The 144,179-nt window shown below is 33.7% G+C and overlaps 1 protein-coding gene across 1 annotated transcript; it reads right to left on the bottom strand.

Annotated features, from left to right (window-relative positions):
* Positions 1 to 49,568: 49,568 nt before the first annotated feature.
* PCDH17 (protocadherin 17) lies at positions 49,569 to 142,788 on the bottom strand (the record flags this gene model as incomplete). The annotated part of the gene is made up of 4 exons (XM_080690267.1): positions 49,569 to 50,230; positions 107,273 to 107,445; positions 107,579 to 107,637; positions 140,224 to 142,788. The coding sequence occupies 4 exons, from the start codon at positions 142,786 to 142,788 to the stop codon at positions 49,569 to 49,571; spliced, it is 3,459 nt and encodes a 1,152-aa protein (XP_080546393.1).
* Positions 142,789 to 144,179: the final 1,391 nt, after the last annotated feature.

Here is a 144,179-nt window from a genome sequence, read left to right as displayed (position 1 = left end):
GACACTAATTTCAGGTGACTTCTACCTAGGCATCTTCTTTCCCTTCCAGAGTAGCTCATTAGGGAGCTAGGTTTATGATGCCACATGGAAAGACAATATTGATCTTCAGGTATCACTTATCTTTATTCAAGCTCAGTGCACAAATGCAAATGAAATAAATATGAAGGAGACTGGAAATGTACATAAAAACTCTCATTAGTGTTAATTTCCAGTGTTATTAACCTTTTCTAGAATGTAAAATGATGGGCAATAGAAGGTCTTAAAGGTAATTCCTGTTTCTCAATAAGCAACTTTTCAATTTCTTCAATGTTTAATTTGTGAACACGCTTCCAAAAAAAAAAAATAATGTTACTATTTAATGGTGAACTGTTTTTGAATGCTTGGCAGATGCACAATTGTTGTATAATTTGCAGCACAATCACTGTCTGAGCAATTTCACCAGCTCCATGTAGCACCACACCCAGAGTACTGTGGACCTAGAATGATTGTCTTCCTCTCTCTGAAGTCAGTTCCCCATTACAACCGAGGCTTGACTCTACAAATTGCATTTCTATGAGCTACTTCTGAATTTATCCTAGGAAATATATACTGACCTGTCATTAAACCTCATACTAAATGATTTATCAGATGATAATTTAATGTATTCCCTCTTCAGTTTAGATTGGGGCAAAAATGTAGGAAACCATTTGACTTACACAAAGGATTTGTTACCCATAATTTGAGTCATTATTGTGTTCTTTATTTGTTTAACAGCAGCATAAATGGAACTGAAATAATTCACACAGAAATTATTATGCAGATATGAGAAATCGTCAAAGAAAATTTAAACGTGTGTCATTTGCAGGAGCCCTTGTGCTGAGTTACAAAAAAACTTATTTGGGAGTGAGTGATCTCATGTGTGCAATGGTGAAATAATTATTAATATGTCCCTGATCATACCTTAGAAGCCAGGCAGGGTTGACCCAAGGGATGTTAGAAAATAAAATTTTAGTAATTTCTATTAATGTCATTGGGAGATTTGGCAAGATCTTAAAAGAAATAGACGATTTCAAAAAGAACTGAACATTTCCAAGTAGAAAAGAAAAAGAGGTAAAAAATTTATGAACTTAAAGGTTTGAAAAAAGTAACTACATCATAATGCCAAGTAGTGAACTATACAACTTTAAAATTTATAAAATTTCTGCTTAGAGGCAGAAACTAAAACAATGTTTGCCCTTTTACTCATTATTAAAACTCTGCATAGCTAAGGGGGTACATGTCAAATCTTTTCATCTGGACAAAATGGCTCTAGGGAAAGAGAGAAAGGCTAGGCCTCTCTCATCAAAGCTTAGCAGGACAAAAGTACACATTATAAGCTTGAAAGCATAAGAGTGAGAATTTGGAGAATGAGGAAAGAGAGAAAGCAGAGAAATATGGCAAATTTAAAATTTTTATCTATAAAAATCACAGAATGTAGCTATTGGCACAAGGAGCTGACTTGAATTAAATAGATAAGACATCAACTAAGTGTTTGAGAGAGGTATTCTGCCAAAAAATCCACTGATTTAAATTAAAAGATTGTTTCTTTTTGAAATAAAACAATTATTGGGGCCTGGTGTGGTGGAGCAAGCCTGTATTGGGGAGGATGACAAAGGAGGATCACAGGTTTGAAGCCAGCCACAGCAATTTAGCAAAACTCTGTTTCAAAATAAAATATAAAATTGGGCTGGGATGCAGATTTTAGAGATAGAATGCTGCTAGGTTCAATCCCCAGTTTTTTTAAAAAAATTTGGGGTCTTTGAAATTTATTTTTAATTTTATGTGGTTCATATTGAAAATCACATACATTCAGACAGTGCTTGGTGCCCCCCACTTCCCCTTTCCCACTCCCAACACTGAGTGTCCAGGTTGACCATGCTACATTCATACTTTTACACATATTCAAATGAGGTTCCTCCATTAATCAACCTTAGCCTTCGGAGAACATTATGTTAACTGAGATCAGTCAAGCACAGAAAAAGAAGGGACATGTGTTTTCTCTAATATGCCCAAACTAGGGAGTATTGGGGATACCAGAGGGACTCCAGACAACGGAGGGGAAACCTCAGCAAAGCTAGAATGGAAGGGCAGGAGAGGAAAAAGGCTGGGGGTCTTTGGAATTTTACAGGAAGAAAAATGTTTAATTCTCAAAGAGGGTATGAGTCATAGTACTCAACTGAGTTGAGGTCAAGTAAAGAAACAGGAAAAGAAGATCCTCTTATAACAATGAACTTAGGACCACCCTTCTCCAGAGAGAATAATTGCGTCTGAACAAAAAGTATCTTCTCCCAAGCAAAGGGTTGCCACCATCAGCTGCCCTGCAGGTGTCAGAATCTATGTTGCTCTCTTGTTTAGTTTTCTTTCCTTTTCTTTTCTTTTCTTTTCTTTTCTTTTCTTTTCTTTTCTTTTCTTTTCCTTTCCTTTCCTTTCCTTTCTTTTCTTTTCTCTTCTTTTCTGTATGTGAGTGCCCTTTGTGACTACCCTGACCCTATTTGTACATTGCAAATTGGGTACGTGAGGTAGACAGTGAGTCCTTGTTATTATCAAGAGGATCAGTTTGGGGGTTAGAGGCCCCTTCATTATTTCTGAGATGCGATATTAACAGAGATCCGGCATGTTGAGCTGGTAGGGAGTTCTAGACTTTGTTGGGCAAAGGTGAGAAAGATTTTTGTTTGAAAAGGAAAGTGAACTGAATATCTGGTGATCGTAAAAAGAAACTGTGGTGGTCATTAATACTTCTTAGATCCTTTCCAAGTTCCTCTTCTAAATACACAGCAAGATGAGAATTAAAGCTGGTTTGACTAATCTTTTACTCAGATGAAATCAACTCCCATAAGTAAGAACCTGGTTTCAGTATTTTTAAAATGCATATTATTTATTTATTTATTTATTTATTTATTTATTTATTTATTTCGGTTCTGGGGATGGAACCCAGGGGCATTTGACCTCGGGGCTACTCCCCCTGCCCTATTTTTTTTCTTTATTTTGAAACCGGGTCTCACTGAGTTGCAGAGGGCCTCACTAAGTAGCTGAGGCTGTCTGCAAACCGTGATCCTCTGGTCTCAGCCTCCCGAATGCTTGGATTACAAGCGTGTGCCACCAAGCCCAGCTAAAATGCTTATTTATAATAATACATCTAGAATGCTTATTTATAATAATACATTCTCTAATAAATTTTCTTTCCCAGGGTCATCTTTTTACTATCTTTAAAATAGTGATAATTGGGGGGGGTGTTCATTTCTATCCATAATCCATACTACCTGCTCCCTAGGTGACCTTTATACTTTTTTAATTTTATGGCTCTACCTATCAACTGTACTTTTGATGAATTTTAAATTCTAGTCTAGATTTCTCTACTGCATTTCAGACTTGAATATATAATACCTAATAGGACCTTCAAATCTATTATTTCTACAAATTGAATTAATTATTTAATCACTGCAAATATGGTTATCTTCCTAAATTTCCTTTCTCACTGAATGTCACTGAAGATAAAAAAGGAATTGTCATAGAATTCTGTTCTCTGCATATCTAATTGTTAGTCAATTCATGCCAATTCCAGTATGTGTGTATCATTAGATTGTGTATAGTGTTTTCCACCACTGTTACTTGCTTTGTTAACTTGTGACTTTATAATGTTCTGTAGATCTTGAGCCAAAGAAATTAGAATATTGTTGTATTAGTCAGATTTTCATCTTTGTGACTTGAATTACAAGAATAACAGAGATCCTCAATATGCAGGATCTCTGTTAATATTCCTTCTCAGGAATAATGAAGGAGTCTCTAATCCCTTATACTTATCCTCTTGGTAACAAAAAAAGGGTCCATTTTGGCTTATGGTTTCAGAGGTTCAGTCCATGGTTGGCCGGCTTCAAGGGAAAAACATCTGGAGCAGGGTGTGGTGGTGTGGTGGAGAGCCTCTCAGCTTCTGGCAGCTGGGCTGCTGGGCAGGAGAGAGAGACGTGGGAGAGAGAGAGAGAGAGAGAGAGAGAGAGAGAGAGAGAGAGAGAGAGAGAGAGAGAGAGAGAGAGGACATATAATTTAAAGCACTAGCAACCAAGATTATTAATCTATCAAGTGAGTTAATTCACTGATGAGATTACAGCCATCAAATTCAATAGGTTCCCCTATAAACACCATTGCATTGTCTAATATATATGCTTTGGGGGGGAACATTCCATATTCCAAACCATAACAATCATTAGAAACAAACAAGGTAGTATCAGTGATTATAAAAAACATAATAAATTCTGGAATGGAGATTTGAAGACGGTAACATTGAGGAAATATCTGAATCCTACCTTGCTATAGGAGATAAGAAACATATCAGGAACATTATTTTACTTTCATTCATTTTACAGATATTATTTTATGTGAATTCTCTATAACTGACCAAGCTTTTTCTTTGAACCATGCAACTCTGCTATAGACTCTATACAGTGATAGACATGATGGACAACATCCCCCCTTTTTTTTTTCCCCCCCCCGCGGGTTTGGGGATGAAACCCAGGGGCATTTGATCTCTGAGCTACACCCTCTGCCCTTATTTCTTATTCTTTATGTTTGAAACAGGGTCTACTTAAATTAGGGAGGGCTTAACTAATTTGCTAAGGCTGTCTGCGAACTGCGATCCTCCAGTCTCAGCCTCCGAAATGCTGGGATTACAAGCGTGCGTCACCACGCTGGGCCATCCCTCTTGAATTCATTGAATAAAAAGGTGGAAAATAAACCGGGCGTGGTGGCGCATGTTTGTAATCCCTGTGCTTGGGAGGAGGAGACAGGAGGATTGAACAGTTTCAAAGCCAGCCTCACTGGCTTAAGAGGCTTAAGAGACCCTGTTTCCAAAAAAAAAAAAAAAAAAAAAATATATATATATATATATATATATATATATATATATATATATATATATATATTAGTTCTGGGAGTGTAGCCGTAGCCCAGAGGTAGAAGGGTTTCCAGGAACCCCAGTAGCAGGAACCTCAGTACCACCACAATAAAAAAAAAAAAGAAGAAAAACAAAGGTGGAAAATAATGGTGTTTGGAAAAAAGTTCTCTTCAAAGTTTAATAAGACTAGATTGAAATGTACTTAATTGGAAACTATGGGACATGATTCCGCAAATATCAGCGTTAGGCAAGATTCTGAAAGCCTTGAATATCTTGCAATAATTTTGGTACCTAATTTTTAAAACAATAGAAAATCTAAACATCTAAACTGGAGAAAACGTGGTATGAAAAGACAACCAAGTTTTCCCTAGCTTTCAGCCCTTCAGGGCAAATAAATTCCATTAATTCAGAATAAGGAAGAAGTAGCTTTAACTTAAAATAATACTTTAAAAACATGTACTTACTCAAAAATAAAAATTAAGTGAGATTAGCCTAAAAAAAATAACTGAAATAAGGGTAAGGCTCACACTTTGCCCAGATCAAATGGTATCTTTATCAGGAGAGTACCGAAAGGAAATAAGTAAAAAATTATGACTAATAAAATCAAGAAATGGAGGAATTGAAACATAGCAACATTTTATCTGTTTGATTTTTTAATTTAACAATTTATACACATTACATTTTTTTAAAGTACACATGGTTTTAAATCAAAATATGTATATTAACAAATTACAGGTATGCTCAAATTGACTTTCTAGGAAAATAAGTATTGGGTGAAAAATAAGTAATTTTTATTCTACTTGATAAAAAATCATAATAGAGGAAAATATATGTGCTGTGGCATCTAATCCTCTCTACTGAATTATGACCTACTACCTGAAATAAGGCCATTAGTTGTTTATATATCCAAAAGAGTTAAGCTTTTGTCATATTTCTTTCCTTTTGGTAAATGAGAAACTAATTATACACAAACCATCAGTAGAGAAGGCTGGAAAGAGAACAAATCAAGAAATAGTAACACTGAATCCACATGTTCCTTCTTTTATTGATAAACAGTGAGATTTTACTGACATTCTAAGCAAATAACTAACATTATTTTCCATTTTCCATTTATTTTCCTTGAACAGGCACTAATAAGAAAGATTATAAAGTCCAAATATATGGGCACTTTTTAAATAAATTTGTTGCTTCCAAATATATGGGCACTTTTTAAATAAATTTGTTGCTTGCTATAATAAAGACAAACTACTTGGCTGATTGCTTAATATTTAAACTTTAACTGTATAATGTTTAAGGACTTTTTCTGAACTATTTTAATTTATTTCCATGATATTAACAAGAATATAATGCTCGATAACATCTCAAGTATTTCAACATATATTAAAGCTCTAATTTCTTTCTGTCTTAAGTCAAACATGAATAAATTTTAGGCCATTGCTTATTGAAAGTGTTTTAATATTCTAGACCTCAAAAAAGACAAAGAAAGAAACAAATCTTGAAATGTATTTTAACTAATAGCTTAGTACGTAAGTGACTGGGTCCACAATAAGCTTAAACTGTAGATCTCTCTGGAAGTATTGTGTGGGTCCTGAGCTCCTAGAAGAACAAAGCAATATTCAGCAAAGGCACAAACTTCAAATTAAGCAGTGTATTTAAGAATTATCTTATCTGACATGGGACTGAGGAAACTAGGTAGAGAATGTCTCCGAGAAACAACTCTTATACATCTCATGTGACAAGTAGAGAGAAAAGATGCTATGTATGTATCTTTGTGTTTGTACACACTGCAATGTACAGGTCTAATTCTACTTGATGGGCCCCATGACGAAAATAGATACAACACACACCCATGTAAACAACACACACACACAAGAATACAGAAAAAGAACTACAGGAAAACATATCATGAAATCTTCCATCATTTGATTGTTCTTGATTTTGATTTTTGTTTTTTTCAATTTTACAGATAACAAAATAAAGCTTTTAAATTGTTCCTTTGTAGAGTATACATTTTCTGATTCTGTTGCTTTCTTTTGCTTCTGTTTCAAGGAACAACCTGGGAGATGGAAATATGAGCCTTTCATCTTCGTCTTGCTCCTCTGTTCCAAAAAAAAAACATACGCAGAAATGTAAGGTAAATTTACCTCTTTATATGTAACAGCACCAGATAATCATCTCTCAGTAACTTCTTCAAACATATTTACTTATATTTTATGTATTGGTGTATTAAATCACATACATTTATGCTTTACATAATTTATAAAGATTTTATATTCTAAATGTTATTATGGTTGATGGTGTTTACTCAAACATGGGAGATTGATTACATATGACCAACATTCTTGTGAGTATACACACATCACACGTGCACACACACACACCATTTTCTGATTTGTTGCTTCAGCCATAAACACAGTGCTTATGATTTCTTATGCCTGTGCCTCCATGCCTACATCTAATTGATTGAAAAGGGAACAGTTAGGTTTTGCCTAATATTCCATCATCCATGGTATTTTAATGTTATCCGAGTTGTTAATGGTGAAAACTTCATTAAATTATCTTTTATTCGAATTTTTTTAACTTTTATTTTTCATTTCATTGAACAGTACTTTATACTTTGACCTGGTGATTTTTATCAAATTAAAGTGAGAGCCACTACTTATATGACTATGATTTTAACCAATAAAATTTGGAAATTGGTGGAAAAGGCCAACACATATTTTGGGGTTATTATCATTGACTTGGCAATGTGTGTGGCTATGCTGCTGTACCCTTTATTACATTGGTTCTTCCTCAGTTATCAAAAAAGTACAGTAATCTTCTTACCAAATTCTATATGTAGCCCAGTGTGGCGGCACATGCCTGTAATCCCAGTAACTTGGGAGGCTGAGACAGGAGGATTCCAGGTTCCAGTCCGGCCTCAGCAATTTAGCAAGATCATGGAAATCCTCAGAAAATTATTTATACTTTGTTTCAAAATTAAGAAAAAAAAAGATCTGGAGGTGTAGCTCAGAGATATAATGACCCTGGGTTTAATCCCCAGTATACACACACACCAAAAAATCCTATATATGATTTCTAGGATTCAACGGAAGTTTTGAATGCATTCATAAGTACAGTTTACAATTTAATTCACATCAGTTCACTGAGTGGATTCTTTCTTTCTTTACTTGGACACATCCTTCTGGATTTTGCCTCATTTTGTTACTTTAGAGAGAGGAAAGCACTTTTTTATGCTACCCTCATTTATAGGATTATTTAAGCTATAGAAAATTCTACTTCATCATTTTAAAATTCCAGTTGCAAATGCTGTTTTAGGTTTTACCCAGATCCTTGGCTTAGAGACAAATTTGAGTGCTAGATACAATAGGCTCTATTTAGAATCCTTTATATTTTTGATGAGCATATTTTTGTTACACAATTAGTTTTCTACCTCTTTCTTTTGGGAAGACTTCTAGGTAAAGAAATGCAAAGGGATTTCCAGTTGACATATTCCATAAATCCTCAATACATGAATAGGCACTTTGGATTTGCTTTGGTAGACACAGCTGGGATTATCTTCCACATATAGTAAAGGTATAAGATTTTGTAAGCAAATACAACTATCATTCACATGACTAAATATGTGACAATTTATGTTTCTTCAAATATTACTCTGTCCACTGGGAAACACAGTATCCCTCCTGAATGTCACCATAACTGACTAGTTTTGTCTTATTATTTTCTACCCAGACTAATCTTTATCTAGCTTACTCACATATTTTAAATTCATTTTCACTAATAGCCTTGCATGAAATTTTGTGAGCATTAAGAATATAATCCAGTAGATAAACAAAAGAATTATTAAACATTTTTTCTTAAACAATTTAGATAAGTCATGTAACAGCTCAATTTACAAATAGATAGTATATTGCTAATACCAAGAAGACATATAATAATAAAAATGTGATCATATTAGTGCTTGGGACTTAAATTTAAATCCATATGCAGTTCTCATAATATGATTAGGTTTTACCAATACTATGTTCAGTAAATGTTTAACAATTGGCTTCCTAGGAAAGACATCTCTGATTTGTTGCACTTGTAAATGCTCCCACAATAACTGATTTCAATCTACAGGTTGGGAAAAAAATCCATAAAACCAGCCTTTATTAACCAGTGCAAGACAGTGTGAGTCATCAGCAAAAGTCTGAGAAGACATAAGAGGTGAAATCAAGAAATTTCTAGAAACAAATGAAAATAAAGACACAACATATCAAAACCTCTGGGACACTTTGAAGGCAGTATTAAGAGAAAAATTTATAGCACTGAGTGCTCACATAAGAAAAACAGGAAATCATCAAATAAATAACCTAATTACACATCTCAAAGCCCTTGAAAAACAGGAACAATCTAATTCCAAAGGCAGTAGAAGACAGGAAATTATTAAAATTAGAGCAGAATTTAACAAAGTAGAGAATAAAAAAATACAGAAAATCAAGAAAACTAAAAGCTTGTTTCTCAAAAAAATTAACAAGATCAACAAACCACTATCCAACCTAAGTAAAAAAAAGAGATTCAACCTAAATGATAAAGATAAGAGATGAAAAAGGAGATATTACTACTGAAAGTGTAGAAATCCAGAGGTTTATCAGAAACTACTTTAAAAAACTATACTCCAACAAAATGGAAAATCTGGAGGAAATTGGCAATTTTCTAGATAAATACAACCTTCCTAAGCTGAGTCAAGAAGATATAGAACACTTAAACCAACCAATAAAAATCAAAGAGATTGAAACAGCAATAAAGAGCCCACCATCAAAGAAAAGCTCAGGACCAGATGGTTTCCCAAGTGAATTCTATAAAACCTTTATAGAAGAGCTAATACCAATACTCCTCAATCTATTTCATGAAATAGAAAAAAAATGGAATTCTCCCAAATACATTCTATGAAGCCAGCATCACATTAATACCAAAACCAAACAAAGACAGTTTAAGGAAGAACTACAGGCCTATACCTTTGATGAATTTGGATGCAAAAGTTCTAAACAAAATACTATCATCATGCATTCAAAAACACATAAAGAAAATCATACATCACAACCAGGTAGGGTTCATCCCAGGGATGCAAGGCTGGTTCAACATATGAAAATCAATCCATGTGATTCACCATATAAACAGAACCAAAGACAAAAATCACATGATCATTTAAATAAATGCTAAAAAAGCATTTGATAAAATCCAACATCCATTTATGATAAAAAGCACTGCAGAGAATTGGAATAGAAGAAACATATCTCAACATCATAAAGGCAATCTACAATAAGCCCACAGCCAACATCATACTAAATGGGGGAAAACTTCAAGAATTCCCCCTAAAAACAGGAACAAAACAAGGATATCCATTATCATCACTTCTCTTCAATATAGTACTTGAGACTCTAGCCAGAACAATAAGGCAAGAAAAGGAAATCAAAGGAGTATAAATAGGGAAAGAAGAACTCAAACTTTCACTATTTGCAGATGACATGATACTATATTTAGAAAACCCAATAAACTCAACCAAAAGGCTTATAGCACTGATAAACAAATTCAGCAATGTCCAGATACAAAATCAACCAAAAGGCTTATAGCACTGATAAGCAAATTCAGCAATGTCTGGATACAAAATCAGTCTTAAAAAATTTAGAAGCTTTTCTGTACACTAACCATAAACCCACTGAAAAAGAAATTCAGAAAACACTTCCACTCAAGATCACCCACAAAAAAATAAAATACTTAGGAATAAACTTAACCAAGGAGGTAAAAGATCTCTATAAAGAAAATTATAAAACATTGAAAAAAGAAATAAAAGATCTTAGAAGGTGGAAGATCTTCCATGCTCATGGATAGGCAGAATAAATATTATCAAAAGGGTCATACTTCCAAAAGTGATCTACAGATTCAATGCAATGCCCATTAAACTACCAAGGACATTCCTCATAGACATAAAAAATTAGTCCATAAATTTTTGGAATAACAAAGGCCCAGAATAGAAAAAGTAGTTCTCAGCAACAAAAACCATGCAGGAGGAATCACAATACCTGACTTTAAACTATACTACAAAGCCACTGTAATAAAAACAGCATGATACTGGCACAAAAACAGATACATAGACCAATGGAGCAGAATAGAAGAACTAGAACCAATTCCACACACTTTCAGCCATTTGACTTTTGACAAAGGGGCTAAAAACATACACTGGAAGAAAGATAGCCTCTTCAACAAATGGTGTTGGCAAAACTGGTTAGCCATATGCAGAAAATTGGAAATTAAACCCACTTTCTCACCCTGTACAAGAGTCATTTCAAGAAGGATCAAAGACTTGAAAATTATACCAGAGAGCTTAAGGCTCTTCAAAAAAGGCATAGGTCCAACACTACAACACATAGACACAGATAAAAACTTTCTTAACAAGACCCCAAAGGCACAACAAAACAAAAGGTGAATCAATGCATGGGATTGCATGAAATTGAAGAGCTTCTGTTCAGCAAAGGAAACTGTCAAGAACCTCAATCGAGCTCCAACAGAATGGGAGAAGATTTTTGCCACCACCCCTCTGATAGAGGACTAATATCTAGAATATATAGAGAACTCAAGAAACTCAACACTAAAAAAAAAAAAAATCATCCAATCAAAAAATGGGCAAGTGAACTAAATAGACACGTCACAAAAGAAGAAATACAAATGGCCAATAAATGCATGAAAAAAATGCTCAACATCATTGGCAATCAGAGAGATGCAAATTAAAACTACCCTGAGATTTCACCTAACTCCAACTAGAATGGCAATCACTCACAACAAAAACAATAACAAATGCTGGTGAGGATGTGGAGAAGAGGGAACTCTAAAACATTACTGGTAGGATTGCAAATTAGTGCAACCACTTTGGAAAACAGTATGGAGAATCCTCAGAAAAATAGGAACAAATCTACCATTTGATCCAGCAATACCACTTCTGGGTATCTACCCAAAAGAATGGAAACCAAACTACGAAACTAATGCATGTGTTATCTATGTTCATAGCTGCACAATTCACCATAGCCAAACTGTGGAACCAGCCAAGATGTTCATCAACAGATGAATGGATTACAAAACTGTGGGATATATACACAATGGAATTTTACTCAGCCATAAAAAGAATACAATTGCAGTATTTTTAGGGAAATGTATGGATCTTGAGGACATTATGCTAAGTCAGATTAGTCAGTCACAAAATGTAAGGAATCGGATGCTTTCCTTAATATGTGAAAGCTAGGGTAAATGGGGTCATAGGAGGAACTCCAGGTGAAAAGGAGATACTATAGAGGAGCAAATAAGACAACCTAACTGTGGGGATGGGAGGTGGGGAGAGTGAAATGCTTTAAAGCACATGATGTACTTATTCATATCAAAGTCAACCACTAAACCAAGCATGGGAGGGAGGGATGGGGAGGGAGTGAGGTGGGGACTGGGTGGCGGCTGGCTGGGTGATGTGTGCATTTATGCCTACACAAGTTTTTTACCCCATTATGATGTATAAATATAATATACAATGCACCAATAAAAATTAAATTAAAAAATAAATTTAAAAAATCTGTCCCACATTGTCATCTTAACACATTTAAGATTTGCAAAACATACATTAATACTTATGTGTGACATATTGTGTGTGTGTGTGGGTGTGTGTGTGTGGGTGTGTGTGTGTGGGTGTGTTTGTGTGTATAATTAATGAGGGGAGGGCTAGGGATTGAACCCAAGTGTATTCCAACTCTGAACTAAATACTCAGCCTTCCTTTCTTCCTTCCTTCCTTCTTTCCTTTCTTTCTTTCATTCTTTCTTTTTTTCTTTTTTTTCCGACAGAGGATCTTGTTAAATTGCTGAGGCAGTCTGGAACCTGCAATCCTGTCTCAGCTTTCCAAGTACTGAGATTAAAAGTTTGCGCCACCCATACCATGCTTGGCTTGTATTTTTAATTTTATGATTCAAATACAATCTTTCAAATATCTGTGTTAGAAGACTTTAATACATGAGATATAAAATAAATTGTTTGGAAAACTTTTATTTCACTGCTCTATCATATTGATTGCCTTTAAAGAGTCTACTGTATGATAATACATAACTGTATAGAACTTAAGATATCAAATAAAGAAACCCAGAAGTGATGTTGGTTCATGCAGTGCCATCATAGGAATTGTAAGAGGTCTTACACTTGATTGGTTGCATCTAATTATTTTGTACTAAAAAGAAACCCAAGGAAAACATCTCTGTTTGAAACATCTCTATTTACTTTCAATTTTCCTTCTCTCTTAGGAATTTTCTGAATATTAGAAATTTTTTTCATAAAATGAACTAAAATATATATTTACATATCCTTTCTTTTTTGTTTTTTCTTATGTTTATTAAATGGGTCAATAGTAAAATCTAAATTTTCAAGTGGTTACAAAAACTTAATATTTGTCTCTCATCACCATTTCAAACCCACTCTTTTTGGTATTCTTAAAACATCCTGGTCACTTTCCTCTGAATGCCTTCCAGTTTATTTGAATGATTAGTCTGTAGAACTGAAATAGTTTTTTAGATGTGATCATAGCACTGGAGATTAGAAAATTAACATTTTATTATACACCATTTCTAGGAAGTCTGCTTAAGAAAACTAGTATTCAGCAGAATATTTTAACCACACATGTCACAAATACACACACATATATTAATTGATATATGCATATATTATGACTAAGTAGGACAGAATGACACCATTCTCTCTCCTTTTGTTTTTTTGCAACTAGGATTTTCCAATAATGAAAACCTTTTTGATCTCTTTTCTTGTCCCATTGGGCTTTTTCAACAATATCATATTAAATATTAATCATGCAAATACCTTCTCACATGATGTGAAATGCATTTTAAATGATTGCAACTATACCCATAATTTTTTTTTTTGCAAGAAGGTAAACACATGGAAAACTTCACCTCCTCTACTGTAGCTCACAATTTTATTACTTACTGTGGATGCATGAGGACACTTGGATTTACTGTAATTTGGAAGAGATTATAACATAGATGTACACAAAATTCTTGTTGATATTCTGGTGGTACATAATATATCATATTTCCAAAGTTCAAAAAATATATTTTCAAACTTATTTTCTCTATTTCTTGCTTTGACAATGTTCATGACAAGTCAGATACATGATATGCATTAGGGGAGTAAGGTCCTTCTTTTCTCTCTCCTGAATTTCTCTCCTGGGATTCTATTCTCTACTCAACTATGCCTTTGCTCTACATTTAAAAATTTTTTTTCTACTTACCTATGGCTTTAGTTTCTATATTGCTTCAAAATGATCAAAATCATACAGAATTCTATATTTTACATGTGTGTGTGTGTGTGATTGTGAATGTATATAGGGAAAATGCCTGATAATGATCTCCTTAAAAGACTTTTGTGGGAAATAATTGAAGAACCTTTGAAGGTATGATTAGAAACATCTTTTTTATTTCTTACATGAGGTTTTCTGTTCAATATATAGCAATATTAAGTGTGAGCTTCCCATTAGTTAAACTAATAACATATGTGTGAAATCAAGATGAATTTTTTTTTCTAAAACTTGCTAAGAATAACCTTAAATTTTCAAAAAAAAAATTTCAGTAGTATTTATCACATTGTAAGTCCAGGATTTCCGGACTGAAAAGTGACCCTGTATCATTGACCCGTAACAAAAAGAAAAAGGTCACAGGTCCAAACTGTAATATGTCTCTGGCACATTCTTTTTCTCCTGCTAGCTCTCAGCCAAAATTTCATTAAGATATTTTGCACAGTATAGACCATGAACTAAGTCCTACAAGAAGTGCCATCATTATTATATCATGTAAGGATGCCATGTTAGATACAGATGAGAGTAAAGATGTCAGGTCAGAGTTTATTTTGCTGAGCATTTTTGCACTATTATTGGTTTTTAAACTTTTAATTTTTTATTTTAATATATCATGTTATTCTATTACTTTTTTGACCAGCCAGTTCTCTGAGCTGACTCTGGATGGATATCCTTTGAAATAATGGAAGGTTCAAGACAAGGGTTAGACATGAAAACTTCAAAATGACTTCAAAGAAATGGTGGGCTGCTAATTAGTGCTGAATTTTATGCCTTAATACTTGATTTTTGTTGTTGTTGTTGTTGTTGTTTTGGTGCTGGTAATTGAACCCAGGGTCATTCTACTTCTGACGTACAACCCCAGCTGTATTTTTTTTTCATTTTTTTTTTTATTTTTAAAAGGGCCTTGGTGAGTTGCTGAGTCTGGCTGTGAACCTGCGATCTCCCTGCCTCAATCTCCCAAGTACTGTGATTACAGACATGTACCACTATAGCCAGCGAGTTTCTTGGCTTTTGTGGCCTGTACTTTACCTTCTGTTCTTTACTTCCTGTTCTCTGCAGTCCTACCACATTGATTATAATCATGATTCCCAATCAGTTTATTTTACACATGCCCGGTGTTGACATTTCTCACTGTTTCATGTTGAATTTTGCACCAACTGTATCTTGCTGCAGGACCTATCTCCCCATACAGACATCCACCAGTCATCTGTTCTGATCTAAGATAAGCCAAAAATAAATAATTGCAAATGACTACAGAAAGGATTTGGAAAGTGCTGTGACCATTCTGCTTAAGGCGGTGATCCATAGTTATAATATTTGTCTCGATAAAGTTTTGACTTCATTCAAGCTTCAATATTTTTACCCCCCAAATTAGGCTCCATTAAAAGCAAGAGAGAAAAATTATATAAGATAGCATTCTTTTTTCAACTTTGTATTAGTTAACAGGTTAAAGAAATAGTAAAGAATAATATGAAAGCGCATTGAGTGTTTTATCATACACTGATGCTTTGAAACTTTATCCACAGTTTAATGTATATGAGTCTAAAACAACCATTGCCTAGAAAAGAAATTAAGTATGAGAAGTTGCCTGTGTAAATTGAAATCAAAATATTCTTTCTTTATGTGTAGTGAAACACTGGTTTTAAAAATATGTGTTTGAGATTTACCCTCTGCTTTAATTTTTTTATCGTGTTATTTTAGCCTCAGTTGTATAATGTAGTAATTTTTAGTAAGGTGATTCAACTGTTTTAATGTGAAATTTGGAGTTTTATTTATTTTTCTTTCAATAGCTTAAACAGTTCTATATAGGCAATAGAATTAACCTTTAACATCTCCTTACTCATTTGAAAGTTTGAAAAAAGATCTAAGTCATCATGGTAGAATGTGGTAAAGAAACCAATTCAAAATGCCAACTATGTTTTAACATGGGGCAAAAAAAATATATTATTTCTTGAACCAGTACAAGTCAAGCAGACCACAATAACCTGTTGGGGTTAGAAAAGTTTATGCCAAAAGCAGATGATTTCCCTAGAGTCAATCAAAATGATGGAAATGTTGGTGCGAAATCACAGCTGAGCAGGTTCAGTCCTCTCTTCACTAGCTACAGATGGCATGTAATTTAGGAATGCCCATTTGGTGGAATTTACCAGTTCCTCTAGAGATCACACATATGGGTTTGCATTTAAAAAGCAATTGCACCACGAATAGCTTTTTAAACAACAGATGTAAGTATTGACAGTAAAAGGATGTCCAAAAAGCAAAGTACGTCCACATAAAAAAAGAGAGAGCTTATGTTATACTTTATAGCACTTTACATGGCCTTTTAACTTTAAAAAAAACTGAAAATAATTATAAAATCGATGTATACAATGTTTGCCAAGCTCTCTGAATTAGATATGAGATTCTGTCTTCATATTATGTTGCTTCCTGGTATTATATTTTTCCACTTTCATATATTTGCCTGAAGTGTACCAAGTAGCCAGTCTATGCGCACTGTTTGCCACAACACTGTTTTTTTGTTTGTTTGGTTTTGCTTTTGTGATTTCATAGGAAGTTCACAAAAGATCTGTAAAAAACTCCTTTTTCATTTAAAAAGTGAATGCATCAGTGTGCTTAAGTGTACATGAAGGGGGGTATTTATGTTTGCAGATGTGTGCACTAGTTGCTAACGGATATTAGTTATAACTGGTGAGGTTTCCAATTGCCTGTCCTTTATTGCTTCCTTTAAAGAAGGAAATTAATTGTGTGAAATTGCCTTGCTGGTAAAGTGATACCAGATTGCAATGGCAGCATTGACCTAATCTAGCAGTAAAACAGGCAATCACATCTCCAGTGAACACTCCTAGAAATATTTGATTTCAGGAGAGTGCAGGTCCAAAGTTTCCCTGGAGAATCACGCACATAATTTCTATTCTTGTATTCAAGGGTACTTCTGTGGTGGGTTTTGCAAGTATAGTACTAGTTCTTCTTGTTTTTATTGAAGGAAAGGCCTTTGTATCTCACAGTACAATCCCATATGGAAAGAAACTATAATTAAAAGGCTAGATTTGGACATCAGCCTTTTGACACTGATTGTTTCTTGATTGAATAAAATATGATGTTACTTTTTCTCCCATTCTCTGATGCAGTGACGCACTGGAATACTAATAGCTATGCAAATGATGACATTAACAGGAAGTCCATTTTTTTCTGGCTGCTTATTACTAGCATCAGGTGAAAAATTGTGGAAGATTGGATTGCTTTTGTTTGGAGGTGCAAAGATGGGCAATTGGTGCTATCCAGGAAAGCAAAGGAAAATGAAATTGCTTGTACAAAGGGATGAACAGATTCAGATTAGTATTGAAATATTTATGACACCATTATATGGGTGTAGTGAGGATGCAGAATATGGAATGCCCATAAAGCACATATTCAAATATGAGAACTGTTGTTATAATGCATCTTCCATATTCAGCTTTATTTTCACGCCAGCTATTTACATAGAAACTACAATATTGTCCAAGTTGTATTAAATTTGTGTGTTAAATTAATTTGAGTGTTTTCTTCTTTCACAAAACAGACTATATTAGAAGTGTGAATGCTTGTATATATTACATATATAACCATAAATGCAATTGATTATTGTATTCCCACAGTGTGCTAACTGCTTCAGTACAGTTAGATAAAGAGCTCTGAATTTAGAAATTTACAATTTGAGAAAATAAAGAGACTAAACAAGTCTTTCACTTTAGATGCAAAATTATCCATTGTTTTCATTAGATACAGAATAATTTATGTGCAATTTCCTGCATAAAAAAATGTGCATCATGGTGAGTTTGGAAAGAAAAGAATATCCTCAGATGCACTGAAAATTCCAGGCACACAGAAAAACACAGAGGTGAAACAGAGAAAATAATTAGGTGAATAATCAGGAAAGAAGGGTGTGGTGGGGTAAAGAGGGTAAAGTTGTTCCATGGTGCTCTAGGTGCTGCAGGGGGATGTTGTGGAGAATTAGAATATTTTTTTTTCCTGTACTTTGGATTACTTTGGTTCTCTTCATTGCTTTGAGGCAGGCTATCAAAGCAGACCCAGACTTGTGAGCTTTGTATTTCAAGAGTGATAAAGATCTATAAATAGTCATGAACAAATATTTACAAATATTTATTACCAACCATCTTTCCCTCAACTGTTTCCTGATCTCCCCTCATATAACACATAATACATGCAGAGACTATAGAAAGACCATATGAATAATAAGGGAATTAAACTGGAAAGTGGAGCTGATTTGTGCCCCTTAGAAGAGACCATGAGTCATCTCTACCCAAGAAAAGGCCAGTCATGACACAACAGAGTGGAGTGATAGCAAGAATGGGCATTCTCATGTAATTTGTTCTTTCAAGGGAGCAAGGAAATCCCCCTACCTGTCTGAACTTGGCCTAAATTAGCAGGGCTAAATGTCTTTTCAGCTAGGATAATGAAACTTGAAGTGTTTGGACCCCCGCACCCAGGTCACATCGATATGTCAAAGTCTAGATGACTTCAGAAGAGCAGTTGGGAAAATGTGGCGCCACCATTGATCAAATTTATCCTGAAAAAACTGAAAAGACTCTGAAGCTACTGAGCTCATCCTGAATAAGTGGTGTTCAGTTTTTTTTCATTACCATTTAAGGTACTTGGGAGGCTGAGACAGAATGATCACAGATTCAAAGCCAGCCTCAGCAACTCAGTAAGGCTGGTATCAGTTTAGTGAGGCTTTGTTCCAAAAATATAAAAATAAAATAGGGCTGAGGGTGTAGCAGCTTGGAGGTAGAATGCCCTGGGTTCAGTCCCCAGAACACACACACACACACACACACACACACACACACACACACACACACATTACAATGGTGAAATTATATTTTAGTGTATGAATGGAGAAATCATACTTTCTATGTAAATATGTAAATTAATCAATGAATAAATGTTTTGCAAAACAGCTATAATTCCTGATTACAGTTTAGTTGTGGAGATGGAATTGGTATACATGAGTTAATTAGTAAGCCATCAGTGATGGTTTACTAGTAAATAATAAAAGGCATGTTACAGAGCAGTAGTACTGTGGACATTTGAGAAAAAGATTAGAGGAAACTGGAGAGATCACAAGTGGCTTGCTGGAAGTTCTGAAAAGATGTTTGCAACTTGTTTGACTTGAGCAATTGAAATGTATGAGGAGCAGAGACAAAGGATAGCCAAGAAACTAGATCATAATAATGATGAAAAGGATTGGGACTTTTTACTACACACCATTTTCTCAATGCTCAATCTGATAGATGATAACAATCTATAAGTATTGAATTATTGGTTGGCACTAAAATATGATCATTATAAATCCCAAATATAATAGGATTAGCTCAAGCTTTCTCAGTCTGCACTATTGACATTTTGGAATGGACTATTATTTGTTGTGTGCACTGGAGGATGCTTAGCAGGATCTCTTAATCTTCCTCTTGATGCCAGTCATAACTATCACTCCCTCAAGTAATGGCCATCCAAAGTAGTATTGTTATATGCCCTCTAAGAGGTAAAAATTGCCCAATGTTGAGAATCCTTAGTTAATCTGACGGGGGCTTAATAAGGAAATGAGAAAATGAAGTTAGACAGGTGGAGTGACCAAAGATATTTTTGTGTAAACAGGATCATATGCTTGATTCCACTAACTGATTCACTGCTTTACTTTGCGAATGAGGCACTACTCATTCTCCACTACTCATTCATTCAGTACTGTGAGTTCACAATTCAGTATGGGCATTGTGTTAGGCACTCTCTAGCAATTAAGCTGTGAAATAGGTATTATTGCCTTTATTTTTGTGAATAATGAGTTGCCAAAAGTCACACAGCTAGTATTTGGACCTAATTCTCACTCTAAAGCCATATTCAATATACTATACTATTTCTCTAGAGTGCTAAAAATTTATTGTATAAATGCCATCTGGCAGGAGAAGTAATCCAGAATCCAGAGATACAGATACTCCATCTACTTATGCATATCTGTAAGTGATAGATTATGGATAAACGGATAGACGATAGATACATAGACACATTTGCTTCATGTCTTATGATATAGAATCCACTGATTACCCTGAAGATAAGATTTTCTGGAATGACATATGTATCTCACTTATTACCTGAACCATATTAATCTAACTTTATTCAACATGAGTACAGTGTTGACTAATACTTCAATTAGTTCCACTTTGCTTGATTTCACAGTCCATAAAAGTTAACACTGGCTGTGTCTATGCAGAATGGAGATGAGGTGATTATTGCAAAATTATAAATAGCACATACACATTCTGTTATTAAAGAAGGTAGCCTGGTAAGCCTGAACTATGCAGATTCCTTTCTACTTTCAGTTATTCTAGATTATACATCCCTGCACTATTTTAAGGCCACAATATTAAAAGACAGAAAATGTTAATTGACCCTTGAAGAATGTGCTTATGTGTTATATTTATCTCTATGACAGAAAGAAAAAGAAAGTGATGAGTATTTCTGACACTACTTGACAGCTAATCTTAAAGTAGTGCAACTCTAATCTCATTTTCATCACTAAAATAAAGGAGATGTGAGAAATGACTACTTTTTGTAGTCTCCTCTAACCTCTGGATCCTGGATTACTTCTGCTCCTTTAGCCAAAAAGGCTACCAACTCTTCTGTTTATTTCAAAAACTGACTGCTATGTCCTTAGGACTTCAAGGTCAGCAAAATCTAGCCTTTTGCTGCAGAAGTCCTGAGGATTTTGTGACACTGAGAATTGAACCCAGGAATATTCTACCTCTGAGCTACACTCTCATCCCTTTTTTAAATTTTATTTTGAAACAGGGTCTCCCTATGTTGCCACAGCTGATCCCAAATTTAGGACCCTCCTGGCCCAACCTCCAGAGTAGCTAGGATTATAAGTGTGCACCATCACCACATCTGGCCACAGTGTACATTTTAATATACATGATCAAATGGCCATCCACATAAGAGTGTGACAAAATGGTGGTGCACATAGTAGTTCTCCAACTTGAGTTTGGAAAGCTCAGATATGCAGTTTTATTGTACCTTCACTTAATTCTCTGTCTTCATCCCTATTCTCAAGATTTGTCCCTTCAGGTGGAAAGAATGGAAATTTATGTCAAACTTCAAACTTTTCCATATTGTGAATCATTTCTCCTTTTATTTGCCTGTGAGTTTAAAAATAGTTATCATGAAGCAATTTTATAATGCCTCTCCTTCCAGAGAAATAGTTAATATAGAATTGTTAAGAGCACAGTCTCCACAGTTTTACCGGTAAATTTGAATTTGTCTTCATCCATACTGTATGTATATCCTTGAGCAAGCTATTGAGTTTCTGAACTTGAATTCCTTTTCCTGTATAACTAAACTTACCTACATAGGTATATTATGGTAAATAAATATGGGAATCACAAAAAGACATTCATAACATACTATTCTTCATCTGTTTAATTAAACTTATCTACATAGGGATATTATGAGGAATAAATATGCAAATAGCAAAATGGAACTATATTAATTTGTGGAACATAGTGAGCCTTTGCTTAGCATTTTCTATTTTACATCATAATATTAGAGAAATCTAAGTTGTAGGGCAAAAATGCATAGAGTGCTAGAGGGTTTGTGAGAACAAACATTTTATATTATAAGATTACTAGGTTCTAAGCATACAAATCATCATGTCTGTTATTTCTTTTCAAAAAAAATAATGTGAAATGTGTGCTAAAACACCACTTTATAAACCTTAAATTCTATAAAACTTTTTTAAAAAATTACCAATTACTCTCAATACCCTGAAAGCATTAACACCTAATGTTAATATTTAAATCACTGCTTTAATGCATAAATACACCTTTATATTCCTCTAAATTTATTCAAAGATTTAGTTATAGAGAAAGTGAATAATATAAGTATTTTGTTAAATAATAAACTGTTTTTATTTACCAAGTTATTTTCTTACTCAACTCACTGTTTTCTAAAATCCACTTATGAAGCCAAAATTACAGCCGTTTTCGTCTTTGTAGGAAAGTTCCCAAGGTTGATGGTTTCTATAAAGAAGGAAAAAGTTATTTTACCTATGATGCCAACACAATAGGGACTTTCATATATAGAAACTTGGGTAATAATTTAGAAGCTCCAAGTAATGGCAGAGGATCTATTTTTGTTTGTTTATGTTATTGTTTGCTTGTGTTATTTGACCACCCTAATTTCTCATTTCTGCCTTTCTTCCTGTCTACATTTCCCCTCCCATTTTATGATTTTTAAAACTTAGAGAATATTTCAAATAACATTATATTAAACACTCATATATCTATTAAATTGACTGATACCCATTAACATGTGATCTTATTTTATGTCTATCTGCCTACCTTTGCTGAACCATTTGAATTAAGCTGCAAGCACCTTCATATTTAAGTGTAAATACACATCGAATCCTAAAAACAATTGTATTGCATATGGTTATTTTATGTCTTTGGCCTCTTTTCAAAAGAATAGGCTCATCACATTTTTTTAAAAAGGAGAATATGGAATTTTAAGACAGCAGGTCAGTTATCTTTAAATATTCCAAGGGCTAGATTTATCTTATTATTTCCTTATCATTTCATGGAATCCATTCCTCTATCCCTGGTGTGTTCCATAAAGTTAATATTAGTTCTGAGATCTTGATTCAAATTTATATAAACACCCTGTATTATACAGAATTCTGGAACATCATCTTCAGAATATTAACCATTTTGGGTATGTTAAACTCAGTTGTTTTGAGGTTTAAGTTTATTCATCAGATACTTATTAAGGGCACATTATGTTCTAGGGACCAGTGGTCCAGGTATTTGAAGTAACGACAGCAAAATACATAAACAAACAAAAATAGATCCTCTGCCATTATTAGCCTTATAGCCTAGAAATAAGACAGGGTTATAAGATAAATGAGTAGTGTATTTACTATTTTTTTAAAAAGCAGTAAATTAGCTGGTGGTGGAGTGTGTTCTAGAGAACGGTATCTTTGTGTATACTTGTGTTTGTGCATGTATGTTTATATATTTATAAATAACAGAACATTTGTTTGCTAATTGGGATGCTCATGAGAGCCAACCATTGGTGACAAAACTTTCCCCGGGTGGTCTTCCTGAAAAGGCAGGACCTGGTACACCACTGGAAGTATTCTTTGAGATGGGAGCTGGGGTCTCATCCATGGTGACCATGGAGGAGGCTGAGAAGGTGGGTGTTTTTGCTGTTTTCTCTTTTAACTGCTCCAAATTTCTCACAGGGTAGAAAGAAACATAATAAAATTACAAATGTACTTGAGCAACTGTAAACAATTGCTAAGTCATCATAATATTTTAGGACAATCTCCTCATGAATTCAGGCTGTTTGTTACATGATCACACACTGTTTCTGATGGGCAGGTTCAAAACCTTTCATTCTCACTCTTAGTATGGAGAATAAACTCAGAAAAGAGCTTTCAAGGTCATCCAAGTCCAGTATATGTTGCTAATGTGATGTGCCAGTTTGCTTTTCCATATACTTCATATACTTCCAAGTAATTATGAGTACCAGCCTTCCTTCTGGATATCTCCTACTCCTACAATTCTTTTTCATTTTTTTACCCATTTAAACTCATGAAAGTTTGAGTGATATGTCCTTCAAAACACGAAGGTGTTTCCCCTAGGTAGAATTTATCAAGAAAAAAAGTAACATATTGGTCATATTGGTGAGAATCCATACTTCAAAACTGACCCTTGGCTAGAATCTCATGTGTCCCTAAGCAAGTTTTTTTTTTTTTTTTTTAACATGGCTAGGCTTAATTTTTCTTATCTATTTAAAAAGATATAATGTTACCCATTCATCTGTTGATGGACATCTTGACTGGTTCTATAGTTTGGCAATTGTGAATTGTGCAGTTATGAAGATAGATATGCATGCATTAGTTTGGTAGTTTGGTTTCCATTCTTTTGGGTAGATGCACAGAAGTGGTATTGCCAGATCATATGGTAGATTTGTTTCCATTCTTCTGAGGATCCTCCATACTGTTTTCCAAAGTGGTTGCTCTAATTTGCAATCCCACCAACAATATATTAGAGTTCCTACTTCTCCACATCCTTGACAGCATTTGATGGATATGTACACAATAGAATTTTACTCAGTCATAAAGAAGAACAAATTACATCATTTACAGGAAAATGGATGGAACTGGAGAACATTATGATAAGTGCTATTAGTCAGTTGCAAAAAGTAAGAAATCAGATGCTCTCCCTAATATGTGGAAGCTAGGGAGAAAATGGGTCATAGGAGGAACTATAAACAAAGAAGCAGAAACTATGGATGAGCAAATAAGGCGACCTAATTGAGGAGGATGGAAGGGGGGAAAGAGGGAAGTTCCCTAATGTACACGATATATATTCAGAAGCATATCAAAATCAATCAGTAAGCCAAACAGGAGAAGGAGGGAGGAAGTAAGGAATGTGGTGGGAATTGGGTAAGGGCTAAATGAGTCATCTGTGCATGTATGCCTGTACCATCTTGTACTCCATTAAGATGTTTGATTACAATGCACCAACAAAAACATTAAAAAAGAAATAGTGTTAATGCTATATAATTTGAATGTTTACTTAAATTTTAATAGGTTAAAATATGCTACTGTAACTGGCACCAAATATATTTCTCTTCGCACCTCCCTTGTACTTCCATGCTCACTTATTCCATATTTAAGAATAATCATATTTTACCTATATATAACCAGCACAGCCAAATAAATGTTTTGAAGTAACTCGAATAGTAAAGGTACTTCTCAATTATCAGCGTGGCACCTAAAAATTAATATTACCCAAGTGCCTCTTTGTGCATTATATGTAAACATGATAACTTTTATACTTAAAATAATCTAATGAAGTAGGTATAATCATACAGATGAAAACAACGGTATAATTAAAATGAAGTGACCATGTTTACCCAGTTTGTAAGAGTTTTAGGTGAATTTGCACATATGTGCTTCTGATTTAAAAGCTTGTGTTATTAGCTGGACATGGTGGCGCACTATTGTAATCCCAAGTGTTCGGGAGGCTGAGACAGAAGGATTGGGGTTCGCGGACCACCTCAGCTACTTAGTGAGGCCCTTTGCAACACAGTGAGACCCTGTTTCAAAATAAAGAATAAAAAATAGGGCTGAAGGTATAGCTCAGAGGTAGAATTCCCCTAGGCTCCATCAACAATACCACAAAAAATAAATAAATAAAATAAATAAAATAAAAAGTTTGTGTTTTTAATAAATGATCTCTAATCACATATCTTATATTTGAAATACAGAAAGTTTCAGGATAGAACAAAAGAAATAAAGAAATGTTTTAGAAATTGTTATATGATGAATCTCAAAAGTTTTAATTCTGTTAATTTCCCTCTAATTCATATCATAGGTCTGGTGAAATAAATGCACTTAGATATTAATGTTGTTCAATATATATAAATAACACTATATCAATATTTAGAAACTAATTTTATATGAGAGGAACAAGATCTGAAATGTTTAGGGCAAAAGGAGAGCAAGCCAACATCTAAAATTCTATTTCGAAAATAAGACAAAAACGGCATCAATCCAAAGAGCAAAGGTTATAATTTTTATAGCATACAAATACGTGGTAGAAATCCTCACTTAATGTAGCATAATGCATGAGTTTAGTATAAATATTTTTTTTTCCTGAAATGTTCCCTTAGGGACGACCAGATCTGTTGTTCAAACACTGCCACCCACATCCATATGTACCATCTTCCCTGCCAATGTTTTTTAGTTAGTTTTTTTTCTTTGTTTTGTTGTTTTGCTTTTGGCCACCATGTAGACCTTAAATAGCCAATATATATATTCACACACATATATCGCAAGATATATATGGTGACCTTGATATAACTTCAGAAAAATATTTGTGATTAAGGTGCAATCAGAGGATGGTTGCCATATTCCAGGATATTTGAATTCATTGCTAGTTACTTAATGATGTGAAGTAGGACCCTCTAGAATCTAGATAATTAATACAGATAACACATTTAAAAAGCATGCCACATTATCACTTCCTTTTGATGAAAATCATTTATTTCCTTGGGGAAAAGAAAGTCATCTTGGAATAACTCTGGTTTTAGCACAATGTTTTGGCAGTTTATTAAAACTTCTAGTAGGAGTCATACAGAATAGTCTAAATATCTTGTTTTGCTTTAACACTAGATTGCTGTTAAAACAGATCATTAAATTCATTCATCATTATTTGAATGTGAGGTTGCTGTAAGCCAAAAATAGTCAACACTTGTGGAATATAAAATAATTGAGAGCGACAGTGAAACACCTGCTAAAGTCTCATCGAGGTGAGTATGAGACACTTCCATGCCACTCCTGGCTTCCTTGTTAGGAACTTTGCCAAACTGGAGAAATTTAATGGTTTAAGGAATGCCTTCCTATATTGGCTTTTCTTCGTTTTGAAGATAATCACCCTCCCTAAACTCACTCTCATGTCCTAGAGCTTCCCTTAATGACACTGACTTGCTTTTAGTCACTGAATTGTGGGAATAAGTCATAAATCGCACTAGTATCCATAAAATCAAATATAGTTGCTAAAGGCATAGCATATGATGTATTCCCTTATGTTTCCATGGCACATCCTATTGCATCTCACAGATTCATTCTTATATTCTGTGGAAGGAAAAAAAACTTATGAGGAAAAGGATAATATGAACAGAAGGAATTTGGAGTAAAAAGATTCTGGATAACAAAATGGCCATAATGAAAATTTCTTCCATAATAGTTTCTTTCAACTGGGACCCATATGTTCTCTGTGGCAAACAGCTTCCTCTTTGGATATCCAAAGACTTCTACCAGGGTTTTTAAAGTGTAGGATTTTAATTTTTAAATTGATGAAAAATCTTTATTAAACTCAACCTAAGTAATGCTATATTTGTTGTTGTAAAGAGAAAAAATAGGAGCAATTAATATGCAAATGATGAATTCCTTCCAAAGACATCCGGGTATGTGTACTAATGAGTGTTTTACAATAGGTCAAAAAGAGGTAAGTGGTAGGAGATTTGCACCATTGTAAGATGCTCAGTAGTTTAGTAATACCAACCTTGAAACCACCTGTAGTCAGTCCCTAAGCAGTGCACTGTGCCACACTTCTTCCTATTTACATTTCGAGTGACAATTTAGTTTAAGCAAAACACAGTTACTCATTATATTAAATTAACTGTGATAAATTTGAGTTTTATTGGGTTTAAATTCCTGTTTGTATATAATTTGTGAATTTCTTTTTCTGGAAAGAACTATTACTGTATCTAAGTCATATTAGTTCTGTAATTATTCTCATAAAAGTTAGAAATAGTACAAATAATTTGCTAATAACAATACTTAGATATATTTTTGAGGAAGTTGGGTGCTCCAAAGAGATATTGAGAAATCATCCTCTGTAACATAATTACCAATAAATCATTCAATGGGGTGATACTTTCTAACAGCAATGAATTGTTCTAGTTAAAAAACTTTATATGAATATAAATTTTAGGCAAGTTGTGATATTTCAGACATCAGGTTTTCCATCCACTGCTTCCATTTTATAGAATTTCATTCTTTCTAACAATTTCTCTATTCCTCTTTACACTATGCAAACTACTATCTGTCCTTTACAAAAGTTAGGTAGTTGCCTCCCATGTAAACTCTTGAAGATGTTCAGAAAAATCAATTTTATGTGTCTTGGGCATAAAATTCATTTAGATTACATTTCTCAGCACAGTCCTTCACCATCCTTAAGCCAAAACTACCATTAAGCAAATTCACCCTAAGCATTGAGGTTATGGTATATCTTTTGTAATTGTGTATTAGTTGCAGTTCTCTAAAATCAATAGGAGAGAGCTATCATCTATACCTACCTATGGTCTATCTGTCAATCACCATCTCTCTATCTGAAGAAAAATGAGAGTTACTGTAAAGAGCTGACATAGTTGATACTTTTTTAATATATAGTATATAATTTAAATAAGAAATATTATTAAAAGGAACGTATTTGTAAAGAGGAACAATAATTATTCAGTCTAAAGTCAATTTTATCTTTTAAAAGTACTGAATATAAAATTATATTAAAAGTGAAAATTACAATTTTTTCTTTTATTTTTATTATATTATTTGTGTTTGTGTGTGTGTGTGTGTGTGTGTGTGTGTGTGTGTGTGTATGTTACTAGGGATTAAAACCAGGAGCATTCTGCCTTAAAATTACACCCCAAAACCTTTCTATTTTTTATTTTGAAGAAGGAAATATTTGAGTTGCTGAGAATCTCCCTAAGTTGTTGAGGCTGGGCTTAACAAAAAACCTGCGGAACAATACTTATGTCTCAGCCTCCCAAGTACTGAGATTTCAAGAATATATCATTGAGCCTGGATTTTTTGTTTGTTTATTTTTTCATTTGTTTAGGCCATAGTTTGTCTCCTTATTGGAAAATGCATTATGGTAAGTACCATCTATACTCCCAGTGGACCTCTCAGTTGTTAATTCACTAAGTTCTCAAGAACTCAATATTAAATTGTGATCTGCATGTCAAATTTAGTTATTATGTCTGGAGACTGCTGAAATGAAACAGTAAAAAGAATTGAACATTCATACTTATGCAAGGAAACCCTAAGCAAATAACTCAATTGGGATAAACAAAATTATCTAACATTTCATGGGAGATAGCATGTAGGCTTCGTAGCAAATGACATTTATCTTGTCAAAGTCTTTAGTAGAATTTATTGGTGGATATATTTACAATACATACAGGCCCATTTCTTTATTCTTTTTTAATTTATTTTTTAATTGGTGCATTGTAGTCATATATCAATCACATTGGAGTACAAGACTTGAGAGGATATACAAGCACACATCATCCAATTAGCCCTCATCCAGCCCCCATCCCATTCCCTCCCCCTCCCTCAATCCCATGCTTGTTTGGTGATTAACTTTGACACATTTGTTTATGTACGTCTTGCGTTTTAAAGAGGCTGTGTCCTCCACTATTCCAGACCCTCTGATTGGTCACATTAGTTGCTTTACAATAGGGCCCTTTCTATAGCTCAACCTCTTCCTGTTGATTAGGGGAAGCATCTGATTTATATTTTCTGCAATATCTCTCTGTGCATGCCGCGTTGCAAGTACCAATCCCACTCTTGACGGTCCCAGTAGTGGCCTGGCTACCCGGTGGACTGATCCAGACCTCGCTGGCTCAAGCAGCGGCCTTGCCTCATGGGAGGCCCCAATTCTGGTCTCGCTGGCCCAGACACCAGCCTAACCCCTCAGCTGGCTCCGATCCCAGCCTCAGAGGCCGCAGTAGTGGCCTTGCCTTCTGTCAGGCTCTGATGCCCTCCGTTGGCCCCAGCATTTGCCTAACCCCTCGGCAAGCTCCAATCCCGGCCTCGGAGGCCCCAGCACTGGCCTTGCCTCATAGTGAGCTCCAGTCCTGGCCTTGCTGGCTCCAGCACCGGCCTAACCCCTCAGCAGTCTCCGATCCTGGCCTTGGAGGCCCAGTACCGGCCTTGCCTCACAGCAGGCTCCAATGCCGGCTTCACTGGCCCCAGCACCGGCCTAACCCCTCGGCAGGCTCCGATCCTGGCTTCGGAGGCCTCCGTAGCAGCCTTGCCTCATGAAAGGCTCTGATGCCGGCTGCTGGCCCCCGGCACCAGCATAACCCCTCGGCGGGCTCTTATCCTGGGCTCGGAGGCCCCAGCACCGGCCTTGCCTCACGGCAGGCTCCAATACCAGCCTTGCTGGCCTCCACCCCAGCCTAACCCCTTGGCAGTCTCCAATCCCGGCCTCGGAGGCCCCAGCCCCGGCCTTGCCTCACGGCAGGCTCCGATGACGGCCTCGCTGGCCCCAGCCCCGGTCTAACCCCTCCCCAGGCTACGATCTGGCCTTGGATACCTCAGCACCAGCCTTGCCTCACGGCAGGCTCCAATGCCATCCATTGGCCCAGGCACCAGCCTAAACCCTCGGCAGGCTCTTATCCCGGCCTCGAAAGCCCCAGCACTGGCCTTGCCTCACGGCAGGCTCCAATGCCGGCCGCTGGCCCCGGCATTGGCCTAACCCCATGGGAGGCTCCCATCCCAGCCTCGGAGGCCCCAGCAGTGGCCTTGCCTCACAGCAGGCTCCGATGCACAGGCCTATTTTTGCCAGGTAACATATAGTACAACTCTCTTTCCCTTCCTCAATACCCAGTGATGCCTAAATGTGGTAGATAGAGATAAAGAAATAGAAATTTAAAAGAGAATATTTAGAAAAATAATGGTTTTATCCAGTGAGAGGGGTGCGTGTGTGTGTGTGTGTGTGTGTGTGTGTAAATTCCAGCATGGTCTTTCAGGAACAAAGGCATTAAAAATTTTATTCTTTTTTTTTTTTTTTTTTTTTGCTGGTACTGGGGATGGAACCCTTCTACCTCCAGGCTATACTCCCAGACCTATTTTACATATATTTACTTTTTTTTTTTTTTTTTTGGAAACAGGGTCTCTTAAGCCAGCAGGGCTGGCTTGGAATCTGTATGATCCTCCTGTCTCTGCCTCGCAAGCATGGGGATTACAAGCGTGTGCCACCACGCCCCGCTGAAAATTTTATTCATTTTTATTCATTTATTTGAGCATAATTTGTTAAACTAAAAGAATTACTTTCATTGAGTAAAAGTGCTCCGAAAATATGTATAGCTCTTTAGATTATATTTGTTCTTTTTTTAAAGTGTGTTTTAAGCCCGATATACTTTGAAATACTATTGAAAAATGAATGGTTACATATGGATATCTGTTTTTTACACCATTTGTTTGAAAGACTGTCTTTTCTCCAGCATATGTTTTTGACACCTTTGTAAAAAATCAAATGGCTACAAGTATGAAGATTTGTCTCTGTAACTTCTACGACATTCCATTGGTCTATGTGTCTGTTTTTATGCCAGTACCATGGTGTTTTTGTTAGTATAGCTCTGTAGTATAATTTAAACCAGGCATTGTGATATGTCCTGCATTGTTTTAGATGCTAAGAATTGCTTTAGCTGCTCTGGCCCTTTGGTTTTTCCATATGAATTTTAGGATCATTTTATTTTTCCCAGTTCTGTGAAGACTGGCATTGGCATTTTGATAGAGATTGCATTGATTCTGTAGATTGCTTTTGGTAGTGTGGCCTTTTTGATAATCTTTACTCTGCCTGTCTTAATATGGCAGAGTAAAATATGTCTTTCCAATTTCTAAGATCTTCAATTTCTTTCTTCAGTGTTCTATAACTTTTACTGCAGAGGTCTTTTACCTTCTTAATTATATTTATTCCTTTTTTTTATTAATGCTACTATAAATGAAAGTTTCAGTGGACTTTTTGTTATTGTATAGAAAAGCTTTTGAGTTTTATAAGTTGATTTTTCAGTTCAATTCACATTGCCAAATTATGGAACCAAGCTAGTTGTTTGTCAACAGATAAATAGATTAAAAATATGGGTGACTCTAAACACAATGCAATCGTACGGATCCATAAAGCAAAACAAAATTGTTTAATTTACAGGAAAATGGTGGAACTAGAGAATATTATGCTCAGTGAGATCAGCCTGTCTCAGAAGTCTCAGAAAGTCAAGAGTCATATGTTTTCTCTCATATATAGAAGTTAGAAAGAAAAGAGAAAAAAATACAAAAGATTTCAGAAAAAAAGAGAAATCAGTAGAATAGTGGAAGAGACTTGGAGGAAGGAGGCAAGGAGACAAAATGAAGGCTTGAGAAAATAAATAATTCAAATAATATTATGTCCATGTATGAAGGTATCACTACCAATCTCAGGAACAGGTATGGGAAGGATAAGAGGGATGCAGTGCCAATATGGAAGGAATACAACAAGTGATGTGTACATTTATGTTTTTGTATCATTTTAAATTTCACTAGAACTTATAATTAAAGTGCACCAATAAAAGTATAAAAATCAGGCAGACATGGTGGCACATGCTTGTAATCCCAGCCTTTGGGAGGCTGAAAAGGAGGATCATGGTTCGTGGACAGCCTCAGCTACTTAGTGATGCCCTTTGCAACTCAGTGAGAACCTGTTTCAAAATAAAAAATAAAAAATAGGGTTGGGAGTGTAACTAGGAGGTAGAATGCCCCTGGGTTTTATCCCCAGTATAAATAAAAAGTATGAAAATCAAGCAAACAAAAAGAAAATGCTCGTGAAGTAAAGCATATGCTAATTAGTTTGGCTTAGCCATTGCACAGTATATACATATTTCAAAACATTATACAGTATACTGTATCTGCTATTTTTGTCAATTAAAATAATAGTAATAAGTAAGTATATGGTTATTTATATTTTATATTTGAGTTAACTAAACTTTCATTTAACTATTTTAATTTAAAATAAGTCACATATAAATTGCTCTAGTGTGAACTATTACAAAGATGTCTTCTTCAGGAATTCTAAAAGTTCAGGTGTGCTAAAATTACAATGTTTCTCATGGGAATTTTGTTCTTTTTGGATAAAATCAAGGAATATTTTAATTTCCTTTGAAAAAATGCAAATGAATAGTTGCTAAATTTTTGTATTAAGGAAAAGATTAGAATTAGGTTTCTTTTTCCAGATTAGATACCAATGTTCTCTTTTTTTAATAGGGCTGACTTTGCCTTTGAAAATATAACTAAATCCTATGCCTTTATTGTATATAGGCACTTAAAACTGTTTTGTTGAGCTTCAGGAAAAAAAGGAATCTTAAAGTTTTCAATTCTTTTTCTTGAGTTGCCTTCTCCCTTTCTTTTTTATTTATTTAAAAATATTTTTATTCAAAAATTATTTTCATTTTATTAAAATTATTTTATTTTAACAATGTAACATTTTAAATAATTAAATTTACTCTATCTTATTAAAAGTTTTATAAAATTTTTATTTCCTAGAAAATTTAGTAAGTTTATCCTTAGTTACTTTTCTAAAAAAAGGACTCAAGACAAAGAACTACTTATTTTGCTTCTACCATGTGGTCTCTTCTCTAAACCTTCCTCCTCTCCCTCCTTTCCAATTCTAAACAGGTCTTTTCAAGCATCCTCTCATTTGTCACCTCATTCATGTGTGATCTCTTAGTAATTTCCAGGTGCTGGGCTTCATGGGTTGCATGTGCTACACAAAGCTAAGATCATGTAAAATCAAAAGCCTAATGTAGTACTTTCAGGGGAACACAAATAGGAATGATTTTAAAGCATAATCTGGGGAAAGGCTGATTCATTATTTTAAATCAGAAATAGTTACAGCAGTGACTTCTTTTTCTAAAATTTCATTAAAACAATATTTCTTTCTGCCTGTTGGTTTGACTTTGAAAAAAAAATCCATAGTTTTAAAACTGCATTACATAGCAAGACTCAATCACAACAGGTGATATTGTCTTAGGTACTTAATCATGTACTAAAGATACCAACAATGACAGGATTGGTTAGTTTGAAAATAGGGCAAAATACCATTTCTTCCACAAAGTTAGCTCATAAAAAACGTTGCTTACACTGTGATGGGACCTGTCCAGCAAATTTATGGTATGCAAAATTCATGAACTCTTAAGTATTTCTTTGGAGTTTGGCAGTATGAGCACCTTACAGTATGTTCTGTAATGTAAGGAATAAAGAATTCTAAAGGGTGAGCTGGCTAGTAAGCAATCCACATTACAATTGATTAATTGGAAATATTTCATATTCCATACACATCTTTTATCTAAAATCTTCCTCCATGGAGAGTTCTGTATTTCACATTCCATTTTTATGTTCACTTGCAAGTTTCTCTGGTCTCACAATTCAAAGAGATTCTGTTGAAGGGGAAATTAGAGGCTGTGATTCAGAATTCAGTGAATCTAGTCCCCACGGAAACTTGGCAGAGGATAGCATCAGTTCTAGAGGTGCCAAATTTAGTGGCCTGGGGCCAGATGCTAATTTTGAATGCATGGCACGCATCACTTTGTGTCTCGATTAAGCCATGTCTGTGAGTCTCACACAAGCTCAGGACAAATTTTATGTAACTTAAGTATCAACCTTCAGGGCATCCTTATTACTGTTTTAAAAGTGTGACAAAAATTAACTCTTTTATATTATAACTTCCATCCCTTTGAAATTTTAGAAATGAATGTTGAGATTCTATTGCTTATAATTATTCCAGATGTGTTTAATTTTTTCTTGTCTGTGACTTTTCATAATTTTTGTATAAATTTTGGTATCTTCTTAACAAGCCCTAGTCAGAAAAAAAACTAGCCTTACATAATAGAAATAAGAATAGTGTAAGATTACTTTTTTTTCTTTCTTTTTCTTTTTTTTAGTACTGAGAACTGAGCTCAGGGGAATTTTGCCTCCAAGCTAAACACCCAAGCCCTTTTGTTGTTGTTGTTGTTGTTTATTTTAAAACAGGATTTTACTAAATTGCTGAAGGTCTTCCTACCTGCTGGCCTCTAACCTGTAATTCTCCTCTCTCAGCCTCCCAATTACTGGGATTATAGGAGTGTGCCTCCAGGCCTGCTTAGGAAGATTATTTTTCCCTTCTATTTACTTGCGTCTTTAGTTTATATCAGATAGAAATGTATTCGTGAAATTGGAGTTGGTCATTAAGGTAATTCAGAAGTTTCAGAGAAGACTAATAAAAATTATATAGCAAAGAAAGTAAATGTCAGTGTAAAAAACTGGATTAAAACTTTGATTCCTTTATCCATATTTTCATACTATTCTAATGCTACTGCTATTTTGTAACCCTGGGTTCCTTACCAGAATGCTTTCTTCTCTTTTTCTGCATTGGAAAACTCAAGCTTTCAGCAGAACCTGTAGATCTGTGACCTTTTTCATTGAAGTACTCTTGGCATTGTTCTTATTTGGAAATTATTTGTAAATATATATATATATATGAATGTATTTTAAAAATAAGAAAATAAATGACTAAGATAAAAAAATTTAAATGGATGTTGGAGCCACTGAAAGATAGAGGATTGTGTGCTGTCTTAATGTACTTGCCTTCAACTGTGCCAACTTGCTCAATTTTCAGCCCAGATTAAAAAAAAAAAAAAAAAAGGATGAATCAGACAGTTGGCTCTGTGAGTTACAATAAAGCATAGGATTCTTGTAAATCTATTGTCTGGGAGCTATACACAAGAGTCCTCTCTCTACACTAATAATTTTTAAAAAAAATGTATGAGAAACCCTGACCTTTTGTTCAGATGAAAAAACTCCATTAGTTAAATGATTGATTTTGTGCACAGTTTTTTCTCTATGGTGTTTTTTTTCTCTTTCTGTTTTCCTTGCTAGTGTTTTATGTATATCTGAATATTTAGTAACTATTGGATACTTAAAAGAGAGAAGAGAGTAAAAGATAAGAACAAAATTAGAAGCTCTTTTTGAATCGTTGGCTTTTATTTCAGCTAATCTTCTCTGAGTCAAAAATAATGCTGCTTCTTTAGGAATTAAGGGAAGAAAAAGAATTGTGTGTAAATTATATCGTTATTTTACCACATACTTGCATTGGCCTAAGGGTACTAGAAATCGAAACAGAAGAAACTCTGTAAGTATAACATGAATAAGATCGTGTTATCATCTAACACTGTTTTGACTCTTGACTGGGTCTCATCTAAATTGTGGGAACTGTGGTCATATATAATGGAGATGAGATAGGGGAGGCCTGCCATCTCTTAATTTATTTATTCTACCAATGTAATGCTAGCCACCTCCTGTTTTTATTATACCAATTTAATGCCAGCCATTTCCTGTTTTCATTAGACCATTGTAATGCTTGCCTCCCACTGTTCTCATTAGTGCAGGACTGTGTAATGGCAGCCACCTCATGTTTTCATTATAACAGAGCTGTATGGTGCCAGCTGCCACTTGTTTAACTTTACTGAGAAGCATTTGACCATGGACTACATACTTCTACAAGCTAGTGGCAAACAAGGCAAGGGCCGCCGGGGTTCTGGTCAAATACTGATAAATGCTTCAGTGACTTATTGGCTATTAACGTGCAAGGAATATCATTGTTCAGAATGGCTGCAAAACTAACACAAAATGAGTGAGTTCTTGCACTTTTTGTTCATATTGTTGTTTGGTTGTGTTTCCTTTTAGAATAATTTGGGAAAGACCTTCAACAATATTTTGAAGTTATGTATGGCGGTCATGTGTGGATAGATTCATGAGAATGATGAAGGACTATTTGCAGTCCTGGATAACATTCATCAAGAGCTTTATGCCTTTCACCTATTATCTCATTTATTCCTTACAATTGATGTAGGAGTTTCCTCTTTAAGTTTCATGTTTTTCAAATGAAGAAACTTAAGTGCACAGTTGCTAAATTATGCAGGGACCAGAAAATTCCCATTGCAAAGAGCCAAATAGTATTTTCAACTTTGTGGAACACATAGTTTATTTCCTAACATCTCAACTGCTTATTTGGAAAACAGCCAAACACAATATGTAAAAAAAAAAAAAAAAAAAAAAAATAGGTCATGGCTTGCTTCCAATATATTTTCATTTACAAAAATAGGCTGGGATCTGGTTTTGGCCCAAGGGTCACATATTGCCTTCTCCTGATAGACGATGACATGGATTAGAGTGGCAGAAGACTGAAGACTCCAGTTGAAGTTGTTCAGCTGCAGAGCTCCTGATATCAGCCACCATCCTTTGCTTCTGTTCCTTGCCTTTGTGTCTGGAAATTCTTTCAGTTCCATTCATTTGGGAACATTTATTGTGCATCAGTAAAAGTTTTCAGAAAGAAAAATGACTTTGCCTCATTATATGCATTAAATTATTTTTTGTTTAATCCTTTATGTTCTCATCATTTAATTCCTAATACTATTATTTATGAAATACTTAAAATTATTTTCAGTAATAACATAAATAGGAAATTTTCTAGGGAAAATTAAAGAGTTTTATATATGGATTAAAATTAATTTCAACTATGACTTAACTTGCATTTTATTTTCTTTGTATACAACTTTTATGAAAAAAATTTTTACTTTTTTTTATGTTGTCAATCCCAGATAGCCATATTATTAACTTTATTGACTAGGGTAATTGATAGATGTATATAAGTTTGTTGAAAGGATTAAAAGCTGTTGAGAATTGTAACTTGCCAGTGTTCCCTAGGAAACAAAGTCCTATCCATCTGTTAGGGGACTCTCTAAATGACTGTAATGAGTCACCTTTAAAATGGCAGCTGTCATCCTAGAATTTGAACCTTGAAGCAGAAAAAAATGCATGCATATAAGCATGCATGTGTTTCAATAACAACAATAAAATAATATATATATCCCCAAATTCCATGCTCCTGGTAACAGAAGGAAGTCAGAAAGCAATGCTTTGTGAGATTATGCTGTGATCTACACTTTGGACCTTTGTGTATTTGAGGCCAATAAAAATCAGGTAGCAGGAATGGTGTTAAAGGTGGGTAAGTCAGTCTATGTCTGCATGTAACTTTTCACTTGCCTTTTACATTTCTCAAAATGAATACACCCTCGCAATGAACTTAGTATGGCTTAACATCACCTGTGGAAATTACCTTTATTGAACTGCGACAAGAGAGGGAGGGAGGGAGGGAAGGAGGGAATGAAATTGAAATGAAGAGCCAGTGCACTTGCTTGTGAGGGTAGAAATCATCATATTTTATCATGCTCTATCCTGGCTGTTAAATTCAGTGTTGCCAGTGAGGTGAGGATCAGTGGGTGAGATGTTTCTAATATTCATTTGCTTTTTCAACAGTTTCTATTTTCTTTCCTAGTTTTGGTGTTCTAGCTAAAATAGGGCAGGTGGCGTCATAACATTTGCTGTGAAATAAAATGCAAATTCCACTGTGCAAATAGACCATTAGGAAGTAAATTACCTTGAACAGTTGTAGTATATCACAATTGCATTGCTTTTTAATATAGGAAGATTGAATATAGGAAAAGATGTGCAAGTTTGAGTATCTGCTGGGAGTTTACTGAGTCTCCACTAGAAAGATCACCTTCAAGGCTGAGGCTGAGGTTTTCTCTTCTGCTTCCTTGTGAGATTCTCTGATTTACAATGGAGTCCTGGTCTGTATGTAACACTGGTATTCACCACAATATATGACAACTTTTATCTTTTAGTGCACTTAATGGATATTTAGCCAAATAAAATCCAATCTGAAATGTGGATTGGCTGTGGTAATTACTATTTATGTTAATTGGCCTGTCAATGCACAGACTTTCAACTTTGCCACTGGAGTTCTTGTCACCCTTTTAACACATTACCATTATTATTTTAAAACTAGAGTCATTTCAAGTTCAAATTCATAAAATGTGCATTGGAACCGCCTACCCGGCATTACAGATGGGTAAAACAGAATATGTGTCAAGAGAAATAAAACTTTTAAGAAACCATTTGCACTCACCTTCCCCTCACCTCATTTAAAAAGTCAATCTGACATTTTTTGGCATTTCATGTATTACTTTGAAAGAATTAAAATCAGTATTTATGGTTGGAAGATGACTAAGAGATCAATAGAGACATCCATTCTATGGCATCTAGGCTTACATATGGTCATCCAGCTTCTGCTCGAATATTGTTATTTGTTGATCTGCCTCCTCCCTACCATCATCACCTGTTTGGTAGCTGGTCTCCATTAATACCCGGTGTCATGGTAGAGATAGATTCCACATATACTCTAAGGAAAAGTGATTTCAGGCTGGGGGACAAGTTGGTGGTATCCATTGGCCTATAAAATTAGATCCCTGAGATAGTACCAGGGGCACATGCTTTTCCCTCCTGTTGGAAATTACTGAAGAATTTTGTTGTACATGACATTCTTTACAGCACCCACTTTAGACCCTTCAGCAGAAGTAGAAAAAAAGAGTCATTTCCAAGCTGCAGTCTTCCCTTTCTTCCCATGGAAATTCTTCCATTATGTGTGTTAGTGGTACTGCAAAGAGTCAGAAATAATATCCTCAGATGCATGAAGATACAGGCCCCACTGAGCGTCAGAGAAGAATACACCCTCAAGATGTTAGAGAGAAGGCCTTAATGCTAAGAAATTTAGAATTCCCAGACTGCTTTCTAAACTCTCAAAAAAACATGTCAATATTTAACACTAAATATCCAAATCATAGTGTAGCACACTCCTGCATATTATTACCACTTATTCTTTGTGTGTGTTTAACTGGGGGCTAAACCCAGGAAGAATTTGCCATTTAGCTACACCCCAAGCCCTATTTATTCATGCATTCATTTATGTATGTATTTTTTTGAAATACAGTCTCACTAAGTTACCATGAGCTGGCCTCAAAACTGTGATCCTACTGTCTCAGCCTCCCAAGCACTGGGATTATAGGCACATGCCATCACTCCCAGCTCATTATTGGCACTTTTGACAGAATAAATCCTTGCTGTGGTGGCTGACATGTGAATTGTGGATGTTTGGTAACACTCTTAGCTGCTACCTACTATTTGACAATAATGTGAAAACCTACCTATCCCCATGTCTTAACAACAAAAATTACCTGCAGACACTGATCCCACTGCAAACTGCCCAGTTAGTAACTAATTTGTGATCACTATTCCATATTGCAGTGCCTAAGAAATAATTACAAGCTCTTGTATGTATGAAATATTAATGGATTCTGGGGCACTGGCTACAAACAATTCTTAGGAGTGGATCACAGCAGATTCCAGAAGATGCTTAAAGAATCCATGAATATTTTTTAAAGGCGCTATTCCAGGCAAGTAAATCATCCAAACTTGATATTCACCTTTGTCTTATCTCCTTGCATACCAAAGCTTCAAACATGATTACAGATTTCAAAGGAAGAATTATTTCTGGGAAGTTGGAAACATACATATAAATACTCTGCTGATGGCTTGGAGCTGAGAATTTCGAGATTCAGCAAAGTTGGCATTGCTGCTAGGTAGTTGGACCAGACCCAAGAACAAGGTGCTATTAGGCAGCATGTTATAAAGAATGGATCACCAGGCAGCAGCAAGCTGTCCCAATGTTGTTTTCCTGAATTCACATTCAGCTTGGCAAGCCTTCTGCAGAGCTCTCCAAGCTACTGAGGCCAATGCAGGTGTCTATAAGTCTCTTCTTTAGGATAGAGTTAAGGTAACATTTCCTAATCTATATATTCTGTACAACCCCCACTTGATCTAACTCATTCCCAACACTTTTTCTAATTGTAAAGTATCCTGACTTTATTTAAATCTCTTTGTGCACATGTTCTCTCTCTTAATTCAAAATGTATTACTCGTACAGTTCTGTTGCCCAAATTCTGCCCACTATAAACACTTAAATGTTCAATTGGAATGCTACTTTCTTCCAGAAGCTGTTACTGATTCCTTTTCCTGCCTCAATTTTTTTTCAGGTGAAAACACATCTCTCTCTCTTTCTTTCTCTCTCTCTCTCCTCTCTCTCTCTCTCTCTCTCTCTCTCTCTCTCTCTCTCTCTCTCTCTCTCACACACACACACACACACACACACACATATGTTTTTTGGTCCCCCCACTGCAACTTTCATTTCTCACACAGTACAAACTACAAATTGCATTTAACAAATATCTTCATTTCCCTCCTTATATATTATATAGAGGCAGATGCTACTTTTAATTAATATCTGTATGCCTCATTGTGTCAAAATATACAATACTTAATCCACAGATTAGTCTTGGGTTGGGATGCCACAGTCTGTGACACAATGGCACTAAAGAAGCCACATTTGGCCCATTTATTTATTTTCAGTTATTTCCTTTCCTTCTCTGGATTATGAACAAAGAAAAAAAATTGTAAACTGAGCATGGTGATAAATGTCTGTAATCCAAATAATCGGGAGGATGAAGCAGGAGGATTGCAGGTTCAAGGCCAGCCACAGCAACTTAGTGAGACTCTGTTTAAAAGTAAAAATAGAGTGAGGCTGAGGGTGTAGCTCAGGGGTAGAATGCCCCTGGTTTGAATACCCACTACTGGAAAAAAAAAATAACTCTAGTTGTGCAAAATGAAAGAGAAAAAAAGTGTATAATATATGAATATTTCAGATGTTTAAAGAGAAATACAGGTTGAGAAATCATCAGCACATAATAGTAACCTCAGAGGATCTATCTTTTCTTATCTTCAATCAAAACCAAACATTTAACATGAGATCTTACACTGAGAATGCCTTAATACATAGGAATTGGTGATAATATAGTAAGATGACTCACGTTTTAATGATTTATTCACTCTTTGAATGAAGTAGTGAAGCACTCCTACATAAAGATTTTTTTCTAAAATTCATCATCCTAGAATATTTTCTCCATATATACCTCCAGTTGCAAATCATTCGATATTTTGACAATCTTAATTGTCTAAGTAGGTTACATCTAAAAACTTGTTGAGTTTTATTAACAGTATAAATAGCTTGTAAATTCTCCACCTAATGTAATTATCAAATAAGTCTTCACTAGCTCCATAATTAATCTATAGTATATTATTTTAATAAATATATAAGAAAGTTATTTTAATAAATATATAAGAAAGATTACATATCTAGTTAATATTGAAAGTTATGAGATGAAGATGAAAATAAGAAAACAATCACATGGAAGATAGTAAAAAAATTCTAAGATAACTAATAATATAATCAAAGAGTTATAGGTAGAAATCAGATATTTTTAAGGAAAAAAAAGAAAGTAAAAGTTCAAAACTCTTATCTCAAAGTAAATTATTAGATTTAATATTGTCTTCAAATTGCAATATGCCGGGCATGGTGGCCAATGCTTGTAATCCCCACACTTGGGAGTCTGAGATAGGAGGATCGCGCAGGTTCGAAGCCAGCCTCAGCTACTTAGTGAGGCTCTCAGCAACTTAGTGAGACCCTGTTTCCAAATAAAATATAAAGTAGGTCTGGGAGTATAGCCTGGAGGTAGAAAGCCTCTGGGTTCTACCCCCAGTACCAACAAAAAACAAAACAAAACAAAACAAAACAAAAAACAAATTGCAATAGTAAGGAAGCATAATATCAAAATACGATTTAAGACTGCTTAGATATTTAGATTACAAAATGAATTAATATCACATCTCATATATTTTCATTTTAATTTCCAAGATGGAAAATAATTAATTAGTGTTAAAGAACATTACAATCTATTGCTGGTTTTCTGGAAAATAAAATTGGTTTGTGTGATTTGTGGGAGAGATATTAAACAAAATTTTAGAATTTTATTTAGGCAAAATCAGACCAACTTCATCTTTGATTAACCACCCCCAAAAATTACTTTGGAAGCAATCATAATTTTTTCTTCATCTGATTACTGAAGAAGGCAATAATACAATATTTATCCAATGTGGTTGAGACATAACAGAATTGTAAAAATGTGTTATTTATTCTTCAGCCACATAACTATTAGTTAAATTCACCCTCCATTTTATTTTGTGATACTGGCTTTTAAAATTATTAGACTCTCATACATATATTTTTATGTATATTATTATTTCACATTTATAATATATTATTTATATTTAATTATTACTAGCACTTATGTAATCATTTTCAAGAAGCCAATTAATAATCCTGTTAATTTAGCATAAGCAAAACTTTATGATCAAAGCAAATTGAAAAGAAATCTACATGATTCTGGTGACACTATACCAAGCTCACTAGAAAACTGTGATGTTCTATATATGGTTTAGACATAATACCACCAAATACCACCAATTTTGTGAGATATTTCTAAAGAAGGCAATGGAAAAATGAGAGCAACCTTAAGACAGGCTGTTATTTTAATGTCTTTCCATTTTCATGGAGACTACAAGCCTTTTCTCTGCTCTTCAAATTATTTAATACTAAATGATGAGCCATTAACACAGGCAGAAGCTAAAGAGTATATGACTGTTAACTTTAAAAAGTCTGTATTAATGGCATGGTTTTAAAAATTGTTTTCTGAAGATGTTTGGAAAAGGCGGGCATGGTGGCGCACACTCTTAATCCCAGCGCTTGGGAGGCTGAGACAGGAGGATCGCACAGGTTTGCAGCCAGTCTCAGCTATTTAGTGAGGCTCTCAGCAACTTAGTGAGACCCCGTTTCCAAATAAAATATAAAATAGGTCTGGGAGTATAGCCTGAAGGTAGAAAAGGCCCTGGGTTCCATGCCCAGTGCCACAAAAAAACAAAAGATGTTTGGAAGATGCTGGAAAAGTAATGTAATAAATATGTCATGATTGCAGAATTCAGCAAATGGAGAACAAACAGCAGAATAAGACATAGAGTTAAAGTCTGAGTGGGAGGCCTCCTACCTAGCTTCCCCTGGATAGGCCTAATTACCTTTTGAGCTCTGGAGTCCTTTACATCTGTAATATGTTGCAAATTTATGAAAGAGCTCTGTGAATTATAAAATTTTCTAAAACCAAAATTCATTGGTATTAATTTAGGTTTGTAGAATTATTCTGCTAGTTGGCCAAAATGATACTATATTCCCTTAGGGAAATAAGAACAATTTTCATATAAACCTGCCCTGAATAACAATTTTAAACAAAATATCAGTATTTAAAGTGAATAAAAAAAGATGTGAAATTTGCTTTTTATTTTCTGACAACTTAAAAAATATGATGAAATAATTTGACTGAATTATATAACTTTACACAATTAGAATTTTAGCTATGTCAGGATCAAAATTTGGTCTTTTAGAATGTCATAAATAACAATGAGTATATGGAAATAAGAGTGGAACAAATAAATTGTTCCTCTCCAATAAAAAAATGTCCCATTCATAAGACAAAAAAATTTATTTTGAGCCAGTGAACAATAAATTAACCTGTTTGATGCACAATTTTGTGCAACCATTGCCAAAAGCAGATAAGAGTTTGCAGATGATCCATTAATGGGCTCCTGAATATTTAGGTGTTGCATTGATGCTACAGTGACCTGAATAGCTCATTTCTTCATATTCTACAAAAAATTGTCAAATAATTGTACCTTGTGGACACATCTTCATTACTGGGGGGACACAGACATTTCACTGACATGGAGTAAAACTGTAATATACGTTCCACACGTGCTTTGCTCCTAGTTGTGGCATGGTCTGATAAGGCTCTTCATTCCAATGCGATGATTCTGTGCTCCCTTAACCCTTGTCCGAAGGTCCAGGTCTTTCATAAATGGCCCAGCACCACTATCTTTGCACCTTAAAGCAGTTAATGGCATGGAAGGCATATGGGTTTTTCTATTGTTAAAGAATACAGTTATTTGCAGTATGAAAAGGTTATAGTGTCAAGAAAAAGTTAATTCCTATGTTAGTGTACATATATATATATATATATATATATATATATATATATATATATATCCAAAGTACAAACTGTACCTTAAAGTCCTTCTACAACTGACACCTAGAGAGCATTCTTTGAGAAAGAAATAGCCAGCAAACAAATGAATCAAAGAATGTATAATTAAATTACTTTTTCTCTACCAATTAATCCAACCAATAAAAACCTTCTTAAATATGCAAAAGCTATGCCCTCATCTTCACATACCTCTGAGGTCACAAAAGAGAATAAGTTAAAAAATATAAGCAAGTAGAATGTTATTTTAAAATTTAGAAGCTGCCATCCACTGAAATTGAGATAACAGAAATATAGGATGTATGGGTTAACTGAGTGAAAATGTGAACACTCAAGCCTAATATATAAAAAGTAATGCATATTTGAACTTACCAATTGTTCCTCCCACCACAGATCGTAACTCAGGTGCCAGGTCGTGTTAACTGTACTCCTGGGTATACTAGCCCAATGCAAACCCTCAGTAGGAATTCAACATATGCTTGTTGAATTGGTAGAAAAGCCTTAACATTTAAAAATAAGCATATGTCTACTTCAAACTCCACTTTATAAATATATGCTTTCATCACAAGATCATGAGAAGGTTTATAAAATGACTTCTCTCAAATCCTTTTGTGATCTTGTACCAAAGGATTTGAGATCCATTGTAAATATTAAAAGCCACAAGAATCACTAGGCTATAACTCCATGGTTATTATTTGACTTACAAAGATAGCTGAAAGATTGTTAATCCACTCCTACTGAGAAACTAGCACTATTCTTGTTAAGTAAATTAAAATAAAATCATTTAATTGGCAAACAGATAATAAGCAAAAACAATTGTGAGGCCATATTTGCTTTTCCAAAACAATTACAATCCAGGTTCCGGTAGTATGCAGTGTATGACATATCAATTCTGTGTTAATGAATTCAAGGGAAGAAGGCAACACCACTATTAGTAATAGCTTTTTATTCGGAGTCCTCATGTTCCAGATAGGTCACATTAAACACAGCCATTAAACAATAGCGTTGAGATAAATCCAGACAATGTATGCTGCTTTTGTTGTGTTGTTGTCCTTGTTCACCAATCACTTGGTGCAGCTAGGAATCTTATGAAGTGATGGGGCTGATAAATGGGAATAGCTAACCTGCAAAACACTAGGGCCAGGAAAGTCAGACTTTAATCAGGTCTCATTCAATTATGTTCCAAATCAACACGTCTTGATAGCCAAAACTCTCATTTGAATTAATGCTCTGATAAATGCTGTCTGCTGTCAAAAGAATATAATTAGACAATAATGAGTGGGCATATATTATGCCAACCTCAGTCTATTTGTTGACCTCAGCAACTTCTACTCCATTAGACAACAAACAGCTTTTAACCTGGTTTTAATAAAGTATACTGCTCGATTACTACATGACTTTTTTTTTAAATGGTGCCATTTTTTTCCCCCAAATTGAGCAATGTCTAGATCATTTAAAAGAAAAATATGTTTTACAAGAACTTAGCTAATTTGGGAAAACAAAAAAAGTCAATTCTCCAACATTTAATTTGTGAAATAGGGAGCCAATTTCTGCATGTTGCCTGAAATACTACTAAGTATTCAGGCTAAGAAACAATGTGATATGAAGCTTCCTTTGAAACTGTAAGATGTATCTCTTGAATGTTTACTTTGGTATAGGTATAGCTAATACTGATTCTTACTATGTTCTACTTTGATTAAAAGATTTTTTATAATTAAATTATTTTATAAAGACTTGTTACTGATTCTCTTTTTTCTTAGTTCATCAGTATGCAAGTTTTAGAACTTTGTTTCTTAACTAAAATTCCCATAAACATATTGTTTCTGTGCTTGACTTCAGTTACTCAAGAAACTAAAAGACAAAGTAGTAACAATTTTTAAAGTGTTTTGTTGTTGTTGTTTGTTTTTTTAATGAGGGACTAGTGTTTGAAAGATGCAAATTAAGACCTTGTTTCTACATTTTAAATTATGTTGAAACCCCTTCAATTCAATGATTATGTATCACCCATTAGAGCAATTGCTCCCCAAAGGTGTGGTTTTGGCATCTTGAATGCTTCCTTGGAAGCCAAGCACCAGAGCTCTATTTTAAAGGCAGTTGCCAGGGAAATGAATAAAAGCAAGATTCGAACAACTATAAAAGCTTAGAGTCCTGACTACTGAATTACCACCAACTTGTAAATAAATAATCACTACTAAATACAGATAATGTGTTAAAGAGCTAACACTAGTAAATCACTGGTGACAGAGATCCTAAAGGTAAATCCCTCACACATTGGCACAACCAATTCTTAGAATCTTATGGTGCTTTAACGTCTTTAGACACATATAATAAATTGAACAACTGGTTACTTAGCGTTAACGTTGTTTTCAACATAAAACCCTACTCTCTTTGTTGATTTCATATACATACTGCTTTAGAATTTACTAAGTAGTTATCTATCTAGTAAGAGAGAGGCAATACTTGGTAAGACTAAATGGAAATTGGTGTTCCATCAAATTTCAACTGTCAAGCTAAACCCACCTGTAGTCTCCTGGCAAAAATAACATCATGTAACAGAGACAATACATTTCAGATACATAAATTGTCCAAAATATGGAGAGTCAATTAGGTTTCACATGTACAAGATCCCTTCTTTTCTAAATTTAAACACTGATGAATAATAAAAACCAAGAGTTGAGCTTTGGAAAGGCTGTTACTAGGAACCATATACAGTTCTCAAGAGAATAAGGCTGATGGGAGTTGTCCATTCTTCCCTCCCAAAGCAATTTTGCAAACGAGGTACAGTCTAAAATCTTGATGTCATCTGATAGAAGAAATATTTTCAGTAGAATTTTTGGAGGTTTAAGATTACAAAAACTTAATTTAGTTCAGTGTTTGCTTTTGCTTTTGCATTTGTTTTTAATATAAGGATTTTATGACATTTATGCTGTTTCCACACTGGCTTGGTGGCCAGAAAAGAAGGCACGGAATTCTCCACCAGTTTGCAAATAATGCATTTTTCTGCTCCAGCACACAAACAGCCTTTATTTAACTCAGCACCACATTTTCTAAGGTATGGGCTCAAAACTGTTTGCCATGAAGCTGTAAAATGCCAAAAAAATTTTAAATGCTAAAGGAAAATGTCAATCAAGGCATTTTCCCATCTGCTACTACTTCTGCAAGTGCTAATTTTATTTTTCCCAATTCCTGAAATTAGAGGTTTCTTAGCCTCACATGGAAGTAAGTTTGAAACTTGCTAAATGTCACAAGAAAAGGTGCAACCGAATGATGGAATAGAAAGTGTATTGTTCTCAAAGGACACCAATAAAAAGAGGCAGAGGAGCACTGAGACAAAGGGAAAAAAGATTCTGTTAAGACCCAGACCTCTTGAAAAACACTACACAATGCAAGTAACCAGTGCTGGTACCATACATGCATTAAAGCATATTTCATGTTTTTGAAATATAATGGGAACACACATCTGAACCACTTAATATACTTTTGAGAACCAACCAGTGTTATGATATCTACATAGGCAGAAGCTTTTTGCTATTGAAAACAACATGAAGGAGTTTCAGGTATTGGTACAAATGTAATTCTTGTGATTTAGCATGACTTTAATAAAAGCTTCCACAAGGACTTGCACATAACCATGACTGACGGGTGTATTTTTTTGACCTTTCAGTTAGCTCCATCAGCTCACTCAAACACATTTTGAACAGATTATGTACTGTAGTACTTGGTAGACTATACATTAAACAAGAGACTTTGCTCTGAGGCACTGCTTCCCACACTCCACGGGGAAAAGGAAGCAGGAAAAAACAAAACTCATAGAGTTCGACAGCTACCGAGGCAACACTTGCCATTTACAATATAAGCCCAAATATTTTTGCAACACAACTATATATTAATTTAATAAAATACACAATATAGCTCTTATACACTCAACAATTTGGCTCATATGCACGGAATCTGCAATAAATCAATAAAAATATGTCATTTGATGTAAACACATTGAATCTTCTTACATTTGCACATTTAAATGGTCATATGATTTGTGTATGTCTAAGACTTTCACTTTCCTGAGCTATTTTAGTGTCCACAAATGAATAAAACACCTTATGCGTGTTTTCTCCGAATATTACCACTTATAATGGCAACTGTTTTTCAGAACTTTTCTAAGATGTCAAATTTAAAACAAACTCTCTGCTATTGATACCTTTGTTGGACACTAAAATGCTAAATAGGCATTTAAATCTTTAAATTTTCATCTCTTTTAATGATGTGAATTAGTCTACGTGTGTGCAGGACAAAATGGACTATATCTTTTTACATTTAACTTTTATACGACATGAGGTGTCTTACAAATGACCAAGGGTTTTTTTTTTTTCCTTGTTTTTTGTTTTTGACTAATGATATGGAATGTTCTTTGTGTTTATATGTGTGGCAGGTAACTTTATACAGAAATGTTTACCACAAATATGTGTTAATGTTTGGTGTAGCTTGGACTACTGCAAGGTCTTTTGGGGACTTTCAGTAGAAGCCTGTGATGACCGCTAGAAATCCACCACAGAGCGCAGATGATGACCCTGCTTTGTATGGGGTTTATAGGTAAACAGTTAAGTCAGCATCAATCACAGAGGACAGTCTTCGAGTGATCAGAAATACTTCAATGCACACTGCATACCTTCCTCGCAGATTGTCAAAAGGTAACTCATTTCTTTTTCCTTTTTCTTTTCTTCTCTCCGTTTTCTTCTTTCTCTGTCTCTCTCTTTTCTCTTTAAGCATCAATAATTCTGTCCCAGTTTAAGTTTGGTCAAAATGAAACCATTGTTATCTTTGAAAAAGAAACAGCAGTGAAAAGAACATACTTGTGGGCACTTCAGACGTTCACTAAAAGCCGTTAAGCAGCATCGGTCTTTCTTCATCCCTGTGAAATGGGTTGTCACCAGGAGTGATCATTCTGAAATCAACCGAAGAGACGAGGAAATGCCAATGCCTTTCTCTCTCTCCTCTCCAGCTCACTTTCTCACAGCCACAGGGTCATTGCCCCGGCAGTCCTGCAACAGCTTGTCAATTTCTCTCACAACTTCCTCTGCATCCACCGACTCTCTGCCCAGATCCCTGGTGGGGTGGTCCAGCTGCTCCAGGACGGCCCCCATCTCGCTGGAATCCCGGCTGGCTCTGGAATGCACATCGGCGAAGACCCTTGCCATCTGCTCTGAAGCCATGAAAGGAGGGTCTCTTGGTTGCTTACTGGGTGACAGGTACTGACTGCTCGCTTCAGCCAGGGCTCCCGCTTTGGCTTCACAGCCATCTAGGGAGCCTTTGGTTGAGGTGCAAGGCTCCACACAGGCCTTGGTCGGGCTGCTTGATGCTGAGGGCACCTCTTGGAGGAGAGGACTCAGGGCACGTTTGGCTTTTAAATAAGGTTTCACATTGGCAATGAGAATAGTGTGCTCTCGCTTGTCTTTTCCAAATGTACAAAAAGTCTTTTTCCCAGTGGGATTCACAGTTTCGTAAGTCTCAGTTTCAACATTAGCTTCAACTGTGGGTACAAAGAGATTTGTGCGGTAATCTGCATTTTCAGCCTGATTGGCTGCAGGGAACTGTGGCATCCAACACCTGTCAGAATGACCAAGCACTCGGCATTCATCTGTGCAATTAACACACTCTTCTGGTTCTGGAAAACAAAAGAGAAAATGGCAAACTCCGATCATTAGGGTTTCTTTTAAATTTCTACAGAGGCTGTGATCAGCTCTCAGTGGGCTTGCTTGACCTCTGGTCTCTTAATTAAAAAGGAAAAGAAAACAATAATTAAAACATTTCAGGATGGTTGCATAAACCTGCTGGTTGAGACAATGGTTTTATTTAAGCCTATTCTCTAGATATTAACGAATTCCCATAGCCTGGGAAGAAGTAAAAAGTGGCCATTGGAGAATCATTCTCAGTAGAATAAAGCATCACGGTAATCTAATGTCCTGGGGATATCTGTTAGCCTTTGTTCTGTAGAACCCATCCTGGAAACAGAGAACTTCAAAAAGGATTATCGGGATTAATTTTTCAAATCAAATAGCAGGGCAAGAACTGGATTGCCAACTTTCATAACAAGTCCTAAGCTGCTTTCTTTAAAAAGGTCTTATCCCTATTTTACTTGTAATTCTTATTTTGGTGACAGTCATGAAATAAAAGGTTTCCTTTCAAAGCCCCCTTTTCCTACTGAGAGTGGCAAATGAAATTTTCTGTCAGAATGTATTATGAATAAGCTTGCCTAAAAGTATGCATTCCTGTTTTCTTAGATATGCATATGGATCATATAATCAGTTCTCCTCACTTCAGCCTTTTGTTTTCCATGTAAGTAGGTGAGAATGGATTCACTCAACAGGTACAATCCAGAATAAATGACAAATAAATGTGTTTTCTTATTTTAAACCACAGTGCTTTCTGTGAGAATTTTTGCTTCTTTGCTAATAGACATAGGGATGATCTATATAAGTATTTTTAATTATCCCTGTTTTAAATATACCAAACAAGCAAATATGGAAGAAAACTTCTCCCTTATGGCAAGGGCTTCATATTGCCACTGGTCCCAATATTTTTACCCAAAACTTTGAAGTACATTGTCACAGTTCCTTTCCTTGGAAAATGGTTGTTTCCATTTTGTGTAATGAAGATTTTTAAACCAGGGACTTTTACTTTCAGGAGAGGATATTTACAATTTACCTCCATGTGGTGGGAATATAATTCCCTACACATTTAGTAGCCCTGGGGATTGCATTTTAATTGATGCTAGGTTATCCCTACAAATTTATAACATCCTATACAAGTAAAAAATAGTGTGCATAAAAGATGTGAAATAGAAAACAATAAATGCATTAGCACTGTTAAAATTTGTACTGTTACTTTTCAGAGTCTTATATTAGATATGAGTTTATGTTCCTTATAAATAATTCTTCATCAATAAAACAAAAACAAAGTACCAATAAACCCACAATCTATTTGATCTCAAATAATTTCCTATGAGACAAAAATTTTTATAAAGAATTAAAATGATGTCTTGACAAAAAATATGATGGTACTTTATAGCATGTGTCATTCACACTTGTGAAATGTTAAAAAAGAATTTAGGTAGCTTATGTCTATTTTAATTCTTCCATTTGAAAAGAAAATCTTAGGGTAGAATGAAATATTCACTATTTATTTCATAAAGCAAGCAAGAATGCTGCAAAGTAGTCTCAAACCAAAATAAGCATCCATAGACTCATAGACCAGCTATGATTGAAAAGGAAGTCAGAAAGACATGAACAGCTTCAGAGAAAGCCAGGCACATAACATTCTAGCAAGCCTTCTTATGTATTAAAATTAGAGCTGAGATTATATATATATATATATATATATATATATATATATATATATATAGTTTAATATTAGCTGTTTTCTTTACCTACATAGAATGGGACTCACACAGTACCTCTGTATTCTCAGTAAGTGTTAGAAGCAATAATATCATTTCATTCAACCAATTTTACCCTTCAATATGACAACAGAAAACTTTATAATCTGTTTCTCCTGTTAATACTTTTATCTTTTAGAGTTGTGATTTTTTTTCTTAAATTTATTTACAGCCAATACATTCTCTTTGAAATGTGCCAGCACAGTTTTATACTCCACTATTGACTGGCCTTCCATTTCAGTTATTGGATAGCCAGTGCTGAATGAATTCAATAAAAATTTAAGAAGAGAGAGAAAGAGATAGACTAATGCAGATATAAGAAAGTGTAAATCGACCTTGAATTTGAAACCACCAACATACAATGATTGTTTGGCACTTCACTGCTGAAAATCTGCAGCTTTTTACTTGGCTCCTTTGTGTCAACATCCAGGGGAGCATATTTGGAATATTGATTATGATACATTACAAACTGTTCACCTTGTGATTAGACTGTAAGTTTGATGCCAGCAGTTCACAGGCAGTGAAGAAAATCGAACAGATACTTTTGTATAAACATCAGAAGCTATAAGCACCAAGTGAAGTGTAAGTGCTAAGGGTCAAGGTAAAATTTATGAGAATGTGGAATCATTTCTGAAAAAAATACCACACAAATAGATGAATAAATGGGTGCCCAAAAGAGACATAGTTAAGATGCAACAAATGACTTGCTAGATACACTCAAAAAATTCCGAAAGGTAAAAAGGAAGAAAGAATGCAAAGCAAGGAGAGAGAGAAAGGAGAAAAAAAGAAAAGTAAGAGAGAAGAATAGAAGAGAGAAGGGTTGAAGGGGGAAGGAAGAAGAAAGAAAGAAGAAAGAAAGAAAGAAAGAAAGAAAGGAAGGAAGGAAGGAAGGAAGGAAGGAAGGAAGGAAGGAAGAAAGAAAGAAAGAAAGAAAGAAAGAAAGAAAGAAAGAAAGAAAGACCTGCGGGAGAGATGAAGGGAAAATTGAAGAGGGTGAGAGGGCTGGTAGAAAGGCAGGCAGTCAAGACAGAGTGAGGTATAGCAGGAGGATTTTTACATGTATTTTCTGTCATCCCTTTAATAAGCTTAATGTATGTAATAACGAACAATAGTGTGGACTACTTTCTCAAGCCCTATAGCAATAAATAAAATCAAACTGCTCCCTTTACTTTAGAGAGAATGGATCCTAAAGTACATATGTGAAATTTTAAACTAAAGAAATGAATAAAGGCAAATCATTTATAAAATCATACAGAAATAAAATATAAAACTCCAGATATGAAAAAAGGCAAATCATCTAGAAACACTTTGGTATTTGCATCAGAAAATGAGGTCAGTGACACCGGACAGAAGAAATTATAAAAAAAAAAAAATCGATCCACTGGCCATTTTTTCTTTTGGTCCAATCTGAGATTACCAAAAAAAAAAAAAATCTATCTTTATTTTCAACCTTCCTCGATACAGCATGGTCACCCTTTCACGGAATATATCTCTTGCCATAAAAGATGGTATAAAACAAATGGTATACAGATGACAAGAAACTGACAACTAACCATGTGTGTACTGCAGAAAGAAAAAATTCTGAAGTCCAGAAGATGAAGCTCTGGTAAGTCTGTCTGTAGAGAAAGTTTACAGTGTCTGATATTTATTTATTTATTTATTTATTTATTTATTTATTTATTTATTTATTTATTTGCAGTACTGGGGACAGAACCCAGTGGCATTCTACCTCTGAGTGACACCCCCAGCCCTATTTTTTTATTCTTTATTTTGAAACATGGTCTCACTGAGTTGCAAAGAGCCTAAGTAGCTGAGGTGGGCTGGCTTCAAACCTGTGCAATCCTTCTGTCTCAGCCTCCCAAATACTGGGATTACAAGCATGCACCACCATGCCTGCCTACAGTGTCTAATCTTTTAAAGGTGTAATTCCTCACAGTATCACCTAACTCAAATAACCTTAAACAATTGTTTAGTATTAAGAATCATTTCTATTCTCTCACCACCACATCTGGCTCATATACATTCTAAGAGAAGAGTATCTATGCACGAACCTTTAGTTGCATTTCATATGTTTCTGCAAAAGATACCTCATATAACTAAAGAATGACTGCAGTTATTGTTAATCAGCTGAAATACAACCCCACACACATATAAACACATATTAACAGATCTTGATTTATATGTATATGATAAAATTGAGCTTTCTTCAATATGCTGTCCAAAATTTTTTGAAAAATCTGAAATTCATACCAATGAATTCCTGAACATTGAGTATTAGTAATTGCCATAAGTTTTATATTCATTATTTAAAAGAACATAAATAAGCTGATATGTTTTAATAAAATATTACATAGTAACAAACTATCATATATAAATGTACTTACATATACTATTTTTGAATTCAAAAATCAAGAGATGACATTTTAATATTCCCTACAATCAGAGTAAAATCAAATTTTATACAATTAAAACACCAAGTTATTGGCACTAAAATTACTGGATTTTAGCAGTCTTCTGTAAAGGTTACAATAATTTGAATTTTACACTATGTTTTTAATTTTATAATGTCACCGTAGTCATTAAAAGCAATAGCTATTTCGATGGTGACTAAAACATGCAAACAATTGCCACATTTATGATTAAAATTTGAAGTTAAAATGCTACTAAATTAGCAAGAATATACAATAGCTAAGTAAGCCTCTGTCTAACATAGGTATTTTAGAAAACCCGGGATAAAACCCTTCTGTGTTATGATTCTGTAGTGTCCACTACAAAGAAAGCATGTGAAGAAACCAGGCAAAAAAATTCTCACCAGAGCAAATCAACCTCTTTATTCTTTTCTGTCTTGCTTTCAGGCAGAAATTTATCACAAATCAGAAGTTTAAACTTATTTCCCCTGTCTTCAAAGCACTATACAGCACCCCCAAGGAGAAATACTTGGCAACTAATTGGTTACCACTTAGGGAAATGTTCAAGAGCATAAAAGGATTTTCTCCCCTTTAGTTTCAAATTTACCTGCTGCCTCAGGAGCTCACATGTTTGTACATCTAAAAATATGCATATAGTTTTCAGCATAAGAGTTCCACGTACACATCTGGTATCTGCCTCTGATTTATTTTTTTTATACTGCAGAGATAAATGTCTGTGTCATAAAAGTTTGAAAACCAAAATCCATAAATTCAAGCATCGATGGGAAAGTTCTAAAGTGCTGTGGCCGTGGGAGACACATATTGAAAACAGAGTTTTCTGTGCTTTATGACTGTCAACAAAATGGTTTTATTTCTATTTTGTAAACAGTTAAATAGGAGTTGTGTTCTTCTATGATTTCAGTGGTTGATAGTTTCTAATTTCATCTTAAAATTAGAGCTGCTTCTAAGTAGACAACTCTATAAATGGCAGTCCATTTTTTATTTGTTCCCCTCTCTCTTTTTTATCTAATTTACCTTCTTTCATCAATGTAAGTTTTCATAACTCTTAATTAACTGTTTGCAAAAGCAGAATAGGCACCCATCTCTATTTATGCCTGGCACAAAGGCTCTATACTAATTGCATAGAATCTAAGCCAAGTATCCATCACAGATTCTCTTTCTGCAAACTATGACAAGTCAACACCTTTGACTGATGTGTGTGTGTGTGTGTGTGTGTGTGTGTGTGTGTGTGTGTGTTTTAGTGGAGATTGAACTCAGGAACATTCTACCTTCAAACTATACCCTAACCCAATTTTATGTTTTGCGTGGAAATATGGTTTTGTTGAGTTGTTGACAGCCTCACTAAGTTGTTGAAACTGGCTTTGAACCTGAAATCCTCCTGTCTCAACCTCCCAAATACTGGAATTGTAGCCATGCACCACCATGCCCTACATGGGCAGTGGTTTTCTACTGAACGGTTGTAACTGTGTAACAAAAGCTTGACTTTACTTTCTTTAGTGCACACACACACACACACACACACACACACACACACACACAATTACTCTTGTGAATGTACACATGCTGCTCTCTGAGCACCACAAATGACGTTATCCAAATATATGGTAACGTGTGAGAGAAAACTATCAATGCTAAAATAGAAATTTTGTCAGAATACAGTCCAACAAACCTCTAATGAAGTAAGTCTTTCTTTCACTGATTTGGCATAATTTGTAACTTTGAAATGACACTTCTCTAACATAAATAGTTCTTTCTTTCTCTCTCCTTTTCTTTCCTATGTTGATTATTATTCACTTTTCTTTGCCATCCACTAAAACCCTTAAACTTCTTATGATAACTAGGTAAGTTATTGTACATAAATGGTACCTTAACAATCTATATCCACACAAATCATTTCCACATATGAATTCTAGGTCCCATTTACCAAAATATTAATTAAAATCAACTTCCTGTTTTCATGCTATCTTACTACAAGAGGAGTAAATATTTCCCTTTAAATACCATTTGTAAAGCCAGTATAGCATACTTATCTCAAAAATATTTTTCTTATTTCAACAAAAGTGTATTCAAGTGTTTACCACTGTATTGCGTGCAGGTTCATGTTTTTTTCCTACAAGTGATCACAAGGCGGCTGGTTGGCTTTATTTTAGCACTGCTTTTAATAAGCTTGGCTTATATCTTATGCTGGGGAAAACAAAGATGGTTAAGGAAAACCTGACATAAAATAATTATATATTTAACTAAATGAACTTTCTTCTATTGCACTGTATTCCTCATGTTTCTCATTTGTGCACAGAGATCTCTGTTGTTTTACTAATCAAGTATTATAACTGATACACAAATACATGGGTATGACATGTCTTCTGCTTTTTTATTTTTAAATGCAATAGAAAACATATATCTTGTTACCAAAGCTCATTTCATGAGTATGCCTAATCACACAGCAATAATTTAATGAAAATATAACAACTAAAAGACAACTACAAATAAGATGCAATGAACTTGAAATATTTCATTGTTATCAGTCATAATGAATAAGAATTTACAAATATAGTTCATATAATAAAAATACGGTGAAATAAGCAGACATATTTTAAGTGGATGCACTGTCAATTTGTCTCCCAGATTTTACTTTAGTTATGAAATGCCATTCTATCTGCTTTTGATAGGCAGAAAGCACATTTTGAAGAAGTTATTATAACACCATCAAATAGTCAAACCGTGGCAGCTCTGAAGTCCCAATCCTCTAGCGTGCACCTGCACCACACAGTGTTTCCGAATGTATTGCCACGGCTGCATTCAGACACCAGAAACCACTGGCCTATATCATATTCAAGTGAATCCAATCGCAGCTGGGTATCTGGAGCTGCTTGGAGCATTCGCACTCACTATTCAATGCACCTGCATGCCTTCGGGGATGGTTTTCAGTGTTTGTGACCTTTTGGACATAGTGAAATGTCTACTAGAGTGACATTTTTGGCATATCTACTGATAACATACAGATAGTGCTCTGAGATGGAGAAAAACTTAATACGGATGAAACAAAATTTATGTTATGGAACTAATGCAAAACAGTCTAAGGAAATTTGATATGGAAGCATCCAATATATAAAACAATGGGAATCTAAGCCATGCATTGGAAATTTATGACACAAACATAATTGTGTCCCATGGCATACTGCTCCGAGATTAACATTTAAAATTCAGTTGCCCATGTCCCCACTCTTATCCTGTAAGCACAGCCACCACCCAGGCTGCAGATGCTTGGAAATGAAGGCACAGCTATCCGGGGCAATCTCTTTTCTAACAGGTACCCTCAGGAGAACTGGCTTTGAAGCTCAGTACTATACCAAAGGAACAAGGCTTGTATTTTCTTCGAGAGGTTTCTCATACTTCACAAAGAAAACAATATAACTCTAATGTCCCAACAGAGTAAAATTCTGTGGGTGCATTAGATATGTGTTGCTCAGCAGTTACTTTAAAGAAGTGTGCTCAATAATTCATAAGGAAAAATACATTAAACATCTACTTTGTGCCTATGCACTACAAGTTTTCAACAGGGGCATCTTGAATAGGATGCTGTCCAGCAAGTGTTGTATCAGGTAGAAGTTTATGGTAAATGAACCTATCCACTTTTAAATTCTCAAGTTTGTAAAACTATAGCTGTTCACCAAGGCACTTAAACTCCTGACTGGAAATGGGAAACTGGATTTGAAGTCAGCATAGGGAAAATAATTCATGAAAAATTACATTTTGAACTGTGTCATAAAAATGTCATGCCAGAAAAATCCGGAGAAAAATGTAGATTGCAATATTGTGAAAGGTTTTGTACAGGAGATGACGCTTGATCTGTGATTCAAAGGATTATCATATTGGAGTTTCAATAGAGAAGAGAGAGTAGGGAGTCAGTGCTCCAGGTAAAGGGATTGAATAGAGAAACAAAGCCGTAAAGAAATGTGCATTTCATAAGAAAGTAAGAGCTCAGCTTTAGAGGTCAAATAATTGATGTTACAATGCCAAAAAATGAAAAGGCAATGGAAGTCAATCTATCTAAGAATGGAAGGAAGAAAAGTTCTGAATAAAAGACCATATCCAATGTAGCAGGCAACAGAGCACTAAAACTGGTATTTGAACAATTGGTCTTATGTCTCATAAGACTCTTAAATTCTTTTGAGTGCTTAGATAAAAAGATATTGAGTTAGGATTGGTGGCACAAATCTGTAATCGCAATATGTGGGAGGCTGAGATAGGAAGATCGCAGTTTTGAGGTCAGGCTCAGCAATGTAGGGAGGCTTTCTGCAACCTAGTGAAACTCCATTTCAGAAGAAAGATAAATAAATAAAAAGGGTTGGAGTATAGCTCAGAGGTAGAATGGCCCTGGGTTTAATTCCCAATTAATTAAAAGAAAAATTTAAAAAGTGATACTGGATTGCATTTTTTAATCTACAAAAGTAGGATGAGCTAACGGGTACGTAATATCCAAATCAGCATTCTTTCTAACAATGGATTAATGTAGAGTGTTAATATCCAGCAGATACAGTAACTTGGTATGACTCACAGGCTCAAACTATTTGTTGGAATAATCATTCCAGTCTTAATGAATCTCATGCAGTCTTTCCTAAACACTATCTTGACGAGCGTTGATTCAAATGATATTTGATATTACCAGTATAAATCCTGCATCTTCCAACTTTGCACTAAAAAGTTGTTTTTATTCCTACATATGCTTTATTTCTATTTTCTAATTTTCTGTTATTATTAACATCCATAATGACTACAGAGGATTGCATATGTGAAAGATTAAAGACAGGAAGCGTGAGGGACTAGAGGAAAGGGAATTAATTGTTTAGGCATTCAGAAGATAAATAGTGAATATATCAACAAAGTAAATGTACCAGTATTGGGAATGGCTTATGAAGATTTGCAAAAGCGCTGATTATTAATAGATATATTTCAGAAATAATTGTGTCAAAATGGCAGACCTGGAGAGAGAAAGGCTTGGCTTTGGTCAGGAAGCAAACTTAAGATTAAAACTTAGATTGACTTAGCTAAAAGTAATTAGCAAGTCGATAAGAGAGGGGAGAACTAGGACTTTTTCTGTCTAAAGACAGATCTACATGATTAGATAATCTAGCTAGGATAGGAGGAGGGGTCGACCTGACCTTTGATCAAAGGACACCTGAGCTTCACCTTGGCAGGGAAATAAGGGGACTATGTCAGAATTACATGAACAAGATGGAGGTCTTGTGTATAAAAAAGCCAGGTCCACGTGTGTTTCCTTTGGTGAATTTGCTCGAATCGCCCCCTCCCCCAGTGCCATTTTTGAATGGCATGGGGCTTTAACTGTCTTCTGTATTTCTATCTTTTTAATAAACTTCTTTAAATTTTCAGCAAGAGTCTGGGCTAATATGTATTCACCCTTAGTTCAGGACAAGTACCCGCAGTTTTTCTGTTTTTTGGGTTTTGTTGTGGTTTGAGGGAAATTGTGTCTGGGACCCTAACAGGGGTCCTGGGGACAGTTTCCCCAAAACCATAACATTCCCAGACCATAACAGTAAAGACAACAAATAGGTTTTAAAATCTAGAGGTCTCTCAAATTTGAAACTTTATACCAAGAAGAAGAAATAATTAAATGAAATTGCTAAAGTTTTTCTTCAAAGTAAGCATTTTTATTTGGATAAAAATGTAATAACTTCCCCAGTGAATTATATAATTCCGGTACTGCTTCCTAGCCATTATTATTTTTTCCTTGGTTTACCTCATTTACACCCTTTTTCCGCTTAAGGATCAAAACACCATGGTTTACACTTTGGTGCACCTTTCCTTGAATACACAGAACACACATTTGATAGTTAGATACTTTTGAATATGAATACAAGACTGTAGTTGATGTAAAACAATTACATTTAAAAAATCAAATGCTACTGGTAATGTAGAGTAAGAACAACTGTTCATTCCAAATCACTTATAGCTGAAACATTTATTTGTATGCCTGGACTATCAGTTTTTAGAACAATCCCAGGACCTAGAAGAAATCAGGCATAATACTTTTCTATTGTTATAACATATACATTATTTAAAGTAACATTTGATCTATGTGTTAAATATCATGTTTATATAAAACCAACAGTTTTTTATTATTGATCATACCACTTTATTTTATTTTATTATTTTATTTACTTTTGGTGCTGAGGTATTCTACCTCTGAGCTATACCCCTAACCCTATTTTATGTTTTTAAACAGGGTCTTGCTACATTGCTGAGGCTGTCCTTGAATCTTTGATTCTCTTTGCCTCAGCCTCCCACAAACTAGGATTCAAGGCATGTGTCACCATACCCAGCTTGATTAGACCATTTTAAATTAGAAGATAAAAAAATCCTGCTTGACTTATATTCCACTCAAACTTGAAGGACAGAAAATTCTCCCTTTAGAGAATGTTTTAAACTGGTGACACTGTTATTGAAACCAACACCTATATTTAAATAATCACTTATTTATAATGTTAAATTATGGAAAACAGTGAGTACAAAAGACCTATGCCTCAGCATCTATGTTTCTTTCTTCTCTCCTAATATTTCTCCTTTTGTCCTTTTTTCTCTCTTCTATTGAACTTTTGTGTAAAATGAGCCAGCTTCTCTTTTAAGTTAGTTGCCTTTGTATGTTATGCATGATCTGAAAGCTGCCATCAACATACAATTAAATATATCTATAATTTTAGAGTTCTAAAAGCATCAAAAGAGCCTAATCTATATGCAGTGAGATGATACCTATGCTTTGACTTGCAGTAGTTAGAAAAAAGCTGCTTAGTTTATGAAGACAAATGTAAAATTCTAGCAACTTAAATAATTTTATGAATTTCAGATTCAAGACTATGTAAATATGCAACTGTTCTTTACCTTTAAAGAATGTTTCCTTATGCATTTATTGCCTCAGTAGCTAACCCATTTCTGATAATGACACTATTTTTAGTGAAATGGATGAATGCATCTAAGATTTGAATGATCCTCCCCAGCAAAGTGTAATCTTGTGTGGAAGGTCCATAAAAACATGCCTATTAAGCCAAACTCTTGTAAGAAGCAAACAAGACAGTCTTATTAGTGTTTTTCTTCAATGGCTACTATCTGATTTCTTTGGAGAGGTATATCTATTTACCATTTTAAATCCTGTTGTTCATTTTGTTGATAGCACTTTATTGTTTTCAGTGGCTAGAAACAAGTAAACAAAATTGATGTCATTTTTTTTTTAGCATTCTCAGAAAACAGAGTTAATTCAGAGAAAGCTAATCTTCTGCTTATTACTTAGCAACCAACACCTGTCAATAGGACATGGGAGTGTCAGAATATGTTTCAAAAAATTTTCAATGACACTCAAAGCTCCAAAATCTATTTCTTAAACTCAAAAAATAAACTATAGAGATAAAGTTTCTAGTGTTACCTTCCGTTAGATGGACACAGTTCCGAATGAATAGATGGGTGTCCTGCTCAGACTTGTACTTTCATAATATTTTTTAGAAAGTTATACAAAATAATATAAAGATTAAAGCATTGAGAAATAATAAAACTATATTTATCTATAAATTATTCTTGTAAAACTAATAGAAAGGTTTAAAATTTAATTTAAGCTAAATGTCTTTCATGTGCATGGATTTATGTTTGCCTGCATACACATGCACAAATGATAATAAATATGTATTTTTACAAAAATACTTCCCATGAAATAAAATCTTCCTTAGAGAACTATTAAAATTGATACTATGCTAAGATAACCTTAAAATTAAACAAGCCGGGTAAGGTGCACTCTTATAATCCCAGTACTTGGGAGGGTGAGACATGAAAATCACAGGTTTGAGGAAAGCCTCAGCAAGTAGTGAGACTCTCACCAAGGTAGTATATATACATAAAGAGAGAGAGAGAGAGAGTTGAGGGTGTAGCTTGAAAGTAGAATGTCCTTGGGTTTAATCCCCAGTACTAGAAAAAAATAAATAAATACAGAAATTTTAATCCTAACAATTTAGCCTTGATTTCAGTAACACAAGGATTCTTTCTACTAAGCTGCTGATACCACCACTGTCGTTGATAATATAATTCTAAATAGTTGAAAAAATATATGAAGAATAAGAAAAGGAAGATAATTGACATTATTAAATAAAAGCTCTTCTTGGAATTACTTTCCTAAATCATTTTGTTCTTAGTACCTGTAAGTGTGCAGTAAGTTTATTGGAAGCTGATGGTTTTATCTTGTATGATTGGTTCATCCCAAGAATGAAAATTTAAGCAAAATCAATACATTCAATATCCATGTTCTAAAGTAAATATACAGAAATGTTTCTTGTAATGGATTTTACTGGCAGTGACAAGCTATTTTTCTAGTAATGGCTTTAATATTTTGTAATCATTAAAACAACACTGAAGGAATAAGAAATTGGAAAATCATTCGGGAAACTCTCCTACAGAAAGATAGTATAATCAAATCAAGAGCCAAAATGTTACTGGAGAAGGTAGATAGGTGATAAAAATATATTCCCCATTAATAATAGCAAGGAAAACAAATACAAATACATAAGCACTTATTTTATTTTCAGATTTGTAATCTAAATATTTTTCAACAATAAATTCATAGATATAACAGGAAGAATTATTTAAGACTATCTTTATTAATTCCAGCATATTATATTTGAGGTTTTCCCTTTAAAACCATATATACTCAAACTTAAGAAGTGGTCCTTTGTTACTGCCAAAGCTATTTTCAAACTTTTATAACTCAATGACCATTACATAAAAGGCATACAATGTAAGTTACTTAGTTTGATGTTCAAAGTCTGGCCCAAATAATTCTTTAGGAATAGAAAAAAATAACAAAAAATCTAATGATAAATTTATACGTTTGCTTTTGAGCAATAAGAATTTTTAGGGAAATGGCTGCAATCTTTTAACTAAACTAAAATTCATATAGAAATATAATTATATACATCAATTGAAGAAAGTGAAAACCTACTGAAAACACAGTTAAAGTCACTAAGTCTCTGCTCAAGGAGAGAACATGAGTCTATCACCTTAACCTTAAATTTGTAGAGGACTTTTCAGTTCCAGGTAAGTTTCTTCCTCAACCTAAAATTAGTATAAAGTCAAGATCTACCTAGAAATATAACTTAACTTCTGAGTTGACAAATTTCTAGTAAAATATTTAATGTTTATTTATTGAATTGGCAAAGAATATTAATTATCACAAAGGAAAGATGCCTGGCTTTTGATATTAAATATTATTGCAAAAGAGAAAAAATACTAGGTTAACAGTACTTGGTAAATAGAAACTTCTGATCTAGGCTTCCTTTCCTATTAACGGTGGTTGCTTTATTATTAAAAACAAAATTATCTGTATATACTTTTACATGAAATTCCAAAAAGAAATGATATGATAGATTAAGCATTTATTTTATAAAGTACACATGTTGAGATGGTTGTATAATGGTCCCTTGACATCCTTGGGGGATTGAGTCTAGAAATTCCTTCAAGCGCCAAAATTTCTGAATGCTTTGTCCCTTATATAAAATGAGGTTTTGTTTGTAAAAAAAAATATATAATTTATATATATCTTTCTATATATTTTAAATCACCTCTATACTACTTATAATAACTAACACAATATAAATGATATGCAAATAGTGTTTATAATGTATTGTTTGAATAAGGACAAGAAAAACATCCATACATGTATAATATATTTTCTGAATATTTTCAGTCTGAGATTGGATAAATTCATGAATGTGGATTTAGGCAAATGTCTATGTAAATCATCATATGTGAGATAATAGTGATTTACACAAAAATATAAGATATTGTTTTTCTAGTTGTTTTATAATATCACATAAAGCAATTACATCATATATAATATATCATAATCAAATAAATATATGTAAAAATTAAAAAGGTTTACATTTAGTAAACTGCAATAATTAAGTTCTAATTCCAAGGATTAGTATATTTATTAATAGGAAGTGTTTACACCTCTACTATGTTGATTATGCTGATGCTTTAGGTGAGAAAATAAAAGTTTTGAATTGACAAGATAATTTAAAATATGTCACATAATTATCACCCAAGAAATGCAATGAAAAAATGCATACAACAGTGTATGTACCCTTTGTACACATGAAGAAAAAAAATTCCTATTCCAGATGGAAATGAATGGAATGAGTCTTGCATGATGGCAAAAATCACCTAGAAGTATGTAATGGATAGAAACATAAAGTTTAATCCACTTAAGGACAACTTCTAGTTTTCCTGGTGTTCAGAAAACTCCCTCAGTGTTTGAAGTTAGTGATCAGCCAGGGTTAAGCACAGGTGCATACATGAATGTGGGTTCATGTAATAGTGGAAATGTGCATGCGCTTGAATAGAAAATGGATGTCAGAGCAATGCAGGAATATATTTAGGAACATATGAAACAATGCATAGAAGTTTACATTTCAAGAGCAAAAATTATTTATTGGGTGTAAATATTACCTTTTAATATTTACAGAAGTGAAAACAAGACTCTCCTAACTAAAATGTAATCAAGATGAAATCACAGCTATTCAAGGATATCATAAAAAATGAAGTAGATCATATGTGTGTAGGGATGTGAGCACTGTACTAGTGTTTTCAAACTTCCACCTCAACATTCCAAATTCAGAGGCAAGTATAACTTTCCTCCCTATGAAGTTTATCTCTTTAAGAACTTGGCTTGTATTTATCTCTAATTTCCATTCATTTCCATACAGGAAACAAGAAAAACTCTTCTTTTTTATGGCACTAGTAGAGCAAGACAAATAAATACAACAGCAATTCTAAGATTATTATAATACACATGTATATTTTTCAAGCACAGCAATATCCTGATATGAACATTTTCTCCAAAGGCTTAAGTTCCGCTTATGTACAAACTACTCAGAAGAAAGAAATCAGATCTCTTGAGTGCATTCAAATGAGTCACAGATTTGGATTTTACAAATCCAGACATAGAAAAAATATAATATGGTGAGCTAAAATTTCACCTGAGATAAAGATACTCCTTCCTCCTTTCCAATTAATTCACCTAGTTATTTCAAATGTTAATGAACTTTTCCAAATTATCTAAATCACACTCAGGACATACCTAGATATTATAATATATTGACAAAATTTATGAATTTCCAAGAATTTTAATATTGAGCTTAATCAGCTATTGTAATTTATATGAATTTGGATCTGCCCTGCCTTAAGTAATCTATATTAAGGTGAGGTATAAAGGTCTTCAGATGTGTAAAGCTAATATATTTCCACAAAATAAAATTTATCTATCATGACATGTAATTTGCTGTTCATCAGAAGAAAAGAATTTGGGAACCCAGTTTCTCAGGTGAAACGCACTTCTTCCTCAGGGTTTAACAGTGAAACAGACTGCTACACACCCACAACTTACACCAAAGGAAAGCAATCAGCCTCTCTTTCCTGTACCATATCGGTACCCACTACCCATCCCATCAACTTCTTTCCTTAGCATTTCTTACTTGCCTCCAAAGTAAAATTAGTGTAAATGGTAAACTTTCTTCTTATGAAATTATTAAGAACCAGATCACTCAAACTCTTTAAGAAAAACAAATAGGAAGTTCGCCAATTTAAATCAATATTTAGATTCTCCTTTCAGCCCTTAGCACTGCACAGCTTTCCCTGGAAGACTGAGAGCACCAATATAGAAATAACAGAATAAATGACTGTCTTTCCTTTAAAGAAATAAAAGTCTACAAGTTCTGCATGGCAAGTGCTTAGTCCCATGAGTGCCATAATCTAACAAGTAAAATTCGGATCACAGAGAAGAAAGCTAGCAGATGAAGAAATTGCTCACCTGGAGGAAGCAGATCAACAGACTGAAGTCTAGTAGTGATGGTGTGTAGGGTGAGGATAGCAAAGGAAAGCAAAGTCGGGAATGCTTGAAAAATAAAATAATTTAGTTAACAAATAGAAAGACCAAGTGGGAAAAAAAGGGGGCCAACTGAATCATGAGTCCCTCTCTATTGACTTTATTATATATATATATTAAAATTCCCTAGACTGACTGATCAATCCATAAAAGACATGCTCATTGGCATTTCCCCCAGATATATAAGATGTCGTCTTATTAGAAGAAAAATACTTTCAGGGAATATTTTAGTTTAAATGAAATGGAAACAGCGCAAAGTAACTATATGAATCCCAGGTCAATGGAAAACACTCATCATGAGGATGCATTCATTCATCTAAACTAAGATACATCATTTTCTTCACTAGTGGGTAGAATATATAAGCAAGAAGGCCACCAAAACTATAATCAGAAATTGTCTTATTCTATCACATCCCCAGAGACCAAGATATGAATAAATATGTTTATTGCCTCTCAGTGTTATTTTTACAAAGTACATTGTCTGGAATGAAAAACAATAGACCCTGTGTAAGTTACAGTTTTGATCAGCCATCTAATATTTTTGAGTATATTGACTTAGTAGTAGCAATATACTTGAAGACACACATATCTACATGCATACAAGCGGACCAAGTAGATATGTATATAATTTTGTAGCAACTTCTGTGTTTTTCACCTGACACAAAGCATTCATTTACTATAAAATTAAGAAAATGTAATGTATGTTTTAGTTTTTTATGGCTTCTCATGAGCCTCTTACTAAGGTTTATTATGGCTACCTATAATTGACCTACTTCTTAGAGCAAAGAAAACAACAAGAGAACATTTTGCTTTGCATTGTGTTGAAATGTGCAGTGAATTTGAGAAATTAATTGCTTCCTCTAAAAGTCCTGCCTATCCCCTCAAAAAAAAAAAAAATGACTGTTGGCAAGAAAATGTAATTTCCCTTTTAAATAGTCTCATTTTCTTAGTTTCAACTCTTGTTCAACATCTGTTGTTTTGCCCCTCCCCTGGAATGCAATTATACAAGATACCAAGGTAAAACAGGTTGAGTAGTTAATAACAGGCACCGCAAACACTTTTCTCACTGTTGCCCTACAGATGTTTCTTTCATTTTTTTTCCCTGGCTTCATGTTTAATTTGTGTATGTTTCTCTCCTATTCCTAAAGTATACTCCCACAACAGATGTGAACACCTGAAAATAAGTCTGCCTCATGCACAATGTTTAAATTATGCCTATTGTGACTTGTAAGACAGTAAACGAGAACATGGAATATATAGAATATTTGTTTAGGGGAAGGACAATCTGTAAGTCACCTTATTACTGTGTTCCGCTTAAAGTTCTGAAAGAAGATACATTATTGCCAAAGACATACAAGGAAAATTTATAGACTCTGACCTTCAATTCTTATTTTTTACTAAACTCATTTATCTTTCTTCCTATGACACACTTGTCTTAAAATTTCAATCCTTCTAACAAATGAAATCTTTTATATTCAATGCTATGTAGAAAACAATCTCCATTCACTTGAGAATAATCCAAACTCACTAGTCAGTATCTAATGTACTTTAGATATATTCAAAGTGTAATATATTTAAAAATAATATAACTTGATTCATATAAAGTATTGAGCTATTTTAGTAAAGAAAATACACCTCATCCAAGTTGGAGGAAAAAAAAAACACTATAGGTTATATATTGGGTCAGCTATTGTGCGTTCCAAATTCATGTCTACCCACAACATCAGGACATGATCTTATTTGAATGTAGGGTTTTTGCAGCAGCTATAACTACTTAAGATAAGGTCATCCTGGGTTAGAGTTGAACCTACTCCCCAAACTAAAGTGCTTGTAAGAAGAGAAAACCAAAACATAAAGATAGTCATGCAAGAAGAAAACCTTATGGGCCATGGAGAAGAGGTTGATTGGGAGCATCTGCGATTGCTGACCACTCAGAAGGCAGCAAGGGGAAAGGAGGATCCTCCCTCAGAGTCATCATGGAGGATCCTTGATGACTTGATTTTGAATTCTAGTCTCCAGACCTGTGAGAGCACACACTGTTGTTTTAAGTCACTCAGTTATACTGCAGTATAGCAGCCCTGGGGAACTAATATAGACTGTCAGCAAAGAAAATATCCAGAGAGAAAGAGCAAAATCCTGTTGAAAATGACAATGGAACACATGAAGGAGCAGATTCTGGAAAGGTAAAACAAGATTGAAATTGCAAAATTAAAACACTGTCTTCCATATTATGCTTCATAAACAAATAATTTGGCAGATATACAGGTAAGATCGATGCCACTAACCCCAAGATTTGACCAAAGTTGCCCAGAAAACATGTACTTGCTTCAAATCATATCAAATACTTTGAAGTTCAGGTCATCCCCAATTTATGATAGCTTAAATTATAATTTTTGGCTTTATACAGGTAAGAAAACAGTATATACTCAGTTGAAATCGTACTTTGCATTTTTTAATACATAGTTGTTGGTGTTTTGTGGGGGGGAGTCTGGGGTGGGAACCCAGGGTCATTGGACCTCCTAGCTATACCCCCTAACTTATTTTGTATTTTTATTTTGGAACATGGTCTCACTAAGTAGCTGAGGCTGTCCTCGAACCCTGATCCTCTGGTCTCACCCTCCCGAAGGCCGGGATTACAGTTGTGTGCCACCACACCCAGATGGATACATAGTTTTATGTTTTGTTTTGTTTTATTTTTAATGCAGTGCTGGGGATTGAACCCAGGGTTAGTAACTCACTGAGCAATATCCCAAAATCTTTTAATTTTATTTATGTATTTATGTATGTATTTATTTATTTATTTATGATAGGATCCCACTAAATTTCCCAAGCTGGCCTTGAATTTGCATTTCTCCTGTCTCAACATCCAGAGTAGCTGGAATCACAGGTGTGCATCTCCATGCCTGGCTCTAGTGACCTATGATATGATACTCTCTCACTGCGGGCTGTCGCTCTAGTTCATCCCCTGATTAAGAGAGTAAACAATCAATAATCTACAGTGTACTGTGTTTCTGAACTGTGATGTGCAGTAAGATAGGTAAATTAAATGCGCTTATGTTATTGTCAACTTTATGATCAATTTATTGGGATGTAAGCTGAATATAAACTGCAGAGGATCTGCCAAATATTTTTAAATGCCTGCAAATAGCTCTTTTTTGCTTATTTTCTAAGATTGCTGAGTCTTTTCAATCTATACTATGTTTGCTTTTATGTGCAGTATATCACATTTTTAGTAGCATCTGAGTGGGCACCTTGCTTAGAAGTGCCATACAATATAGTGTGTTATCAAACAAAATTCATGACAAAAGGTATATGTGCATGTGTATACAAACATTCAGTTTAACAATAAAAATTATATTCACTTGTAAAAAGAAAGCATGCTATATGGTTTTTTTTTTTTTTTTTTTTTTTTTTTTTTTGGTGGTGGTACTGGGGTTCCTGGAAACCCTTCTACCTCCAGGCTACACTCCCAGACCTATTTTTTATATTTTTTTATTTGGAAACAGGGTCTCCTAAGCCAGAGAGGCTGGTTTCGAACCTGTGTGGTCCTCCTGTCTCCGCCTCCCAAGCGCAGGAATTACAAGCGTGCGCCACCATGCCAAGCCTAAATATGACTTTAAATATATGTATCTTCTTAGAAACTTAATATAGGTAGTATAGATGATTGACATATTTAAAAGTTCAGCATTACTTAAAGCATTTAGTCAAAATTTTATCTTTTTATTTAGAATATAAACATTTAAACATTTAAAATATTTTATAATTATACACATTCCTTTGAATTCATGGAAAATATAAGGCAAAAATATTTTCATTAAGAAATCTGATGCTACATTTCAATAAAATATACTACAACTTAATAATTTAAAAGCTATTAGCAAAACCATTTCCTTTTAAGTTCATTTAGTACACATTCATTGTGTTTCTGTTGGAATTTGTGTCTATGCATATTGTTTCTTTCTTCTCTAAGACATTGTACTTCGGGAAAGAAAATGAATGCTGTGGGAAGGAAGAAGACTAAATGTCACATAGCCTTAAAAAGAAATTGAGTTAAATCTCACAATAGCTCTGTTGTCAACTGAAAAAATACATTATTTTTAACAAATATAGATATAATATTTACATGCCTGTAGAAAGCATAGTGCCTAATAATAGAGCTATCCAAGGTGCAGAATATTGCTCAGTGATTGAACCTAATGGTGTTTAGAAAGTGACAACAGTATCTAACACACGCACAAAAAAATCCTATTGTTTTATGATATTGTTCACAGGAGAATGTTACTGCCATGTCATTTCAGTTTCTTTAAATGAAAAATGAATGCATACTTTATTGTAGCATAGTAAATTACCCCCTGTCACTTTGTTTCAAATAATGCTTTCCAAGTACTGTACCCACAGTGATTTGGGGGTAGGGATTTGAGTCTCAGAGCCATGCTTTACAATGGGGAATAGTTATTAAGTAAAAATTATTTCTAATATTTTTCTATCAACCATTATGATGACCCAGAAATATAATGGGAAATTAGTTTAAAAATGGTTTCTATTACCAGACTATAATGGAAGGGGGAAACTGCTCCAGAAGTTTTTGGTTTTTCTATAAAATTTCTGCTGCCTACGAGGCTGCTTTAGTGAGCAGATTTTGTTATCTGTAATGCCTACCAAAAAGTCATGAAGACATAATAAGCCATGTAATCATCATTATCTCTGACAATGGCTACACAGAAAAGAGCAATCACTTAGACCCTTTCACTTTGATGTCAAAACAAAATGGCACACTGACAGGTACAGGCAGGACTGTGATTACATCTCAAAGACTGCGAACCTATATAACTGAATTCTCATTCATTTATTCTTAAAATCAGAGGACAGGTATATAAAATTATAAAAATGTCTAACAAAGTCAGAAATAAATCCTATCTGAAAATTTCTTTGTGGCTATCTCCAACTTCACTAAAACAGCAAAGACTAGAACATGGAAAAAGACAAAATTTTTATTATGATGGAAGACACATGCCACTGCTAGGCTACGTAATCCAAACTATACAGTTTGTATACATTCCGTTGTACAAATGAGTTCCTTTCTGAAAGTTTATTCATTTTTTTTCTGTTTCCACAATTTAAAGTATATTTTTCTACCTAATTGAATGGTATTTTACTACATACAAAATTTTAGAGTTAAATCAAATTTTAGTTTAGTTTACAAAAACCTACTGAACTTGGAAGGTAGCTGTAGTCTAGTACTGAGTACAATACTAATATTAACTCAAGTGAATTAATTTGAAATCCTGGTGACAGAAAATAATAAAGCATTATTGGAAGAAGAGAAGAACTAAAATTTTCTTCCAAACTATAGATGTGATTCTCTGAATATATTAAAAATAAGAGTGTGAGTTTGTTTTAGTTCAATCTCCTTTTCTCTCCTCATTTAGCTTGCCCCACTTAACACTTTCTTGTATGCCTAGAATTAATAAACTTTCTTTACTATCCAAACTGGGAAATATCACCAGGGCTTAGGTACTACCCGTACAAGTTCTCTATGATCCCAAATTTACCTATAGGCTTTTTCTTCCTTGAGAAAACTTTCTTTAATGCCAACCCCATCATACTTATTATTGGGCCCAAAAGCAATTTGATTGGATTATAGCCAAAGTAATTTGATTTTCAAACGTCTGTAGCCCTTATAAATCTTAAGTTCTTGGTCAAGCAAAGTGTGTCATTAAAAAAAAAAAAGGGTAAAGATTCCCCAAATCAAGTTACCTCTCTCATTTCAGTATTTGTGAAATATTAAGAAAAATAGACTGGTGATATGAAAATAGAAACAAGATGGGATGCACATGTGCACAAGTACACAAGAACTCACACACACATGAACACACAGATTGCTGGAGAGAAAGGCCAGTGTCACTTTTCACTAAGGAGCTTGCTAGCATCCCCTGTTGCACCATTTATTGAAGAGCTACTGCTTTCTTCCCAGTTTTTGAATTTATCATCAGCACCCATGGTTCAGAATATGGCAAATCAAGGGCAAGAGAGTGTTCTATGGGCTCACATAAGCCATTTCTATGTCAGAAGTCCTGTCACATCACTGTATTTTATACTGCTGACTTTTTGCAGTATAGACAGAGGACAATTGAGGCAAGTGAGAAAAAAAGTCAAATCATCCCTTGAGTCTAGACATCTGCTCTGTTTAAACTGGAAAGTTCAATAGCAAAAGTTTTACAAATACAGAATGAGGTTAGCCAGTCTCACGGGTCCTATGTTTTTTCTCATGTTAGAGCTAGAGAGAAGATAGTAGGAAACAAATGCTGAATTAATTATGTTTGGTAGTTACAGTGCTGGGAAAAGGCAGGGTTGGATTTGGGAACCCCTGCCGCCACAGATGGATCTCAAGTTCCACTACATGTGTTCCAGATGAAATCTGTGAAGTTCTATATTTTTTTCACTTTTTCACCTGTAAAATGGGGATGTGCTCAAAGGATTATTGTGGGAACTTAGCAAATGCATGTGTGCAAAGCCTTTGGTTCAGGTCATAAAAGCACTCATACTACAGGGAGGCACCAAGCCCAAACCCAATATAATTCAGACACAAATTCCATTTGAATCTGGATCATATGCAAGTAAAAGTCATTTACTTTGATACTCTAGCTTTAGTAGTAAAGCACACTATACACAGTTTTTATTTTTTTAATATGGTAAATCCAGTACTTTCCATTTAATATATAAGTATATAATGAGCAATATGCATGATCCTTTGGGTGAGGTGTTAATCTACAATTGAAAGGAAAAGGTTATAAACGTAGTACTCTCGATCTCTTGTTTATTTTTGTAATAAATAAACTTAGAATTGAAGAACCATTAGCTGTTTGTCTCTATGGTTCTCAAATTGGGGACTGTTTCTAAGGTATAGCAAACCAGAACCAGAGAGTACATTTTCTCTTTTTTTTGCAGTACTGGGGATGAAACCCAGGGACCTCCTACCTCCGAGCTATACCCTCAGCACTACTTTTTATTCTTTATTTTGAAACAAGGTCTCACTGAATTGCAAAGGGCCAAAGTAGCTGAGGCTGTCCATGAACCATAATCCTTCTATCTCAGCCTCCCGAATGCTGGGATTTTATAAGTGCGTCCCACCACGCCCAGCAGTATATTTTCTTAAAGAATAAAATTTCTAAATGAAAAATAATATAAAATGTTACGTCTTTACTAGAGAAATATTTCAGTGGTCAAATGACAAAATCTTGAGGGTCTGCAATTTAAATCACGAGAATCAAATACCTCTAGCAATTGGTTGGAATTACTTTTCTCTGCATTTTGGCATGTTTTAGAGGAAAATTCGGAGAAATGCTAGAAAGATAAAGAGATTTGACCTGGACCACACATATATTAGAAGCAGTGGATATTTATAATACATTTCTGATATATATTATAGGACTTCTTTACATACCACTCCCCTTTACATTTCATATAACAGAAAATAGGGAGGAGAAAAACATAAAGTAACACTCTGACAAGGTAATCTGACAAACTATAAAAAGTGATGCTGGGTGTCCTTGATTTTTTTTTTTTAGTAAAACTCAGTTCTGTTTAAAAATTATTTTCTCTCAGATCTAAATTCTGAAAGAGAACAATGAGGGATGTTTATTCTTAGTTTGACTTTCTATTCATCAGCTACATATTGCTTATTGATACTCAACAATATAGTGATACAAAAGTACATCTTATTTACCTCTTAAATGAATATCGTGGGAAAAATGTTATTTCAAGAACTGGTGGTTCTGAACTTTTTTAGAATATCTATTTCAAGTTTCTATGCACATGATTATTTGCAAACATATAGCATGACAGGTATATTTATAGATTTTTTCTTTTTTGCAGTACTAGGGATGGAACCCAGGGTCATTCTATCTATGAGTGACACACCCAGCCCTATTTATTTTATTCTTTATTTTGAAACAGGGTCTCACTGAGTTTCAAAGGGCCTAAGCATTTGAGGTCGTCCGCGAAACATGATCCTCCCAAATGCTGGGGTTACAAGGGTGTGCCACCATGTCTGGCTGATTTAATTCATATTTTTTCAGAGACATTTAGACAATATCAGCACAATGCTACACAAAAGTAAGAAAATACTAATTCTGATAATCTAGCTTCTTTGATCTCTTAGAACAAACATATCCATCTAAATTTCTTCCCTTGACTCTATAATATAGTTTAAATCTCAAAGACTTATAATGATGTGATAGCTGATATATAGGGATGAGAAAAATTTTAGATATTGTGCAATAAAATGCCCATTTTTCAGATGAGAACACTGAAGTTCAACGCCAGCCTCAGCTACTTAGTGAGGTTCTCGGCAACTTAGTGAGACCCTGTTTCCAAATTAAAAAAAATATGTATGGGAGTATAGCCCGGAAGTAGAAAGCTTCTGGGTTCTATCCCCAGTACCAAAAAAAAAAAAAAAAAAAAAAATTAAACCAAAGCAAGAAAATAAAATGCAGCAATGCAAATATGCCTTGCAAATAATCTAAAAATATAAAGTAGATAACAAATACAAAAAAGAAGACAGGCTAGATGCAGTGGCACAAGCCTATAATCCCAGCTACTTGAAAGGCTGAAGGAAGGAAGATCACAAGTTTGAGACTAGCTTGGGCAATTTAGCAAAATCCTGACTCAAAAAATATATATTTATTTTTTTAAGTGGGCTGGGGATATAACCTATAGTAGAACAACTTTGGATCCAATCACCAGTAAAGGAAAATAAAAAAGAAGAAGAGAAAAGATAAAACATCATTAGATCCAGAACGAAGATGTTAATATGCATAGACACTGTATAAATTAATCATATAAAACAGAAAGGAAAACATAATGTGCAAACTGATGAAAGGATTTTTGTGGCACTCACTGAATAATCAAAGAATGATAGATCAATAATTTAAATAATAAACATTGCTGAGAGAGTAGTTTCTTAAAAATTCAGAAAACTAACAGAAACCTCTACCTTTTGTTTTTTCTAAGTTAGAGAAGAAAAAATATGAATTGTTTACACACATACTCAAACTTTAGAGAAACAAATCAATGAAGCATAATTAAGTATAAATTTTCTAACATCTTTTTGATACAACGTCAGTGCCTACAAGGGAATGCACACACATTATGAAAACATAAGTCAAGACCATTCAGTCATACCATAGCTAGTAATTATCTAGGACACTAAAGGATTTTGGCAATGGTTAATCTAATAAATCTGCCATTATATCTAATACTTCAGATCTGTGCCTTGAGCTAAACAGTTGTCAGAATGGAGCTCTGTTTACAAAGAACTGAATCAGAGTAGGGGAAAAAGATGTCAAGACCGTTTTAATTACACATTTTTTCCTTCCAGTTTTTTGACATGGAATGATTAACTGGTATTTTATTCTAATTTTCTACATGGTGCTGAAGTTTTTCCTCCCAAGGAAGTGTTACATAATGTGAAGGTGACTGCTCATTTGAGTTCTTAAGCTGTGCAAACCTTTGTCAGTGTGTGTGGTCTTTTTTCAGAGAGACAGTATGTTGGAATATGTTTTGACTGGGTCACAGTATTTAATAATTTTTATGAGATAAGTAAATTTATATTATTATGTAGCCCTCAAAATTAGTAAATGAAATTGTGAAAAACATAGTATGCTATATAAAGCATGAGACAGAATAACTATCCAAATTCTATAATCAATCTTTCCGGAAAAATCAAGAAAAAGCAGCATAATTATTATAAACTACTGATGACCAATATTTGAACTATGATTTTACTTCAAACTGTAAATCTATGCATTATAGACTCCTGAGCCTCAATTTTATTACAGGGGAAACAAGAAAGTATGTTTCCAAAACTATCTTCCAAGAATGAATGAAAGAACTGGAGTCATTAAAATATTTAACTAAAACAAAGAAAAAACACTATATACTGTGTCTTTCCCTATATATTTTCTCTCCATGTTTATATGTTGAAATTTGTCACTTCAATCAATCAAAACATTTTATGTCAATGACTACACAAAATATCAAACCAAGGTAAAATATTAAATGATAAAATGTCTGTGTTCAATGTTACACCAAAATGTATATTATATGCTTTATCACAGCTATAAATGTTCATTGTTGTTAAATTCAGTAGCTTTATTATGCAACATGGTTTTTCTGAAAGTAAGTGAAAAATATCTGGGATAATAAAATATGTTAAAATAAAAATAAAAATGCAAAGTAGAATTATAATATATTAAAAGTCAATGTATTTTCCATTTATTTAATATACAGTATTCCAGTCTAGGCATTCTGGTTCTGTGTTTTTTTTTCCCCCCTTCCAAAGGTCTTTATAACCATAAGTATAGTCATTTTTGTTTTGAGTTACAGAATCATAAGCATTTTGACTCTGTGTATTTTATTATTTGTGTTGTTTGACCTTTTTACTTTTAGAATAATTCTAGAATGTCTGACTTTTAACTCTTCATAAGTTATATAAAAGCAGTGTTATTTGGCAAAAGAGAGGTCACAGTTAACTTTCGGTAGAATGTGTTATTACCAGCCTAAATAGCCAATAAAATGGTAGGAAAGCTATTTGTGCTGGATATAAGAAAGTTAATATCTTAATATCATTTAGCTGATTTTGCTTATTTAGCAAGACCACTGTATTGCTTAACACTGGATGTTAAAAATATTAAGATAAATCTAAAAGGAAAACTTTTAAAAAATCGAATCATATCTTCTCAGGAATAAAGAAGGCCAACTTATATTTCTAGCATGAAACACTCAAGCAAAAATTTGCTCAGTCACTATTTGGCAACATGTAACTGCATAAAAAACATTTATTTTATGAATACTTGAGAACTGCTCAGTACAGCCATAAAGGACCACGAAAAATGGAAAACCAGGGTGAATTCAGAGGGAGGTTTACTTAATGAAAATAATCCCATGTCATTTAATGAAGAGAGGGGAACTGGCAAACTGAAGCAGGTACCCCCGTAGATAGACATTGCCTCCATAGAAAACGGACCCCTGCCTTAATAAAAGCAAATGATCCCACTTGAAGCAAGAATTTCCCAATGATTTCTTCAAGTCTACTTTAAAATCCCCCAAGTTTAACAATTGTTTAAAACAAACCAAGTGAGCAATTATCAGTTTGTCGGGAGTGTCAATCACCTGTGATGTGGGAGGAATTTAAGTAGTAGACAGAGGCACTTCGAATGTTCATATGTGACTTCTTTCTTCTAAAAGACAAAAAATTTAGAAGCTTCTCTGCCACTTAAAAGGAGGAATAAAGGCTTTTTCTCATTGTGAATTTCAATTTATAATCCCTTCCAAATTTCTATTGTTAATACTCAAAATGTGTAAAAATCTTGTGTCTTACTTGAAAAAGGAAATGACTAACATTTTATTCAGTATAAATGACAAAGTAAATTTAACCTTACTATGACTGCTTTGAAATATGTAATATATTTTACTGGATACTGTTTAAAGATGGCTGCAAATAATTAATTTAAAACATTTAAAAACAGTCTACTCGTATTCCTCAAATTTTTATTTGCAATAAATATGCATCTATAATCCTATTTGAAGAACATTGTCATTTTCTGTTAGTGTTCTAACTTGTTTCTCTACTTAATATGCTTTTTCTTTAAATGTCAGGGCTGAAATACAATTATGTATGTGAAATTATAAATCTATCTTTTTAAACATTTAAAATCAGAAGAATTTGACTTCCTAAAAATAAATGTTTAGCCAGGTGCAGTGGCACATGCTTGTAATCCCTGCACTTGGGAGGTGGAGACAGGAGGATTGCGCAGGTTCAAAGCCAGCTGCGCTTAAGAGACCCATTTAAAAAAAAAAAAAAAAAAAAAAATATATATATATATATATATATATATATATATATATATATACACACACACACACACACATACACTCACTAGGTCTGGGAGTGTAGCCCAGAGGTAGAAGGGTTTCCAGGAACCCCCATACCACCAAAAATAAATAAATAAATAAATAAATAAATAAATAAATAAATATTGAAATAATATTATATAATCTGCAGGTTTTTGCTCTTTAATTTAAAATCAATATAGCTATTTATGTAAAGATAAAAGTACTGTTTTGGAAACACTATCTGTTGAAATCCAAATGCTATTTGTTGAAAGTTAAAAGTAATTGGTTTGTTAAATCAGGTTAGTAGTTACAAATAAAATATAAAGATTCCATTTATTCTATTTTCTTGTTAAGAATAGATGTTATAATAAAAAGATCATCTACTCTGATTTTTTACATTGTATTGACTTCAAATTCATCTTTAAAGAAGCAGCAATTGTTATTCTGAATTTCAAGAGAGGATCCTGAATCCGAAGATTGAAAGGGACTTCTTCTGAATTGGCAGCTAAAAAAATTAACTAGAATCTAAGGTTTCATCTTCACTGTCTACTTCTATATGAACAAGATACCCTGGGTAGAGTATAGACTTTATATTACAAAGAATGTTTTCTGAGCCATGACCTCCTTTTTACTAATATGGAAATAACATCTAAAATTTCAGAGTTTTTTTTTTTCCTATGAGGACAGTAATGATACATGTAAAGGGCAGGATACAAAAGTAAAGTAGAGTAAATGGTAGATATGCATTATATTCCATTGGTCCATACTGCTTAAATTTGACCAAATTGTACAATCTAAAATTAATGTTTGATAAAAAAGCTTAGTTTGTTTTTTTAAGAATGAAATATATTTGCCAGACTATAAGCTAAAATTGATTAATTTTCTTTGAAGTAGTTTGAGTAGAAACATTTCCACTGAAGACAATTTACCTGTAGAAATTCATCTCTTTTTATCCCTCCATCCCTTCTTCCCTTTCCTTCTTTTATCTCTTTTTTATCTGTAATCTCAATTTTACCTTTAGTGTTCTTAAATGAAAACCCACCTTTGGCAGCATTTCAAAACCACTGCGTTAAGCTAGAATTGCAAAGTGAGAGGAATAATAAACAAACTAAACAATGTTTTTCTTCTTTTTTGACAATCAGTGTTTAAAATATAAATTATCAACATACTTGAAGCCATTACTAGAGAGAATATAATTCAATTTTCCTTTCTTTATACACTTGACTTTATTTACAAACAAAACTCTAGTCAACAGAATAGTGGAGGCTTTTAGCTTACTGTAACAAAAGTGGATCCTACTTAGCACATAGGTTGAGCAGCAATCAAATAGTTAATAAATTACAAATCCTCAAAGTGTTTATAGCACAAAAGGCCAATATCTTTCCACTCCTCATGAGGAAAGTATAGAAGGATCTTGACCCAGCTCTTTGGACACACAGGAGTTGTCATCCTGATTCAAAACCTTGATTAATATATTGTAGAATGATACATCTGGCGATGGCCTACATAGGAGCTCTCTGAGGAATGAGGAAAAATAGACTATTAAATTGGAACAATTATGCTATCACACACTCTAACTGGTTTTGCAGTTTGTATCTCCCTTCCCCCCAAACATACACACAAAAAGGTTACATTTTTTAAAAATCATCAAAGCTCAAGAGAGAGAATTTCAACTAAGTAAATGTAAAACAATAGTTTTTTAAATGAGTTTATTTAAATACTGACATTAATTTTGGGTGTATTATCCAACAATAAAGGAATCTATACTGAGATTTCTTTTTAATTTATAAATTACCTAAGGTTTCCTAATACTTACTGGACATTGTGCTTTCCATAGAAGAAGCTGTGGTATAAAAGAAGGCGCATAAAAATAGTCCTTCACCCTCATCAAAACATTTCTATACTCATTAGTCACTAATTCTAACAATTTCTGTTTATGGCACATGTATAATGTATTGACATAATTTTTCTGGTGAAAATGTATAAAATAAAAAGGAATATAAAGAAAGGTAGAATATCAAGAAAAATTCACCAAATGATGTATGTATGTATAAATGGATCACTTTGAAAGTCATTATTAGTATAATTACAATGCACCAATAAAAGCACAAAAAGGTAGCTATTGTAGTATAGTAAGTATAGTATATTATAAAATGATTACAGTGATATATCTCCTCCACTGGGAATTTTTAGCAGCAAACTCCTTTGAGTAACAGCTTAAGACTAACACACTTGGACTGATTTATTTACTTCCAGCTTTCACATCTTGAAAACCAAGTTAATGTGCAACTCTTCCTACATCAAGTTAGGACTGATTTGATTTTTCATCTAACTTGATCCAGATAAAAATAAAAATGTGAAGTTTTGCTGGCGCATGCTTATATACTCAGTTACTCAGGAGATTGAGGCAGGAGGATCGTTTGAGCCCAGGCATTCTGAGCAAGTCGGGACAACATAGATTCCATTTTTATTTTTACGTATACAGAAACAGACACATACACACACAAAACTTGGCTATAAAATATCCAAGATGTACTGCTTAGGCTTCTCTTATATGCCATTCTTTATGTAATCTGCCTAAAAAATAAAAATATGAAATGCTACAGTATTTAACCTCTGTAACGTATGTATGTACCTACTATTCATAAATTTAAAGTATCCTTACAAACTACTTTCGCTTTAATGGTTCTCTGAAGAGGTAACTTGAATTGTTATATGGGAATAATGACACATGAAAATTAATAATTTGGAAAAGTTAAGAATAAAGTCAAGGATTTATACACACTTCAAGAGATAATAACAGATTACAAAATGCAAAAAAAAATTTTAAATCCTATCTAATTAAGAAAATGATTATTTGACTGGAATAAGATAGTATGTAATAATGTAACTGCTATTATAAAAGATATTTTATATATCTTTTAACTTAAAAATAAAGCAATCACCACTGTTGAAATATTGTGTGTCCCCACAATATTTGAAATAAGATTCAAATGACTGTAAGAAAATCGATTTCATTCCTATTTTCAAATTTTATATACTAGATCTAGGACCAATTTGACCTACCTATGATTCCCCTAATAACATGTCAAAACTTTAAAAAAATATGTGAAAGAAAAATGTGGAACTATTTTTTTCTTTTTTCTTTTCTTTTGTTTTTGTTTTGTGGGTCTGGGGATGAAACCCAGGGGCATTTGACCTCCAAGCTACATCCCCTGCCCTATTTTTTATTCTTTATTTTGAAATAGGGTCTCACTAAGTTGCAGAGGGCCTCACTAAGTAGTAGCTGAGGCTGTCCATGAACCCCTAACCGCGATCCTACAGTCTCAGCCTTCTGAATGCTAGGATTGGTCGGAATCTCAAAATATTATAATCATTTTAAAGAAGATATTTTGAGTCCTAACTTCTTGATAAATGTTCACCTTTACTACTTTAATAGGCCCTAACTTCTTTAGTATCTGAAAAATGAAAATATGTGAAAATGGAAACATTTATACTAGGTATATTCCATAAGATGAACAGTAATAAAGTGTAACCTCTAATCAGGTTGAACCATTGTTTTTTAGGTGGTTTTTCTTTTTTTTCGGCTGTAGGAAAGTTGAACAATTCCAGCATCTCTTCAATTTAAAAAATTCTAACATGTCCTACAAGTTTATTTGCGTGATTACAAGATAAAGGGATATAAGATACTTTTATTATAAAATAAGCTCAAATAAACATAACTAAGGATTTTTACCATATAGATCATCTTATTACTAAATGTATATATGTATTTATGTATAATTTATTTTTAATTGAAATGGTAGTTTTTAAAATTAGATTTACTTTTATAAGCTAAGTTTGAAAACTAAAAAAAGCATTTTCCCTTCTTTATAAAAAAGGAGACTAAAAAAGAAAAGTAAGAAAGTTAATATTTCATCTAAAATAAATGAATGCAAAGTAAAATTAATTTGTGTTCATTCTTTCTGTTCTTCATTTTATCAGTTCTTTTGATATGATGTCTTTCCATATCAACACTTTTAGAAATGTATTTTATGAAAAGGATATAAAACATATATAGCAGTTTAAAATTCCCAAATAGCTCTTATATATATTAAAACATTTAGATTACTATAGAAGTAGCTGAACTAGTTTAAGTTGTGTTTTAACTTATTTTAATATAAAGGCTTTAAGTCTTACTTCAATGTAAACAGGATTACCAAGTGTCATAGTAGATAACAACAAAACATATTACAATGTGTAAAGCAAAAGTTTAACGTAAATTACCACAGATATAATTAATTTTTGCTAAACCAAGAGATTAACTAAAGTAAAATACAACAAATGTTTAGAAATAAAAACAGCAGTATGCTTTCTGGGCAATGCCTAAAAATTATAAATTTCTCATTTATTTCTCTGTAAAATTGCAGACAATTCACTAATAAGCATAGAATTGTAATTCAAAAGATTTAAAGGCTAACTATCCATATCTGGATACCAGAAAATAGAGGATGAAAAGAAATAGTAAGAAAAATGTTATCAACCTGTACCATAAAATATTATCAAGTTAAAATTATCTTCCTGAATTTTATAAGCCTTTTAACTTCCTGTTCTCACTGGCATTTATTAAACCATAAGTCACCTTAAATTGGTTTACTTGTATTAAAATTTAATAAGCTCAACTATGCTTTCAAAATAGAAAAGCTCAGTGTTATATGAACTCAAACATAGATTTGCTTTCAATTCTAAAGTAATGTACACATATCAGTTCATATAATATTGTTTATTAATTAGGTAAAATAAAAATATATAAGGACAATATACTTCCCTATTTTAGCAACTAAAATTATTCAAAATAAGCCATTTTATCTATGTATTAAAATTTAAATAATTTCTTTTCTCTTGGATTCCCTTTAATTTACATTTCTACTTGTAAATACACAAGTAAAATATATAAAGCTATTTGTAAAGCTATTGAAGTTCTATATAGAATCTGAGTTCTAAAAATAGCTCAAGTTCTGTCTAAAAATTAAAATGTAAATGTTAGAAACTATAATGTTAAAAATAATCACAAGTAAGCCAAATAGAGTAATATTTAATCATACATCTCACTTTTTTCTCTATTTTACTTGTATTTTAGTATTCTAACACAATTATTCTTTATCCCATTTTTAAAAAAAAATATTTCTGTATTAAGCTGACCATAAGACCAATTTACCTAAAAATTTTGTCCTGTTGGAAGTATTAAAAATATCCCTTTACCCTTAAAAAAAATAGCTATTTTGGATAACAAATAATATATGGTCATCCTACTGAATGCTAAGTGCTATTAAAATGGCTACAAATTAATGAATGAAGTTTGTTTCAAATGAACAAATAATTTGTTCTATTTTCCTTCTCTAATTCTTACATTTAGTAATATAATTTTGGTTGAAATAGTAAACATTTGGCCATAATTGCTTCATATTTGATTTAAGAAAACTCTTTTGACTAATGAACTGGTAAGTAGTCTCCAAAGAATTCTTAGACCTCCAATGAACAAGAGTAGATGGGGAAAATATCATATTGCAGACATTTTTTCAGGTTGTAATTTTTAATTCAAATGCATGTAACTTAAATGTCTGCAAAATGCTTTTGCCAAAATGTTGATGCTGCATTTAAAAGCCACAAGGGAATACCGTTTCCAAAGGTTATACAGTTAGATTGTCAAACGAAGGGCATATAGTACATCTAGTTAGAATAATGCAGTTTGGGAACATGCCTCAGTTAGATTACTGTGAAAATTTTTCCTGGCACAAGATAAAGGCCACATGATTTACCTTACAATACACATGGTATAATAAAGGACTTTTATTACAGATTATATATATTCCTTCATTCTTTTCTAACTATGAGAACTTTCAGTTATTTTAATGGTCATATTCTGTGGTGATAGCTGCACACTAGATATATTATTTCGCTAGCTAAAAATTCATGATTTTGCTCAGTTTCCCATTTCCCATTTAGTTTCAGTTGCATGTTTTGACAAAACAAGGTATATTTATTTGTGAATATCATGATAATAATTTTGCTTTCTAAACTGCTACATCTAGAAACAAAACTATTTTACACATCATTAAGTGATCTCTTTACATTCTAATTGGTAAAGGACCTTTGAATATAATCCCCTTAATGTTTGATTACATTAAAATATTATAGTAATTCTTAAAACTAACTTGTGAAAACACTCTTGGGCAAGTAATAGAAAAGTATAATAAAAATCCAGATAAATACAGTTAAGCTTCTGGTCTAAAATTATTTTTATACATGATTTCTGAAATCTAAGTATAAAATATAAAAAAGTAATTATATTTTCTTGCTAATATTTTTTGTTGAACACTGAGCTGCTTTTGCATGTGAAATATCTTGTATTCCTAGTTTGTTAATATTATTTTAATTTTCTAAGGAGTTATAGTTTTTATCAAGAACTTTAAATAATCATATTCTTTGAAATAGTCATTTTGTTCCTGATATGAAATCTTAAGTAAATAATTGGACACGTTATTGTAAGAGATATATTTCACAGTATATTATTTACAAGTATAATTGGAATAATTCATTATTTGAAAGAGTAATTATAAAATGTTTATATATTTTTCTCAAAATAGATATGTGCCAACAAAAAATTTCTCAACCACTGTTTTGAATACTGTGTTAAATAATGCTAATAATCTTGAAGAACGTTAGAGATCAGGAATTTACTTAAGATATAGTATTAAGAAAAAGCTGAAATGAAACATTTCAAATGACTCTAAGCATGCATATGTAAAAAGACATTGTGTTAGATCTAGGCCTGTGCCTATCGTACTGGCTACTAAGGGAGCTAAGGTAGAAGGATCTGTAGCCCAGAAGTCAGAGAACAGTCTGGGCAACACAGAGGGACAGTATCACAAAAACAAAACAAAACAAAACAATGACAAAATACATTGTGCTGTGTGTGTATTGTATGTAAACATAAGATATATATAAAAGAGATATATAAAATATTGTGCATGTATTTGTTTATATGTGTATATGTACATATAAATGCATATAAATGCATTTGAAAGGTCTATGCAAATTTGGTTATAATCTATATTTCTCACACAGGTTTTTTTATTTTACTGTAAGAGGACTTTGTCTAGATGATTCTTTAAAAAAAAAGATTGTTGCAAACATCATTATTAAGGTAATCAACCAGGAATTTAGCCCTTCCAACTTGGTACTATACAACTCATTTCCCTCATTCTCCATTTCCTATCTTTCACTTCCTCCTACCTCAAACTCATGCTCCCCACCCCTCTTCTGGACTTGTGATTTTTATTCAACCTGCCAAACAAGTGGGAGCCACACCAGTCATTCTCTCTTTTTGGAATTCTCTTTGTTTAAGAGCTTCTGGATACACTCCCTCATTACCTCCATGGCTGTCCTTCCTCACTGCCTTCCTGTGTTGACAAGAGTGACATACTGTCCATGCAGACTCCTGTCTACCCTTTTTCCAGTATATCGGGCTTATTAGTTACTCATTAAAAATTCATTAAATGAGTGAATTGTATTCAGGAATATCTTCATTATTAACATATTATCATCTTTATCATGAGCAACAAGACTGCTAAAAATTTGGAAAAGCACAAATGAATTTTCTAAGAATTTTTAGTTATTAATAGTACCCATGTGGAATTAGTCATGGTCTTTTCTACACTGAGAAAGTAATTGGTGAATTTGAGTAGAGGTTGTCAAATCTGTCTTAAATGGCAAATTTTTTCAGTTTTTATATGTGTAGCATTATGAGGTGGTCAGACAAATTAGAGATAATCTAGTTTGCTCCTCTTATTAATGAGTAACTTATAATTGAGAAGCATTTAAGACAGCCAAGTTAGAAGAGGACTCAGTTGAATCCATATTCAACTATTATTATTACTGAACAAATACAAGAACTAAGTCTAATTCTTAATCTAGCATTCATCATAATAATATAGAAAAATCACGAGTATTCTACTATACATTTAATGATATATTAAAGTACCTAAATATAATATTTAGCATTTATGCAAATGCCCATTTCATTACTATCAAGTAAGCATTTGAAAAACAAAGATAAAAACAAAAAACCCACAAACTTGAATTAAGGAAAATAATATGCTTTAATGAAGACAGTAACTAACCTTGCTTTTTTTCTGACAGAGTTTCAGAAATTGCCTTCGCAATTTGATTAACACTACAAAAGAATTTTTATTATATATATCATCCCCAAATTTAATGACCCAAACTATGTTAACTGTCCAAAGAGAGAAACCTAAGATGTTTAAAGGTTTCAGAGAAAACAGTGGGGAAGGAGTGTTAGTTTGAGCTTTTATACTATAGAAAAATTTTGCCACGGTGTTTCTACCTCTTGTACTATGAGTGATATAAATTAACCTTGTCTCTCTATACAGTTCATCTCAGCTAAATACTGTTATACTATGTCTACCATGCTGAAGACGTTTGCACAGTAGGGAAGAGAAGACCATCTGTCATGTGTGAGGACTTGTGCCACTCAGAGTTCTCCCCACAGCCTTGCCTTTGAAACAACAGTATCAGTGATCAACAGGAGGACATTTCATCATAAGACACCTGTGACACTGTGATATCTCTCTGCTTATATGGACAAACATTCCATTATTCAAGTATTGAGGCTTAATTTGGTGCCTATATACATATATACATATATACCTCCTTTAACTTTTGCTTATTTTAATAAAATATTATAAGTTATACTTCACTGAGTGTAAATGAAAGGTAAAAAGCCTGGTATAGGTCAATTGTGAATTTAAGTACTTTTTTACATTTTTTTTTTCTAGAGAAGTGCTTCATAGCTATCTTTTTTTCAGGTCTTCTTTCTTTTGTCTTTTAATTAGTGCATTGTTATCATACATCTTAGTGGAGTACAAGATGGTAGAGGCATACATGCACACATCACTCATTTAGCCCTTCCTCACTTCCCACTATAGCTATTCTTTTGATGATACAGTTTTAGAGGTTTTTTTCTTTGCTTTTTTTTTTTTTATAATGATATGGCTTCTTTCATAAGAAAGGGAGGAGAATAGTAATTGCCAGAGTTTGGAGAGTACAGTAGGGAGAATTGGGGAAAGTTTGGTTGCTGGGTACTAAGTTTTAGTTAGTTAGGAAAAACAAGTTTTGGTGTGGTATTGCCCAGCAGTTTGACTATAGTGATAGTGAAAATGTACTTTATATTTCAAAAAAGCTAGTAGAAATTATTTTGAATGTTTTCACCACAAATAAATGATGAATGCGTAAGAATATAAAGATGCTTACCCTGATTTGAACACATCTGAACAATGTACCCATGCATAGAGACCTCACAAATTACTCCATAATTATTTATACATTTATATGCTAATTAAAGAAAATATAAAAAGATCTAAAGATACATTCAAGTCTATAAGACACTATTTAAATCTAATTAAGATAGTGGTAACCTATAAAAAATTCTCTAAACCTCCAGTGACATCTACATCCCTTGGAATAAGTTTTAGGTCTCTCTCAAGTCATTACTGATATTGTATTATTCACCTTCAACACTTAGAAGTCCAACTATCTCGTCTCCTTTTAAAGTCTTAGAAGCAATTCATTTCTCACTTGTGACATGCAGAGCCTAACATTATTTTTAATAATGAAAAAAGTAGAAATGTAAATGAGAATAAAAGTTAACAACTTAAATTTTCATTTTATCAGATGAATTAGGATTGCAATAATGTTCCATTTTTAGACTATTATAAGCATTAATTAATATTCTGGATACATAAGAGAGATTATGGAGTGATAGTCTGGCAGCTAGAAAATTTATTTTACTCCTAACCCTTAGTTTACATGTTAAGAGAATATGCTCATGAGAAAATGCTAATATTTCAAATAAGAACATAATTATCATAGCAAAAAGATTAGTGAAACAGACCACAGTGACATTCTGGGCTCAAAAATTCCAAGAATTCTTTGTCATTGCTCAAAAGACTTCAAATTATTTAATCACAGAACATTTCTGAAGGAAATGATTAAACTTTCATTCAGCTTTGGGAAGAAAAATACATCTTATTTTACCCCGTTTTGTTAAACATTATCAGCAACTGTAGATTTTGAAGTTTAAAATCACATATTGTTTCTCTATTTCAAATCTATTTTCTTATGTTGTGAGCCTTTTTTCCAAATCACCCAGAGTTTATTTCTCCTAGACTTCATATCCAAATAATTGTCAAGCATTGTTTATTGTTTGAGAACAATCTTCAATCTTGGTGCATCTGTTTATACTGATCATCCCATAAATGCTGGCCTTTATCATAAATTTGACATGGGGGTTAGGGACTCACAGTGGTCTTTTTGATATCACCTTTTCCCTTCTACAATTTATTTGTGTAGTCACAGAAAAGGTTTTCTTAAATGGCCACATTAATTATGTTATGTTCCTCTCCATATGTTCTCAGTGGTTTCTTATTGATCATTAAAAATCCTAAATGCTCATCCAAGATTCTGTATACTTTCGTTTCAATATTTTTTCTGCTAATGTTAGTAACTTTTTAAAATAAGCTTTTTACTTTAGAATACATATAAATATATAGATATATAGATATATAGATATAGATATATTATTTATTGTTATTATTTAGTAGTACTAGGAATTGTATCTAGTAGCATTCTACCTCTGACTTACACCTCCAGCCCAACTGTATTTTCTATTTGAAATGGCCTCACTAAGTTATTGAGGCTGGCTACAAACCTGTGATCCTCCTGTCTCAGCCTTCTCAAGTACTGAGATTATAATTGTGTACCCATGCCCTACTTAAAATACTTTTAAATTTTCAGAAAAATCGAGAAGATTCTACAGAAATTTTAAAGTACCTCACACCTCATTGCTTCTATTATTAACATTTTTACATTAATGGGGCACATGGGTCTCAATTCATTAACCAGTGTTGATTTCTTCATCATTAACTAAAGTTCACACTTTACTAAGAGTTTCTTATATATTACTTTGTATTCTTTATATATTAGAATATCCCCTCAAGATGCTCACCCCTTGATTTTATAATCTACATGAAAGTAATATAATTAACTCCTATAACTCCCCCACATCTTTAGATAAGATATATTCATACCCTATGTAATTTTTGTAGTGAACTCTCCTACACCCATTCACATTCACAAGGTAGTTCTAACATGGTTTATAGATTTGTAGATTTGTGTTTGACATTATTCAAACATCAAAACAGATACTATTCCAAAAGTTATGAATAACACAAACATCTACTGGAGTGAAGTAAGCAGAAATAAATCAGGAATTAGGCGTTTGTTTGGGGAATAATTTTATCCTTAAATTCCTTATAAAAAGTCTAGTACAAATCATTGTTGAATCAGTTATTGAAAACTACATTTGAGAAGATAGGAAAAATGTATGTCTCTTTGAAGAATCAGTAATGCTTCATAAATCAGTATAATTACTACAAATAATTTTTACCTTGTCTAATATTTTTAATAGATAACACATTAAGAGTATAAACATAATTGTAAAGGGATACTTATGGCACTAAGAAAACAAACTACTTCATGTCTCTCTCAAATGGAAGTTATAGGTAACATATTAGTTAATATTTATCATATCTATTAATCTTTGAAAATAATAATAAGGACTTTTTGGCAATACACTATTGACTCAGTAGCATTTCAGAATTACATAAATCAAAACAAATAAAAATCTAAATTCTTTTTAAAGTTATTCATGATGTAAATATATTCACCTAAGTTAGAATTAAAGATTATGTTGTATTATTAAAATGAATTTGAGTAGTTTATTGAATTGACATCAGAGAAAAACTGGTTATATCTGAAGAAAATAATAGAAATCCACTCAAATGCTGATAATTCTAACATATATCAATTATCAAATATAATAATCATATATCAAAGAAGCAAATATACTGAAATAAGTTTACATATTTATATCTACAACTCCACAGTTTGAAAATTAATGAAGTAAAGTAATTAATCCCGCTGGGCGTGGTGGCACACGCTTGTAATCCCCGCGCTTGGGAGGCAGAGACAGGAGGATCGCACTGGTTCAAAGCAAGCCGCCCACGCTGGCTTAGGAGACCCTGTTTCCTAATAAAAATGTAAAAATAGGTCTGGGAATGTAGCCCGGAGGTAGAAGGGCTTCCAGGAACCCCAGTACCACTAAATAATAATAATAATAATAATAATAATAATAATAATAATAATAATAATAATCTCTATTTTAAAAATCTATTTCACTCTCTTTGACATTTGTCATTTTTTAAATGGTGGTTAAAATATTGTCATACAAACACAAAAATAATAAAGTTGACAAATAATGGGTTTTGAATTTTTTGCACTATTAAATTTATATAAAAATTTTTATTACATATTGGTTAAACATTTTGTAAACTGTGCATGATGGCACACACTTTAATCCCAGGATTTGGGAGGCTGAGAAAGGAGGACTGCAGTTGGAAGACAGCCTCAGCTACTTAGTGAGGCCCTTTGCGAATCAATAAGACACTGTTTCAAAATAAAGAATAAAAATAGGGCTGGAGGTGTCGCTCGGAGGTAGAATGCCCCAGGGTTGCTTTACTGGTACCTCAAAAAAAAATTTTTTTTGTAGTTTTATGAAAAAAGTTCCAGATGTTTGGTAACAGTGACTCACTAAGTTGCAGAGGGCCTGCTAAATTGTGGAAGCTGGCTACAAACCTGCAATCCTTCTGTATCAGCTTCCCAAGAACTGTAATACAAGTATGCATCCCCATGCCGGGTTGATGAGGTTAGCTTTAAACTTGTGATCTTATGTCTCAGCCTTCTAAGTACTGAGATTACATATGTGTGTCCCAGTGTCCAGCTGCAATTTTAAAAAAATTTAAAAATCTTCTGCCATTTAACTTTGAAGATAAACTCATGTTATAGTCATGCATATTATCATATATGTGTTCATTACTGAGTGTAATACAGAAAATCGGTTTAGTAACCAAAAATATAGGAATTTTGAATTACAATTCACACAAAAAAATCAGAGATTTATTTCCTAGCCTCTGAAATTTTATGTGGCTAAGTTTAAATAAGGAAGGCTTATGCAGAAAGAGTACTGTTGTCCTTAGTAAAGTACAAGGAAGAAACCTGGCAAACTCTAGCCTCTGGAGAGTTCTTCCTTTAACTTTTTAATTTTAAATATATGTTGTCCTTACACTCCAGGCGATCTCACGTCATGCACTGTAATGTACACTTAACCCTCTCCCTATAGAAATGACTCAATAACTGAGTGCTTTTCTGCTGTTCCTTTTTTCTTAGTGATGTTTTATTATCCCTTTTGGCAAATCTTTCATTTCTACCATTATTTTTACCATGTCTCTATTGCTCCAGATGGACTAACCAAAACCGAAGGTTTTCAAAACCAGTGTACATAACTGGTTAAAAAAATACATGAAAAATACTATCTGGTTATTCAAAATGAATTCTTTCATTGCAAATATGTCTCCTGTGTCCAGTAATACAAAGGGTCATTTCTGAGTCCAGTGACATCTTTATCAGCCTCTCCTAAGGTTCTATATTGCGTTCACTCACAAGATAAGCTTTTATTTTACTTACTTGTCTCCTGTGTTTCATACTGTCAGTTTGATTCACTATTTTTCTGAATGTGTCAGTTTACTGTTTGCTCTTCTTTGTACATACTTTATAATCCAATATTAGGTATCGACACTCAAAGCGTAACTCAAGTTTATTCATCCTTCCCTTGATAGTGCCCTGTGTTTTGAGCATCTGTAGCGTCACCTATTTCAAGAAGAGCAGAAACGTGTTTCAAAGCGAGCTGTCCTCCCTTTGCACACTGCCTCATTTCTTTTTACGTCCATTCCTATTGTATCGTTTGCTTTCTTTGCACATCATTTTTGTCTGCCAACACTATTTATTATCACAACAGTAAAACGTCTTGGAACATCTGAACACTGAAAAAAAAATATGAGAATCTTTTCAACTCTCCACCAAAAGGTTCACATCTTTATTGTCCAAATATGGTTATCACCCTGACCCCCTCTTATCTTTCAAGTAGATTGGTTAGAACTTAATTATTCCTCGCCTGAACCATTGCCACTGTGAAAGGATAAGACTGACAAAATTAGAAGTAGATATCCTATGCTAAAGTTTGGTTTAGCCACATAAAATCTCAATGACCTTAGACTGTAGTAATCAGGATACCAGGGGGACTTTTGATAATGGAGGAGAAACTCCAGTGGAACCAGGAAGGTAGTTTAGGGGAAGAAGGAGGGGAGGGAGTTTCAATGAAGGAATCACTTCCATCCACAGTGTGCACATGTGTGGGAATACCCATGTCAATCACAATATGCTGTATGGGAAACAGGGTGGGGTGGGGAGGAAGCCAGGGAAAAGCTTACCGAGTCCCATGTGCATGGGTATCACTAGCACTATAAACCACATTATGATGTGAAACTATAATGCACCAGTAAAAGTATAGAAAAGAAAAAATGAAAATGAAAATAGTAATACCTATCTTAAGAATTTGTTGAAAATTACGTATATCAAATGAAACAATTTAGGTTAAAGTGCATAATTCAGTCCATTGAAAAGTCCTCGCATGTTGACTTTGTAAGAACTGGCTTTTCTAAAACTTAAGGAGTCGTTCAAAATCATGTCATTTGCCATCAAGATTTTTTATCGTTTCCTCAAAGACTTTAGGCTCTCGTGACTCTTCTCCTCACCCCATCGTTTTAATCACTGATAAAGCTTTCTTAAAAAACTTGCCTACTTGAGAATACTTTGGAAAATAATGGAAGTATGAGATGAGTTAATGGAAAAAAGAAAAAGATCTCAGGGTTTTAATTAGAGAACCACTTAATTATTAATTTACTTCTCTAGATCCCTGTCTTACTATTGGCTGGTGATTAGATAACAGAACAACAAAGACAACTAAGACAACAAAGGGCAATCCAGTGGGCAGAGGATGGACATAGGAGGTGAGTGAAAGAAAAAATATTAAGTGGATTTAGGAGGAAGTAACATCCGGAGTTAACGATACCACCACACCCAGCTGACAGGTCAGGTCTATACTCTTTCTCACTGTAACACTAACACTAGCACTGAAATACAGCATAATAAAAATAATTTTATAGCTGGGCGTGGTGGCGCACGCTTGTAATCCTGCACTAGGGAGGCTGAGACAGGAGGCTCGCCCAGGTTAGAAGCCAGCCTCAGCTACTTAGTGAAGCTCTCAGCAACTTAGTGAGACCCTGTTTCCAGATAAAATATAAAATAGGTCTGGGAGTATAGCCTGAAAGTAGAAAGCCCCTGGGTTCTACCCCCGGTACCACACACACACACACACAAAAAAAAAAAAAAAAAAAATTATTTACTGCTTAAATTACTAGAAGCACCATTTTGGCAAATTTTAGAAGCACTAAATGAGAAGTTAAAAAAAAATTAGAATTGTCTCTTAATATCCTGTTTTTACCATTGATTACATACTACTAAGCTAGGCCTCATGAATAAAGGTGATTTTAGGAGTATAGTGAAACTAAATTATTTTAATATGTTAACATAGAGTTTCTTGTGCATTATTTCCATTAATATTCTGTTAATCATTTATCTAAATACCAAAACAAAACCAGAAATGACCAATCAACCAACCAGCTAAAAATTCAAGACATGAATCTTACTAGTAGGTAGTAAACAGAGTAAGTTAAGATAATAATAGTAAATAAAATTCAGATAACTATAGGAAATTTAGAAGCATCCCTCATATATCTATATACGTAGTAATAAGGAATCAGATTTAATTATTTCAAAAGTAACATACCCTATTTTCAGCTTGGAAATTCTTGTATAACTATATTGAAAACTATTTTGCACATTATTATTGAAGGTTGTTTATAATGAGGTGAGATAACAGTGAAAAGAGAACAAATATGACATCAAATAGGTAACTAGTGAACCACTAAGGACATCGAGGCGAGCAAGTTACTTCAGTTCTCTAGTGCTTAAGTTTTTCACCTACTAAAGGCAGAAGCAGCTACATCATTAGCTTGAGGACAAATTTGCTTAAACGTATATTGTTCAGTGCTTGAAACATAGATGTTTAAAAATGTTTTCTTCTTTCTAATAATTATAATAATATAGTAATAATAATAAAATGTTTTTATTACTACTAGCTAATCTGTTTTCTGACTGAATATGTTCATACAGTTTGTCATACATTTATAAACTCTTAAGGATTTCATCAAAACTACATTCAAGGTAGGGGTTTCATCTTTACTGTAAATGAAAAATGAAATGGGAAATGAAGTTTGGTCATTATCAACAGACATAAATAAATGGTACTTTCAATGGAAAGATAGCATAATCTTTCTATTGAGTTACAGTTATTGCTTAGAATAATTTCAATAAAAACTATTAAGCAAAGCAATTGTGATGTAGACACATTTAGAAATTATTAAAATTTAAATTATTAAATTATTAAAAATTAAAATTATTAAAATTTTAAAAAGCACTGTTTTTTTTAAACTTGATGAATGACCAATTTGACCATTGGGCTCTTTTCATTTTTATGCTTCCCTCTGGCCTATTATTAATTGATTACTCTAAAGCAAATTTTTGCTCAAGTAACCCCACTCATAATCAAGCTTTTTTTTTTTTTTTTTTTTTTTGGTGGTACGGGGATTCCTGGAAACCGTTCTACCTCCGGGCTATACTCCGAGACCTATTTTTTATATATTTATTTGGAAACAGGGTCTCTTAAGCCAGCAAGGCTGGCTTCAAACCTGTGCAATCCTCCCATCTCCACCTCCCAAGTTTGGGGATTACAAGTGTGCACCACCATGCCCTGCCACAATCAAGTTTTTAGTTACATACAGAATCAGATGTCAATCCCCTAGTATAGCATAAAAGGAAAGCCTTTCATATTCTGATATAACCAGTTATTTTGTCCCAATTCATATTTATTATAAATCTATCCCATATTATAATTATAATTGAAATATTTGAATTTATTTGCTATTTCTGAATTATTATAACTTGCCACATCTCTAATTCTTTAATGATGTGATTATTCCACCTTCAAATAATCAATTCACATTCATATGAAAATCTGACTTTATTCTCAAGACCCTATTAAAGACTCATCAAATTTATGGAGTTAATTCTTCATTAATTTATCTTGTAGCATTTATTTTATTTAGCTGGGTATGATGGCACACTCCTGTAATCCCAGGGTTTGGGAGGCTGAGACAGGAGGATCACATAGTTTCAAAGCCAGCCTTAGCTACTTAGTGAGGCTCTCAGCAACTTAGTGAGACCCTGTTTCCAAATAAAGTATAAAATAGGTCTTGGAGTATAGCCCAGAGGTAGAAAAGAACCTGGGTTCCACCACCAGTACCACACACACACAAAGAATGTATTTTATTTATACACATAGTTTTTACCTAATGAAATAGCTAAATGGATAGACAAAGGGTTGACATACTCAAGACTAAACATTTTGAAGATAAAGTATAACGTACATGAGTGCTGAAGAAATATTCACTGAATTAATTTATTCAAGTATTAATTAATGATAATAAGATCTATACCTGAGTCATAGTACTTTCTTATAGGAAACAAAAATTCTTACTTATATCTATTTAAGACATAATAATCTATTGTTTTCTAACATTATGCAGTAATGCTTGTGCAAGTCATAAAATTATTCCATTCACTTTAAAATTTTCTGAAAAATGTTGCCATCTTCCTTAAGTCTTAAAATACTTGTATGGGTAAAAAGTCAGGTGTCTATGTAAAGGCAATTATGTAATAAATATGATAATTAAAATCAGCTAGGAAATGATTCAGGACAAAGACAAAACAGAAAAATTTTATTATCCAATATGAATTAAAAAAACTCAAGGAAAATAAAATTCAGAAATTAATCAGTTTTCATTATATATGTATATATATATGTATGTATTTTGTTTTAAAATAAACTCAATATTAGGGATGAGGGTGTAGTTATTATTTGTCTGAAAATCCTACAAGTGATTCTCAAAATGATCCAATGCTGTGAATAATATTAAGTGTACAAAAGTAACATTTTAGCTTCCTAAAACAAGTATTTATTATTTTAAAACTGTTACTAGGATAATAAGTTATTTTATCTGTCTTAAGTCTTAAGTCCTAATTCTAATCTACATAACTATTTTATTTCAAGGCTACTGGGTTAAATAATTTCTTTTGGTCATAGGTTTTTTTTCATTATACTACTGCTTGAATCATCATTATTATACTATTGTTAAGAAGTTAAAAAATAAAAAGCAAATTAAACATGCAAATTAAAAGCAAATCTACATATTCTTTATCCATACATTTAAAATAAAATAATCACTCATTTGGTAGTAAACATTAAACTGCACTGACCTAGGCTATTTATATTATTCATCTATCCAATTTCATTTAGTGTGAATATTCAGATTTTTTCCTACAAAATTGTTAGTGAACTTGACTTTGCATACTCTCACAGATATCAGTGGGGATGGTAAATAATGCATGTTGATGCATCATATAACCTTTCTAAGATGTAAAAAATTTTTAATTCTGAAATATATCCTATTCTAAGAATTGTAAGCCTATATTATCATATCATTAGCTTTCCAAAATGCATAAAAACTATGAGATAGAAAAATAAAGGAATAATTCATTATGTTAATGTATTTGGTTTGATATATTACTGGTTGCTATTTCTTGTTTCATTTTGCCAATTATAAACATAAAATAATGGTCACATCTGTTTTGACAGATGTGAACCTCATGATAGAATCTTTGTAATTTCTTAAGCCTCTTTGATTTTTCACATATCTAAGTCTCATTTAGATAAAAGTGCATATATGCAATAAAAGACTGATGAACTTATGCTTGTACTTTATGGGAAATATTTGGAGATACTTATTAGGAGCTCCTGATAATTATTTTTCCTTACCTCTACATTGCTATTTACCTTTTCAAATTTATTTCTCCTTACCCTCCTTTACAGACTTTATTTAAAGCTTACATCCTCATTGTGCTTGAATGAGTATCATCTCTCAACTTAAGTCTTTCAATATTTCCTTTCAATTAACATTATTTGCCTCCATATATTGAGATTCAGTTGCTGTGAATTTGCTTTGATGAGTCAAAGTATTTTCAGTCCAGTCTTTTTTTCTTAGCTGCTATACTTCCCAACTCCACCATTTTCTGAACATAATCCCATGGTATATCCGTTATAATTTCTTCTTTTCACAACTGTGTCTTAACTCCTCTCCTAAAAGCCTATAGCAATCTTTCAGTCTTCAGACTACATAGCATTCCTTGAGCCTCATTTTCCTGAAATTCTCTAAAAATCCAGTCTTGTCACTTCTTGGCTATCTTTGGCTCTGTGACAGTAGAGCGTCTTATCACCTCCCCTTCCTTACTTACCATTCCTTTTCTGTTCAGACTAGAAACAGGAGGCACTCCTTCTTCCTTATGTCTTCCTCTTTCTGCATGTTTTCTTCTGGATACATCAAACTATTTCTTACCACTCAACTGTATATAAATTTTATATGTGTTCTCCATACCTATGATTGTGTTTATGCTGAGAGTTGTTTCTTCTCTCTCAAAGTAAAGACATAGTTAATCCATTAATCCTAGCTCAAATTTCATCTCTTATGAAATCTTTATTGAACAATTATTATTCTTTCCTTCCCTTTTGAAAGCCTCAAAATTCTCTATTAAAGCCTGAATATTACATATTTTCCACTTTTTATTATGTGGCTAATGCTTTATTTCCATTACTAGACTATAAATTCCTGGAAAATAGGTTTCATGATTCCTGAGAGGATCCTCATTGGAATGTAAGCTCAGTTAAGCAGAGATATTTATTTCACTTGCTACACAATTCTTAACACTTGGAATAGTGCCTGGTATACCAGGAACCCAATAAATATTTGTTGAAAAAAACACACATTCAACATAGCAACTGAGATAGTCCCATATGCATGATAGACACTATATAAAGAATTGGTTAAAAATTCAAAACATTGTTCCAAGTGAATGTTTCTTCCTTCAAAACAGTGAGCTTAATGAGTTGTACACTTTGCTTGTGATGCCAGAACACACATGTGGAGCTGTCCTCAGAACTAGTTTGTGAGACATTAAATAGAATCAGCTCAGTATCATTTTGTTTTAGACAAAACCAGACTTATCTTGTTCATATACTGATTTAACCTTGCTATCATTTTTATTTGGCTGAAAAGGAACTCTGAAAACTAGAAGATTTAGTTAAACAATTCACTTGGAGTTGTCCGGATTTTGGATTCACCCAGAGCACCCAATACTCAAGTAGTTTTCTTGACAGGGTAAACTCTTAATTGAACTTGTCCTCTTCCTTTTTATGCTGTGTTCTGGAGGATTCTTCCCTGGTCCCTGTTTCTTTTCTCCTCATATTCTTTTTCATCAGTTTATCTAAATTTAAGTACAATATTATGTCAAACACTTACAGATATATATGACCTCACCTTTCTAATTGCCAAACTGTAATTCATAGGTGCCTCTTCTGATCCTCTCACATGGGTGCCTCAGGCATATCTAATTAATATGTTTAAATCTAAACTAATTTACTGCCCAAACATTTTCCCTGCAGCAACCTCACCCTGTCTTTTCCACCATGTTTGAAAATTGTACTATTTTCTACTGCTACAGAAGTCACTTCCTTAAGGTTTAATAACACATCAAGGCTTATAGTGCTTCACTATTTCTGAAGGTTCTCTCAAAGACCTGAAGTTGATGGTTGCTTCCTAATATCTTTGAGTGGTAAAGTTTCAAGTGATCCATATTATTGAGGAATTTTCAATATAAAGTAAGTATTAATCATTTAAAGAAAATTAACATATAATGTTTAACAATTTCTAGATTTATTTTCATATATGTATTTCACCAAAACTTAAATTATTAAATAATTCTGGCTATTTTTTCCACATATTTGACCATCAAATCATTTTTCCCCTTTAGAATTTCTTAGTCTGAAATCAAGTTCATATAAAATCCTAGCCATTCCACTATAACTATAACAGTAGTGGCATATTTTAAACATGATTTAAATATTTTGCTTTGTCCATTCCTGCTACCTCTTTACTCCTCTTGGGCTCACTATTCCCTGCCTGGGACCACTTCTCCAGGTTTCTAATTATATCTCTGTCTCTGTAGCGATTATCAGAAAAAAATCATCACTTTAAAATGAAAGTTTGAACTGTTACCTCCAAACACCTCCAATGATTCTCTATCAGGTTTCGCATCCCTGGGCTTCAAGCCACTTCCCTCACGTCACATCTGCTGCTCCTAGTCTCACGTGTTGCTACTCATCTGTTCCTAACAGCAACCTGCCTTGCATTGCTTCACTTCATCTGTGCGTCAGGGAGTGTCCTGTCATCCTCCCTTCTCCAACTTTACTCTGCCAAGTGAGCAGAAGGATCTGCTCAGATGTCTCCTCTGCTAAAACTCTCCAGTTCCCTCACACTGGCCTGTGCTCTCACTTGTATGACTCTAGTATTTGTGTGGATGTACAACTCATTGCACTGACTTCATCCTTTATACGTCAAAATCTTTCACTACACTGTAAGTCTGTGCCTTAGCTTGTCTTCATATCCATTGGCAAAGGCATTTATAAAAGAAAGAATGGGTGAGCAAGTAAATGAGTGAGAATCTTTCCTGAAGCCCCCATTCCTCATGCACTAAAATACCAAGCACCAACAGACAGGAGGGCTGTATGTATTATACACAGAATGAAGAGACACATGCAATCCTAGTGAAAGATGATGAATTACACAATAGTGCCAATGACTATGATTGCATTGATATATTTTATTGACCTTTTGGAGCTTTTATTAAATATTTGTTACAGAATCAAGCTCTCAAATATGGATGCTTATATATTCAGATTCATGAGCAAATAAAAGGTACCATACGGATCTGATGTACCTGCTGGTAGACCTTGAGGACTCAATTGTGTATTATAGGAATAACATTGTGGGATAAATGAACTCCGGACAAGAATATTACAAACCCAGGACTAGAATTATCTATGTCACTGTGAAGAAGGTGGACTGTTTCCTTCCTTACCTATAAAATGGAGCAGTTATACTTCACATTTTCTTCTTTGTCTAATGTTTTGTAATATGGCTTTCAAAAGAACAGAGAGCCTCCAATATTGGAACAAGTTATCAAAGTGAATTAATAGAAAAAATTTGGAAGATGTGTCAGACCTATTAACAAGACAGGATTTTTTACAGTTCTTAATTAGCAGATGAGCTGAGAATTAGACTTGGTGTTTACAATATATAGTTACATTTTCAGTTTCATAAACCTGTGCTTAATACAAGTAAATTATTTTATTTAAAATATAAAAATATTATTATATTAAAACTACAGAAAATAGAATTTTCTGATTGTGCTGGAATATTTGAGTGTTACAATGATTCTAAGTCAGAGGAAGGTGTTCTTTGGAACTTTAAAAAATAGTATTCGATCATTTCTAATTAGAAAATTTAATAAAAGTCATTGCTGTGTTTAATAAAAGGGAAGATTCTCAAAATTACACTGAGCCTGTAGTAAATCTTTCAGTCCTGTTCAGTGGCTTCACAATAGCAACAAATGTGAGGGCGATAAAAAATTTCTATTTTCATGAAACCAGCTGCTAGATTCTAGAAGCAGATGTTTGCACATGAGAAAAAGAGATGTCATTGAACCTTTTAAAGTTAAGTGAACTATGGGACAATTGTAAAGTTTAATGAGAAAAAGTAAGCTGATGCTTCTCACAGTAGAGGAATACTTTATCCAATAAATACAAGGCCAAATGGATTCTGAAAGTCCTGAGAAGACAGCACAGAAATGTGGTAATACTGACACTGAGGTGCTATAAGCTAAATTCATTGCAATAAAAATTACATGGCTTGAAAATAATGGGAATTTTGGCAAATTAAATAATGCCTTAAATGTCACTATGTGAATTATAATGCCTACAAAAATTTGCAAATGATTTTATTCCTGACATTAAATATTTAACAATACCTTCTCATTCCCCCTTATATGACAATAATTTTCAAGTTCTTTTCTAAGGCAAATTTATTATTAATAAGTTTGTAGCAGCATTTCTTTAAAAAATTAGTACCAGAGACTGGCAGATGGCTGCTGAGAGGATAGATATTGTCATTACCTCCTTGTTCTTGTTTATACAGAAATGCTTTTGCTGTTGCCTGCTATGGGAAAAAAAAAAGAAGGCTGGATATTAGGAGTATCGGAACTGGAATGACCGTAAGGCAGAACCGAACACAAAATGGAAACTTAGAAATGTATGATGATTAAGTATTCCAGGTCAGTGCTAGAGAAAACTGCAAAGTATTTAAGTATATATTTATCACCTACTCCTCTGTATCAATACTCCCAAAACCTGAATGTGTGCTTCTTTACTCATTCAGTATGTAATAGCCTGAACTCCTATCCTCCTTTTTTTCTATTATACCTTTTTTATAGTTATTTGTATAAAGCTTTTTAAACTGATTTCTTTCTTTATATAATTAGAACTATGATGAAATTATAGAAAGAAGTGTGAAGGAATGTAGCTCAGTCTCTAACAAACTCTGTAATCTTATAACCAACACTGTAGGCATTAAACTAGCCTAGAACTATTTTGAGTATGAAGCCCACAGGAAATATTTAAATACTGACTAAAAGAAAAAATATACAACAACAACAACATAACTAGTTTTAGTTTCTGTATTTTTCTATAATATATTCTAGGAAAAGGGAAGATAATCCTTAAGAACTGGACCTAATTACAGCAAACCAGAGTCATTTGATATTCTTACTCTCAATTTTGCATGGATTTTCTAAAACTTTGTTTTTTATTAAGGATTTCATTGTGAAATATTTTTAATCCAGAATGTAATTTAAGAAGTAGAATTTCTAACCAAAGAGAGAAGATGGGGAAGCCACAAATTCAGCAGAAAAATTAGAAATGGCAAGGAGGTTAAATAAAATGGGAAATGAGAAAGAATTCGAATGGAACAACTCATTGGAAGGAGAAAAGTTTTAGAATTCAGTCACAGGGGAAGAGACTGACAGAAGCCACCCATCAGTGGCCTTAAATTTTATGACACTCCATTACCACCTCTGGCACAGACTGTCAAAGGAATTACACTGTACAATTGTATTCTACTAGCTTCATGTTCTAAGAACTCAGTTTCAGTCAGTTACAAAGTTATCAGAAGAATTGATTATCCTTGGAAAATTAGATCACCAATAAGGAGATCAGAGAAATTTCTAGTAAGTATTTGTGAAGATCTACATTTATTATTTAGGAATCAATGGAGAATATTGAATTTTAGGGAATGGTTATTAAGTCTTTGGTGATGAAAAGTTATTGCTAACAGTTAAAATAATTTACTGGGCTTCAAGTGGGTAGAAATACAAAAGCACTGTACTTCCTTATAGAAGTCAAGGTATGCTTTTTATTCTGAAGCATTAAAAGTAACTCACTTAAAAAATGGAACTTTTTTCTTCATAAAGCCAGATGTGGCTCTTCTTTATAAATATAGCACGGTATAAAATTTTATTAGTTCTTGACATAAGTAAGTTTTTACTATTACAGCATATAAAATTAGCAAAATAAGAGCAAAATTTTATTGGTTTTCTTTGCTATTTTTATACACAATTTCTTATCCACAGATATATTTTACTTTTTAAATTAAATAACATGCTATCCAGCTTCCAAAACCTTTGGGTTATCTATCTATCTATCTATCAATTTACCTATCTACTTATCATATTTGACAAAAGATGAAAGGAGAACATGGAAATATGTAATTAACTAATACCAAAAAAGACATAAAAATGTAATCATACAGAAAGAAACAAGTACATTGAGATTTTTGTCATGCTAAAATAACCTTCTTCTACAACAAGATGTATAACAAAATTCTGAAGGCTACCTACTGTGACAGTGCAGCATCACAACTTCAACTAGTTGCTAAATCCTTTAAAATATGTTTGATAAAAATAATGTTTTTACATACCAGTAGTATATATATAGAATTATTAAGTTGGTGGTAGAAAAATACACAAATATTAGAAAGAGAACAAGAAAATTTTAACTTACCAAAGAGGAGGAAAAAATAACAATTGAACATATAAAATAAAATCACAGAAGATCCAAGTCATTTCCAAACAAAACAATTAGCAAGGAAATACTGAAAATGTGAAGATTATTTTTTAATTGATTTTTATTTTCAAATTTAGAGTATATTGATTTAGAAATGAAATAGTTCTCTAAAAGATCATTTAAGAAGAAAAGGAATTCAAGTACAAAATGTAAAATTTATTATCCTACTGATTTTTAACTTAAATCTGTATAAGGCACTGCTACAAATTTTAATTAAGAGAAAGAAGTAATAAACAGGTTTCTTATCACTTAACTCTTAGCATTTTTTTTCTTATGAGAAAATTCTCATTTTAAGAAAAATTTGAAAGTATTAAAAATTAGGATGTAATGTTTGAAATCTTCATGTTATAATTATTTGGATATGGCTGTCTCATTTGTCACAAAGAAAGTTGTTCTTTTTGTGTGTGTGCTGAATTAAGTGTGGCATTGCCTATCATGATGCTTGTCAAATAAACTAACAGAATGTATTAACCAAGACAATAGCTGCATGCTTGTCAGCAATTTGCATTTATTTCTGAATAAACTGCTCATTATATCAGCAGTATAAAGAGCAGGATCTGAAGGCTCTTTCTCTCTCTCTTTTTGCTGTTGTTTTCATTTCATTTCATTTTGTTTTGTTTTGCTTTTTATTAAACGAGGTTCCATTTAATGTTTAAAATTGCAGAACATGAAAACAAAAGTTCTTAACTTTATTAAATGTGAGAGTAAAAGTATTTACATATCTATAAATGCTATGAACATTAAATGGGTAATATATTTTGAGTACTTAAAGAAGTACCAAGAATAGTCAGTCTTATAATCAAAGCATATGAGCTACTTTGATTTTCCCCCATGATTCAAATACCTTGGCTGGGGTTTTACCTTAGTCTTTAGTGTTGACTTGTTATCTTGTTGCAGCAATAAATTAAAATGGCTATTTGATCAAATTTTTCCATTTGAAGACAAAATTGTACAGAAAAGACAACAAATTTTCTTCATATTTAGTTCTAAGATTAAACCTCATCTGCTAGGTAGGCTAATAGATTTCTTATAAGCTCTACTTCCTTATAGATAAGATAAAGTGATATTTTTAGATATTGCAGGTTAAATAAGTTAATGTTGGAATAAATTTTTACTCTTTATGGTAAGTAGTAAGAATTCAGAAAGTTTTAGTCCCATCCTTTGAATCTAAGTAGGTAGACAGAAAAACAGATACATACATAGACAGATGAACAGAGAAGATAGATGATAGAAGATGGAAAGATATAACGAGGTAGATATATGAAAGGTAAGTGATAGATTCATTGGTAGTTTAATGTTAGAATGAATTTTCACTGTTTTTTTTAAGTAATAAGAATTCAGGAAGTTTTAGTCACCTCCTCAGAACCTATGTAGACAGGCAGGAAAACAGGTATATGCATAACAAGATAAATAGACACATAAGATAGATGGTGGAAAGATGTAAAAAGATAATTCATGAAAGGAAAATAGATGACAAAAATAGGTGAAAGATGACAGAAAAAAGAATTTTAAAAGGAGGCAAAGAAATCTCCCATCTCTACTAGTTACATATGTTTACCTGAAGGAAAGATTGAAGTAAAATTTATTTTTGACAATCCTAAAAACATTCTAACTTTTCTTTTCATATACAAAGCACTTAATAGATATTTATTAAATGAATTAATAAGTAAAAATAAATGGATCAACCAAGATAATACTATTAACAGCTAACTTTAAAAATCAGGTCTAAAATATGGTTTTTCCTCTCCTATATAGTTAGTGGATTACCTCAGTCTAACTTCTAGATTCATACCAATTTGTCTATATTTATGTGAAAGCTATCTGTCTTGCAATAAACATTTCTACTGGTATTTTCATCCTTACATTAACAATGATCTCATGTGTAATTTTAATTAAAGCTTATGCCAACTTTGGCCTTCTTTAAGATTGGTATCAAACTTGTTAAGACATTATTTTTTATCAGAGATGAAAAATACAAATTTTAATATAACTTACATTTTCATATATCATTACAATGAATAGTCATTCTGTAATCAGAGCATTTGAGATATTGTGATTTTGAAATCCTTGATTTACATACTAAATGAAACATTTAGATAAGAAATAAAAATGTTTTCTATAGGGGAAAACACTTCAAACATACTCCCATTTATAACATAGCTTAGTTAATGAGTGAAAGGGAATCAGAGTTAATGTGAACAGCAAAGCTGTAGATTTTTTATTAATAAAATTCCTTATAAAAAGAATACATGCAAACATTTTAATCTGTGCAGCTTTAAGAACAGTAGCCAAAGAACTATCTATAAATCACTCCATGTATCATACACATAGATGAGTCTATCTCATGTTGTGTATTCACATGTCAAATCTAACAAATCATTATTTAAAGTGTACCTAAAATATTTATCTGTACTATAATACCAGAGAGCTACACCCATTATGACCATTTCAGTTACTTCAAGAAAACAGCCATATTTACTTATTTCAAATGGATTCAGTTAAAAGTAATTTAAATTATAGTATTATATCATTACACAGAAGCTGTCATAGTAAAGATTTAAGGAAAAGCTCATCAGTCTAGTATTCATGTTTAGAAAACAAAGCTTCTTGTGACCTAAACCTTAAAGTAAACCAAGCAAGATTATATTCAGTGCAGAAGTGTTCATTCCTATTTCTGCACTGAATTTTTTTTCTATTTTAAATATATGTTAAACAGGTATAGATAAACATATTCATATGTATAGGTATGTTGTGTTTGTATTAAAATTTCAACATGATTAGAAAAATTAAGAGTATGCTATAAATAAAAAATTACTTTCTATGAGTCATCAATCAATAGATGACTTAGAAGCTATATTCAAATAGTTTAAATGTAGTTTCTCATTTATAAAACCTGAAATAATAAATATGAAATATATTAATATTTTGAAAATTAATATATTAACTAATCTATCAACTAATATATTTGTGATTCTAAAATCTGGTTTATATAACAGCTCTTTTTATTTTTTACAATAGAAAAAAAACTTTCATCTGTAAGTCTTACATATAAGAGAATCTTAAGACTAAATGAATCATTATTATCAAATATTTCATTTTATCTGAAATAGTATAAACATCAAAATTCATAAAAAGTCATACTAAATGCACAAATTAGAGATAGACTTATAGAAAGATATGTATTTATTAAGCCACATTTTTGTCATCCCTATCAGTGTAAGCAATTTCATGATTTTGAGGTCTATATAGATGTAACTCAAAAGAAAGAGGTAAAATTCTGGCTTAACTACTATTTTATTCTTGAAAGACTGTTCTGAAGCTAAAATTTGAATTTCAAAAATTTCAACACTGGTAAGAGATATAAAATTCAAATCAAGTTTTCATTTCTTCTAGATATCATTTTCACTTACTTCAATATTGTAATCAGTATATTATCTAGATAACATATACCATGTTTTCCTTGTTAGCAAAACTCAAAATAAGAAAGGTTTGAAAAGTCTATGAAATAAGAACAATCTGGTTTCTTTGGTCGAGTTCTCATTTTAAGAAAATTACCCATGGCCTTCATTTTTTAGCTATGCCTGTGGTATTAAATAGTTGCTTTTTGTCGGTAGTAATCATGGGACTTATTGCCTTTGATCTATTATCAATGGTCTATTCCTCCATGATAAACTGCAACTCTGGTACTAATAGGTTTATAATGATTGCTTAAGCTTTACACTTTGTAAGCATTGGAAGACTTCACTCACCTTGTTCAAGTGGTTGGCTTTTAGTTGAAGTAGTTTTCATCTTGAGTGCCTCCCTAACAGACATGTCACAGCAGGAGCCTTTGTTAGTGTCTTGGTCACTGTCAGCCTGATCACTGTCCCCGTGCCCACTGTCTCTCAGGCTGGCTCTTTCTGGGTCCTTAAACGTGGAGCTACTGAAATACATATAAAGAAAAAGAAGAGAAAGTGTTGTCTCTACTAGTTTCAATCTGAAGTGTAGTCTCTTGCAAAGCAATTTTGACACAAATGCAAATGGGGAGGCTGAGAAAGTTATTTAATAGGCCTTACCTTTGAACAAACTGCTGCCTGCTGCCCATGTAATTGGGCTCTGCGGGAAAATTGTCTGTCTGTGAAAGAAAAGGAAAAAAAATACGTATAGTTGTACACTGGACAAATCTCCTGCAGAGCAACAAGATTTCCTAGTGGAAAAATGATTAATAATTTAAAAATTCCCTTAATCTTCAGATTTGTACATTTTAATTAAATTGGAAATTGCTGACATGTAATTATGTACTCAGGACAATTAAATGATTCCGGTCCACAAATTACCTGTTAAAGTAAACAATGAGCCTGTCATAACTGGCATTCTCTGTTAGTACCAGGATGGATAGCACTATCTATGTTGTTTCATTACTTAGATACGAAGATTGAATATTTGTGGGAGGAGTGGAAAAATGACCTAATTTCTCCATATTAAAAGTATGAATTATTTAATCATACTCATTTTTAAACATAATTACATCATCTGCTGGGATTCTATGACCTTCTTGGTGTAACATCATTTAAAGTCATCCACTCCTCTACTAAAAGATACAGGGCCTTTCCTGCAAATTTTGCCAGGAACAAACACAAGCATGTCACATATGGTTGAACTCATCTCTAATTCATTCTCGGCTTCAACCCAACTATGGAAATTATATTCAAACAATCCAGTGAAAGATGGGTACCATTTTTTGGTTCTTAAAAACAGATTAAAATAAAAATAAGAAAAAAATGTTACTTAAAACCTAGAGAGTAAAGACACTGAGAAACCGAGCTTGTTTGGAGGTTGTTTTTACTGCTTCCAAACTGATGTGGAGGACTGCCAAGAAGTACTGAATTCTCCTTGTATCATGGAACAGAGTCTTTTGGGAGAAAGAGACTGGATCTTTCATAGATCTCCCTATACTGTACATTCATACACGTTACTTCTCCTTGCAGCTGACTCAGTGACAAAGCTTCTCCTGTTTTCCGCATCACTGCATATCATACCATTATGCTCTGAAGCAGCTATGGTTCCTACAAGCCAACCAGCATTCAAGTTTCAGTGACACAGGGACTGTGCAATTCATGAAGCAGAGGGCCCGAAGTAAGGCTTAGTGTAGCTCAATATGTGCCTTCTTTTTAAATAAGGTTAACTTAAAATATGAGTATTCTGATTTCTTATTCGGCTTAGTGAACTATTACTAAAAAAAAAAAAGACATTTTTTAAATTACTTAAAGTGTTATGTAAGTTTCATTGTCCTTTAGAGGTACTTTGAGGACAAGAAAAATCATCACAAATTTACAGATTTTAAATCTGCATCTTCTTAGTTTATATTTTTGATTCGTTTTCATCTCAGTGATTTTTACCAAGCTATATGCAAGAATAAAGGTGAATAATTTGGATTCATTCTCACTTCTAGCCATTTTTAAAGTAGCAGACATTTTTCATTACTGTATTATACCAGTTTCTGGACTCAATAAAGCATTTTTATTTTTATTTTTGTTTTCATAATGACAAACTGTCATGCTTCATTGGTAACTTGTTCTTCTAGTAAAAATTAAGGGTACTAATCTACAGAGGTGGCAAAAATGTTTGCAAATAAATTTTTCTGATGCTTGAACTAGAAACTCTGCATACTTAATATGCATTTCTCCTTGGAACTGGCCAAAAAGATATCCTCTGCCCACTATTGCTGGGCAATATAAAGTAAGCTTAAGAGTATTAAAATACTTTAGTAAGACAAAATAAGTCAAAATCCTGGGTAGTACAGAGAAAGTAAAATGTAATCTGAAATTGGAAACTTTACTTAGAAAATGTAGGCAGCATTTTAAATAGTCTTATAATGTTACTAGGTTTTATCAGGTGAAGCCTTGTAATTGAAGATTTCTATTCAGTTAGATATTGGGAAAATGTCTCTTTTTCTAACAGGGACAATATCTAAAAAATGTTTGCAAATTATTAAAGTTCTAAACAGTTCTAATCAAATAAGAGAAACAAAAATAAAATACTTCTTTCCTTTGAAGGAAAAACAGTAAAAGATTGTGTTTGTTTATTTGTTTGTTCATATATGCATGCACCAGAATATTTGATGAATATTTTGTAATGGTATTGCTACCAACCATCATTTTGATGAAGAAAGAACAACAAAAGGAAAAGAGGAAAAAAAAGAGACTTGGTGAAGAAAAGGAGGAGAAAAGCAGAGGGGAAAGCAAGAGAAAAAGGCCTTATGAGGAAGGAGAGAGCAGGGAAGGAAGTAAAAAAAAAATGTGAGGGAAGAATGAAGTTTAAGATCATAGATTTCACAAAGTATTTTTATTCTTTGTTTGGCAATGCTGAGGATTGAACCCATGGCCTTCTGCGTGATAGGCAAGTATTTTGCCACTGATCTATGCCTCCAGCCACATGATGTACAATTTTAAAAGTTTAAAATTTAGTCAGCACTAGAATATCAGAAGTTTTCAGCACTCATCCATTAAAGTAGACAGGAATGTGTTAGATTGTGTGATCCTGTGTCGAATCAGCATAATGACATTGTCATTTGTCCCTTAACAAATATACAGCTCACTCACTACAAAAACCAAACTGTCTTAATAGAGAGAGTAACATTTTCATTATCTAGGCTCCGAGGGTGTCTGAAAACTCATTTGAAATAATCTGAATATGAAATAACATCATTTGCATAGAAAAATGAAAGATAAAGGGAAAAAAAGCCATATGTATCACAGCATCCTTCAATTTAGAACAGAAGAGCTTTTGATATTTTTATAACCCTATATTCTAAAAATTGAGTTCTTGCTTGTACACTTAAGAATATTAAATTTTAAGTCTTGGAAGAAAGAAAAATATGAGGTTAGATACACATAACTTTTTAGGTCTCAGCAGAGTAATTTAATATACAATTTGTAATTCTTGAAAATTTTTATCGTCATTCACATAATCACTACAATGTTTTCTCCTCATACTCAAGTTGGATATAGTGACATTTAATTCTTATTTTAATAACATATAATTTGCCAGAAAAAAATGTGTAGCTGGAATTGGTAGGTTAATACACAAATATTTTCAAGTAAATATTTTATGCATTTTTAAAACTTTAGGGAATGATGATCTATTCAATCTATTCAAAAGTCAGGAATAAATGTCATCAAAGTTGTCATGCTTAAAAAAGTCATTGCTTGCTCCTAACAAAGGAGATATGAATTAACACAAAATTGAAGGTGCTCCACTGCTTTTGTTATTTTGTTAAAGACATAAAAATTTAGAAATTCTTTCCTTTTTGCATACTCACACACATAAGCAAACACTTAAGATGAATATAGTCTGCGGGATATGATGGTTTGATTTGCCTTTATGCATGTCTCTTAGCAAACTGAAGTATATTTATAAATGATATTCAAATCAGAATTTTTATCAGCAGTAACCAATAATAAATGGTTCATAAGATAAGCCAGTTTCTACAGCTTGCTCATCCCAGTAGCATCCTGAAACATAAATATTTATTTTATACTTTTATTAATATATTATAGTTTCACATCATAACGTAGTTCATAGTGATGGTGACATACATGCACATAGCACTTCTGAGAAAAGCTAGAAGGAAGTACATGGTACAGCTAAACCTGCTGACTGAAATTGGGAAAGCTCTTTGTGAAAGTAATTATTTATGGTGACTTCCATGTGTCTTAAGAAGTTCATATGAAAGTGGGTAGTAAAAGGAGTGAGTGAAAAGAATTTTACGATTAGTAGTAAAAAAAAAAAACAGAAAAGAAATAAATCAAGCTTTTGATAAAAATTTCTTATCTATTAATGATACTAATTTCAGCAAATGAAAAACAGAAGAAAATTGACACAACTGTATAAAGGGCATCTACCAAAAAAAAAAAAAAAAAAAAAAAAAAGTGCCCTTACAATGGTGAAGAACTGAATGGTTTTCCTCTAGGCAAGAAAGGTCATGATCATGATGCAAATCAGGGAGGAAGAAAATGACTTTTCATTGGCACTATCACTATAGTATCTGTTAATAGTATTGTTCAGGTGGTAAGTAACAATGAGTCAGAACAAAACTTTCTTAAAATAATGAACAAATTAAGCTTGTTAAATTCAAGATCATAGTAGTTATAAATCTCAAATGAATTATTGGAAGACAATTTTTTTTTGTGGTGGTACTGGGGTTCCTGGAAGCCCTTCTACCTCCAGGCTACACTCCCAGACCTATTTTATACTTTTTTTATATTTTGGAAATAGGGTCTCTTAAGCCAGCGCGTCTGGCTTCAAACCTACGTGATCCTCCTGTCTCCATCTCCCAAGTGCTGAGATTACAAATGTGCGTCACCATGCCCAGTGGAAGATAAAATTTTAAAGCAATAAATTTATAATAGTTCCCTAAGTGTTAAATGCCTAGCAAATAAACATACATAAAATCTTATAAATGCAAATGGACTGTAATAGCAAAAATATTTTAAAAAGAATAACCAAGATATACAGGAGTCACATCACTCTATTTTAACACTTACTACTGAAGCTACATTATTGCCAAAAAAATAGGCACCTAGATCAGTGAGCCAGAAGAGAATGTACTGAAGTAGACTGTTATAAATATGGACAACTGATTTTTGACAAAAGTGCAAAGGCAACTTAATAGATAATCTGGTGGAAATGAACCATGACATAATTCACACTTAACACACAAATATGAACACACTCAAACATGGATCACAGATTTAAATGTAAAACATAAAACTATAAAACTTTGGAAGAAAAACTAGGAGAAAATCTTTGTAAATTGGGTTCTAAACAAGAGACTGAGACATAATCCAGATAAGGGTTCTCAGACATGATACCAAAACATGATCCAAAGAAGATAAACATCTACCATTATTAAAGTGTTAGCTTTACAAAAGGTACTATTAAAATATTTAAATTAAGATAGTCTTTGAGATTAATAGTCCAAGTAACATTACATGCAAACATATGAAAACACTCAATACTAAGTAGTAAGAAAAAAGATGTGAGTAGACATTTCACATTCTAGAATACATCAAGGGCACATGCACATGAAAATATATTCACAAAATTAGTTAAAGAAACATAAACTATAGTACTTGTATGTCTATTAAATTATATAAAAATTTAAAAGAATTAAAATACAGGGCTGGGATGTATCTTGGAGGAAAAATGACTCTGGGTTCAATCCCCAGTACCACAGGAAAAATGTTGGACTATTAATACAACACCTTGGGTAAATCTCAAACATATTATGTTGAATGAACAAAGTCATTCCCCTCAGAAATGTATACCATGTCATTTCATTTATCAGACTTCTAAAAGAAACAAACCCGTAACAGAGAACAGATCAGTGGTTTCTAAGAGTCTAAAATGATGTACAGCACGATTAGAGAGAACAGAAGGAAACCTTTTGGTTTGATAGAACTGTTTAGGATCCTACTTGCTTCATAAAATAACACAAGTATAAAAATCCATACATCTATGCACCTCGAAAAGATTCATCTTACTGCACATTAATTTAAAAAGTAATACCCAGACTACATCTAATGTGACTATCTGCTCTGCCCCATAGAAAATAAAATTACAAATTATTCTATTAAATATTCTCAAAATTGCTTCTGACTCTGTTTTTTGAAATGATACTGCACTGACTTCAAAAACCATGTAGAGAGCTCATATTTATTTGGACAAAACACAAATGGATTTGGGACATAAAGATCTATTTGACCACACCGGCAAACCAAGTAACTCTTCTTTAAAGATAAATTATTTAACCCAACTTTCATTTCTTGTAAATATTATTTTTCCTTGTATGCAGCTCCAATTTATTCAGCCATAAAATAAATATGCTAAAGATTCTAGATTGCATTTACTGCAAAGGGGTAGCTTCCCTCTTTTATGAAGGAAACAGACATGGCTAGATCATGTCGAGCTGGGATTCATCTTCAAAAAGCCATATAAAGTATTTTATACTTTATCATATATCCTATAATTTTCATACTTTTGAAGTTTATAAGTATGAAAAATACTTTATAAGATTGATTGTACATTTGGAAATATTTCATTAGCATACCTTTGCAAAGAACTCAAAAGATGTGTGATGTAAAATGATTGTTATCTAACAGTTGCTGTGACTGACAAATCTGGTGAAAATAATTTACAATTTTGGTGATAAAAGTGTGGTAATGCTATCTAAAATTTATAATTGTATTTTATATGAGATAATGTCAGAAAATGTTTCATTTAAATGACACAATTCCCATTATAAGTTTTTAATTTTTTTAATTTTTTTTAATTTTTTTTTTTTTTTTGTGGGTCTAGGGATGGAACCCAGGGGCATTTGAGCTCCGAGCTACACCCCCTGCCCTATTTTTTTATTCTTTATTTTGAAACCGGGTCTATGTGTATCGAGATAATGAGCATGAAATAATAATAATCAGATGGAAGTATAGTAAATTTAAAACTCACTCCTGGATTTCTATGAAGTGAGATACCTGTGAGAAAACATAAAGACCTCGTTTTTTGGACTCTTATTTCTAGTCAATTCCTTTTCTGTTTTGTTATTTATGTATTTATGTGTGTGTGTGTGTGTGTGTGTGTGTGTGTGTGTGTGTGTGTGGTGCTGGGAATTGAACTCAGGGCCTCACACATGCAAACTGAAGTTTCTGCCATAGCTACACCCACAGCCCTTTATCTCTAGTGAATTCTAAGAACAATATTGCAGTGCTTGTCTTCAAATGTATCCCTGCTAAAGGAAGAGAGAAGTATGATGTAAGTATCAGAGTTGAATTCTAGAGTCAGTTTTACCATCATACATGCTATTTAAGTAAATGTTACTAAAATTTAAACTGTGATTAGTGAGATCATATTCTTAAAATTAAGCATGTTATCAATAACATTGGTATTTAACTAACCAGGATTATCTTTGTTATCCATTAAAGAGTCATGTAACAATCGGGAAACTGCATATGAAGGGGACAGTCTGACACACCAGGCCTCACTGGGATTTCCAATGAGCATTGAGATATTGGGTGCTGTGGATTGGAAACTGTCATCCTTAATGTTCTGGAATCTCTCTCTCTCTCTCTCTCTCTCTCTCTCTCTCTCTCTCTCTCTCTCTCTCTCTCTCCTCTCTCTCTCTTTCTCTCCCTTCCTCTCTCTCTCTCTCTCTCTCTCTCTCTCTCTCTCTCTCCTCTCTCTCTCTTTCTCTCCCTTCCTCTCTCTCTCTCTCTCTCTCTCTCTCTCTCTCTCTCTCTCTCTCTCTCTCTCTCTCTCACCAAAGAGGAGAAATACGGAGCCAGTTGGGATGTATATCTGGAATATCAGTACTTAGAAGGTTGAGAAAGGAGGACTGTAGTTTGTTCAAGGCCAGCCTCAGCAGCTTAGAAAAACCCTGTTTCAAATGAAATAAAATACAAAGGGCTAAAGGCATGGCTCAGAGGTAAAATGCCCCTGGGTGCAATTGCCAGTACCACATACACATAAAATAAATGAATAAAAGAGGCCAGAGGCCTATAGGACTGAGTCCACCATTCAAGGGGATAAATTTAATTCACAGACATACATTTAGTCAGAACACAAGTTATACAAAAAAAAAAAGGTAGTGTTCAACAATATAAAATTTACATTATTCAAGATCTAATCAGAAATTATATCCCATATAAAGTATCAAGAGAATATAACCCATACCTTGAAGAAAAAGCAATTAAAATAGTACAAGAAATAATCAATTTTATTTATTTATTTATTTATTTATTTATTTATTTATTTATTGGTGGTACTGGCATTCCTGGAAGCCTTTCTACCTCCGGTCTACACTCCCAGACCTATTTTATACTTTTTAAAATTTAGAAACAGGGTCTCTTAAGCCAGCGCGGCTGGCTTCTAACCTGCTCCATCCTCCTGTCTCCGCCTCCCAAGCACAGGGATTACAGGCATGCGCCACCATGCCCAGCTGAAATAATCAATTTTAATAAGGATCTTAAAAATCTATACAAATATTAAAAATATGTTCAAGAATGTAAAAGCAGGACACGAAGAGTAAATGCCTACTTAAATTTTCCATCCTAAATAATTCCCTTGTCTCTCCTTTTAGTTTTAACCCCCGAGGAGAGAAACAGAAGATAAAAACATCCAAATGAAATCTATAAAAATGAAAACTTTTAAGTAAAAATCATACTGCATTGGACTGATAGTAGATACTGAAGAATAGAAAGATATAACATGTTCTAATATGCTCTAGAAGCGTTTGCCTTAAGAATTACATATAAAATTGCATTTATGTTGTGCTTCTCTGTGTAAGTTTTGTATGTTTGTGTCTACATTGTCTTTACAAATTTGTAATATACTAGGGAGTAAATGCCTGTATGCCAAATAAAAGAAAAGAGATCTCCCACTGGTTGCAATGTAAAAACGAGGAAGGTTTGAAATTTAGATGTCTAGAAAAGGAATTATTAATGCAAAATGAAACTAGGTCATTTACTCTTTGAAGTTATCATTAAACTATCAATTTACCTCGCAAGCTAATTTGGGGTTGAAGTGTAGTAAACTAAACAAAGATTTGTCTAAAAGTAAGTTACTCCTGATATGAGGTTAAATCATATAGGTCCAGTTAAATTGAACTGTTCAGTGATCAGATCCATGGGAGAGAATTTTTGAAAAATCCCTTTGAGCTGGGAACATAAGGCTGATTGCAACTCTGATGCCACTGGGTTGAAAACAAAACAAGTTGAACTTTTTCTTTAATTCAAAGGCACTGCTTTCCACATTGATAACCAGCATTCTTTTTGCAGCAGACTAAACACAAGGGAGTGTTAAGAGGCAAATAATTCATTTTAAGCCTTTTCATACCGACATTGCTTCTGATAGTTTTGCCTTCAACAGAATATATGGTGTGGTTCTTTCTACATCGCTGAAGTAGGCAAGAGCATTTTAAGCCACCACTTATAAAGTTATCTGACAGCACCTATGGCTCTGGAATTTTTAAAGTGCATGAAGTATGGCAATAACTGTATTTATCAGTGGTTTTCAAAATAATACATTTTATACAAGTACAGTATAGTAGGCATTTTTGTTTTGTTACTAAAAGCATAATAAAGACATTGGTTGTTCTTACCATATTAAGCAAAACCTAATATTCTCTTAAATTAAAACTGGAAGGATAGGAACAGCTGCACCCAATAAACAAGAACTTTGAGCTTCCTCCTCAAGAATATGGCTTATTTTTAAGGTGATCCGTTGAAGTCTTTTGCAAATGTTAAAACTTTTGAAAATGACACTGATAACTTTACTCATGTGCCAGGATTTAATGATGAAACTCATACATCTGAAGGAAAATCATCCCTGACAATAATAAAAAATAGAGATAATCAAAAGGTAAGATGATTATTGCTATGCTAGGAAGAAAAAAATTGGAGAAAAAGGGAAGCTATGAGAAAAAGGGTAATAGGAGGAACTCTACATGAAGGAGGAGAAGCCATAGATGAACAAATAAAGAGTCCTAACTGGAGGTGTTGGTGGGTAGGAAAATTCCCTAATGCACATGATGTACATTCACAAAAATATCAAAGTCAATCACTAAGCCAAACATGAGAAGGAGGAAGGGGGAGGGAATGGGTGGGAATTGGGGAAGGGCTAAATAAGCGATGTGTGCATGGATGCCTCTACCAAATCTTTTACTCCATTAAGATGTATGATTACAATGTACCAATAAAAATTTTTAAAAAATACAAAATAAGAGCCGGGCGTGGTGGTGCACACTTGTAATCCCAGCATTTGGGAGGCTGAGATGGGAGGATTGGAATTTGAGGACAGTCTCAAGTACTAGTGAGGCCTTTTGGAATTCAGTGAGATGTTGTTTCAAAATAAAGATTGAAAAATAGGGCTGGTGGTGTAGCTGAGAGATAGGATGACCCTGGGTTCCATCCCCAGTACTGCCAAAAAATAAAAATAAAAAAAATAAAAAATACATTTATATATTTATATATTATACATTTGATACATTTATATATTATACATTTGATGGACCCCACAGGTGCTAGATGTGCTTTCTCTTGGCAATGGTGTTTGTTATGCCATTAGAAAAGAAGTCTCAGAAAAGAAATCCAAGTATACTGTTGTGAATAACCCAGTCTCTCCCTCCTCCAGAGTAGTCCGCCTCTCCATCTCAGCCTGACGTCTATAGTTCTTTCTTAAAAATATTTTTCCTGCCTTTGCTATATCTCAGTCTGACTTTTTACTCTTGGAAACTCTCCTCTGATTTCTTCTTTCCATGTTCCTTTCATCTTCAAGACTACCAGGAGACTTTTTTATTTTTTTCTGTTAGAAGGATCACCTACAACTGGATTTTCTAGAATTGGCCACTCAGAGAACTCAAAGGTCACATGTGGTCCATAAAAATTCATTAGGGTTCTGAAATAGCTTCTTTTAGTAGTCTCAATATATGAAGATCAAGAGAGAAAATGGAGGGAGATTAAATTGGTGACATTATTTTACTCATCATTATAAATGTGTATACTTTATTTTTTTCTTGCGGTACTGGGGATGGAACTCAGGGGCATTCTACCTCTGAGTGACACCACCAGCCCTATTTTTATTTTATATTTTGAAACAGGGTCTCACTGAGTTGTAAAGGGCTTCACTAAATAGCTGAGGCTGGCTTTGAACCTGTGCAATCCTCCTGTCTCAGCCTTCTGAATGCTGGGATTACAAGTGTGCGCCACCACACCCGGCTCATCAATGTGACGACTTCTGATAAATACATCTCCTTAAATTCATATTTTATTAATATTAAGGAACTTGCTCACCAACAAAAAGGAAATTTTTTACAAATTAAATTACTTAGGTTCAAACTAGTTTTTAATCCAATTCAGAACATGCTTTGAAACTACAGCACTGAATCAAAATGTATGTTTCTAATGTCACTGTAGACAATCTATACTGGGAAATTTGGAATACACTGTCTTAAGTGAGAATCTACAAAATAGTATTATTAATGTTTACTAGTCATGCTTCTCAATTGCCAAAGAAGTAACATATTGGAGTCATTGTCCACATTTTGTTTTAAACAGAAACAGCTAAGTAACCTTCACAGAGATGCCTATCACATACCCATTTATTAAAAATGACACTTGTCAGAGACTGACAGCACCAGGCAGTTGCTGTGCTGCCTCTTTTTAAGATAACGGAGAAAAAATAATGAGCCATAATAGTATTTTTTTAAAATAAGTTGGTGATAAATTAGTGTAACTTGACTTAAAATGCTTTTCAAAATGATTACATATTAAGCAAAAATAGTACTATTATCACTCCTAAAAAGCCTTAAAAGTCTGTAGTTTTATCTTTCTATACTTTCATATTAAAATTTTAATACACTAAACACTATATATAACTTTAATAATGGGTTTTTCTTTGACTAATAACATAAAAAAGGTAATAATGGCCATTCATTATCAAATATTCTAATGCATGCAGTAGACCTAACCATATGATTACTTACCATCATTATACTCATAGAAATTGTCAAAACAGGCACTTTTGAACTCTTACCTTATAAATGAAAAAGAAATTTAAGGTATTACCTTTAGTCAATCATGCAAAATTCCCAGCGCCCCCCCCAAGAAAAACCTTAAAATGGGAACCAAATGTATAACAGAGAATATGCTCTGTATATATTGCATCATGTTTTTATAATACATTGAAATTACAACTTTGTGAATACAATGATTTTTATAAACATAATTCACCAGTCGTGTGCCTCAAAATATTATATCATCAATGAAAAGGTAAATCTAACTATTACTTACATATGGGTTATATTTTGCAAACGAAAGGAAACAAATACTAAACTTAATTGTGTGAGTGCTTTTGTATCTGTCTTTCAAGTTATCACCTTTATAGGTGCATCCAAATGCCTGATGAAAAGAGAAAAAGGGAATTCAACAAATGGACTCATAAAATATCTTTCTAAATGTATTTCTTCCTCTACCTCTCCAACCTGCATGATGTGCGCCACCACACCTGGCATAACTTTTTATTTAAGAACTTTTTATTTAGGAACACACAGGCTTGTATTCCCCAAGCTTTCGAGGCGGAGACAGGAGGATCGCACAGGCCTGAAGCCAGCCTAGCTGTCTTAAGAGATCCTGTTTCCAAATTAAAGTATTAAATGGGTCTGGGAGTGTAGCCTGGAGGTAGAAGGGTTTCCAAGAACCCCAGTATCACCAAAAATAAAAAATAATAAAATATAATAAAATAAAATTTTAATTTTGGGGGGTATTCTGAGATTGAACCAAGGAGCATTCTACCTACAAGCTATATCTCTAGCCCTATTTATTTTTATTTGAAAAGAGGGTCTTTCTATAGGTCTTGATAAATGGTCTTGATAAATTGCTGAGGCTGGGTTCTATCCTGAGATCCTCCTGTCTCAGCCTCCCATGTACTGAGATTACAGTCATGCACCAATATGTGCAGTTTAAAATGTTAAATTCTAAAACAATTAACTCATTATATTTAGATTTATGGTTTTCACACAAAATAGTAATTTGAGAAAACAACTGTGGAAATTTAAATTTAAGGTAATATAGAAGTAATAGTAGACTTATTCTCAGAAAAAAATATTGGAGAGAAAAGGCATTTCCATATTTGAAGAAATATCCATACTCTTTATCAGAATGTCACTTTGCATCTAATTCACGAAACTAGTTTTTGCTTTGCTCGAAGTCTTTACTTCTAAGAATTTTTCTCTTTCTCTTCTAGTCAAAGAAGTAATCTCATTTAATGACATTCATAAACCCTAGGCTTTGATTCCTTTATATCTCGTTTTAAAATTATGAACAATCATTTTGATGTTGTCAGAAACTGTTTACGATATACATGGTGCAACTTTTTGATAGCCATAAAAAAGATTACCCCCATATATAAAAGAAAAACAACTAAGCAATACTATTAACATTCGGTCAGTCATGTCTTACAAAAGTGTTTAGCACCCTGGCCTAGTATTTGCTTTTGAAAATATGACTGGCCGGGTGTGGTGGTGCACACTTGTAATCCCAGTGCTTGGGAGGCTGAGACAGAAGGATCGCACAGGTTTGAAGCTAACCTCAGCTACTTAGTGAGGCTCTCAGCAACTTAGTGAGACCCTGTTTCCAAATAAAGTATAAAATAGGTCTGGGAGTATAGCCCAGATGTAGGAAAGCCCCTGGGTTCCACCCTCAGTACCGCAAAAAAAAAAAAAAAGAAAAGAAAAGAAAAAGAAAATATGACTGAATTTAGCCATGCTCATTCATTTATGTATTTGTGTTTTGATGATCAAATAAACTGGTTGTATCTGAGACAATTATAGTCCACAGACCCTAAAATATTTACCATCTGTTCCTTAACAAAAATAAGCTGTTGACTTTTGGCTTAAACTAAATGTAAGTTCCTAATCATGTAATTAAAATTTTTATTCTATTTCCTCCTGTAGATAAAATATTATAAGAAAGTTTTACATATGTACCATGTTTAATTGGGCCAGAGCTTCAGAAAAAATGCAAATCATTTTCTTTCTCGGTAGGACATGGACTCCCCTTTACAGGGGTACACACTTCAAAAGCACCTGACTGTGACACTATTTGTATTTTTTTAAGTGGATTTCAGTATTGGGTGAGTTGTGTGTGTTTATATTCAACTGCAAACTACTTAAAACTGCAGAAACAGTATTGTCATGGAAACACCTAGAAACAAAATGTAGTTAGACACATGAAGTTTCTTGGAGTCTATTACAACTTCCTCTAGAGTACAGTTAGGGTAAGAGTGAATATCCATTCTTTCCCAGAAACATTGCTTTTTAGCCTTGTTTACTGTGAAGAGCTCGCATACCTAGGACATGTTCTTTTGACACAATGCTTCTTTTACCTAACAGATATTATTCTTTCCTTTCAAACTCACCTATTGGGCCAAAGTAATTAAAGTTACTATTTTATAAACGAAAGGGGATAACTGAGGCATGTAAACTCGTGTAAAGCCAGTTGGAAGTTCCAATATAAGTAAATCAAATGAACAAATTTCTTTTGACTCAAAATCTGAGCACTCTCCTAGGTGCTCTAATATTCACTTAGCTTTTGTGCATATTGCACTTTTCATTCTGTTAAGAATTCTATTTGTTTATCAATATCATATGTATTTTTGAGTTTATTACTCTCATTTTAATCATACTTAATGAATGAGTCCTATGCAGTGTCTAATGCCAGGTCACACTCTCTGAAATGGATTTGTTCTTACAATTGTTAAGTTCTAAATTAAATACAAATAAGAGTAATACGTCTATTGGATAATTTTTATTGGAATAAAAAATCAAAGCTAGTTCTAAGATTAAATGTGAAAATTCTAGGCTGTTTCTGTAGTCTCTAATATTTTGACATATTTCTACTATACAGGCTCTGGCTAAAAAACCTCTTAAAGCCAGGTGTAGTGGCGCATGATTGTGATCCCAGGATTCGGGAGGCTGAGACCAGAGGATCACCATTCACGGACAGCCTTAGCTACTACTTACTTAGTGAGGCCCTCTGCAACTTAGTGAGACCCTGTTTCAAAATAAAGAATAAAAAATAGGGCAGGGGGTGTAGCCCAGAGGTCAAATGCCCCTGGGTTCCATCCCCAGACCCGCAAAATAAATATAAATAAAATAAAAAAATAAAAACCGTTTAAAACAATTGCTGGTCACAGTAATGGGGTAAATAAGTTCCAGGGAAGATTTTGATGTTCAATATATGGGAGCCTTACAGAATTCTCCTGAAAGTTGATCTACAGTCTAGAAACTAAGTTACAGTAATTCAAAATAGCAATTGTCCATTCTACACAATTGTCTTATTCTGTATATATTCCTCACTATGATAAATGTGTGCCAATCAGGAGATTTCAGGTCTTGTAAGAGCAAGAAACCAGTTCTAAGTCAAGTAACATTAGCTTCTACCTGGATGTATATTTGTGGATATTAAACCTTTTTACTTCAATTTATTTATGAGAAAAATGAATTCATATGCAATCTTATGTATTGTAACTATAGTTTTAAAATTCATCATCTTACAATTCTTTTGTAAAGACATTTCTATATGTGTTACTTGGTTGAGATTTTCTTCCTATAAGGTCTCGCCACTAAAAAAGTCCATTTCCTAAGACTTTTCATTTCTTTATTTTGAGAAAGGTCTTATAATGTTGTATAGGCTGGCCTTAAACTTGAAATCTTCTTGACTCAGCTTCCCGAGTAGCTGGGACTACAAATCTGCTCACACTGAAGCCAATTTATCTTAAGAAGTTTAAGATATCTTGGAAATAAATTTTGTAATATATTCTGCCAAAGATTACCTACAATTTAAAATTCCCTATTTAAAATTAAAATTAAAAGGATAAAATCTTAGTGTAAAATAGCAATTTGCAATAAAATAAACTGGCATTCCAGCAAATTTACTTTTTAAAAATCATCAGTGTTCTGAAATAAAATTCTGTTTTTCACTGCTCAAATTGAGATCACCTGAAATATCATTTTTATAGATACTGTATCTATATATCAGTATCCTAAAGTTTAAGTCCTCCAGAATATTTAATGTCATTTTTTCTTAAAAACAACAATAGGCGGGTGTGGTGGTGAACGCTTGTAATCCCCGTGCATGGGAGGATAAGACAGGAGGATCACACAGGTTCAAAGCCAGCCTCAGCTACTTAATGAGGCTCTCAGCAACTTAGTGAGACCCTGTTTCCAAATAAAATATTAAAAAAAATAGGTCTGGGATATAGCCCTAAGGTAGAAACCCTGTGGGCTCCACCCCCAGTACCATAAAAAAACACAAAAAACAAAAAACAAAAACAAAAAAAACCCCAATAATAGTTATATGTGTTAATATTTTTAGCAGTTGGTTTCAAACTCATTCCTTAGATGAATAATAATATTTAATCTCTAATTCTTATAAACACTTGATGAGCAAATATTGCTGTACCTTATAAGAAGATAAATAAGTAAATAAATAAATAAATGGTAAAATAAATTGCCCTGGACTGATGAGCTAATTTTTTTTTCTAACCAAGAATCTTGGGAATAGAAGCTCAATGTAAACAGTCTGTCTACAGAGAATAGCTGATTTAAGTGAATCGTATACATTGATTGACCCAGAATTTCACCATTTTAAAATAATACAAAACTACATTATTGATATAGAAGTATCTGAATGATTATGTAAGTTAAGCAAACTGCAGTTTAATATGTTATGTTTAGAACATAAAACTTTTTAAAAATTTAGTTTCATGTGCAATGCATGAAGTAGTAAAATAGATTCACAATCTTTTTCAAAAAAGAAAAGATTTGTATGTCCTATCTCGTCTATATTTTATGATGGTATTTTGAGGTATATATTATCTATTAACTATTTTTACAAGAACTGGTACATTATTTCAATATTAATGTATATTCCTATTAATATTACTACAGTGAAATTTTAAATGTTCACATTAAGCAGAATAAAGAAAAAATATAAATAGTATTAAAATCAGTTCAGACCTGAGTCCTCTGGATTTTGCAGTTGGAGATAAGAAATTGTAGATTTATAAAACAAAAATTAGCAGTAGCTATTTCTGAGTATTAAATTATAGGCAATTAAACCTTATAAACACAACTTTTTCTATTTTCAGTTCACAATTATGTAATGAATTCTTCCACACACCACATGCTATTTTAGATATGGAGCTTTAGAAGACATACTTTGGTAAGAATTTTCCTTAAATTTATGGAAAAATACAGTCAAATATTTAGAAAAAAAGAACAAAAGAAAAGAAAAAATCTCAGAAACACAACACTAGAAAACATGATTTCAAAACAAAAACAGGGATTTTTTTCAAATCAGATTTTTGTGATAGTTGTCACATATTTTTCCTCCAAGAGTGAATTCTTTTTCTGTAGGAAAAATAGAAGAAAACTTGCTAAAAAAAAATCAAACAAGATCAAGTGTAGGCAATTCATCCCTAGAGACTAACTACAAATTCCCAGTGTGATGATGGAATAGTTGAATGTAAATACACTAGACTAGCAGTGCCTGAATCTCAGCTACATACATCTAAAGGAACAGAGTGGCAATGGTGTAGCTTCATTTCTAGAATGGCTATAGTTGCACAAAAATCTTGGGTCTAAAAAAATCTCAAATATTTATATCTTGCTTTGCTTGAAGAAATTTTCTTTATAGATTTTTATGTCAGCTTCTTATTGGTACATCAGACACATCTTTTTACAGATATAAAAAACAAAATATGCAATTTCCCTAAAAGAAATGAAAAAGTAAGAGTTGTTCTTTTTTTCCTGATAGCCTGCTTTCTCTTCACTTTTTATTAAATAGGGAAATCAGTTTGTCATGTATAGCTTGAAAAATACATTTTTACTCTCTCTGAAGATACATGAGTTTATTCAAGTAAGGTGAAGTAATTTGCAAAAGCTGTACACTTAATATAAGACAAGGTTTGAAACTTTGCCTAGTCTAATTTGATTTAAGAAACCATATACCCCTTTTCTTAACAACACCAATATAAAATAGTGTACCCTGTACCATAGTGCATAAATAGCTCAAGATGAAAGCAAAACAAAAAGCTCTTTTCCATTATTGCACAGCCAATAAATAAGCATAATGAAAATCATGACACATTATTACATTACTTTGCATTGCCTCTCTCCATTAAAAAAAAAACACAGTTGAGTGCATTTAAAATAGTTCCACATGTCAAATGATAGCAAGCTTTGAAAACTGAGATAATGCTAAAAAGAATATTTGTGATTGGCTTATGTTAAGCGAGACTAGCCAATTACAGAAAGTAAAGGGTTATATATATATATTTTTTTTCTAATATGAGAAAGCTAGGGAGTAATTTGGCTACAAGAGAGACTCCAGATAATGAGGAGAAACCTTGGTGGAGCCAGGGAGGAGGTATAAGACAAAGGGAGGAGGAAGACTGAGGTTCATTAATGGAAATACTACCATAGACTCTATATGTGAATATACAAACATCAATCTCAGTGCTCTGTATTGGGATGGGGGGAAATGAGGGGGTGGGGGGCACCAAGTGCTGTGTGCATATATGTTATTGTCAACATGATTTACATTACGATGTGAGACTATAATATATCAACAAAAGCAGATTTAAAATTAATATTTAAAAGGATCAAATGCATATGGCTTATATCTCAGATGGCTTATATCATGGTATAATATTGCAAGGGATCTGAGCAATAACCACTGGCATGGAACTCATAGTAGCAGTCTCCATCATTTGCTTGTGCTATGTGTGTTCAGATATTATGGAGTCAATAAAAAAAAAAAAAAAACTTGAGAAAGAGCTTCCTTGTCAATTAGCCCTTATATGAATTCTCCTGTTTCAGTTTCCCTGTTGATTTAATGTACTAGATTATATTAACAGGACTGGTTTGTAAATCAGGAATATTTGAATCCTATTCATGAGGATATGATGCCAAAATAATCAGCTTCAGACTTAAATAAGTTTCTAATATTTGGAAAAGCTGTGAAATGGGATTATAAGGTTAAACTCTGTGCCTCTGGCTTGCCTCTGTATAAATATTTCAGAAATTTGATCTCAAGGGCTGAAGAAACACCTGTCTAATCAAGACTCTTTTCCAACTTACATGAACTTCAGTGAGCAGAGTAGAACTCAAATGCTGACAAGAAATCTTGATCAATTTGCATAATGCACTTCTTAAGCTAGGCACATAATTTCATCATACCATACCCTTCTAAGTAAATACTTCAGAAACATTCTAAAAGCGTCTGTATATGTTGGCAAAAAGGGTTGGTGCACACAATTTCAGAACTCAGAATAATCACCTGAAACACTAAAGCATTGCACTTTTTCTTATACTATGGTATGTAATTTTGCATAATTAGATTTGTGAATGATATTTTAGGGTGATATGGACCCAAAGATTGATAAGAAGTAGCAGTTTGTGCATAAAATAACAGTAAAAACTTGAGCAGTCACTCTAGTTAATAGAAACCTTAATGAAGTTGAACATTAGTTGATTTTAACTAGATTCAGGATTAAATGACTATGTTGACTCTTTGTCAGATATATACCAGCCCATTAAGCATGATTTTAGTTTCTCAAATTTTGTTCAAAAAAAGTAATTAGGTTAGAAACGCACTGAATATGGTTCTTATCAAATTAACTTAAATGTCCAACTTGAAAACAGAGATTTTGAAATGATGGTCCAAAAATGGCAGCTAAAGGTCATTGAATCAAATTTCTAATTATATTTCCTGGGAGCAGATGTGTGCAATGAAACCTAATGATTGAATTTTAAATGCTTTCATGCACCTTTTATCTGTTTCTCAACATGTTGATTCTACCTTAATGCTCTAACAAGATAATACGTTTATTACAATTAACCATGTGAAATGATAGCTTCATTTTCCAAATATATATATTTATATATAACCTGGAGGTACTGAACCAAAGCCCCTTTCCTTCTTTCACCCCTAGAGCATTTCTATCAACAATTCTATACCTGTACCTCAAAAATGCAAACTGCTTCATCAAATCATAGAAATTTCCTTAGAGATTAGATTTCTCTAGTAAAAACAAAAACTGAGTATTTGATACAAATACCAAGTTCAAATTCACTAATATTCAATGGGAAGTTTCAAATAAAAATAATTTTAAGAAATTTGTTAGTCAGGAGTTGTAGTGCATGCTTGTAATCCTAGTACTTTGGAGGCTGAGACAGGAGAATTGCAGGTTCAAGGCCAGCCTAAGCAGCTTAGCAAGATCCACGGCAATTTAGCAAAATTCCATTTCAAAAAAAATAAATAAATAGAAGAGGCCTGGGGGTGTAGCTTGGAGTTGGAATGCCCCTGAGTTTTATCCCCAGCACCACAAGAAAAAAGAAAAGAAAAAAAAAAAAAGGAAGAAAGGAAGGAAGGAAGGAAGAAATCTGAAAAAGAAAGATTTTTTTTAACTATAAACTTCCTTTCATTATATGATGAACTCATGCCTTAGCCTACTCTGACCTACATAGTTGTAAATATAGAAAGGAAGTTTACTAAGAAGGAAAAAAAATTGACATGTTATTTTTCTGGAGTGGCAGATGGAAGACTTTATCTTCACTGTATCTTATTAGTGTACACTTCTTCCTGAAGAGCAAAAGGAGGGGATCATGTCACAAAGTTTATTTTACTGCCCTTATATAGAAGAAAATCACTGGTTGCTTTTACTTTTAAAATACATCCTCAAGCCTTGATTTAAAAAATTGAAGGGATTTTATTTAAATAATATACAAAAGTTTAACTATTAAATACACATACAAAATAATGAACAATGCTATTTAAACCATACTTATATATCTCTACTATGTAAAGTCAATTATATGAATCCCAGATGTAAATTTGCATATAATTAAATATTAATTTGTTGAACAACACCTCTTTATCTCATCGACATATATATATGTATATATATATATGAAATTTTAAAACTATTAACTGTAGATATAACTATGTAAGGTATTTAAATATACATTTAAAAAATTCCAAATATGTCAAGATGAATTTATAAATAGCCTTGAACTGCAGTGTTTAGATAAATGCGATATAAATGTCTACACTAAGAATCCAATATCCATGGGCTAATTTTACATAAAATTTAACACTATTAGTTGAATCTTTTAGAAAGTGTTTTTGTTATCTCTGAATACTTAAAAATAAATCCTAAACTTTTTAAGTTACATTTCTATGTTTCTGTTTTTGCCTTCTAAATTCCCAGCTATCCTGGCAAGTTAAGTAACTAACTTACTTATTTACTTACTTGTGCCTAGGATCGAACCTGGGGCCTTGTGCGTGTGAGGAAAATGCAGTGCCAGAGAACTACATTTTTAGCCTAAATTAATTTTTAATATTGTTTGAAAACTCATTTTGCTTGAAGGCTTTGTTCTAGCAAACGTGCTTATCATTTGATATGGATTTTGCAATTAAAATTTAAAATTCAAATAAATATTAATTAACTCCCTAAATGGTTTAAAAGTTGTAAATACTTCCAATTAATTGCTTTTTAAATTATTTTGTTACTTAGTCACTGAATTAATGATTATGGATTAAACAACTCTGCAGGTTATAGAAATTAAATAACAAGACTGAAATGGACATTATGATGTTTATATAAGTGCTTAGTTTGCTTCTTCAGTAAGTGTATAAAAATTGTAGTACCATCACATAACATAGTGATGGTACTACAAGTTTGGGAAAAATATGGCAAGTTGATTTATTATTATTATGTTTTTATTATTTCCAATGTTATTTTCTTTTTCTAGTATCAAGTGACAGGTGGTAGGTAATAAAGTGATTTAATCATATTATCAACAAACAAAAATTGATATAATCTCAAAATAACTGTTTATGATTTAGCTATTATTTTGTTTTATTTAAAATGATATAGAAAGAAAATATTTATATTTTATGCAGCATTCTATAAATACATGTATTTTAAAATTAATGAGAATATAGCCAAAATGATCATATTAAATTGTTAATGATTTTACTAGATCCAGGTGAGACTTAAATTTTTAGCAAATTGGCATAAGATCTAAATTGCTTCATTTAGATAAATGAAAAAGACATGCTATAATCAGCATTATTATCTATTATCATGCTATATACAAAAGTATATGAATATGTTTATATTATATAATTCATATATATATATATACATATATATAAGATTAAGAGGTACTGTGAAAGCTTTATGCTAATAATTTTAAACCTTTATCACCTATTTTCCTCCTTGAACAAATCCATGTATTATATAGAAATTTTCATTGTATTTACTTAAAAGATGACAATTATAATAAAAAGTCATGAAAATAAATCAGACATGGTGGTAAATTCCTGTAATCCCAGTACTTGAAAGGCTCAGACAGGAGGGGGTTTCAGGTCTGAGGTCAGTGAGTGGTGACTTCCTGAGACTATTTTAAAATAACAAAATGGGGCTCAGATTCATAGCATTTCTGTATTCAGTCCTCCGTTCCACACACAAAAAAAATTATCAAATATGCCACTTTTGAATAAATCATCTACCAACAGGCCACTATATATGTATAATGATAGATATTATCTTTATGTACCTATTTATCCATAGATATAAATCTATATTAGACTTTGGCCTTAATCCAATTATTAGCATAGATGCGATTGGTGATCATGGAATCACCAATATGGTTTAATAGAAAAGTCTTGATTTTTCTCACAAAGAATCCATATTTTTAAAAGCTTCTATTATGTGTCAGAAACTTCTAGGTTCTCACAAAAACACTGACGAGATAGAAGTTGTTTCTGTCTTCAAATATTCTATTTAGATTTTGTTTGAAATAAAATAGCATAATCTTACCAATAGAGGGTTAAAAACAGAGGTTGAATGCTGTTTGTACTTAATATCTTTCACTATTTGGCAAGCAGAACAATTAGATTTTTATTAGGAATGGAGTTTACACATCACTATCACTACATTAAAGGAATGAATGAAAAGCAATGTGAAATCTGTTATCCACCCTAGTCCTGGTATCTTATTCCTCTTAAATCTTTAGGTTTTGAGTTGCTTTGGGATGGAACATAGAATAAAATTATTTACATAGTGCTCAAGATGTACATATTATTTTTTCCACACTTTTTACTTGATAGTTGAAGTTCCACTTTCTCAACATTGCCAAGTGGTCTTACTGTCATTTGCTTCAAACTTAACTCCAGACCACAGAAGACAGTAATGGAAAGTATCATCTACTCCTTTGCTGAGATGTTATATGTCAACTTTTCGCCCAGGGCAAAATTTAATGGCTGATTTGTGGATCTTTATTTCTAGGGATTTACTGTAGAAACAGTGACATAACCTTTAACCAGAGCAAACAGAGTTTCTCTAATAAGCAGGAGACACCAAACCTAAAAATGTACAAGGAACAGAAAGATCCTGGCAGGAATTAATCTACCATTTTCACACATCTGCCCAAGGGAGGTATTGTAATTGCAAAAATTTACTCTAAGACTGCTGAGACTCATAGTAATTATGTTTCTTTTTTTTTTTAATAGAAATAGCCACAGGTGGTAACAAATTGGGTTTTGAGAAGGGGAACTGGGCATGCATTCTAACCCAAATTACTATGTAATTGTCTTGATTATAAAAAATTGTGGAAAGTCTATTGCTTGAAATCAGAAGGAAAAAGTCTCCTTAAAAATATTTCTCATCTTTTTTTTTAGCTTCTCTCCAGTTAGGCAGATTGCTTCATTTGTTAGGATTGGCACATTTTATATCAGGGCCACATTGTAAGAATAGGCTTTTGGCAATAACCCTTAAAAATTCCTGTGAGTGGGATTTTTAATAGGATCATTCTCTTATTTCCATTTTTATTATCATGTAGGGATAAATAGTAGCTTTCCTAAGAAGGTCAGGACCTGGAAACTTATCTAATAATTACTGCCCATACTTCTGCTAACAGTAAAAGTACAAGGTTACAGACATTTTCTTTAATATATAAATTGATATTAAAATATTTCCTGTATATCTATGCATCTAGTAATCCAGTATTGATCCATAATCCAGTATCTTACTCTATGCTTAGGTATTTGTAGAAGCACAAAGTCTTTCTACCGTTTTCTAAAATTACATGCATTCTATGCCTACAATGCTAAGTAAAAGTCATTGTACATCTTTAAACTATTTTATTCAGTAATTTTTTATTCAATTGGCCAAGGTTCCAATATGAAATAAAACATTGGGTTAAAACAAAAAGAAAAAAGATTCACTAATATAAGGTCATACAAAGCTTCAAACAGTAATAAAAATAAACCAAACAATCAAGTGTCTTTCCTTGAAACTGTGAAGACTCCATGTAGTCCTTAATTTTACCATAATGAAAATGATAAAAAGATAAACAATTTATCTGTTTTGCATGATTTTTAACTTCTCATATTCATTCTTAATACAGCAAGTTGATTTGGAATATAATACTTTAAACAGATGCAAAACTATAAATGCAAAATAGGAAGCAAGACGGTTGTACCTTCAAAAAACACTACAATAGAATTCACCAAAATTTAAATGATACTTTGTTTTGATGCTTTTGTGATAAAATAATGGAAGTCAAAAGAAATTATTTCTACAGTTGTTAGATGCTAGTGTTTATGTAAAGATATACAGTAGGCAACTATCAGGTTTGAGCTAGAAAATATTTTCTTTTATACCTAATTTCTTTCTTTTCCAAAATACTGAAATGAAATTCTTTTCTTAGAAAATTTACTAAGATATTAAGCACATTATTTCTCAAATATTCTTATTTCTTACTTTCATTTCATCTACTAGAAATGAGGACATCAATAAGAAGCACATACTGGTACATTTTAAGTGTGGCTAGATAATTCTTTTTATGAAAATCTAAGGTGAATTGATTTTAAAAATTCTATTCTGCAAATGAAATTGCTCTGTTATTATGAAAGAATAGCAAAAATATATAAAATGTTGACTCATAAAATAATCTCAGTATACTCTGGTAAAATATGTTGTGCTACAAGTGAAATAGCTTTTAGCAAAGGTATTTATGGTGAAGATTGTGATTAGAAAGAGAACATTGTATATTAAGGGTGAAAACTATAGTGTTAGGCTTTCAAAAATGATACAGATAATAAGGGTACAAATATAAATTTAAGAATTCATCTAAGACATTCTTAGTCTAAAATTTAATTATAACAATAAGAAAGATATGTTAAAACCTGAAACAATTTTTATCTATAATAAAATACCTGTTGCATTTCTATTTTATAAGAGCAAACTATCGGAATTTAAGGCATAACCAATAAAATTTAACTTGAATTTTATTGGAGGACCTGAAAATTGTATGTATATATATAATTATTAAATATTCAGTTATAAATACATCAAATTTAATGACTTATATCCAAGTTATATTTTTAAAAGTTATATTTTAAAAGTTGAAGAAAATGTATCTAAAGCAAGCACCACAGTCATCGTAACATTACTTAATCATGTTGTAAGTTAAATATGTTATTTTAAAGCATGTATGCTATTGAATTAGAATTCAAATCTTTCAGAATATAGTTATCATCTACATCATATATGAATGTAAGTCACAAACATAACCAATGATTCTTAAAATAATAGATGTCTATAAAATAATTGTAAATGTACAGCTTTGAAATTTGAAATTGATTCTTAATTCTTTAGCACTTAAGCTTTAGCTGGTTTTAGCTAATAAAAAATAAATTGTACTCTGGTCACTTTTATGCATTTTTCTAATTAAATATCAATAAAAAATTTCAGGTTTAAAAATATTAAACATTGTTCAGACAAGATATATTTCAAAATCAAACCAAAATTTAAAAATCATATATTTTACTGGCTCATTTTTCTTACAACAAAAATATGACTCATTAGGCTATCTTATTGAATAAAAATATAAAGAAAATAAGATGATATAAGATTTAAATATTTCAAAATGACTGAGGTAGAATACATTTCTAATATCATTAAATTATTTTAATATATTCCATTCCCCTAATCAGACCAGTCTATTTATGTAGATTAGTTACATCTAAAGTTTCATTTATCCAACCTGTATTTATACTTTGATCACAAAGCTTGTTAACTTAAATAGTCTTTTATTGTTATGATTCATTTTCCCATAATTATGCTGTTTACCTTATTTTTTGAATAAATGTATGCAAATGCACCAATCACATTCAGCACAGTTTTGCTAGATGCTCAATGAACCATAAGAACCATTTCACTACAATAAACTGCCTGCCTGGAACAGATCCAGGGCAAGGCCTACAAATACCAGCAATCAGAATGTCACTAGCACTAGAACAGACACACTGAAGTGTGTCACGTGTACAGCAATAGATTCTTGAAAACACAGTCTGAAACCAATTTTCTAGTCTGTCACTAGAGAAACTTGGTGCATACAAGTGAAAGATGCCACCTACATAACCACAATTTTGCATCTGCATTTTGTTACAAGACTTGTTTTATGTTTTATCTTAAAAACATTGCACTCATACCTCTGCAGTAGCAAGAAAGCAGGAACACACTTCTGCTTAGTCATAGAAAAGATGTTGATGTCATTAAGGACTTCTTTATTATAGATGATTTATTTCAAGAGACCGAAGGATAGCAATACATCACTGTCAAAGCAAGTGGTGAAAGCTATGACTAACTGTAAAATACTCTATGCTACAGAAGGAAATTCTTGTCAAAGTCTCCTTTACTAAAGTAGGTTGACAATAGATTAATGTAGGTCTGATGAACTTTGAAAGTGTTTTAGAGGTGGGTGGAAGAAGTCACACCAACTTCAAAAATGATAGACAAACTGAACTTTTATGTTCTTCTCTAACAACTATACACGTATCAGTTGAAGGAATTTAATACCAAAAAAATCACTTCCCTAATGACTGTACTAAAATATGACTTTAGGATAATGCCCTATGGGATTTATTAAACAGAAGTATCACTGAGGGGAATAGATTCTAGAGCAATGACTAATATCGTAATTAGCAGGTGCATTTGTAAGAATTTACCCACTATTGAGTGTATGGCAATACTTTTCAGCATCAGGGAGTTAAGTTTTACTTCCTAACTGGCATGAGCCCAATTATAGTGACTTCTGCCTCTGTCATTCTTTCATCATCAGGCTCACATTATGTATTTTCACAAAGTTTCAGCAGCCCTGCCATCCTCCAAATAATCAGAAAATCACAAGACAGTTTTCTCTTAATCCACATAAATTCCACTATGTTGCCCATTGTTTCTTAACCCTTCGTCTCTAGGGCAATTAGCTCTGTTTTATGGAATTTCAAAATTTGAAAATTTTAAATATCAAAATCATCAAATGTAACATATTTTTAAATTACAGGCTTAAGTTACTCCTTAAAAAGAGAACTTCTTTAAACTTCTTTAAACTGAAATGTATAAAAATGGGTCAATATTTTTGAGTATTTACACACATGTACTGAAAATGTAAAGGTGTATGCATGCATACATACACTTAATTTTGCCAAAAAGTTTAGTTTTTAGTACTTTTATAATATGCATAGCTAACCTTTGCTATTATAAATTTATGCATATTTTTGTTAATCTTAACAAACAAAATGTTTTTTCTTAATATAATTTCTGTTCTTTTATAGACATAATTAGCACTAACAGTAAAAAATTTTGAACTCTGAAACCTAGGGGTAGTACTGAAACAAGATAAAGTACATATTACATTTTGACACATTAATAAATGTTTAAAATTATTGAAGATGTTTACATATAAATATGTAAATTTCATAGTTTAATAAACGTGAAATTTGGGATTATCTTAAGAATATTGAATGAATGTGCTTTAATACCATAAACAAAGGCTATATCTATGCATCCTAAAAAGCTAATATATATTATAGAATTGACTTTTTGGAAAAAAACTTTTCAAAAGATAATTTTGAATGTGATTTTTTGGCGTAATAGACAATGATGGTTACCTATTTTAGGGAATGTAATTTTTTGTAACTAAAAAGTATGTTCAAATAGTTGGGATAAAAATTTTAGGGTTTAGCTTTCTGTGATCACACACTGGCTTAAATATCATGATGATGCCCCCAATAAAATTCCCAATGCTTTATACATAATGGTATGTAAGGAATATATACTGAAGCTATAGAATTCATTTGTGCAACCCAACTAAAGTTAGAAATGATCTCATTCCACTTTTAAAGTATAACCTATCTTGCATTTTTGAGATTTGATTGAAAATGAAAAGCCAGTTGGCAAAGAAATGAATACCTTATGAAGAGTTATAAATTAATACTTAAAAATGAGATTCTATGATTTCTGGTACATGCAGTTAATATACTTTTTGTTTTCATTTATTGTATAATAGAAAAATGAACACAAATAAATATTCCAGCCTAGTTTTTCATAGATGAACAAGCAACTAAAAATAAAAGTAACAATAACTAATGATCATAATTTTTGGAATTTTAAATAATTTATAGTCATAAAGAAATTTCAAATATCTACTGATTGATTACATTTTAAATTAAATTTATTTCTTTACTTGTACTATTTTAGTGCATAATAAAACAAAAATATTCAATGACAATGTACTTATACTGGTGTAAAGCAAGGATTGCTTTTATCCTTTTAAAACCCTGAAGCAAAAAGACAAATGATGGACAAAACACTGCTGGAAGTATACAGTAAGAAAGGGCCATCATTTTCCTACTCAGTCCACCATAATCCCTATTAATATAACTTATATGTAGTTTATAGAAACTAATTCATGTAACTAATTAAAGGCTGCCTTCTTGGAAACCATCAGAGCATAATATCTGCAACATTACCAATGACAAAAAGTTGTTTATGCACTGTGTGTGTGCTGCTAAAATCATTAATCGACTACAGTATGATGTTTGGAAAATCGTGGTCTTGAGAACTCATCTGAGAGAGTCACTGCAGTTAAGAACCTCTTGTATTAGAGAAGTAAGAATAAACACAGACAGTAGATGATGTTGCTATTAAAGCTAGACCTTTGCTTTCACCTTTTCATTTTGAAATATTGAGTTCATTGCTTATACTATGATACTTTAGTCCTCTACACTTCAATCTCATTCTTCTACGTTTAGATTGGCTCTAGGCATTTATCAGGTGCTTAATTCCTTTTTATTGAAAGAGCCATGCACATATTTCAATAGAATTTAACTTCCTAGCATGCAGGCTCTAAAGTCAACTCTAACATGAATCTTTTTCAATTGTTCTGTGAGACACTAAGGGTATATATATATATATATATATATATATATATATATATATATACATATATATATACATATATATATATATATATATAATTTTTTTTGTGGTACTGGGGTTCCTGGAAACCCTCCAGGCTACACTCCCAGACCTATTTTTATATTTTTTAAATTTGGAAACAGGGTCTCTTAAGCCAACGAGGCTGGCTGCAATCCTCTTGTCTCGCCTCCCAAGCGCGGGGATTACAAGCATGCACCATCATGCCCGGCCTTATCTATATAATTTAAAAAATTATTTTATTAAATCATATGTTGCTGGCTTAATACCTGTTTTTCTATGAGAACATATTAAAATAACTTGCAGCAGTGCCACAAAATGTGACAATGCAGAACTTCAAACAAAACTGGAAATTCTCTCATCAAGAAGTTCCGAACTTTCTCCTCTCTTAGAAAGGAGGCCTTCATTGAAAACACCTGTTGAAAAGTCACCCTGAGACAGAACAACAGATTCCTGATAAACCGCTGTTAGGAGCCATTTTTAAGAATTGGTAATGATCTCTACCTGACTTTAGATTTCACATTATCCCATGAAATTAATCACATGGAAATTACTACTATACAAACTTTTTTAAAAAAAAATAAATTTATGTAACAACCTATCTGACCTAGCTACTCTGAAATCTGTGCTTCTATCCTTCAAAATCAGTTTAATGGCTTTAAAGTGAATAAAACAGTAAATTATTAACTATAATTCACAGAATTGTGAATGTTTAAATTACTGGTCTTTTGTTTAAAGGCTTACTAGACTGACATATTTTCAAGGAATTTGGTCAAAACCTAAATAAAAAACATTTTTCTCAGAAACCTCTGTTTCTTCACCTCTTTACAGATTATTCTGTAACAATATTCAGTAAAAATACTCTAGGCTCAAGAGAAACCTACAGACATCAACCTTAGCATTTTAGACCTGTGAAATACAAAATTTTTTGTATTCTTTGATGAGTAAATAAATCTTAACTTTTGGTGTAACATGAGCCTTCTAAGTCATGAAGTTCTCAAATTTCTATTACCAGATTATACCAGGGAATTTCAACTATGAAATTCCAACTATGAAATTTTCTCAACTCATTGGTAGAATTAGAGTGTGCAACTTCTAAACAGCATAAAAAAGTGATGGAAAATAAGGGTGAATCAGCTATTAGGCAAAGTGTATGTTCTGGATTAAAACTCTACCTTCAGAATTACACATGGAATTAATACTGCATTTCTCTCTCAAGCTGTAATATATACATAGTAAAGGCACTTGAAACAAGTTTATGGGATACCTGAATGCTTCAATTTAATCAGGACACTGGCACATCATGTTTGCAGATACCAGGGTTTTTTTCTATAGAGAGTAAATATTTAACTTATTATGCCCTCCATGATGATCTTTGAGATAAACCTGAGATATTTAAGAGGAAATTAATGTTAGGAATTTGTAATGCATCCTTTAAAGGATTATGAAAACGTAATAGAAAGAACAATAAAAAAAGCTTATTTTTATAGATTATGCTGAGGTTATTTCCAGGGAAGAAGCAGTATGGGAAACTGAGCCACTTAAACACACACACACACACACACACACACACACACACACACACACACATTTTGTGAGTTTGGGGTGTGGGTTAAGATTCTAGAAAAGAAATAAAGAATAGCAAGATACTTTGCTGTCTGGGGTGTGTGTGTGTGTGTGTGTGTGTGTGTGTGTGTGTATGTTTTGCTGTAAGTTTTACGCTAATGAGAAAAATCACCATCATTCTTAAGCAATGACCAGCTTCAAGGACAAGAAGCCATAAATACAGCACAGACATCACTGTCCCTTAAAACTTTCTGAATATTTCAGTCCAAAATTGTTCCTCATTAGGCTGACCAAGAAATCAGTCTTGCTGACAATTCTACTGCACCAATTTCTTTTTTATTTTTACTGGAAACTAAATGAGGATTCATATCTCAGTGCTAGAAATGAAGGATTAAGCATTAACCCTTTGTGATATTTCTATATTGTCAATGCTATAAATATAAGAAAGGCATGTAACACATTGTATTTATAAAATAAGTGCATCAAATCTATTAATGAATATTTTAGGGTCTGGGGGGGTGTGTTGCTCATTGGTAAAGTACTTTTCTAGCATGTGCATGGCCCTGGGTTTCATCCCCAGCACCATAATATATATATATATATATATATATATATATATATATATATAGTCATATATTATCACATATATATGTATATATATATTAAGCATGCATACATATACATATATTTTAGCATATATCCTCTATAGAAACATTGGTTATCATAAATACCAATTTTACATAGTCACATACTTTCATAAAATCCACATTTTTTTGAAGTTGGCAATTCCTTTTTCAGTTTCATGGATCCCCAAAAATCATGACTACTGATACACTGTGAACACTGTAATATAAAGTGAGATTTAATACTACAATTGACAAGTGTTAGGACCTGTTTTACCAGGACACTATGCTAGTATAGAAAAATATGTTTGGCTGAATATTAACATATGGAATACTTGCTATGATAGAAAGAAGAAGATTTTGAAATTTTACTTCTCCATTTTAATAATAAAAACATTACTGAGTCAAGTGTCATTAAAAGTTACTTGCTTTGCAAAGTATAATAATAGGAATAAATTGTTTTTCATTTACCTCAAACTAATCTTCCTCCCAAAGTGTCACTTTTAGTCAAGCTCAATTTTGAACTTCAAGCACTGCTCATCCAGAGTAATTTGTAACAACACAGATCCATAATAAGCAAAAATTAAGTTTTTGTTTTCCTGTGACAAAGCTCAGTAGTATATATTAGCAAATAAAGACTGGACAGAGTCACAGTGCATCACCTTTTTAATGATTTAGGGGTCATGCATGTCAGTTTTGGTATTATATTAATAGCTTTGAATCATATTATATGCTTTAAATATCACTTAGATATACTAAAAATGTATACTATCAAACTATACAACTTGGAATACAGTACACTGTTCTCTTCTATTTTTCAATAGTAAAGAAATGGTCCTGTGACTCTCTCGTATAAAAATGTGTACTACTCAGTGACTCCAAAGAACAAATGAGAAAAAACACAGGACAAAACTGATACAAACTTTTTCATAAATATTTGCTGGTCACTATCCTCAGACTGCATTTATTCAAACTTTTGAAATCACTTCAGACTTTAACCCACACTGCAAAAGTTGAAGTTATTGGTGTGATATGCTGCAGTTTCAGCTGGAGCAAAAAAAGATTCTTGTCCCTTAAAACACTTTTAAAATATCAATCTAACTTTTGGGGGGAGTGGAAACTTAGTTCAAATTGCTTGGAGCCTTAGAATTCTCACTGCTATTCTGTACTTTTAAAAGCTAAGTTTCATATTTGGGTATAAATTTCTTTCATTTTAACATCAAACATTGTAAGTGGAATTAAAATCTTTTTTAAGATAACTAACAAAAAAGTTTTTTTTTTCTATTCTGTCTCCCAGGGTAGATATGAAAAGAAATGTAGACCAACAAATAAAGTAAAATAAGCTATGAATGTTGGACACAGGTAACATTTTTAAATCTATAAACTAAACTTTAAAAATGCCACAGAAGTAAAACTTTTACATCTTGTAGGTTTTCAGGCTATTTGCACGGGTGGGGGCGTTTTGTATGTCAACTATGATGGACAAACCATTTTCATCTAAAAAATAAATTTTTCCCCTCTCCCTGCTCCTGGTAGTGTGGCTTGTCTGTCCTATTCCATAGATTTCAGGATAGCTCCTAACCAGCAATAAAGTGAACTCAGTCCCAGTCATGCTAAAAGTCTCCTACCTGAATTATGGACATCCGAGTGGCAGGGGTCTCGCTCGAATTAGTCCCTTGTCCGGTGAAGCTGGTGTGGCAGCCTGCGTGCCCCTGGGGCACAGTCAGGTTGTTGGAGGCTGGTTTGAGATACATCACCTCTGACCGGGGCGAGCTGAGGGGCAGGCGGGTTTGGTAGTCGAAGTACATGGGGGAGGTGGCCAGGGAGGGACTGCTCACCACGTTCATGACGTTCATGGCGTTTCTCTCCTCGACCTCGCTCTGCACCAGCATGATATCGTTTTTGTTGATCTTTTTCTTCTTGCCCTTGCCCCCGCCCAGCTGCGGGTGGCTGTACTCGGCGATGCGGCAGTTGTAAGTGCGAATCTCCTTGTTCTCGCGTTTGCACTTGACGGCGATGGTGATCATGGCCGCTAGGAGGATGATAGAGATAGTGCTCAGAGTCACGATGAGCGGCAGGGACATGTCCCAGTGGTGCTGCTCGCCGTTCACCCGGGGCACCCCTTCGGGCAGGGAGCCGCTCACGGACCGAATGATGAGCTTGGCCACTGCGGACAGGGTGGGCTTGCCGTGGTCGGTCACCTTCACCACCAACTCCACCACGGGGGTCACGTCCTCCCAGAAGGGGTGCAGCGTGCGAATCTCCCCACTGGATGGGTCGATCTCAAACAGGTGGTCGTCGTTGCCATCCACGATCTCGTAGGTGAGGCGCCCGCTCTCGCCAAAGTCGCTGTCCAAGGCGCGCACGGTGCTCACCAGGTAGCCCAGGCCGGCGTTGCGCGGGACCTGCAGCTCAGCTGTGTCGTTTTGCAAAGTGGGCAGCACGATCACCGGGGCGTTGTCGTTCACGTCTAACACGGTCACCCTCACCGTGGCGTTGCTCTCCAGGTGTGCGGGCGCCCCCGAGTCCTTAGCCAGCACCTTGAACTCAAAAGCCTTGGTCTGCTCGTAGTTAAAGGAGCGCAGGGCGTAGATGGCCCCGTTGGTGGGGTTCACGGACACGTAGGTGTAGATGGATACGTCGCCGATGTGCGAGGGCAGAATCGAGTAGGACACCGTGCCATTCTGCCCCAGGTCGGGATCCTGGGCGAGCACGGAGCCCAGGTATTCCCCCGGGATGTTGTTCTCGTGCACCTGCAGCACGTAGAGCCCTTTGGTGAACCGCGGAGGGTTATCGTTCTCGTCCAGAATCTTGACCGCGAAGGACTTGGTGGAGTTGAGCGGAGGGGAGCCCCCGTCCCGCGCCACGATGGTCACGTTGTACTCGTCCTGCGTCTCGCGGTCCAGCGGGCGGTCCGTCACCACCGTGTAGAAGTTGTCGTAGTTCTCCTCCAGCTTGAAGGGGACGGAACCCCCGGGCCCGCCCAGGCCGCCGCCGCCGCCAGTCCCTCCTCCGCCCAGCACCCGGCACTGCAGCTGCCCGTTCTTGCCCGAGTCCCGGTCGGTGACCCGCACCAGGGCGATGACCGTGCCCGGCGGGGCGGCCTCGCTCAGCGCCCCCTGGCGCACAGAGACGAAGCCGATGGACGGCGCGTTGTCGTTCCGGTCGATGAGCTTGACCGTGACCTTGCAGTGGGCGGGGATGGGGTTAGGACCCAGGTCTCTGGCCTGGACGTCGATCTCCAGCATCCCGTTCTCCTCATAGTCCAGGTTGCCCTTGACGCGGATCAGGCCGGTCTTCGGGTCTATGGAGAAGAGCTCCCGCACGCGGTCGGGCACGTAGCTGCTGAAGGAGTAGAGCACCTCGCCATTGGGACCCTCGTCCGCGTCGGTGGCGTTCAGATCGATGACCACCGTGCCCAGCGGGGCGTTCTCGGGCAGTTCCACTAAGTAAGAGGGCGCCTCGAAGACCGGGCTGTTGTCGTTGGAGTCGATCACCTTGACGTTGATCTGCACGGTGGCGGAGCGCGGGGGCTCGCCGCCATCCAGGGCGGTCAGCACCAGCGTGTGGTGGTTCTGCTGCTCGCGGTCCAGCGCCTTTTGGATGACCAGCTCGGGGAACTTGGTGCCGTCGCCGCGGGACTTGACGTCCAGTGCGAAGAGACCGTGGTCATCGCGCGTGAGCAGATAGGTGCGCAGCCCGTTCTCGCCTGCGTCCGGGTCGTGCGCGCTGGTAAGGGGGAAGCGGGTGCCCGGGGCTGCGTTTTCCGAGATGTCCATTTCGATCTGGTCCGAGGGGAAAGAGGGAGCGTTGTCGTTGATGTCCTGGATCTCTACCTTGATCATGCAGATCTCCTTGTCGTTGGCGAACACCTCGAGGGACAGCTGGCACTTGGCGTTGTGGCGGCACAAGGACTCGCGGTCGATGCGCTGCTTGGTGTAGAGGAGCCCGCTGTCGGCGTCCACGTCCAGCAGGTGCGGAGCCGAGTTCTCCAGCACCCGGTAGCTGCCCGACTTGCCTCGCCCGCCGCCGCCGCGCTCGGCCGGCGGGAGTCCTGGCTGCAGCCTGGCATCCTTGCCGATGTTGCCGATGACCGTGCCGGCCCCCTGCTCCTCCGGCACGGAGTAGTTGAGGTTTTTGAGAGTCAGGGCAGGGGCCCACAGAAGGAAGCAGCAACAGATGGAAAGGTACATCCCAGACCGGTGGGGTGGGGGCAGGAGCAGCGGGACCGAAGGGGCCAGCCGGTGGGTGCGCGCCAGCCTGGGGACGGGGCGGAGCGCGCGCGCGCGGCGCGAGCCCCAAGTCTGCGGGTTCTGCCTTCCCTCCGCGCCGGGGCTGCGGCACCCGGCAGTCTCTCCTTATTCCGCTCAAGTTCCCCGAACCTGTTGATCTACAGCATCCGCACTGGGCGAGAGGCAGAGGCGCAGCGGAGCTGCAGCGGCTCGGAGCCAGGCGGCGGCTCCCTGCGGCTGAGGGCGAGCCCGGGGCTTTGTCTCTCCCGTCTGGACTTCAGGAGGCTCAAACTTGCTCGACGAGGCCGGCGGTGAGAAGAAAATCGAGTCCGAGAGGGATGATAATGAGCTAAAGGATCGGCAGGTTTTCTTGGCTTCCGCTAGGGCGCTGCAAATCCACTCCAGCCGGCAGCCTACAAAATACTCTTCACATCGGGTGGGGGAGGGCTCGGGGAGGTGTGTCTCCAGGCAGATCGGAAAGTGAAATCCTTACTTGTTACTCGCCTCCCGTGATGAAATTGATGGGAACGAGGAGCACGAAGAGAGAGTCACAGAGATAGAATTCTGAAGCTTCCCCGGCGCACTGTGAAATGTCTGCTCGCTGCGCAGGCTGGTCTGTTTTCAGGCAGTGTTTTGCTGCATTTAAAGATCTGATCTTGCATTGCTGGCCGAGGCAGCGGCGACGGAGGACTGCGTCTCCAAGCCAAGCGTATTCTCTCTCTCTCTCTCTCTCTCCCTCTCTCTCTCTCTCCCTCTCTCTCCCTCTCTCTTCTCCTTTCCAAGCAGTCAAAGGGAGGGGAGGAAATGCAGGGCAAAGAACTAGTGTCCGGATCTGTAGTTTCCTCCCCCTACCAGGCTCCTCCCTCTCTTCCTCGGAAAAGGCTCTCCCCCGAAATCAAGAAAGCCACCGCCTGATCAGCATTTGCTGTGTGAGTCTATTGGGAGGGGAAAATATATAGCTCTATCTCCGCCCCCGATCGTAGCACACACTCCGACGTCTCTACGCGAAGCTAGGCGCCGCCGCTACCATCCCATCCTCTTCCTGCGAGCGAGGACTTCTCTCCCTGCAGTTTAATTCCAGTTTGCTTTTCTTCCCAGGCGAAAGGAAATCAACAGGCAACTCATGGTTGGACGTGCAGATCTGGAGGGGGAGGGGGAAGTGAAATAAAAAGGAAGGGGGAGCCACCCTCCCAGCTCGCGCACACACACTCTCACTGTCTCTGGCTAGAAGGGAAACAGTCTCTGCATTCACAGGGCTGGGCTGTCAAGTGCCTCTCTTTTCTTTCTATTCAGCACCTCCTTCCAAGGGCCCAGTCTCCCAGTCCTCTTCATCTAGGAAAGAAAACCTTGGC

Source organism: Muscardinus avellanarius (genome assembly GCF_963383645.1).
Source record: "Muscardinus avellanarius genome assembly, chromosome: 2".
Classification (NCBI taxonomy): Eukaryota; Metazoa; Chordata; class Mammalia; order Rodentia; family Gliridae; genus Muscardinus; species Muscardinus avellanarius.
The sequence above is the reverse complement of the archived record's forward strand: the minus strand, read 5'-3'. Positions and strand labels throughout refer to the sequence as shown.